Below are 144,179 nucleotides of genomic sequence, written 5' to 3' on the forward strand. Positions count from 1 at the left end.
GCGAAAGGAAGAACGCCATGGGCCTGGTGTCACCCTAATTACACGAAGTTTATTAGACAGGGGAGTAGCCTCCCAAGAGTTGGCCCATGACTGTGCGAAGTGGGATTTGATGTGAAGCCGTAAATTCGCTGCAGGAGGGAGCTACAGAAAATGGGGGGGGGGGGGGGGTGACTGCTCCCCCAGCCAAACGATCAGCGAGCTCATATCCACATGGCCAGGGACCTAAAGGAAGTCGATGGAACTAGCAGCACGGTGAATATCAGCGAGATGGTCATGGATGGCAGAGACCAAGGGATGGCGCGAAAAACACCGGTCAGTAGCCAGAAGGCCACTCATTGAGTCCGTACATAACAAAACGCGGTTGTGTTTGGACTGTTTTATAAAGGTAAGGGCCTGGGAAATTGCCATCAATTCCACAGTAAACACACCACATGTAGGTGGCAGCAGATCATTTTCTGTTCCAACCAAGGATGTGAAGGCATACCCCACATGATCAGCAGATTTAGAGCCACCAGCGTAAAAAACAACAGCATCCCGAAACTCCCATACAATCTGGCGGAAAAAGGAACGGAACACCATCGGAGGGATGGAATCTTTCGGACCTCGGCGGAGATCCATCCGAATTCGAGGCCGAGGAACTAACCAAAGGGGGGGGGGGGGTAGAGGGGAGGAAGCGAGGAAGACAGGACAAAGAAGGAAGCTGAAAATCATGGCAAAGAGACGCAAGGCGGAGCCCAACCGGTAAACCCGCCCAAGGGCGGGAATCGGGTGGGCGACGTCCATGGCCTGGGAACAGGATAGAATAGGGAGGATGAGTGGGAGAGGAACGGATAGCGGGTGCATAATACACCAGAAGCTGGGACCGCCGAACAGAAACGGGGGTGGAGTCCCACCTTCAACCAGGAGACCATCAACAGGGCTAGTAGGGAAGGCATCAGTGGCCAAACGGATACCACAATGGTGTACTGGATCCAGTATGTGCAGTGTGGAAGGAGCAGCTGAATCGAACTTGACTACCATAGTCCAAGCGAGACACAACTAGAGCACTATGAAGACATAGGAGGAGGGAACGGTCGGCACCCCAAGAGGAGTGGGCAAGGAAGTGAAGGACATTGAGTTGACGGAAACATCCTACCTTCAGAAGTCTGATATGGGGCAGCCAAGTGAGCTTGTTGTCGAAAAGAAGACCCAGGAAACGAAACTGTGGGACCACAGGCAATCGTTGTGCATCGAGATAGAGCTCTGGATCAGGGTGGATCGTAGTACGGCGACGGAAGTGGACTACCCGCGATTTTAAAGGAGAGAATTGAAACCCGTGTGAGAGGGTCCATGCAGAGGCACGCCGTATAGCTCCCTGGAGCCGTCGCTTTGCAGAGGCCATCGAAGAAGAACTAACCCAAATGCAGAAATCATCCACATACAGGGCAGGGGCGACCAAAGGACCGACAGAGGCCACAGGTCCACCGATAGCAATGAGGAAAAGAAGGACACTCAATACAGAACCCTGTGGGATGCTCGTCTCCTGAGTCCATGGAGAACTAAAAACAGTACCAACCCGAACCCTGAATGACCGATGGAACAGGAACTGGCAGATAAAAATCGGGAGTGGGCCCTGAAGACCCCACTGATGAAGGGTAAGTAAGATGTGATGATGCCAGGCCATGTCATAGGCCTTGCAAAAGTCAAAAAATACTGCACCCAAATGGCGGCGCTGGGAAAAAGCCTGCCGAACTGCGAAGTAAATGATTGATTGGAGACCATCCCTCTGGGAAGCCACACTGGTAAGGGGACAATAGATCCCGAGATTCGAGGACCCAACTGAGCCAACGGGCTACCATCCATTCAAGTAACTTACAAACAACATTGGTCAGACTAATTGGCCGATAGCTGTCAACAAGTAAGGGGTTCTTACGAGGCTTATGGACAGGAACCACGATGCTATCCCTCCACTGAGAAAGAAGTCACCCTGGAGCCAGATACGGTTAAACACCTGAAGAAGATTTTGCCGTTGTGGAGCACTGAGATGTTGAAGCAGTTGGTTATGAATGGAGTCTTGGCCAGGGACCGTATCAGGAGGAGGAGGAGGAGGAGGAGGAGGAGGAGGAGGAGAAAGAAATTCCCATTCAGTAAAAGGTTCGTTGTAAGATTCTGACACACAAGGCGTAAAATATAAGGTGGAAGCTTCGGCCTGCTGTTTCCAGTGAAGGAAAGTAGCCGGATAGGAGGCTGATGCTGATGGCATTGCAAAATGGGTCACAAGACGTTCCGCAAGAACTAATGGGTCAGTACAAAGGCCATCTGGGAGGTGAAGACCTGGGAGGGTGGACTGCCGATGGCAACCTTGGAGAGAGCGAAATGTAGCCCATACCTGTGATATGGGGACAGTAGAACCGAGGGAACAAACAAATCGCTCCCAACATATCCGCTTCCTCTGTTTCATTAAATAACGGGCTTTAGCGCGAAGGCGTTTAAAGGTAGTAAGGCTGGTTACGGATGGGTGCCTCTTAAAGTGTGTCAAAGCTCGATGGCGATCATGGATGGCTATGGCAATGGCCGTACTCCACCATGGGACTGGCCGGCGATGAAATGGTCCAGATGAGCGCGGGGCAGCAAGTCTAGCAGCGTGAACAATCTCGTCAGACACGTAACATAGGACGTCATCAATACAACCCTACAAAGAGGGGGAAAATACGACCTGTGCAGTGTATAGAGGCCAATCGGCGTGTTGGAAAGACCAACGAGGTAACCTGTCCATCGCGGAGTGGGAGGCGGGAGAGAGAGAGAGAGAGAGAGAGAGAGAGAGAGAGAGAGAGAGAGAGAGAGAATCAACGGGAAATTGTCACTATCACAAAGGTGGCCGCGTGGCGACCAGTGTAATGAAGGGAGGAGAGAGGGAGAAGAAAGAGAAAGATCAATGGCAGAAAAGGTACCATGACTGGCACTGAAATGAGTAGGAGAGCCATCATTAAGAAGGCACAAGTCGTGGTCTGCAATAAACTGGTCTATGAAAAGACCTCGTCTAGATGGAAATGCACAGCCCCACAAGGAATGATGAGCATTAAAATCCCCAAGGAGGAGGAAGGCAGGAGAAAGTTTCTGAAGAAGGGCAGTTAAGGCAGCAGGTGTAAGTGTCCTTTCAGGAGGGAGATAAAGATTGCAAACCGTGACCTCAGAGTCCAGGTGGACCCTAACAGCAACCCCTTCCAATGTAGTTTGAAGGGGAATACACATGCTAGCAATGTCTGTACAGACTTACAAACGCCACCAGAAGCCCACAGCGGTCCGACCTGAATTCGACAGAAAACATGGAACACACAGAGGGTCGGTGAGTGAGCATCAGTAGAATGAGGTAACTGTAGAACCACACAAGCTGCAGAGTAAGACGAAATAAGGGATTTCAATTCCGAAAGGTGACGATAGTATCTATTAGAATTCCATTGTATAACCACAGAACGATGATTTAAACGGCGTCTGAACAGGCTAAAGCCAGTCATACCACTGGGTCACCACCCATCACCGACAAGGAGGGGGGCGACATCCATGAACGACAGGTCAGAATCTGGTTGTGAAGCCGGGGAAGGGACCTCTGGCGACACCAGAGGCTCTTTGTCCCAGGACTTATGTTTCTTCTTCTTTTCAGGCTGAGATCGAGGAGGGCTGTGTGGCATAAAGGAGCCAGCTGCAGCAGGATCGGGAACAGAAAGAGACCGGGCAACCTGGGGGCCGACAGACCGCGGCTCTCGCAGTCGTTGCGTGTCAGTGGACCTTTGGCCTGGAAGGTGCCGGGAAGGGGCATCCCGGGAGGGGCGCCCTTGACCGGCAGACGCAGAAGGAGTGGGACACTTCTCTGGCTGGGGAGGGGGAGCTGTGCCCAGAGGAGAAGGTGTGGGAGCCGCAGGGGAGGGGGGGGGGGGGAGGAGAGGGGTCCGTGATTGGGGTAAGGAAGGGGGAGGAAGGGGTGAAGATGTAACTAAAGCGTAACAAGATATCATGGACACAGGGTGAAGAGCCTCTGTGTAGGTCAAGGGACTTATACTCCTGTATCTTCTTTTCCTTCTTATATACTGGGCAATCTGGTGAATGTGGAGAATAATTGCCATGACAATTAACACAAACAGGAGGGGGAACACAGGTACTCCCCTCATGGAGTGGACGTTCACGGACACCACAGAGAGGGACCTGTGAACAGTGGGAAGACGTGTCCAAAATGCAAGCACTTAAAACACCTCATAGGAGGTGGGATGTACGGCTTCACATCACATCGATAAACCATTATCTTAACTTTCTCAGGAAGGGTATCCCCTTCAAAGGCCAGGATAAAGGCACCAGTATCAAGGCGATTGACCTTAGGACCCTTCTGAACACGCTGAACAAAGTGAACACCCCGCCGTCCGAGATTGTCCCAAAGGTCCTCATCAATTTGAAAGATGAGATCCCTGTGAAAAATCACACCTTGAACCATATCTAGAGACTGGTGGGGGGTAATTGACACAGGAATTGTGCCAAGATGGGTACAGGCACAAAGGGCCGCAGATTGGGCAGCTGAAGCAGTTTTGATCAGCAACAAACCTGACCGCATCTTGCTCAGGGAATCCACTTCGCCAAACTTGTCTTCAATGTGTTCCATAAAGAATAAAGGTTTGGTATTCGTGTAAGTATCCCCATCAGTCCTTGTTCCATAAAGAATAAAGGTTTGGTATTCGTGTAAGTATCCCCATCAGTCCTGGTGCAAACCAGATAGCGGGGGAAAGGTTTCACCTCAGGCCGACGGGCCTGACCCTCTTCCTTGTGGGTAGCCATGGAAAGGAAGGCCGGAAGGGCAAGAGAAGCAGCACTCAATAAGTACCATGCAGAGAGACAGCCGCAGAAGAACTGCCAGAGTTCTGGACTCATATGCGTTTCATTTGCATAGCGTCCGCCCTGATACCACCCACTCCGATCAGGGGCTCTCCTCAATGGCGCTACCCAGCCACCCAGCCACAGCCCAGCCATCTGGCACGGCGGCCATTGCCGGGAGTTCCGATGCTCCAGGATGATGAGCAACCACTCCAAGGCTTGCATGAGGTGGTCACAGCTCAGGTATCAGGAGTGTGACCCCTGTGTGTTCAGGGGGCTCAACCAAAAGGGTACATAGCGACCCCACGACACGGGCTGGATACCATGCTGGCGATGCACCCTAGCATCAGACAACGACATGAAAGAAAAGGTGGAATGTACTAGGAGGGCACACATCGGAGACACTAGGTAAGGTGCTCTTCCCCAAATAGCTCACACTACGGGAGAGAAATTTAGTAATGGAGGTCAAACCCCAGAGGGGGACCAGGGAGTGCCAAGAGGAGGAGGTGATTACGCAACAAAGCCAAATTGTAAAACCAACATAACCAGGAGGATAGCTGGGGCCAACATAAACAAGGACACCAAGAGAGGGAGAGGAGACAGGGAGGGGAATGGAGTAAGGAGGGGGAGAGGAAAAGGAGGAGAAGGGGAAGGAAATGCAGCCCTGGAAAGAAGGAAGGCTGCAATAGCTCGGGGCCCTGTGCTCGCCACACACGTATCCACAAAAGAGTTGTGGGAGATGCTAAGCCATGACAGGAGATTCACGAGATCGAATCTAAGGGCACTATGGATAACCCTTGCCCCACGTAAGGCGTCCTTTCCCATATGGCGGCGTTTATGCCAAAATGCCGCCGTTCCTGAAGAGCTGGCAGCAATGGGGGGGGGGGGGGGGGGCATTGATATTTTTCTGAACGTAGCGTGTCGCACGTGCCGCCCTGGGGGTATTTTTTTCCTGCTGTGGTGGACAGGAGGAAGGCGCCGATCTGGATTCCAAGCCTGTACTCAGAAACGCCAGCAGTTGGTGGTCAATGGGTACCTCTGTAAGCGGGAGTGGTTGCTTTTAATAGCATGTCCGATCGAATGGGAGGTTTTGCTTTTGCGCGTCGGGTCTCTGACGCTTCAGTATATTGCTCTCCTGGAAGTCGGGATAAATAGGGACTAACATTTTCGGCGACGCGAAAAGTGAGGCACGGTTAGCTCATGGCGTTTTTATTTCCACCTGTCACTTCCTTCCTCTTTCAGTTGTTCACGAAGCTCGCCTCCGGCTAAGGGTTAGATATGGTACATGGGATAAGCCAAGCGTTTTTTTAAATAGATGCTGACAGAGTTCCATTGAGCCAAAGCAGATGTATTATGTTAGTATCTGTCAGTTTTAGCCATATAAGGAATGGTCTTGCCAACCACATACTGTACTTGTTAATTACATATAAGTTCATGTGTAATTTTCGATATCCGTGTTGATATTGCGTTCATCACTTTAGTGATGACCTTTTAATCCTTGTCAGTGAATGTCCTATCAATAAATTGGTAATGTCTGCTGGGCCTTGAATGATTTTGTATTTGGAGAACCCTTTCCATAGCTTACGGGGAGGTTTCATATGCTTATCCCAACACCGTAACCAGTTACTTGGGTCCCTCTTTGGTATCATTTTAATATCAGATTCATTCAGAGTTTAACTGCAATCCGATGCGTCGAAGTTTGATAGGTAACTGTTCACGGGAGCCGTCCGTCACACACAGGTCCAGCCAGGCTGGACACTTTCCAAACTCAGGTTCAAGAATGATTCGGTTGGCACCTTGCCATCTTAACATGATAAACGTTAGCCACGACACTAAAACTCTTCACAGTTTAATTTTAGCTCAATTTACGTAGTAAAAAACTGCGGTTTATACTATAAAAATTTTAATGCCAGTCTATGTCATGTGCTGCTTCCTACCGAGAAAATTATTAACGCGCTAAGGTGGTTATGTAGTAACTTATCGTGAGTTATCAGATAGTGGACTGTCTCTATTATATTCTGAGGCCAAGATCGTGCTGAGAAGGTTACACTGGTCACCCTAATTGTAGTTTCGTATTGAGGCACAACACTATACCACAGTGGTAACGCGCCGAATATTTATATGGATGTGAATGCTTAACAATGAATTATGTAAGCTGGACAGAATCGAGGTAAAACAGACTATCAGAAAAATAAGGGGTGCAGTACAGATAGGTTAAAAACGAGAAGTTATGAGGAGATCTACAAAAATAGGGAAGATATCAGAAGTAATGGCTAAGACAAGATTAATTTTTTTAGACAGTCCGCCAAATGAATGAGAATTGGCTAACGAAGCAAATATTCCTGTATTTCTGTACGAAGAAATCTATCATAGCATTACAAAAGTAAGGAAAGAATAAGAAAGCAACAACATCAAATAATCGGAAATAACAGAACCTTTTGAAGAATAAAATACTAAATTTAGAAGGCTTTCAAAGCAGAAGAAATAAAATCGGGAGCAACAGACAGAAAAAGGTAAAACAATATGGAGAGAAAGTTGAGGGAGTATTGGTAAAATAAGAAATTAAGAGGAACTGAGGTGGTTACATAATCCTAGTTGAGCAATACGAAAATAAAATAAGTAAGTGTTCACTTCAGTTTTATAATAATGACGACGGTGCCCACTTAGAGTGTTGGTATTATACCGTTGGTTCTTAAATCAGTAGCATGGACATGTGGAAATTTCAATTTTACATACGAATTGTTTTCTAACCATGTATTTCTCTAACTTGCGATTTTTTTTATAAGTCACGTTGAACCGATGTAATAAGCAGTGATCCAAACACTGCCAACAATAATCAAATGCGGTCACGCAAGTAGTACATGGAGAGGGAAAGGGTAATCAGGAGCAGCAGCTAGTTTACATAAACAAAAAGAATAGGAAACAACACGTCTCCATTACAGCACACACAAGAAGGCATTTGGCGCTTATGCATCCACCTGTGGATTTAAGCATTAGTATCCTGTGAGCAGGAACGTTTATCCACAAGTTTTACAGGAACCATACTGCAGTTCTATGACTAAGGACATGAAATGAAAGCAGTAAATGAGACACACGGGTGTTAATAGAAAAATAGTTCATTGTGCCTTGACGAAGGCAGAGTTTAAAAACCCCAAATATTTTACACACTGTCTTGAAATTGGTAATAAATTACTACAGGTCATGTTCAAAAGTACACTGAAATATTATAAACAACGTTTCAACCTTCAGACACAGCGAAATTTCACTTGACACCAAAGAATTATCGCATAGTAAAACATCGCGACATATCGATTGGGAAGTGATCTACATTAGGCTTACCGGTGGAAGTTAGAAACTATCTGAATGTCATGTATGCATGAAACTGAACGTAAATGCGTTGAAACATGGTGAAGAATGTAAAGGCATACTAGGGGGTGAAAAGTTAGTGGAAGTAACGTAAAATACGAGAGCAGAAACAGTACTGAGTTAATATTTCTAACCACATCTCAGATGAATGCGTTAGTCGCTGGGAGTATTCTAGTTAAACTGTTTCTCTTAGCGGGCTGCGTCGTTTACTGTAACAACAAACAAATTTTAGGAGAACTTTGTTAACAATTTGAAACAAACGTTAAGTAGACAAACACGTAATAACGCACAGAAGACCATTGTGGATAGAACATGTAAATACTACTCTTGCGCTGTCTGTAATAAATAAAATTTGCTTTAAAGAAGTCTACTTACAGCTAATTTATTCAAACTTTACGAAATACAATATTTCGTGTCAATAAGATGTATCTAGTGCTTTTAAAATCCCGCACAATCCTAAATCGAATCATTAGTACATAAGTATTTTAATGGTTCATCCTCCAGTCCGCCTGACAGCGAAGGGTCGTGCAGCACATGTTGCTATAGAGAAACGTCCTCTGTAGATAGTAGCGGTCAATAAACTAACTACAAGTAATGTAGGACTACAAGAATTTGAAAAGGCGTTACCATGCGTGGAATTCTGCTCTACATCGTCTAGTTTTATAGGCGAGCATTAGTATTCAGTTTTCACGTGTTCGCTAGGAAGAGGCCACATCAGAGCGAGCAGCCACTAACTAGCTGTAGATCATTAACGAAGCTATAGACGTGGCGAGGTCAAATTTAAGCCAGTAAATTAGACTTTTTTCGCGAAAATATTGTTTTTATGATTTTCGTTAAAAGTTGTTAGAAGCCAATTGGGGTGGAGAATTACCTGTTAGCGGAGTACTCCTTCCTGTCCAGTGGCCGGACGTGGAATCTTTTCTGCGTGCAATCCGCCACAGGAAATGACCAATTAGTTTTGAGAGCAGTGACAAGTTTAATCTTGCCTCGCTGTTCAAAGAAAGGATAGCGATCTTTATTAAGACACTTTCCTGAGGTTCAGCAGTGATGAGAATCGAGTCTGCTGACAAACGCTTCTTACAAGAAGAGGACGCCTACTCGTCATCGCAGAGTTCGGCCAAATTCATGGTACATGGTGAGACAAGAAAGTGCCCCAAGTGGAAATTCCAGACGGCCAAGCGTTAAAGAAATAAAAGTTTTTTGATAAGCATCTATCACCATGTGCACCTTATCAATTGTCCCTATTACTGTGTTTAGCAAGCGGTGTTTGGCTTAGCCGTAAGAGATCGGATTCTCAATGAACAGGTCGCAGGTTCGACTCCGCCCGGGGGGCAAATATTTTGTGCTCCTTGGCAATGCGTTCACTACTGACATCACAATTAACCGCAACATCATGTAGGTTAATTTATATAAGCACGAAAGTATAGGCATAGGATGAAATGCGGGGATGCAAACATTTAAAACGGGATTGTAGTTAACGCGTACACGGGAACGGTAAATCGACGTTCCCGTGTACGCGTTAACTACAACCACCTTTTAAATGTTTGCAGAACCGCATTTCATCCTATGCCTATACTTTTTGTGCTTATATAAATTAATAAAATAACCTATATGATGATGCGGTTAATTGTGATGTCTGTAGTGTACGCATTGCCAAGGAGCACAAAAATATTTGCCACCAGGCGGAGTCGAACTTGCCACCTTTTGAATGTGAATCCCATTTCTTACCGCTTTTTTTAAATCTCATTTTGTTCGAAATTGATCGTTGTATTTGTTCGGGACGGACGTCCTATGACACTTAGTGATGTTCATCGTTGGTACATTAACTCAGTTTTCTCTATTACAGAGGGCAGCTAACCCTCTGACCGAACACGCTGAGCTACCTTGCCGGAGTTACCGCTGAGCCAAACACCGCTTACTAAACGCTCTGTCAAAGAGGCAACTGATAATGTGCACATGGTGATAGATCCGTATCAAAATTCATTTTATTTCCTAAACGCTTGGTGATCTGGAGTTTCCAGTTAGGGCCGTTTCTTGTCCCATCACGCCCTAAATGTGCCATAAATTTGGACGAATTCGGCGATGGCGAGTAGGCGTCCTCTCCTTGTTAGTGAATACTACACAGTTGACGATGTTAGAGAACTCAGATTGTGAGTTAACGAAAGTGGACATCACCACCTTGTCATATTACGGTAACATTTTTTACAAAAAAAATCCTGTGCCGGTAAATATAGTGAATGATACTAATGTTTTGTCATTTCCCTGAGCTCAACGTATCGCTCATCATGGGGATGCTGACAGTTTCCCAGGCGGACTGAAAGGAGGACATTGAGACTTGCATCGGACACAGCAGCATGACTATGAGCCTGGAATGTTTTCCAAACAGACTGAAGGGCATAGCAACACATTCGTCGTACTGGAGTCACCATTGTTAAGTCCGCTGAATGAGTGGGGACGGGGGCAAACAGTACACAACTATAAATTCCTCCAATATTTTTCACTTAAGCTCATGCACGTATCTAACAGAACATTTATGCACACAGAAAACTACCTTTCTACTTTACAAGAACTGACAAGGGCATAGGTAATTTCGGAAAATGCAGGAGCCAAAATTATTAGTGTTCATTGTTTTCCGGGCGGTATAGAATTCGGTCTCTGTGCTTTGTTACCGACAGTGGAAAGTGTTGCCTTGTCGACCAACTTTTAATACAAACTCCGGAAACAATTAGTTAAGTGATGCATTTTTGCCGTATTTTACGCCAGCTCTACCGAACAACGTCCTGCTCACAACTCCTTAAACGGTTCACTTCTAAAATGGTAACTGGTATACTATCAGTAAATTTCATATTGCGCTAACATCAGAGGAGACTACGGGGAATGGGTAAGGATGGGTGAGAGAAGCGATGCGAAGGGAAATATTTTTTACAGTCCTGGCGACGTACCTTTCGTGCCCCATAGATCAAGTACAATAAATAACACCATAGCTCACAATAATTCGTACCATTCACCGCAGTTATCAAGGATTGGCAGCAGCGAAAGAAGCACGAAGTGTACTGACTTCCACCAACGTCTACCGAGCAGAACTAATGTGCTTGAGATCACTATCAAAACTGGCGAAATTTCTCGTATTCCGCACTTTCGGCATAATTCATATTAAAAAACATCAGTGAAACGGGCTATCATAGAAGTCATTGTAGTATATACACAGAAACCTGAAAAATATTATATGCTTTATAAATGTTTAAATTCATGCTATCATATCGAACAAATCTTGCAAGTGTGGATTTACTCCCCAAATGGCGGCTCTAATTATTAGTCATCTTGCGCAAATTTCGTATAATCAAAAGATGGTTGCACAGCTGGGACTAAGCGAATGAGGCAGTGCAATTAGAACTTGCATCATATTCGAAGGGATGGCGTTTACTCCCGTCAGTCATCGTGATTTAGATTTTCCATGGTCTTTCTAAATCATTTTAGGTAAATGCTGCGAGATAAATTCTTCACCAAGGCCGCAGGCGCCCACCTCTCCCATCCTCGCAAAAACATCGGTTTGTGTGGCGGCGGCGAGCGCGCTCGTGCGTGCGTGCGCCATTTTATTACAACGAAACCTGTATCATTGAGAAATGATCCCTGCATTAACTAATAAAAAATGTATTCAACTAAGCGTTCAGTCAAGTAATTCGTCTCTGGCGCGCCAAAGTGGTCGTGGATTACAGCCGGGCAGAGGTTTACTTGGTGCTATTCTGCCACATGACGTGACGAAGCAACGTTTCAGTTGCAGGAAAGAAAAGTTTTTGGATAAGATCTTATATGGACAAGAGAATTGCTAACCAAACACCTTTCTGCCGTCTAAATTCCAAAACTTTCATTGGGCTACCAGGGCGGCGATTATTATGCCATCTTCAGCCTCTTTACCGACGTGTAGGAAGAGTCCAACTTCGACTCCGGTCGAAATAGGGGCCAGCGTTCAAAGACTGGTATCCGTAGATATCTGCCGGCAGATGTTTGAAGTGATCAAACATAACTAATACAACAGTTTTGAAATTAAACGGCTGAAAGGTGTTTGACATTCTGTACTTAACGGCCGAGTCCCACAACCATCACTGAAAAGCTGGACATACAGATATTTGTGTGAATAAGGCTGTGGGATAGGTACGATGTACGAAAAGGAGAAGATTAGGTGAGCAATTAGGAAAACGGTGTGATAGGTTATTTTGGATGGTTTAAGTTTAGTATGTTCCATTTGATAAGATAGGTATATCTCAGGTAATTTCATAGTCTCACATGAGTACAGTTAAAATTTTCCTATATAAGTATGTGGAAAGTTGTGAGTAGAACAGACTGTGGGATGTTTTTGTATAGCGGCGGTAGAAATCAATTCTGAAGGATGGTGGATACAGAATTCTAGGTATCTAAAGAGGTGTGTGAAGTTTGTGAGGCCATGCAGAGTGCAGATCGGACAAGGTAATCGGATATGGAAAGCGAGGGAGCTTGTTTACCATTAACATGTTAAAGCTGTTGAGACACCCGTCACCGCTATATTTGCAAAAACAATTATTTTATAAAACTTCCGTATATATTTTTGTTTTACTGGTTACAGCCACATCATGTGGCTATCAAATGTGCAGAACAGCAGTAAGCGCCGTTGAGGATCATATAAAAATCTAAATGTTAATGCATCAGCAATAATAAGAGTGGGTGACGTTCAAGGATTTAGAGTGAGTGGCAGAACTCGGGAGGAGCGAAAGTCCGTGATACATTTGAGTGTGCGAGTATGGGGTGGGGTGATGGCCGTGGAATTTCGACTATTAGCTTTAGTATATTGTAGGTATTTTACGTGATTAGTACGTAGGTTGCAAGATAGTTATTTAATCGCGTTTTGCTCCTAAGCATTTTAAATGTTTTATGTAAGTGGACAGGACAGTCGTGGATTGCTAGATAGGCGATAGCGTTCTCCGACAGCCTCCCTTGCGGCCAAACGGGTTCCAGACGAGTCTTAAGTTACAAATGCAACAATAAAACAGAGCACTAGTTCACAAAAGCTAACGTAGAACGCTCTAGTTTGAGAACACTTTCACAACTGGGACTGCAGTTGCTCGATAATACGTGCTACCGCGTATTCACGCACGCAACGTGGTGTGTTGAATCTGCTCATTTGTTAGTAGAGTGAGACAGCAAGCACCCATGACACTGATGTTACCAGAGCAATGACATCTTGTCTCCTCTTGCGAGTTGGAGGTCTAAAGTCGCTAATTATTCCATCCACACTATACACAGACCAAGATTTTTGAACGATTTTAGCCACATTAATTCTTCCGTCATTTCTCGGTAGAGCAATTTTATATTGAAGATTAAAAGCATACTAACTGCGTTTTGTTACACAAATATAGTAAAACAAAACTTTTGCTGTTCAACCTTAAATTTTAGTAGAACGCGTGCTAAGATTATTCGCTCTACGAAACGAGACCCACAGGGTAAAGATTTCATTGTTCTTCCAGCAAGGGCAAACCAAATGCAGGTCTTTGTCTAACGCGTTACAGGTCACTTATAATCTTTTCAGCACCCAGCTTCTATGTATTATCTCCAAAGACATGCATTTTCGATTTAGTAGAAGAACTGTACCGTCTCTAACGAATTCACTGATTTTGTATCAATTTTATTCGGAACTATAAGGATAATATTCAGGTCAAGAACTATTAATTTGAACAACCACAGCGGTAACAAAAGGATCGGTTTTAGAAGCAGATAAGATGAGTATTTCTAATTGGACGAAAACTGCGGAAAAAAGGCCAACCCTCGAGACTGCTCTGCACTACTCTTCCGTCCACTGCTTTAACACTAAAACTTTTAGCAACACACATTTTTGTTTACTTCACTACCTCCACGCTCTTCAGGTAAGTTTAACGGAACGATTTTAAAGCTAATTCAATCCTATCATTTTTTTTTTTTTTACTACTGAAGTGAATCTTGTTTCCATTTTCTCCCCTCGGAAGGTTTCATATGTGGTGGACGTAGATTTTTTAAGACTGATGAGGGGGCACATCCGATGGTTATGTGTCGGAAACGTGGTACTTCGTATTTGGATGGTACATGACTTAAGTATCCTCTTTCATGTCTACTTTTTTTTCACTCTGGACGCTGGGTCCAGAGCCAAACAAAAACATGTCAATGCAGCGTCACTGAAATACCAAAATCAAGACCACCTTCCTTCACTATTGTACAGACCCTACACCTACACCCCGCTCTCATCCGCCCTCTTAACAGTTCAAACAATTTCAGATTAAAATCCGAGGGTTAAACTTTTCGCCGCTTATGGAACGCTCCTTGTGGAACTAGAACCATTATCCACAGCGCTGAAATGGAAATCTATCCATGGTCACTATTAGAGTTAGAAGGATCTCAAATGTCAGCTGTTACAACACTAGAAGAAAAAACCATCACTAAATCGAGGTACAGTAATCTGATCCTACTTCCAGCATAAAATATCTGCTGACTGGTAGACGATATTTTAAATCTAAACGGAACAGTTATTCTGTAAAAAAACTAATAGCAATAGTAGTAATGAAAATATTTTTACTTTTGTCGTTAAATTTATTACTCCGGGAGCCTGAGTCGCGTGAAACTCTTTCATCTGTTAACATTAAGGCCTCTGCGTTCTTTAACTATCGCTAAAGGATCAGTATATGGCTACAAGCACAAATAATACATACGAAGGCTAAACTGGGAACATGGAACCGACATTTAATGAAATTTGGCATTTGATGGACATCTTCCTATGACAAACACGTATAGCAGTTAAGCAGGACTTAGTGAAGTATTCAAAACGTTAATACTGACTCCCATAAACTAAGAAATTACCTGCCGGCTGCCAAGACGAACATTATTAAGAACCAGCACTCAATTTTCCAAACAACTACTGACACAAACTAAGGAAGAGTTTTCTGGTTGGCCTACAAGGGCTACTTACGTAATGCGCTTCTTACTGTCGCATTGAAATCACGAAATTTTCTGTTTACTATTCCCATCGCATGGATACGTATACCGCATATCAGTAAATTACAGCACTGGTAGAGCATAGCGTTGGTGCATGACCTATCCAGGGGCTTTATGAACACTCAGTTCAGTGGTATGCAAATAGAATTAGACTTAAAGCCTCACACAGATACTTATAATCAAACACTCTTTCCACGCTTCATCTGTGAAAGTGGGAACATATAAACCCTACTCGATGATACAATAAAAATTACCCTCTGCCACTCACTTTTTAACATTTAGAACTATTTAGTAAAAATTGTAGGATAACTTAACATATCAATGCAGCAAGCATATTACCTCAGAATGTTATTTCGGTATCAAAACATACAAGAAGCCTGGACCTTAAGGGTAAGAGATAATTGCCAGATATTCGAACGCATCTGCACTAACGTATCGAGACTGGTAGTAACTCTTGTCTACGCTTACTCACCAACACCAGCAACAGGGCTACAAATAAACAACCCTTCTTACTCGGACCGTTGGGCCTCTCCAGGAAAGTAAATACGGGGTGAATAATACTTCCACTCCTCATGTTCGACGAGTGTCTTTCTCCAGCCTCGCTAGAAAAAGGTGTGGCCAGAGAGAAGGCTTCTAGTGGTCATAAACTTTGTGTTGTATATAACCTGGTTTCTGAATAATAATTTAATATTGCGTGAAGTCTTTGGATCGAGATGTGTCGTCCACGGTTAAAAGCCTTTCTTCACGACGAAGTAAAAATTTGGTAATTTGAAAGTTTCGCTTTGAAATATGGCACAGCAAAACGGCATCTGTAGTTTGTTTTGCTCTATCTCACTGTCAAAGTACTGAGGCTCGTATTACTGTGTAGAAAGTCTTTGACAAATCTCTTTTATGAAAGTCATTTTAAGAACGGTGTACTGAGGTACTTTTACCACAATTTTTTTTATAAAAGTTAGAATATGGTCCTGGCTTTTATAAAAGATTTGTCAAAGGACATTGACTGCAAAAGGTCAAGTTGCTTCAACTCGTAATAATATGACTGCCTAATGTAAATCCATTCGAAACGGCAAATTTCATATCATTAACAGCATTTTTCTTTAAATTCTGTACGTGATAGACGATCCAGTACTGTGGCGTTAGCTTCAAGTACATATTTAACTTCCAGTGAGTTATAAAACCAACGAGCACGGCACTTGCATCGGCATACAATTGAAAAAACTCGAATTGTTTGTCATATTTACCTCACTACTGTTACATGATGTGTGGACATCCTTTCTTTACCTCTTACACTGTCAAAGCAGTGTACTTAAGGTATTTGTGATCCGCCGCGTGGGATTAGCCGAGCGGTCTTAGGCGCTGCAGTCATGGACTGTGCTGCTGGTCCCGGCGGAGGTTCCAGTCCTCCCTCGGGCATGAGTGTGTGTGTGTTTGTCCTTAGGATAATTTAAGTAGCGTGTAAGCTTAGCGACTGATGACCTTAGCAGTTAAGTCACATAAGATTTCACACACATTTGAACTTTTTTGTGGTCCAGGTGTCAGATACGATGCTCGTAGTAGGAGTGCACAACCTGTTTGTAAATCCTTTGAGACTTCAATATCACGATGGCAAAAAAGGTTTGAGTAGGAACGCAAGTGTTACCAAAACAATCATAGCTTGGGGAAGTATTGTTAAAAAGGCAGAATGCTTCGACTCAAAACGAGATATTGGCTTTATCATTATATCAACTAAATCCACTGAAATGGAGTTAGTGGGGATTTTATCACTGTATCATAACGACATGACATGATATGATTGGGAACTGATTAGAAATGCTGAATCTGCAACCTAGTGATTACGTTGTGCTAAATGAAAATTTGTGCCAGACTGATATTCGTATCTGGATGACCTGTCATCCTAACAATTGTGGACTTTTTCGCCTTGAACTCGCCAAAGAATATTGTCTTCGGTATGACCTATTGTTCGTTACGTCGAGCGCCTTGTCAGGCAGAGGGCGCGGAGGTAATGTACAACAAACGCTGATTGTTCCTTTGATGTTACGCTGTCCTACATAAAATTTCACATTTAATTTAAAAAATTTCTGCTTAACATAAATTCTTTAGTTATTCTACATCTTTCTTAAAAAACTAAAATCTTCGCTCATCGGAAAATTCTTCTTGTCAAGATAAAAACTCTGATATAGATCCTGAGTTTTTGAGTGTTCGCTGTTCTTTCTCTCTCACCTATTGAGTGGATGAGGTCTTTAAATGGATGCTTTAACTAAATAAATGAATCTGGCCCTGCAGTAATTGATACAAGTAAATTTACACTCATCAAATCGGTCATTAAAGAATGCATCTAACTATTAAATCAAATAATGATCACAATGAATCAGTTTATTATTCTTAAGTAATCAAATGTCACAAGAAATTAAAATCAATAAACTAATGCCTTGGCAAGCTTGTATAAAGGAACTGTGATGGTAATACAAGGATAACGCGTATCTGGGAAAAAATTTATGTCCGCAGAGGTCGTACCACGATTTCCACAGGTTAGTAAATATTATTCGAAAACACTGCAGAAGGATATGGACGTGTGTACATCAATTGCAGGAGTTGAAAGAATGTTGATATTCTAACTACAAATAAGTCTTCTAAATGAGGACTGGAATTACCCAACATCTTTAAGTAAACTTCCAGTCATGAAAACTATCAGCGGCAGAGAGAGTGGTGTGCTGACCACATGACTCTGATTATCTTCATTCAGTGATGCCTACGTCTTGAGGATAACACGGCGGTCGGTCGGTACGCTTGGGCCTTCAAGGCCTGTTCAGACGGAGTTTTATTACACGAACTTCACCTTTCCCTACAGTTTGATTCGCTGTTGCTACTGTGTCTCACCATAATTAGAATCTGAAAGTGGCTACTGCAGTGGCTGCTAAACCAGTCATTGGCTCTATAGCGACATCTCTTCTATGCCTGCCTCGAAGATCAACTCAGACGATTGAGTGCCTCTCTTCCTGGATGTGGAGAAGTTTCGAAGAACCCTAGAGATGGAGGTGAAGTCTGGAAGTGCAGGTCTGGAAAAGAAGCTGTGTTTTTTACGATATTGCAGTGCCTGTGTTATTCTGATTACGATGCAAAGTTCCTTTGGACATGCATGCATTTCCAAAGGGACAGGCACTGTTTTTTGGCATTGCATAATTTTGATTGGCGGAATACTGATTCTTGTGAGTGCCTACCAGCAAGATGTTGGCTTACAAGAGGTTAGCCTCCGTTCCTTCCTGTTTTTTCGGGTGGGGTTAACCAATTAAAAGAGTTGTTAGTCTTTGGGCTCCAAAGGGTGTACGATTTACTACCTCTCTCTGCCTTCCTTCGTGCAATGGCCAGTACCGTTTGATCGCTGTACACACAGCTGTAGTCTCGCCCCTCTCTCCTAGATCATTTATATGAACCAATAGAAGCTGTGTTTAAGTTTCTTTGAACATTCATGCAGTTTAGCGTCACCTGATCGAGTGCCAGCGACTCATTTACTACAAAAAAAGCCCCAAACCATTGTTACCATTCCACTTTCTACGATGTTATCTTAACAGCCTGTGTATTTCGGAGAAGTTTGACTTCCCAATGCTTCCTCTTACAAAGGCAGTTCTTCCACGACTTTGGCCGTTAGGTGGTGCTCATCCCATGGACACGACTTGTTAAAAACAAACTCGTCCTGCACATTCTTGAGATGTACTCTGCATTGCCTGACAGCAAGCACTGCGCCACCTGTGCCGGTGTGGCATTTCTTTTTCTCCCGCTCAGCAGAAACACTGCTCTGCTCGATTTCATCTGCCTCGTGTTTCCCTTCACACAAGGAGGCGAGCGACAGTTCTACGACTATTGTTTTGCGTGGACTCCCTGGATTTTTATGGTCTGCACCATGTCCCTCGCCCTCATCAGCGCTCAACTTGTTTTCACAGTGGCCTCTCATTTAGTTATGCACGTGATTTAAAACAGGAATTCGAAATATCTACGTAGTTGTGTGTAGGCAGTCATTAGTACTAATTCATATTTCATTATCCGGTGGGGATTAATTTATTCCATTTTAATTTGACTACCTCTTGCAGGTTTTACACAAGTTACAGGACAGTTTGGTTAGAACAGTCCTGTAACAAGTTCTTCTCTTTTAAGAAAAAAAGCTTTCTTCTTTATACACTCCTGGAAATGGAAAAAAGAACACATTGACACCGGTGTGTCAGACCCACCATACTTGCTCCGGACACTGCGAGAGGGCTGTACAAGCAATGATCACACGCACGGCACAGCGGACACACCAGGAACCGCGGTGTTGGCCGTCGAATGGCGCTAGCTGCGCAGCATTTGTGCACCGCCGCCGTCAGTGTCAGCCAGTTTGCCGTGGCATACGGAGCTCCATCGCAGTCTTTAACACTGGTAGCATGCCGCGACAGCGTGGACGTGAACCGTATGTGCAGTTGACGGACTTTGAGCGAGGGCGTATAGTGGGCATGCGGGAGGCCGGGTGGACGTACCGCCGAATTGCTCAACACGTGGGGCGTGAGGTCTCCACAGTACATCGATGTTGTCGCCAGTGGTCGGCGGAAGGTGCACGTGCCCGTCGACCTGGGACCGGACCGCAGCGACGCACGGATGCACGCCAAGACCGTAGGATCCTACGCAGTGCCGTAGGGGACCGCACCGCCACTTCCCAGCAAATTAGGGACACTGTTGCTCCTGGGGTATCGGCGAGGACCATTCGCAACCGTCTCCATGAAGCTGGGCTACGGTCCCGCACACCGTTAGGCCGTCTTCCGCTCACGCCCCAACATCGTGCAGCCCGCCTCCAGTGGTGTCGCGACAGGCGTGAATGGAGGGACGAATGGAGACGTGTCGTCTTCAGCGATGAGAGTCGCTTCTGCCTTGGTGCCAATGATGGTCGTATGCGTGTTTGGCGCCGTGCAGGTGAGCGCCACAATCAGGACTGCATACGACCGAGGCACACAGGGCCAACACCCGGCATCATGGTGTGGGGAGCGATCTCCTACACTGGCCGTACACCACTGGTGATCGTCGAGGGGACACTGAATAGTGCACGGTACATCCAAACCGTCATCGAACCCATCGTTCTACCATTCCTAGACCGGCAAGGGACCTTGCTGTTCCAACAGGATAATGCACGTCCGCATGTATCCCGTGCCACCCAACGTGCTCTAGAAGGTGTAAGTCAACTACCCTGGCCAGCAAGATCTCCGGATCTGTCCCCCATTGAGCATGTTTGGGACTGGATGAAGCGTCGTCTCACGCGGTCTGCACGTCCAGCACGAACGCTGGTCCAACTGAGGCGCCAGGTGGAAATGGCATGGCAAGCCATTCCACAGGACTACATCCAGCATCTCTACGATCGTCTCCATGGGAGAATAGCAGCCTGCATTGCTGCGAAAGATGGATATACACTGTACTAGTGCCGACATTGTACATGCTCTGTTGCCTGTGTCTATGTGCCTGTGGTTCTGTCAGTGTGATCATGTGATGTATCTGACCCCAGGAATGTGTCAATAAAGTTTCCCCTTCCTGGGACAATGAATTCACGGTGTTCTTATTTCAATTTCCAGGAGTGTACATGTGCTTGTTGATCCATCTTGGACTCATCCAAAGCCAACCTCAGTTGTTATTGTCACTGATGTTTCCCTGCTATTGTGTTCAAACAGTTCAATGAGTGGAATATTTGGGAATCGAATCAAGGAGAAAACGAACCTGTTGAAGGGGTCGTCCTTTACATGGGAGAACTTGTGATTGTATGCTTCAGAAGGAATAAGAGAGAAACATCAGTAACAAATAAAAAATTTAGTCAGTCTTAGAGACAGGCTCAAACAACCGCAATAGATAAGATGACTGCCCAAAATAAGCGGGAGAGTTAGGTTTGCATAGTGGTCTGGCAAAAATTTTCCTTTATCATTGTACATGAATTACATTATAGGTTCGGCATTTCTGTGCAGTTTTTACTGATGTCATTCCATGCCATTATGTTTAACTGACTTCATCGCTATTAATTTCATTCATTACTTTTTAGTGAATTTAAGGCAGACTAAAATAGACCCATACACCAAATCCGTTACTATAGAAGTGGGGAGAGCCGTCACGACAGTTGTACAGCATCTGAGAGAATGAATAGTAGGATATAACAAGGACAAAACCTCGAAACAAACTGACAAATTTATTAAAACGAAGAAAAATATATGCAACTGCATATCTAATACGCCCTTTACTCGGTTTTGAATACAACACCATAAAGATGGTCGCCATCACTGTCCGTGCATTCTCCCATGCGGAGAATGACAATTTCCATAATGTTCGGTGGGATCTCCTCCACAGCTGTAGATATTCTTTCCTTGAGTTCAGCCACGATATGAAGATGCATGGCGTGCACGTGATCCTTCAACAAGCCCACAAGAAGAAATCACAGAGTATTCAGGAGGCAAAAGGCTACGTTTCGTCGGGCAACCTTATCCTGTTCGTTCAGTTTCTGTATGACCTGCGTTTTGTGTGGGTGGAAGCACAGGTTATCACGGATGATGGACCCAGGGAACGATCTATCACTGTTTGTGCCAAGACAAGTACGGAAGCAACATTTGACATTTGGTAAGGACGTCGGTTGAGTGCTTGACACGCCGCCTTCACTCGTTCCGTGGACCGCTGCGTCCATTTTCGCCCTGGACTTTCTTATTCGCACAAGATTCAGTATTCGTAAACTGTCGCACCCATCGTACAATCGTTCTATGATTCGAAACGTTATTATGTCGTTTCAGTTCTAAACGGCGACAAAAAAAAGTCAGTGTGCTGTGATGAGAAACTTGTTATTTTTTAAATCCGCCTCGCCGACGAATGCTCGATGCTCTGAACTCCAAAAGGCCTCATGCAGGACGTGTATAAATATTTCTAGCAGGTGCAACAGCGACACTGTTGTAGATGATTCAAATCCTGCTATTCATTTTGCCGGCCCCTGTACAAGGGGTAGTGCTAAAGCTTTAATTATTACTTCGAAAATATCTAGCTGCTACCAAGAAACTAGATGATGAAGTTAGATCATCTCTAGACATTCACCCTTCAGTGCGACACATTTTCCCAGCGATTGATGACCTGAAGGAGGCCTAAGTTGTAGAAGTCTGCATTTCGGTTGTGCAGGAATCGCTCTACCACGAAAATCACCTCGTCGTCATTCTGGAAATGCCTGCCACGCAGTGGTTTCTTCATCTGATGAAAGAGGAAGAAATCAGTTTGTGCCACGTCAGGAGAGTGAGGGGGTGAGGCAGGACTTGATAGCCCAAGGAAGCGGTATGTGTGACTGTGTCCTCAGCAGAAGGAGCTGTGCTTTTCTCATGGAGCACGGCATCTCACTGGAAAGCTTCCAACGACAAATCGTCTTGATATCCTACCATAACCTCGTCAGGTGATTTCGGTAGCACGCTTCTGTGACTGTTTGCCCCTTACGAGAATAATCTGTAAGCTCCACACCATGGGAACCCCAGAAACACTCAGCACTTGCCTATCTAAGCCGTTTTCGGCTATGTTGAATTAAAGCGTTTCCACTGCTTGCTTTGGTTAAGAAATCGTCTTGGCTACTTTAACACAGCTGCAACATTCCGCTACTACCTCGGTTGGACAGGCTTTTTGAATGCGTGTGAATAGCTGTGAAAAGCAGCAGGCAACGACCTTTGTCCTTATCAAAACATAATGCAAAATGTTAAAAACTGATCCATCACTGATTTTCACTTTTTCTACTATCACCTCGATTTTGATAAGATTGTCTTCGAGCACCACGTCCTCCGCTTCTCTTGCGACACCCAGTTCCCCATAGAGAGATGGTCTGCCACTTCGTTCTTCGTTCCGCATACTTCTTTCTAGACCTACATACATACTCCGTAAGCCACCGTACGGTGCGTGGCGGAGGGTACCCTGTACCATTACTAGTCATTTACTTTCCTGTTCCACTGGCAAATGGAGCGAGGGAAAAACGACTATCTACATGCCTCCGTATGAGCCGTAATTTCTCGTATCTTATCTTCGTGGTCCTTACGCGCATTGTATGTTCGCGACAGTAGGATCTCTAGGCAATCAGCCTCAAATGCCGGTTCTTTAAATTTTCTCAACAGTGTGTCTCGAAAAGATCGTCGCCTTCCCTCCAGGGATTCCCATTTGAGTTCCCGAAACATCTCCGCAATACTTACGTGTTGTTCAAACCTACCGGTAACAAATCTAGCAGCCCGCCTCTGATTTGCTTTGATGTCCTCCTTCAATCCGATCTGGTACGGATCCCAAGCACTCGAGCAGAATCAGGGACAAGTCGCACCAGCGTCCTACATGCGGTCTCCTTTAGGGTGAACCACTCTTTACTAAAATTCTCCCAGTAAACCGAAGTCGACCATTCGTCTTCCCTATCATAGTTCTCACATCAGTTCCATCTCATATCACTTTGCAGTGTTACGCCCAGATATTTGAACGACTTGACTATGTCAAGCAGGACACTAATCAAACTGTATCCAAACATTACAGGTTTGTTCTTCCTACCGACCCTCACTAACTTACATTTTTCCACATTCAGGGCTAGCTGCTATACATCGCGCCAACTGGAAATTTTGTCTACGTCGTCTTTTATCTTTCTAGAGTCACTCGAGTTCGACGCCTTACCGTACACCGCGGCATCGTCAGCAAACAGCCACAGATTGCTATCTACCCCGCCCACCAAATCATTCATGTATACAGAAAACAAAAGAGGTCGTTTCACCCTTCCCGGGACACTCCTGACGATGTCCTTGTCTCCTATGAACACTCACGGTCGAGGACAACATACTGGGTTCTATTATTTAAGAAGTCTTCGAGACACTCACATGTCTGTGAACTTATTCCATACGCCCGCACCTTCGTTAACAGCTTGCAATGGGGCACTGTGTCAAATGCTTTCCGGAAATCTAGAAATATGGAATCTGCTTGTTGCCCTTCGCCCATAGTTCGCAGTACATCATGTGAGAAAAATGCTAGTTGGGTCTCGTACGAGCGATGTCTTCTGAAACCATGCTGATTCGTGGACATAAGCTTCTCTGTCTCAGGAAAGTTTATTGAACTGAGAATATGTCCAAGGATTCTGCAGCAAACAGAAGTTACTAATACTGGTCTGTAATTTTGCGAGTCAGTTCGTTTAACCCATCTTGTATACTGAAGTCACCTGCCGCCTTTTTCCAGTTGCTTGGCAGTTTATGCTGGGCGAGAGATTCGCAATAAATGCAAGCTAGGTGAGGAGCCAACTCCGTAGAGTACTCTTTGTAAAATCGAATTGGGATTCGATCTGGACCTGCTGATTTATTTACTTTCAAATCTTTCAGTTGTTTCCCTATATCAGGGATGCTTATTACTATGTCATCCATATGGAAGTCTGTGAGATGGTCAAATGAGGGTATGTTTGTACCATTCTACTGTGTGAACGATTTCTTGAACGTGACATTTAAAACCTCAGCTTTCAGTTTGCTATCTTCAACTGCCAACCCAGACTGGTCAACAAGGGATTGAATGGAAGCCCTACGCCCGCTTAGCGGTTTTACATAAGACCAAAATTTCCTCGTGTTCTCTGCCAGATCTTTTGTTTAAGTGTGACAGTTGTAGTTGTATACTTCGCGCATAGATCTTTTCACAGACACACGAATCCCTTCTAACCTTCTTTGCCGTCATTTATGCGTTCTCTTTTGAACCGCGAGTGTGACAGCCTCTGCTTCCTCAGTATCCTGTGAATTTCATTATTGAGCCATGTTGGGTCTTTTCCAGCCCTTATCCGCTTACTAGGCACCTAACTCTCCAGACCACGATTAAAATCTGCGTAAACTTTGTCCATAATTCCACTACAACCATCTTACTGGAACTAAGTGATGCCTGTTTACTGTCTAAGTGAGATGCTAATAACTGCTTATCTGCTCTTCTGACGGCCGGTGTGGCCGAGAGGTTCTAGGCGCTTCAGTCTGGAACCGCACGACCGATACGATCGCAGGTTCGAATCCTGCCTCGGGCGTGGATGTGTGTAATGTCCTTAGGTTAGTTAGGTTAAAGTAGTTCTAAGTTCTAGGGGACTGATGACCTCAGACGTTAAGTCCCATAGTGATCAGAGCCATTTTTTTTATCTGCTGTCCTAGCAGAAACACTCTCCTAGCCTTCTTTACGGATTTATTAACTTTCGTAACCATTGCTGCTATAATGACATCATAATCGATAATCCTCTTTTCTATACTGACATTGTCGATACGGTCCGGCCTATTTGTAACAACAAGGATTAAGATGTTTCCATTGCACGTGGGTTGCCCAGCTAGCTGCTCAAGACAGTTTTCAGAAAACGTACTCAAAAGCATTTCGCATGAGTGTCTGTCTGTACTCACCGCAATGAAACCATATATATCCCAGTATACTCTCGGTAGGTTAAAACCGCCTTCAACTAGTATTGAATGATGCGGGTTTTTAATCGCTATTGACCGCAGACTTTCTTTGAATGACTCTAGAACTGTCACAGCAGAATCGGGTGGCCGATAAAAACATCTAACAGTATCCAAGCCCCAGCTTTGACCAAAGTGCAATATTTTACTTTATCATTCGGTTATGCCGTTTTGTTTTAGGTCCTCTAGCAGCGTGCTACTGTTCATAGCGCAGGGATTCCAGTATATACCATGACTGCAGACATATACCTGCAAAGAAACAAAAATGTCGCTCAGGATGGCAATGCATTCTGGGGAAGGGTAAGGAAGTGTTTGCGCAGGGGGTCGATTCCTCGAAGTCGATAAGGTCATTATCCATATCACCGGTAACGCATTTATCAAGGTTCAGTAAGATTCCATACTTAACAAAATGGCAGAAGACTTATCAGAGAAGACGTTCGTGCTCTTCCGGTGAAGATGACACCATTACACGTCGTCAATACAGCAAAACACGATTGACATTAACAATAATCCTTGGGAAACTCGGTACAGCATTGTCCACTCCATGCAACATATAGCGGAATTCAAACACTCCAAATGGTGTTGTAACAGCTGTTTATTGTATATTTTTAGGGACCAGTAGGTTCTGGTTGTAGATCGTGGCGAGATTCAGGACGGAAAAAAATACGAAAATACGTAGAAATCTCCAGTGTGTCACTGTTGGCTGCGGTCGGGGATTGTCCAATTTGCCCCCCCCCCCCCCCCGAATCCCTCTCCTGTGCCAACCTCATCATCCCAGAGTAGCTCTTGCACCCATCGTCCTCAATTATTTGTTGAACCTATTCCAATCCCTGTCTTCCTCTATAGTTTTTACCCTGAAAGTTATTCTCTGGTGTCTTAACGCATGTCCTATCATCCTGTCCCTTCTTCTTGTCAGTGTTTTCCATGCATTCCTCTCTTCACAGTTTCTGCAGAGAACCTCTTTATACCGTATCTTATCAGTCTACCTAATTTTCAACATTCTTCTGTAGCACCACATCTCAATCTCTTCTATTCTGCTCCGTTCCGGTTTTGCCTCTATTCACGATTTACTACCATACACTGTTGTGCTACAAACGTACATTCTCAGCAATTTCTTCTTCAAACTGAGCTCTATCTTTGATATTAATAGACTTATTTTGAAACGTGTTTAGTCTCTATAATCGCGACACAATCGCTAACCACCTTGCAATGTCAATAACTTTTGTGACGGTAGTGCTGTGCCTGCCTGTACCATGGCATTGATTTCCACCTTGGCAATACGAAGCTTATAGGAAACAAGGGATTGCCGGCAATTCCCTTATGGTGCAATGTTCTACGTCTTTGACAGATACGCTGGACGTGAAATGAGCGAGAATTCAATTAAAATGTGTTTCAGCAATGGTACCTAAAAGGAAGGAAGATTAGAGTTTAACGTTATGTCGACGAAGCAGTCATTACAGATCGCGTACATGCTTTCTTATGGGAAGTGTGAGGAAGGAAGTCGGCACTGTCTTTCCGAAAGGAATCTTTCTGGTATTTACTTGAAAGGATTTAAGGAAACAAATGAGAACTTAAATCCGGATAGCATCTTTTCGAATGCGAATCCAGTGTCTTACCAATGTGGCACCTTGCTTAATGGTGGGAGCACTTTGCAAAAAAATTGTAGTCTGGGCAACCACATCTATAATATACCATGTTGAGAAAAAAAATGATTTGACTTTGAATCACAAAACTATTTTAAGTAAATTATCATTTATTGGAATTAATGCTGCAAAATACTCCAAATGAAATCGTCTAGGATGTTTGGTGTCCATAATGGTTCCATCTCAGTCCAGTTGCTTTTCTAGTGTATATTAATGACCTACCATCACTTGCACTGTGAGATGCTAAATTTGTTTTATTTTAAATTACACAAATAATGCAATAAATAGCAAATGCGTTTTCGGAAATGATACTGGTATAATTTCCATGGGTATAAGTAAATGCTTTTTAGCGATTGTCATCATACTTCGGAAGGATAATATATATATATATTTCAATAGATTTCCACCAAGGATATGCATAAATATAAGTACGTGGGGACAGAACAGGTCAACTGCGTCACATTGTTTTTTCTACAGTTTTATAGTCGATTTAGGTGAGAGGAGGCTACAATAGTACACACTGAAACTTCAAAACAATTAATTACATACACTTGCCAGATGTAAGATAAATAAAAATTTAAGAAACTGACAGATCTTTTTATTTCACAAAGTCGCATGTTATCATGATTCGGAGAAGCTCTTCAAATCAAGGCAATACTTTCTGAGCCCAAAAAGTTCTCCAGAAACCAATTCAAACTACTGATTATCAGCTACAGACTACTCTTTCTCTGTATATTTATTTCTCAGTCAGAAATGATATATTCTTTTTTCGACTAACAGCTCACTTAAATGGGAACATGAACAGTCTACACAAGTCACATAGTCTAGGCGCTTGCTTTGCCCCAGAAATGTGTCTTTTATTCAGCAACACATATTTTCAATAACTTTTCAACAGCTATAAGAATCATGTTTCTTCTGATATGTTCAATATCCGTCAACATCTGCTGACTATAGATAACATGAATGAACAAAAACATCTAATCTCATACACTTTTAATTCTCTTAGATGGGGTATTGCTTAAACTACTTTCCTTACAGTATCACGTCTTCCATGTTTACTGAAGATAGTGCACGATAAAATTGTTAATTTCTATTGGTCTTGCACGTAAACAAGGCTTTTCTGTGTGCTCTTAACGTAATAACTCCCTGGTACATGCCATTTCTTGCAGTTAGTTGCTAATTTGATTTGTCACTGAAGCTACGTCTCTGATGAGTCTTAGTATCTTTGATTTAAAGTTTTTCCTTGTTAGGTTTGTTGCAGTTGTTGTCAAACGTGTTTATTTTTATTGCTCGTATGGAGCTATGTGATAGAATTGTGATATTATATTTATAGGAACTTTTAATAGAAAACAGACTGAAAGTTTGTTTGACTGCCGAGACGTAAGTTCGAAACATTGTGACACTGTAATTATAATGAAAAGCTTTACTGCCGGTTTTATGAGAACGAAATTATTAGACACTCGTGTATTTCGAGAAGATTTCTGAGAATATTTCCAAAAGTCAACGCTTTTAACTTGTAGCCCCTGTCTGTGCCAATGACAGCACTGCCTCGTATGGAAATGACGTGCATTTTTACGTCTGAATCATGTGTTGACGTTGCCGGATATTACTTGCAGTTATTGATGGTTCACCTTATTTTTTGGTGCAGGTGATCCAAAATGTATGTTTAAACAAAGAAGTCACCCTGGCATTACTTCATGACGTCTTACGGTTTTAACAATGCCTCATAATGAATTATCTGTTCAATGATATTTCTTGGATGAGGAAGTTCTCTATGAGTGCATTTATTATGTTTACAGTGTTTGGTGTACAAATGGCGTTTGAACGACTGGATGTTTTGCCTTTGGCCGTTTTCATTCTTTTCCCAGCAACTTTTTTAGCGACGTATGTATTTGCTCCTATGTGCTCCTTGCTTCTGATGATACACATCGACTGATATTAGCAAATAAATATCGGCATGTTTTTCTCAATTCTTTACAGTTATATTATAGCCGTTCTTCTTGGACATGTAGAGCCAGACTTTCCGTACATTAGTGATACAGGGACATATTCTCCAGAGAGCTGCATATTTGGCCAGCTGCTTAACGTTGGGACACTTCTATGTGAGTATGATAAGTTGTCACGGACTACTTCTCTAGATCATTGATAAATGCCAGTAACCGATTTCCTTGCTTTGTCTAAATTACACAACTCTGATTCTAATACTATCTGACTATCCACGTTAAAATCATCGATTAAAAGTTTTTGTGCTTTTCAAAGTAACTGTCATAAAATAGTGTTATCAGGATAAAAAGATATCGTCTTATTTTGAAATTGCCAACTTCTGTTCCATTCGTCAGTTTCATCACACTGCCATCTGTTTGTCAGTAAGCCTCATTTCCATCAGCACCATCTCTGGACATGAACATGTCCTGTGGATGGCATAAATCAGCTGCTGTGGCAACAAGTGAGCATGGTTGAAGGAACAGATTAGCCGAAGGGTAATTCCATGTCAGTTCAAGGCAGTAAAGTAAGGTTTTCAAAATAACCATCACAGATTTCTTTAAAATTTGGTGTAAAGAGCGAGTCAGACGAGACAGACTACTAATTTGCATTGGTCTATGACAATTGTGAAGAAAGTTACAGGTCTGAACTGTTTGGTAATTGTGCAAAATTTACACGCATCTGTCTCTACTATCTGGTTCTAATGCAGATACTGCAATGAAGCCATATCACTGAAAAGCTAACGAGCAGAGCTTTAGTTTGATATGCAACGTGGAAGGTTTCTGAGATTTTCACATTCAAGGTCAATAATCTTAACCTTTGATGTTGATTATCTCAATCACCCCCCTTCAGTTTTTTTAAGTTTAATATATTGCTCCAGTATGCACTATAAATATGGTAAATATCAAGATGACACACCAAAGTTGTCTTGCCTAAAAATTAATTTCTTCGGCATCAGTACACTATCAAAATGGAGAAGGTAGCACATAAATATGAACTACAAATTATTAAAAGATACATTTCAAAAAAATGTAGGACACATATGTTGTTTATATTATTGTAATTGTATTATGAATCATTTACCATGTAGTTTCTACGAAAAGACAATAAAAAATGGTAACATCTTGTTTCACAAGTCTCCTATAATTAAATTGTTAATGTTCACCAGATCTGATGGGGGGGGGGGGGGGGGGGGAGTATATCCTTCCAGTTTGTACCACTGGATCCAGTCTTGCAAGACGGTCACATCTTTTGATAACCCAAGTGTCTGGTATGGTAGGTATTAAAAATGATGGAGATGGTCCATGTGGATGCAAGAGGCTGATCTGTACTTCACTTGTTTCCTCATAAGATTGTAAGAGGTATGCAACCCCCTGTGACTACCACACAGAACAGCAACAAATCCCTGTATGTCTGTTGACAGCATTTCTTTTCGGACAGTGATCACTCACCCTTCGCTGGCCACTAACGTATTCAGTATTTATATATGGGTTCTATATGTTTGAAATATCTATACAATTCCTTAATATTGTGCAACTCTAGCTGCTTCTGCTTATGTACTCTACTTTCATTTTCTTTCACATACACATAGTCTTTCTTTCTGGCATCACACGGCTCCTCACATTATGATTATTCGAAAGTCATGTAGTTCAACAGTTTTTTCACAATACGTCTTAGTGGGATTTGGATGTGGTGTCACTGTTGTACCATGTTCTGCTACTAACTGTTTTGTGTCTCACGCCTTGTAACCTGAAGCAGAAGAGTCTTCCATTGTTTTTCTTATACTCCATCTCATTGTAAGTACTGTCAAAATTTGTATTTTGTCACAAATACATACTGTCTTGTGAAACTTATCTTTTAGCTGGGCTATGATTTCTCTTTCTTCAATTTTTTCGCACTCTTCTTTTTTCAGTTCTCCCACATATGTATGCTCCAATACTAAGGCAGACTTTCTCAGTTTTTGCTTAGAAGTATTTAAAAGATCCAGTGCAAGATACAGTGATATTTCACCTACACTTAACATCTTCTGTGGAAGTACCTAGCACAGCTGATGTAACACCTGCGGGACACAATCTGACAATATATTAAGACACTTGTTTACCACCCACTCCTGAACACATCTCAAATTCTTCTGTAGTCTTGCATGACCTACTTCTTTAAATGGATGGCAACAGTTTTGACTTGAAATACATTTTTTTACAAAGTATTTCTAAACGCTACTTCACAGTTCTGCGGTTTCTGTAAATAATCTACACCTATGAAAAAAGCTAATGATGACTGGTTTAAAATAGCAGCTGCTATTGTCTTCTGTTCTGAAATACCAAAGCGAAATAAATTTTTGTTCATGATGGCTTTGGTGCGCTGACTTGATATTTACCATGTTTATAGTAACATACTGGGGCAGTAATTTTTTTTTTTTATTTTATTTTTTTTTTTTTTTCAAAAAAAATTTATAAGACGGGTTGTTTTTCGATATTTGAGGTCAAGGCCAATGACCCTGAATGTGATAATTCTTAGAAACCCACCAAGTCACATATCAGAGTAAAGCACTGCTCATTAGCTTTTCAGTGGTAAGCTTTATACCTATAAATATCGTGCAATTGCCAAACTTTGCAGAGATGTGACTTCGTTCACAATTTGTCACATACCTCTGCAGATTGGTGTTTTCTCACTTATCTGCATCACTGAGTGCAATACATCTGAAATAAATCTGATTGGGTCAGGTTGAATGCTATATTGAATTGGCATGGAAATACTTTAAGTGTTCGATACTGCTTTGTCAACTCACAACTAAGCTGTCACCTTTCAGCGAAATAGACCTCAAGCTTCTCTAAAGATCAGTATGTCACCACTTCTAAGATTTCATATTAACATTCGATGGCTTTGCCAACTTGCGACTTAAAACACCTCATATGGACCCAAAAGAAATGTTGTCAGTGTTGTGTTCTCTCTTTGTTCGTGCATCACGTGCCCATTTCACATAATCATTACATTAAAAGGTGAAACCAGCATCCTGTGTTGATAGGTTCAGTTTACTCGGGAAACAGCTGAAGAAAATGAGGTTCACTGATGAATGAGCAGTAGTATGATGAGACAGAACAGTAAAATTCACACTGGAAAGGAGTACTTTTTAAACAGATACCTTATCTTATGGTTGCTAGTGTGAAGAATTCAGTTGTGTCTCATTGCTGTCTTAAACATGACAGCCAGATGATGAGTGTGTGTTTGTTTTCACATTGCTTTACTATGTGTTGTAAGCTGAGAAAATATAACTTAAATTTTAATATTTTATGAAAATAACATGTGACTTTTAATACTTGGGTCATAGTATGGGCAACAGCAGTATTGTTCTGGTAGTGTCCATGTTCAGTAAGCTTCCCCTCCAGCACCACCACCAGTTTCATTGGTATGCTGCACCCTGATGTGTCACCACCATTGAATATTAGTGTGTGCAGTCAAGCCTCTGTTGCTTCTTTGCAGCCCTCCATGTGTTCTGGCAACAATGCCCATCTCCACATTCTTTGTGCCAAGCTGTCAAAAATTGCAAGTCATTTAAACATACAACAGCAACCAACATGGACTTTCAGACTATATAAAAAAAATTATAAACCAGAAAGTAGAAAGTTATGGGAAAGGGAAATGTACCAACACCAGTACTGGAGTCTGTGGGCATTTTCAGGATTTAAAAAATTAAATTTGCCCTATTTCATTTGTCATTTCTACCACAGGTTACAGTGTCTGTCTGATTAATATTATCTGATATTTGCTGATTTCAGAGACAGTAATCATTATTGTAGCCTGAAGTCATTGACTGTATTACTAGAGTCATTAGACAACATTTTAGGTCCCACGTCAGTCCTCATAGCTATACAGATTTAGGCATTACAGTGATTTGCGTAAATTAGTGAAGGACACGACTGACTTCCTGCCCCTAATGATCTGATAATCAATAGCACATTATGCCCTGTTCTCTTCCTTCCAAAATCTGTTTACTGCTTCCTAATATCTCACAAATTTCTGGTTATTCATGCAATTCTTGCAGTAATTGGGTTATTCGATATGTTTAGTGTAGTCATGTAAAAAATGATGTATTATGTTTCAGATTTCTTGTGGATGAACAGTACAAAACAATTCACATGCTGTCTTTCCACTGATGACTCTTCAGTTACATAAAATTTCATTTGTTTGCATTGCAGTGTTCACTGGATCTTGCAAGTTTCTGTCCTCTTGGGTAATGCACTCCTTTGAACAGGATTCTGTGCAGTTTCAGTGGGAAATTTCAAGTAGTTTATGTTTTTAAAAAGAAATGTTTGCGGAACTAGCTAAATGTAGTTCTCCTATTTGTATTTCCTTTATGACAGCAAAACTGTTTTATTTAGCCATTTGCATATCATCTTCCATTGCAATATTACCATTCTGCTTTGACCAGTGATGTCACCGTAAGCACAGATTAGGTTGTAAGGCTGAAGTTTGGTTGTAGCTTTGGGAGGGCAACAAATGTGTCATTACAATAGCACATCCCATGGTTACTTTACAGTCTCAATAAAAACCTCTATTGTCCCACTGTTCTCTAATTTTTCTAGTGGTTAATTTATTTGGAGGTGTTAATAACAAAAGCAGCCTTGCCCAAAACCCTCTATTCCTGTGGAGGTCTCATCAGTCATGTGGCTTCTGTGTAGGTAATTCGTACAGGTTGTTAGTGACATCATCCATTGGTCACTTCTTGAATCTCATATCTCCATGTTGTTGATCCCAAATTTCTGTTTTGTTTCACAGCAGATTTTGATCTGTAGTCATAGCTATAAAGTTCCTGTATTGGTGTTTCGTGGTGTTAGCCTGGGGTAATGCTAACTGTGAGTGCATTTTTTCTGGAATGTACTGTATGTCTGAAAATATGGAAGTGTCCAATTCCACCCGTCTGCTTTGACCCATGACGTCACAAATATAGCGGAAACGACCATCCACTACGAATCTAATATGGCACCTGTGACGTCATTACGTAAACATGACAAGAAACATGAAAATACATCGAAAAATTGACACGCACACACCTTCCACAAAAAACCTAATCAAACAAACGAGACAAGCATGGGATATTGGGGGGTTTTGGCTGGGGACAAACTAAATATAAACAAATTTAGACACACACCACCATACCAAAAAACACAAAATGACAAAAAAAAAAAAACTGACAACACAAAACTCCCCAAATTCTACTAAACACAATGTCCTCTGGAATCAGACACTTCCCTTGACCTATATAGCTCAACAGCAGCTCCCAATACCACAACACCCACAGCTACAACCACCCATTGGAATCGAACACTTCCTGTCACCTATATAGGTCAGCAGCAGCTCCCGATACCAAACCACCCACAACAACGACCACACCTTTGAATTGAACAGTTTGCTTCACCTACATACGTCAACAGTGGCTCCCGAAACCAAAACACCCACAGATACGACCACACATTGGATTCGAAAACTTCCCTTCAACTACATACCTACAAACCAACACATGATACCAAATCAGCAATACCACAAACCACACAACTCGGAACCACCCCACCAGCCACAACACCACACAACAAATACACTAAAAATAAAAACTTACCTCAACAAATTTCCAGCGCCGCAACCTAGGTCAGCCACCACACACACACACACACACACACACACACACACACACACACACACACACCACCACCACCACCCTGAACCTAACCTCTGCCCGAAATAAAATACCCACCCTCAATTACACACAACTACTCAACAAAGACTGCAACAAAATAGATCCTCCACAACTAAACCACAAATCAACATCCCCCCCTCCTCACACACACAAACACTCTCACCTCCCCCCCCTGTCCCACCCCCCCTCGCGAGCCGCAGCCACCCATCCACACAAACCACCCTAACCAACCACCTTCGGCCTGTATATCTTACTGATAGGCCTTAAAAAAAAAAACGAAAAAAACAATGGCCCTCAGGAATGCTCTTCCGCCAACAGTACTCATCTAAATGGGGCTGAAGAACTGACTTTACAGCCCTCCACATCCCCCCCCCTTATGGCATTTGTACAACCCCCTGTCTCATAATTTTTAAACTCTAAAACTATGGTTCGCTACTAAATGATTGTACGCCCTCTCACCCAACCCCATACAATAAGAAAAATCATCAGAAACTAAAATAGAAACCGGTTATATAAACTCCTCAATTAACCCCACTAATTCCTTCTTAGTCCGCCCCTCCAAAACCCTAAAAACACATTCCCAACACCCATCCCCCTATACAACGGCCCACCACACCCAGATGCCAACCACAAACTTACCCCTCCCACACTTCCTTTTCCCAAACTGCAACTCGTCCACCTCCACCACAACCCCCAGGCGCACCCAACTTACCCCTGTACTTAATAAACTCCAAACACACTTCACGACAAAACGAAAACCAGTCAAGTACACTCCTCTCACTCACACCAGTCTCATGTGCACAAAAACTGTGAGAGGATTTATAACAAAAGTAGTACATCAACAACACAATTTCGCGCATGCGCAACAGAGACTTCTGGAACTAGGAACCGCGACGTATGGAGTGCCGTAGGTTATCCCTACGACACCGCCACATATAGCGTCCCTGGTCCAAGATGCCGGAACTTTTGCTAATTTCATGTCATGACCACAAACAGCACACTTCACGACCTCCGCCAACAAGCCAAACAGCTGCAGAAACTTAATCAGCTCCATCAGACTCGCCCCCATCTCAGCATGCAAACCCACACTGTTAATTTTGTCAGTCATATCCATACCTAACAACAGCATCAACAAATTAATTTACTTAAATTAACACATGACCTACAGCGAACAGCACTACAGTAACTTTTACACAACAAACACTAAATCGTTAACTCACTGAAAACAATTCCTCTCTATACACAGCCAAAACCAGAACCACCCAGAACATGTGGTAACACCAAACTGAACCCAATACACCACACAACATGAAACCCCTATACATACCGCCAGAGGGCACTATGAACAGCAACACAACAACATCTACAAACACGCCACACTCACAAACCAAACTCTGCGCTGTCGTGACGTCACACACCTCAACAGCCTTACGCCATGGGTCAAAGTCGATAGGTGGGATCGGACACTTCTGTTGACCCGTACGTCTTACATTCTGTAATAGTTGAATGTGTGATTCATTGATAACATGCTGTAAAATCCAATCGAAATAAGTATTATATTTCTCTGAGTCTTCTGCTGTGAACGCCAACTGAATACTAATTGAACATACTGTACTATATGTAAATATTGTCTTCTGAGTATGAAGTTTCATTGTATATTAATGTCTTTTAATCAGTTCCATGCTCCTTGTGACTGTTTTGGGATTCAGATTTGCCTGCCCTCTTATCATGTCATCAGTTAGACAGGTGATAATAGTTTTACTATACTGTATGTCATTCCAAGTTTGGGATCTTAGGATAAAATTATTCTAGATATACTAAAGCATTCATAAAATGAAGCATAAGTGATATTTTGATTCACTTATACTGAAACAGACATTCAGTGGAAAGTCATGTAAGATGATAGTATGTTTCAATTAAAACTTCCAGCCTGAGAGACTGTGGGTGATACTTAAAACCATTCCCTGATGTTTTGTCAGCGACACTGGGAGACAAAATTTCATGGAATACTTTCAGGTATCAGCCACAGACTCTTAGCCCAGAAGTTTTAACTAAAATAAATACTAATTGTGAAAGTCCACATTGTAAGACAGCAATTTTGTTGTTTGGCTTTGGATTAATTTCATTACACAAATGATATAGTGAAGTAGTAAGTGAATGGTTTACAGTCTGATTACACATGTTAAGAAATCTAGCATTCACAAGAAATGACATAATGTGACCCACACATAGTTCCTCAGATGAAAACCAGACACCAATGAACAGAATACAGTGTGTAAATACCATCTAAAATACAAGTATAATAAAGCTGACAACCAGAAATCATAGATAAGACTTGAAAAATAATTTGAAAAAAAAAATTCTTTTATTTTTTAATTACGAAATGTTCTACAAGTTAGTGTGAAAATGTGTTCTGTTGCCAATGATACCCAGGAAATTTTTTACCTGCACATAATAAGAAGCGTGTAATGTAAAAGCTGGTTGCTATTCATCTTTGGTTTCTGCACAGTATTAAAGATATTTAATCTTGAACAGGGCACAGAGACTTGGACATTGCACTCAGTTTCCAAAATTGTGCCCATTGCCAATAACACGAACAGTGGAGTACTAGATGTATTCAGATGTGATTAATCTAATGTGGATACAGAGAACATAGTTTTGGAGGAACAAATCCTCCACATCTAATAAAAACATTTATATTCATTCAGAGAAAGTTACTTACCAGCCAATGCATGGTAACTGGGGGAAAACTGGATAAGATGAGGTGACTGTTATATATGTTCCTGTTATCCAGATTGTTCTTGGTACTGACACTGTGTAAATACAGTAATTTGCATGTTAACATGCATTCATTGTATATCCATAGGGGATTTTTTGTCTGTTGTACACAGTGTAATGATCTCCTTGGAGACAGACCACTGCCCTGCCAAACACTGGTTTTGATCAGAAATGGTTTTGACATCTCACCCATGAACTTTACTTTGGAGGTTGTGTTGGTGACTGTTTGTTTGATGAGATTTAGAGCTTTGGGCTAGAGTCCCTGTTCTTCAAGGATAATGGAAAGGGATTTCTGATCAACTGAGTCATACACCTTCGGGAAGTCTACAAAGGAGCATAAAATCAGGTTTTTCCTGAGTGCTTTGTATTTTAATGTTGTTTTTAAATTGAAGATGTGCTCTGTATGATTTCGATCAGTGTGGAAGCTAGCTAAATATTCACCAGTTTTGTGGTTGAGTTGCTTGTAAACTCTTTGGAGGAGGCATCCTGACAGTGTTTTGTATGTAACTTGTGGAAACGAGGTTTGTTAATACTTATTTAAATCTGTTGTGTTGCCTTTTTGCATAGCAGGTGAATTAGGATGCATTTCCAATCTTTGGAAAGTTTTTCTGTCTGTCTAATCTCTGTCATGATTTGTGCAGATCTTTGAGATTTTTTAATAGTTCTGCACTGTTACCATCTTCTCCGAGAGCTCTGTTATTTTTTTGTTTTAGGATATGCCCATGACTCTTTTCTTGTAAGGAAGAGAGGGATTCAGTGTGGGTGTAAGTGGAGATTTCGTCACAGAATCTTACAGGTTTTTGGGGCAAAAGTCCTACAGAAATCTCGTGTGTTGTATTTGCAAAAATCATCTTTGATGGCATCCAGTTGTTTCATGATTTATTTTCTCTTGGTTTGTTTAATGGTTTTTGTCACATTCATGATTTCATAGATGTGTTCTGTTTTTTCTGGTGTTTTCTTACTCTTATACTTAAGAGAAGCTTGTCTGTGTTCTTCCACTGCTTTTTTTATGTTCTGAACTTCACCAGGGGTATCTGGAGTCCATCTTAAGTGGGATTAATTCTTTTGCCTTTTATGTGATTTTGGTGTGGTACTTTTGCCAGGTGTTTGCATGTTCTTTTTTCATAATTTATTAATAAAGTTGGTTTATCCAATTTTGCTTGTATTGAATTTTTGTAGCTATGCTTTTCTGTAACATATTTTCTTTGAGGCAAATTCCAATTTGATTCTCGTTAAATAGTGGCCTGAGTCGATGTTCACTGCCCTGCAGACTTTGATCGTTGTCAATTTTGTTGTGTAGAAAGTAGGAAAAGTTTTCCTGTAGGAGGTAGGAAATGGTTACATGATTGATCTTACATCTTACATTCACCAATTCCTTGTATGGAGGGTCTCAAATTCTTTGTTTTTGTAGAACTTTTCTCAAAGGTGTTGACATGATATTTAAGCCTTTGTTGGCATAGTTTGACAAATCTTGTGCCATTTTTGTCCATGAATCTGTGAGCTGGATATTGGCCTACAGTTTCCTGTTATTCTGTTTCGTTGCCGATTTGGGTATGTAAGTCACCCAGCAGAATCTTCACATCTTTTGTAGTGATTTTTGCTGTGAGTTTCTTAAATTTGGCCCAGAAAATTTTCAATGTCATGTGGGTTTTTTCTGTAGTTTGTTAGTGGATGCAGGGACATTGATTAATATGTAATTTTGTTGGCACATTGTACGCACATGTTCTTGAGGCAATTGTTCATGGGAGGGACTTCTTTGATTCAGTTGATTATAATTTTGTGTATCACAAAGGCAATGCCCAGAAGCAGAGTGCCATTAGTCATTTTTCTGTTTTATTCTTGAAGATCTAGTAGTTACCATAGTCTGTTGTGTCTTCATCGGTGAATAATGTTTCTTCGAGAGTTTGTATCAGGATTTTTTGTCGATCTGGCTCTGAGACTAGGGTGTGTAATTTTCCACGTGGAGTTAGTGTGGTGATGTTGAAGGTACCTATGTATGTTTGAATTCTAGGTGACAGTTTGTTAGAGAATTCTGACTTTCTCTGTATCTCAATTACCCGGGTCCCCCTGAATCTGAGTGCACAGTTGCCGTCTGTCGATGTGAGGAAGTGATCTAAATGATATCATTAAAAAGAAAAATACTTGGTGTGTAGTTGGTAGAAAACAGGATCTGCTGCCAGTCAGCAACCTCACATGCATTTCCCAACTTCCTCCAAATCACTTTCAGACTAGCTTGAGGTCTCAAAGTTTGTTACTTGTATATTTATGAGAACACCCAAAATCATAAAGAAATTTTGACACAAAGTATGTTGTATAAAAACATTAAAAATTTTGATTACTGAATCATTAGTAACTCCAAAATGTAAATCTATTTCAAGTAACTGGATGTAATTATATTCAGAAGTAATGTGTAAAAAAGACTTCTGCTTGTCCTCATTAGAAAGAGAGTGTTTAGAAAATGAGTGAGTTCCAGTGGGGCACGATTGTAGAGGTCAATAAGCTTGCACATTCAATCATAGAATTTTACTCAGGTCTGTTGTGATTGATGTTTCTGTGAAGTTGATATCATTAAAGCATTAGTAAGTTAAATGTTCCCGTGGTAGGCCAAATGCAGGAACTGCCAAGGACTCTGAACTTCGAAGTATTCTCTACTAACAAAATATCTGGGAACCTCATCATCTGTTGCAAAGGAAAATGCAAAATATCTTTCCCAGTAGTAGTAGACAATGAGTCATAACTCAAAGCCTAAGTTGTGGTGAAAATGAATAAATATGGAAACAATTGCCAAAGGAGTTTTTTTCCCCTTCTATGACATAGTTTAAGAGCATAAAATCCATTTTAGTCTGAGCTACAACTTCAAGAGACAGCAAAGACCCTTGTGATGTAGCCTTGTGATTCCTAGGTTTCTGCAACTACTAGACAGCTGGCAATGTCTGAAAATCTGATAGGCGATCTTCACACAGTTTCCCTCTGTGCTTAAAAACTTGTGTATGCCACAGTGCTATTTCATACACATCCTTCAGAAACAAATTATATGTTCTCAATAATGTCTGCAGAGAGACTCATTCATCCTAAAATGTTGAGTCCCTAGATTTGGCATTTTGCTTTCACCAATTCACAATTACTTTTTTTTATATAACAAATATGTGATGTTATTTGGTGATTTTTAGCAATAATTACACTTGCATTGTCAGGTCACGGGCAAACGGTATAGTCCTCATGACATACTTTCAATGTGATGTGATTTCTAAGTTTCTTCATAGCTTGATTGATTGATGGCATGCTTTAGGGTTAGAATATTTTGATAACTGACTGAACAGTTTGACTCCCAGTCCCCTGTGTCCTTTGATGCACATTTTTCCTTTAGTGGTGCCTTTATCCATACAATGCATATCTTCTTGGCGTTTTCCGCCTCTGACAGATGCAGTGACTGGAAAGATCTTAATACACTGGGTGCTGAGTCATAACCCTTACTTAAATTGAAAGCTATATCCTTGTGTATAAGCTTTTCTGACTTTCATTTCAATAGATACCATAACTGCATTGTACCAGAAACTTGTAACTTTCACCATGGTACTGGTTTTGGTGTATCTCATGTCATGGTAACATTGCCATCATTGTTCAACAGCAGCAGATGTGCTTGACTGTTTCAATAGATTGTGTCCTTATCATACACTATTCTGATGGTCTGTCCTGCAAGTGAAATGTTACATTTGCACAAAATGCTGATGTACACTGTTTTCAGGGATCTAAATTGTCTTTAACACTGCAGAGCAAACATTTTACTTTTATTTGTGGTAGTGAACTGTGGTTTGCATGCCATGTTTTCAAAGGAATCTACCAATTTTTCCATTGAAGTGGCCAGTACAATGCAGGAAAGTGCTCCTTGGGTTTTCATTACGAATTTTCATGCTCTTCCACAAGTATTGTTGATTTTTTTCTGCAATAATTTGAGGCACAGTCACTAGACACCTCTAAATACAAGCCACTGTATTTCTGTTGATACTTTGATAATACTATTGTGTATGGCGGGGTTGCAAAGAACCAATTCTGTGCAGCAGGTACCAAGTTTCTGGGACATATAATTAAGGAGTCTGTTGAAATACGGATGTCTGAGAAATTATTAATGGGAGTGGGGGTTTCAGTCTAAGCAAGTCTTGGGTTCAGGCCATCAGTTTATTAAAATTTTGCTGCTCATCCCATCCATCAGAGCTGGAAAACGCCAAAGAGTACAGTAAAACAGACATGTATTAAAGGTTATAACATACCCCAATTGTCAGACGGCTATAACTAGGTTCAGTAGTTCACAGTTTTGTTGGAGGTCAGGCAATGAGCACATGTAGGATCACTTGAATTAGAGGGCTATATTGCTCATTTGAAAGTGTTAGGAATGAGTGATACTGGTTAGAAAAAATTCACAGGTTTGTATTTTTGGAGATCGGAATACTCTGTGTTTGTTTTACAATTTCTAATTTCTGTGTGAACGTGTTGTAGCCAACATTTACTCCATATTTAAAGTACTTTTCACATCTTAAGCTTCAGGGTAATTATTACATGATCCACCTTCTAATGTGTATTTTGGTTCATACTATGTATGTACAGTGTACAGAAACTATGGAAAATTCAGAGGGGGTGGGGGTGTCAGCATTCTATAACCGTTACCAACTGTTGTGTTCGTATTACTGCGTTTATATGTCAATGTTATGAAGCCGATACAGCTAAGGAGCTTGTGAAAATACTCAGTTAGATGATAAAAGACTGAAACTATGTACTTTTATTACTGATTGCTGGGAAACTGAGCCTCATTTAGTTTTTGTTTGTTAAAAGCATTATTGTTCCACTGACTCATTTCTCCTTCTGTGTGCATGTATGTAGAAGTGCATCTGCATGGCAGGAGTATTACTTACAATGCTCTCCTTATCTTTTGTTGGCTCTTTATCTTCTCTTTCCTGCATTTTCATTTCGGTTGTCCGTACTTCACTCGCAGAAATGACAATGATCCTGGTGCTAACAGATGTCAGAATAACAAAGATGGAATATGCCTTATACATCTACTCCATGTGACTCATGATCTAGCTGTGCTACACATTAGTTGCAATCAGTTGCTGTTCTCCCATACATTAAATTAACTCCCGTGTGTTTTTGAGGTGTTTTCTTGAAAATTGCGCTTAATAGTACTTGACAGATTTTGTAGAAAATTCTGCACGTAATCATGATTTTTTTTTTAAAGAACATGTATTGTCACCATTTTCAGTTTTCGTAGAATCATTTTTGATCCTCAGGTTGTAAGTTTACTCCTTAAAAGTTTGTCATTAATGAGCCATGTACTAAAAATATTTCTCCAAGCTAGATTATTTTTTTAAGTTTGTATGTTTTCGGGTACTTACTAATTATATACTTCTTTCACATCATGTGTAGTATTGTCGAAGATTAAACCACATATGTCTTGTATTATACCTTTCAAGTAGATCAGAATATTTTTAAAAAAAGATATTGTTGCCGTGTGCAAACTGTATTTTAGAAAGTCTTCAAATGATATTCCAAGTTGAAATAAACACTTTAGTTATTTTGTGATAAAACAAATGTAACTTGTTATTACTCTAGGCAACATTCCTTTACAGTTTAATTACATTCACAAATTTATTTCTGTTATACTATAATTTGATGTGTGTAAAATGCATCTGATACTTGCCTGTTTGCTTGTTTCAGATTTACATTTCCAAAAGTCACATTAAAGCTGTGTTTAAAGGTCATGTCAATGTTGTATCGATTGTGCATGAACTGCAGTTTGTAAGACAGTGTGTTAAGTTATTTGGTTGAGTGTTGTGCATGAATTTTGTGAGCTGACATGGAGTCCTTGTTTTGTTGTTTATGTACTATACTCTACAATAAAACATACTTCTTGAAGTGCAGTACTTTATGAAGTTTTGTCCACAACACAGCTTTTGGAGTATTGCCTCTTATTTTATTTTATTATTTTTTCTTGAATTCTGAGTGGTACATAATTTGCATGTCATGTTATTTCAAATGGTCTGCATTGTAGACTGGTTGTGAAGTAAATAACGATTTGTGGAGACTTGTGTTGCAATTAAATACGGAATGGGTGGGATATTGTCTTTACTGTTGTTGGCTGAGAGACCAGCTTAATTACCAGTGTTAAGTGTTACTACTGCAATTCAGCGTCATCTAATTTATGTGCCCCCAAAGTAGACATCATATATCCATTTTCATATAAATTATTCTGACAGTTTCTAAGAACTTCTTTTTACCACATGGGAGCTATGATCTGATGTTATTTTTTAGTTTGTCAGTAATGTAGAGGTCAGTCTTCACCAGTCTTGAGTTTCCTCCCTTAATTGCAAGTAACAGCCTTATATGCCTGACTGTCGGTGTGCACCCTTTAGTGATGAATTTACCATACAAATAATGTGAAATGTACCTACAGTTTTATATTTACTACACACATCAAAAAAACTTTTGCATCACCTCGGTTCTAAGAGTTCTGGAGCCTGTACAGAAAACTGGAATAGAGATCAACATAAACATCATTTCCGCCCTTTTTATTGCTCATGAAAACCACACATTGCATGTTGTACCATCATACAGCTAGACCTTCAGAGGTGGTGGTCCAGATTGCTGTACACACTGGTACCTCTAATACCCAGTAGCACGTCCTCTTTCATTGATGCATGCCTGTATTCATTGTGGCATACTATCCACAAGTCTATCAAGGCACTAGTGGCCCATATTGTCCCACTCCTCAATGGCAATTCGGTGTAGATCCCTCAGTGGTTGGTGGGTCACGTCGTCCATGAACAGCCCTTCTATCCCAGGCATGTTCGATAGGGTTCATGTCTGGAGAACATGCTGGCCACTCTAGTGTAGCAATGTCATTGTCCTGAAGGAAGCACATTCACAAGATGTGCACGATGGGGGCGCAGATTGTCATCCACGAAGATGAATACCTCACCAATATGCTGCCGATATGGTTGAACTATCAGTCGGAGGATGGCATTCACGTATCGTACAGCCGTTACAGCGCCTTCCATGGCCACCAGCAGCATACATTGGCCGCACATAATGCCACCCAAAAACAGCAGGGAACCTCCACCTTGCTGGACAGTGTGTCTAAGGCATTCAGCCTGACCGGGTTGCCTCCAAACATGTCTTCGATGATTGTCTGGTTGAAGGCATTTGCAACACTCATTGGTGAAGAGAACATGTTGCCAAACCTGAGCGGTCCATTCAGCATGTTGTTGGGCCTATGTGTACCGCACTGCATGGTGTCGTGGTTGCAAAGATGGACCTTGCCATGGACGTTGGGAGTGAAGTTGCGCATCATGCCGCCTATTGTGCACAGTTTGAGTCATAACACGATGTCCTGTGGCTGCACGAAAAGCATTACTGAACATGGTGGCATTGCTGTCAGGGTTCCTCCGAGCCATAATCCATAGGTAGCGGTCATCCACTGCAGTATTAGCCCTTAGGCGGCTGAGCGAGGCATGTCATTGACAGTTCTTGTCTCTCTGTACCTCCTCCATGTCTGAAAAACATCGCTTTGGTTCATTCCGAGACTCCTAGACATGTGCCTTGTTGAGAGCCCTTCCTGGCACAAAGTAACAATGTGGACACGATCGAACCGTGGTATTGACCATCAAGGCACAGTTGAACTACAGACAACATGAGCTGTGTACCTCCTTCCTGGTGGAATGACTAGAACTGATGGGCTGTCGGACCCCCTTCGTCTAATAGGTGCTGCTCATGCACGGTTGTTTACATCTTTGGGCATATTTTGTGACATCTCTGAACAGTCAAAGGGACTGTGTCTGTGATACAGTATCCACAGTCAATGTCTGTCTTCAGGAGTTCTGGGAACCAGGATGATGCAAAACTTTTTTTGATGTGTGTATAAGTGGCCTTACTTCATATCGAAATTAAGGTATTATGTTAGGCAGTTACTTAATTTGTTGTTGTTGTTAAATATACAGCTGTGAGTCAGTAATTCCTACCCACCATCTTTTACACATTTCAATAATAGAAATTCTTTTATGGAATAAAAACAACTTTAATGTGGACTAATGAATGTCATTTCTCTTTCTGGCATTAAACTTCATGACGGAATAAATAAACTTTGAAGTCAGAATGTCCAACTCCTTAAACAGATGTCTACAAGATGGTTGTGGGTGGGCACCACATATAATTCTCACAGTACGTTTTTACACAATGAAGACTTTCTTTCTTAAAGATGAGTTACCCCAGAACGTTTATCCGTATGGCATTACTGAATGAAAGTACACTACGTGATCAAAAGTATCCGAACACCCCCAAAACACGTTTTTCATATTAGGTACATTGTGCTGCCACCTACTGCCAGGCACTTCATATCAGTGACCTCAGTAGTCGTTAGACATTGTGAGAGAGCAGAATGGGGTGCTCCGCGGAACTCATGAACTTCCAAAGTAGTCGGGTGAATGGGTGTCACTTCTGTCATACGTCTGTGTGTGAGATTTCCACACTCCTAAACATCCCAATGTCCACTGTTTCTGATGTGATATTGAATGGAAACATGAAGGGACACATACAGCACAAAAGTGTACAGCCCAACCTCGTCTGTTGACTGACAGAGACCGCCAGCAATTGAATAGGGTTTTCATGTGTAATAGGCAGATTTCTATCCAGACCAACACACAGGAATTCCAAACTGCATCAGGATCCACTGCAAGTACTATGACAGCTAGGCAGGAGGTGAGAAAACTTGGATTTCATGGTTGAGCGGCTGCTTATAAGCCACATATCATGCCAGTAAATGCCAACCGACATGTCTCTTGGTGTAAGGAGTGCAGTGGCTGAATGACAATAACATCCCTGTAATAAACTGGTCTGCACAGAGTTCTGACCTGAATCATATAGAACACCTTTGGGATGTTTTGGAATGCCAGCTTCGTGCCAGGCCTTACCGACCGACATCGATACCTCTCCTCAGTGCAGCACTCCGTGAAGAATGGGGTACCATTCCCGAAGAAACCTTGCAGGACCTGATTGAATGTATGCCTGTGAGAGTGGAAGCTGTCATCAAAGCTAAGGGTGGGCTAACACCATACTGAATTCCAGCATTACCGATGGAGGGCGCCACGAACTTGTAAGTCATTTTCAGTCAGGTGTCCAGATACTTTTGATCACATAGTGTATGTCAGATGACTGATTTCTCACTCCCCAAGATTTACGATGATTCTAAGTACAAATATGGCTGCACTAAGTTGTTTCAGGAGTTCCAGAATGTGATATCTCCAGGCTAAATTCTCATCAGTATCGACACCTAAGAATTTGGAAGTTTCCACTCTTATTATTACTTCATCAACATGTGGTGCAGTTATTATTTGTGTAGTACTTCTGCATTGCTTGACAATTGCGAGGGAGCTGCAGAACATTCGACCAATGATAGCAAAAGGGAATGCAGAGGGTGAGATGTCTTGATTCCAGCAAATCATGTGCATGAATGCTCTGTATACACTCAACAGTTCATGCAGTACACTGTTTCACAATGGTTATTGTGGAACTGATTAGTGCGACATTCCATGTGGTATGGCAGCATGTCTGCAAGGCATCATTTGAGTGCTTGTGATAGTGGATGAGAAGTTGGACAGCTTGTAGCCCATCAGTGTCACTGCTATGGCCACAGTAATGGATGTGTCAAATTGTCATCTTGTGATTTTAAAAAAGGCCAATCAAGGTGGAAATGCTATGCATAAGCGTGCTGGTGCACACCGCAAAAGGATTGATATGTAGCCCTAGTGGTAAAAAGAAACAGTCATATCACTCCACGGCAGATCACTGCAGATATTACAGCTACTACCAACACATGTGTCTGCCAAAACCATTTTACTCCAATTAAATCAGGCTGGTTTGTATACTCGGTAGCCTGTGAAATGCATCGCACTACAACCTTGCCATCATTGAGAAAGAGTTAATTGGTTTAGGGAGCATGTTGGTTGGGGTCAGCAATAGTGGTCTAGAGTGACATTCTCCAGCAAATCCCGCTTCACTGTGGAGAGTGGTTCTGGCCTCCAGTTAGTGTGAAGAGAGAGAGGCGAACATGTTACACACCCTAGAACATTCATGTATATTATTGATATGGCTTAAGCATTATGTTGTGGGCAGGCATTGTGCACAATGGCCAAACACCGCTTCATATCATTACAGCACAGTGGTAATGCAGGGAGATTGTTCTGGATCACATCCATTTGTTTAGATGTGTGATAGGTCCCGAATTTCTGTTTATGGATGACAGTGCCTGCCGACACAAGCCTGCTGTGACATCAGACACACTGGAAAGTGAAGATATTGAATGTATGGAATGGCCTGTGTACTTCCCAGACCTAAACCTATTGTTTCTCAATGAACACCCCCTCCCCAAACTGTACAAGAACTGAAAACCGCCTTCTGTATGTATGGTTGGAGTGTTTACAATGCTAGTGTCATCTGCAAAAAGAACTAATTCTGCTCATTGTATGTTAGACAAAAGATGGTTTATGTACAATAGGAACAACACCAGACCTAAAATTAATCCTTAGGAAGTCTTTATTTCTCCCCAGTCAGAATAATTTCCCAGGACCATGTTGGTTGAATTACTAAGTACAACTTTCTGCATTTGTTTGCTAAGATAAGACATTACACATTGTTCGCCTATATCATCAGTCCCATAAAACTTTAGGTTATCTAGGAGAAATTGTGATTCACAGAGCTAAATGCCTCAGTGTCAGCTGATATATTCTGTGACCTTTTTATTATGTTATTTAATGCTTGTAAAATTTGGTGAGTGAACATGTACATGGCATTCTCATTAGAGCAACTCTTCTGAAATCCAAACTATGATTTCCTGAGGATATTATTGTTGCTCGGGTGAGATACTAGTTTAGAATACATATCTTTATCAAAAATTATGGAAAATGGTGTCAGCAGTGAAACAAGTCGGTAGCTACTGACATATCTCCTATCAACTTTCTTAACAGGGGATGTACCAGTGGCATATTACAGTCTTTCTGAAAAAATGTCGTGGGTTAGTCTTGCGTTACACATTTTAGATAAGATGGGGATTATTAGAGAGGAACAAATTTTTAGTAATGTATTGGAAACACTATCAAAACGAGATGAGCTTTTATTTTTGAGAGAATATATAATTTTCTTAATTTCAGAAGGAGAAGTAGGTGATGCATTCATGTGATTGAATTTTATGGGAGTTACTTTTTAAACATACTGCTATGAGTTTGCTCTTGAATTGTTTGTCCTTATATTTTATACTTTATATAAGGAATGATTATTAAATATATTTGCTACCTGTGACTCATCATTTGTAACTCTTCTATTCAGTTCAGTAGTGATCTTATCTCATTCTGAAATGTTCTGAGATTGAGTGAATGATATGGATGGACATCACTTCAGATAAAAATGTGGACTTTAATATTCACTATTCAATTAAAGTATAATTTAATTGAGGATGTTTGTGTGAATATTAATACAAAAAGAATAATGCTTCAGTTTTCAGTGTAGACATGCACATTATTTACCATTCATTACTGCATTTGCTGGCATTTATTGTGCACTGCACTTTGGACTGTGTGTCAGAATAAAGTAAAATTCAAAGACCTGTCATTCCATTGCTGTGTTGATCTCAGATTGTATGTGAATACAGCTGTATACTCAAAAGTACAATTAAAACATACACTTAACATGTTAGTATACAGGAAACCTTATATACGCTGCCTAGTGTGTTAAAACTTGTATTTTTTAATTATGCAGCATAGAATACAAGATATCAGAACTCAGAAAAAGACCTGTAGTTGGCCATATCTTTTCATTACTCCAGTCTAATGCTGATATGTTTTTGTATTGACAACTAATTCCTGTTCTTGTCTGCAGTGGGCTTGGTGATATATGTTCGTTACCGGCAAGTTGCAGAATATTACAGTAGCTACTCATTGTCCCCTGCTGTACTCAGTCTGAACAAAATGGGGGTATGGTTTGGCCTGCTGTCATGTCTTGGCCTCAGCTTTGTAGCTAACTTCCAAGAAACTAATGTTATAACTGTTCACCTTACTGGAGCTTTCTTATGTTTTGGGTTTGGAACCGTGTACTTCTGGATTCATGTAAGTTCATTGTGAAATTCATTGCTGTGTGTAGTGATTCACGTCTATGGGTTTTAATTTTAGTTATTTGTATTGGATGGTGTACTTCTACGTAGACGTTAGTGTATTGTGAAAGTCCTGCTTGTGTGTAGAGGTTGCACATGTTGGGTTTTAATTTTTTGTCTGCAATAAATTGTGTTTTATTGACCATTGCCACATGCTAGAATAATGGGTGAATGCAAAAGATTTATGGGCTCTCATATTTCAAGGAAAAAGGGAACCATTTTAATTGGCCTGTTAAGGTATGGTAAATCCTATGAAGTTAATTCAGCTTGCTATTTCAGATTTTAACACTATTGCAGTGGCACTTCTGATCCTTTTGAATATAGTGAATATTCTAGATTATTATTTTTATGTATATACATGTACATTACTTCAATTAATTCTTCGGTTAATGACTTAGGTTGTTGAAGTTATTTGCTGGTCACATGCGATTTTCTTCAGACATCACAAGTTATCATTTCTTTAATGTAAGTTGTACCTTTGTGTCTCACCTTATCATTTAAATAGCTCTGTTTACTATTTAAAATTAACCTCTGTGGCAGAGAGTAGAAAGAAATTCCCCACCTCTCATATATGTATCTGCATATAAGAAGCTCTCTTTCCGCTCTGATCATAGTTATTGAAATTCTATGGACATTGCATATTTTCATTATGAGTTACATGTAAACAGTTAGATCTCAATATATCCTCATGCTGTGCTATTACCATATTAACAAGGAAAATGTGAAGTCTTTATGTTGCTATCAGTTGTTGGCAGAATTGCATTTATGTTTGTTTCAGAACTTTGAAAACAGCTGAAATACCTCTTAATTATCTGACTGTATCTGCAATCCATCACCAAATTATTAGAATCAATGACTTTCCGGAAATGAAATTCTTTTTTTTATGTAGATGTCATTTTGAAATGACTTTTCAAACCAAAAACTCTTCAGTAAATTACCGGACCAGAACATTTCAAGTTCTCCGTAACATTTCACAAGCTTTAGTTTTATAAACTGAACTGTATATGCAATACAATATAACTGTTTGTTGGATAGCAACAGTTGTTTGGCATATAGTTGGTAGTATAATAGTGCACTTGCATGACGATAGAAGAGTCAGCTGCATGATCAATAGTTTGAAACCAGTTCGCACATATGTGCTTTTGAAGGGTATGGTTGAGGGTTGTTATTCTTATTTCAGATATTGAGAGGCTCATGTAGTTATTTGTCGCTTCGACATTTTACTTTTGTATGCTGAAATACTTGATCTGATACTAGTGCAACATAGTGTTTGATGTTTATAGTATGCCTTCTTACTTTTGTCTATGTCTGTAAGTGGTATCTCTCGATATTGTAACATTTTCTGTAGATTTCATCTCTCTTGCATCTTATTTAGAATCCACTGATGCAAAATAACTCTTAATTTCTGTATTTCATGAGGTATTTAGGATGCAGAAATTCATGTAATACTGACTTGATGTTTTATGTCAGCAGCCTAGTCCCCATGTGAACTCTTTTAATATTCATATCTACACTGCTTCATCAGATGTCTACAGAAATATCTCGCTGCCGACTCCAAATACTTGAGATAATCAGGTAGTAGTGTATAGGATCTTTTGCTGCAGTTACTGCATCTGAATTTCAGGGAAGCCTTTCCAGTAACTTCCAAAGCTGAATGGGTTTCCTGGCAAACTGCGCTGACATACAAGTGATGATCCTGTTCATCGGAAAGAAATTCAGCCTAATATGCATCTAATCATGATGCAGTGGTCTTTGCATTTTCGGTGGAAATATTATCATCCCAATTCAGAATTAACTATATTCCAAACTGTTGCCACCGTGTGGGAAGCATACTGTTGTCGAAAATGTTTTAATAAACATCTACATTCATTTTGCCCTCACCAAAGCTAATGGCTTACACCCAAAGCAAGAACAACCACCTCTGCTAAATTTCACTGTCACAAAACACACTAAGATAAATACAATTTGCCAAACATCTGCCATTTATCAACAAACCTATCTCGGTGCCATACCGTATACGATGTTTGATCACTAGAGACCTGAAAATGTAACATTTATTTTTAGCAAAATTAGAATCTATGTTTTGTTAATGATTAGATGTATAAATTTAAGGTTGCCATGCTATGTGCCTGTAGGCAACATTGATAGGAAAAAAAGAAAAAACCCTTTGATTGGAAATAATAAAAGATAAAAAAATATTTTTTATTCATTTTCATGAGAGCTTTTTTAGGGGAGTGTTTTGCAAAAATTTCATCTTTTTTTTTCTGAATTGGTCTTCACAAATTTTTTCTTTCGGTTCTGTTTAAACTTTCAATTCCCCCCCCTGTTACGGAAAAGTAGAATTTTCTCATTAGGGAAAAGAAGGCTTCTTTGATTAAAGTTGTTTCTTGACACTACCATTTCTTTCCCACCCAATATGATTACAAAATCTGCAAAACACTGATTTTGAATTTGTAACATACAAGCACTGATTAGTATATCATAGAAGCCTTTCATGGGCAACCATTCTTGACAACACTACAGACAGAATTGGCAAGCTACTTAGACTGGAAGGAACCAAAGGTAATTGTACTCACACCTTACAGGAATACTCGGCAGGGTTGAAGTACCATACATTAACTGTTCCTTCACCCCCCCCCCCCTCCTCCTCCTCTCCAGTGGCTATATTGCAGACACTATAAGAGTAAATGTGGCATTTGGCCATTGACCTCTGCCTGTACCGTATGAAGCCATAGTTCAAAACACCTCTCACTTAAATCGTATCACACTAAAGTGTCTGCATAATATTAAGTTTAGCTAATGGACAAACATGTATGTTTGTTTGATCTGAGATAATAGGTCCTGTGGCTGTGTCCTGCATTTCCATATGTGGCTATGGTCATTCAACTGCTTACAGTTGACACGGAAGAGAGTGTAACTTACAAACACACCGATATTCGATTGTGTATAGGTGTGCTCTTTGTTTTGCAAACATGTTCTTAGGCATGTTTTCTTTCGTAACTGGGCTTCACCAGATGTGAAATGCCAGTAATGGAAAATCAGTTAATTTTTCAGTATTTATATGGAGAAAATAAAGCTATTTCGAACTATCTCTGGTAAAATATTTCACCTGGATACATTTCCCTACAAAATAGTAATTATAAAGTATATTTGCATCTTCACACTTTTAGACAGAATTGACATTTCTATTTCAGGCTGTTTCCACATTTCTAAGTGATGTATCATATTCATTCTTGTGGTCAATGTCTTCTAGGCAACAAACTTGCTATTTGAGTCTTACGTCTACCAGAGCACTGATTGAGCTTAGGGCTTCCCTGGTGTGTATCTAATTCATTATAATGTCACTGAAAGAAGACCTCAGTAGATGTAAATCCTGTGAAATATCAGATGAAGTGTACAAATGTATGACCCCTAAGATAATTTCCCATTTGAACTCACACAATTCTTTGTTGTCTCACTTGACAAAAAATAGGTTATTCATGTCAGTGCATTGTGCCAGCATTTATAAACCTGTTGATACATAAGTTATGTCTTGAGATCTTCTATTGCATACTGCATGGTTATAGTTTATGAAGAACAAAATTTATTTGTATTTTCAATTCCTCGCTGTGTCCACGTTTACTCAGTTACTATTTTAATTTTTATATTTTGATTTTTCTAATAATTATCCTTGTATCCCAAAAATATGTCATTAACTCATTTTAATTTTGTTGTAAGTCTCCCAAGTGCTTTAACTGCATGGTCAATCTAGAGTACAGACAAGAGTTGTTAACTTGCAGTATCATCCCAATTATTTTTTAAAAGCTTCATTATTCTATTTTTTAGATGTGGCTAATTTATTATCTGCAGTCTCTAAAGGATTCATGATATCCAATCTTACTTCACAGTATGACTGTCAACTCCTTAATATTTAACTTTATATTATTTTGAATGCTTGTTTATTTCACTGTGGAAATGCATGAAATGTGAACTGTTCTTTTGGCAGTGTAAATGTAATGCTTTTGTGGAAGTCTTGTCTTGCTATTCCTGTCTGTCAGATTTTGCTAATCAGATTTAATTGACTTCTAGTTTCAGAATTCCTAAATAATTTGGATATGCTCATATCTCAGCTGGTTATTGTATCTCGTTTGACCTTATATTTTGGGAGTAGCTGTCAAACTGTGTTTAGAACTAGATACCTTTCATCCCACATATCAATGTCTTCCCTTACTGCTACAGATTGAGCTAGACCATCGGTATCCTCTTTGACATTTGCTCAATACAGTTACAGTACATATCCCAGCCAATTTATCTTAATTGTGTGTCCTGTTACTTCCCATAATCACAACACTCAAATGATGACATGTATATGTATATTCTGAAAAACACTAAAATTAGAATGGGAAATTGTATATTTCATTTGTACTATACATTATTGTTTCTTTCCATTCCATTCACGCTTGGGGAGTACGGAAAATGTTTCTACATCATGTATATACTCTGTAAGCCAACATGTGCTGGATGATAGAGAGTACCTTGTTCCACTAATAGTCATTAACTTCTTGTTCTGCTCGCAAGTGGTTGAAGGGAAAAGCAAGACACCCTGTACAAACCTTCGCAGTTTGTCACAATGCAACAGCAATGCGATTTGCATTATGGTTTCCCAGACCTGTAGCATGGCCTGCACTGTAATAGTATAACTGTTTGATAATGTCAAGCAAACATTGTATCGGCAATGTCACTTTGGCTTGATCACATCAGGATAATGTAAGGATTTTTCTGTTTTATTCAGGGGTATGCTTCATACATTTTTAAACTTGCACTTTTCTGTGAATATGAAATTAGTACCTTTTCATTATTTTACAATTTATTGTTTAAAAGATGTATATTGCCCAGCCTTTTCCTGACAGATCTGAAGATGTTCCTTATGAAACAAAATCTGTAGTGTGATAACAATTTGTTTGTGATCATTAACTGAAGTCAGAGAAATTCTATTCTTCCTAGATCACTGTCTTTATTTGTGACTATTTCGTAACTTGTAAGACTGAAAACATTCTTAAGCTTTTAGACAATGTCCTTCACAATTAACTCAGAGATAACTAGCAGTGAAAACACAGGCACGAGCGCACCCACACCCACACACACACACACACACACACACACACACTCTGCATTGCTAGCAATGCAAGTCAAAAACACACACACACACACACACTGCATTGCTAGCAATGCAAGTCAAGTGGAGTAAGAGGTTGAATTTAGTGGAGTGGTGGAGGGGTGAAAGATGAGGGAGAGGGAGGAGGAGGAAAGGGTGGCTGATGGCTCAAATAGAGATAGCAAAGTACAGGGAAGGAATGACACACCTGTGAGCCAAAACTGGCACAGACAATGTGAGTTTTGTGTGTTGCACAAAGGCATGGAGGAGTGGACTGAGAGGTGGAGATAGAACAGAGAAAGAGGGAAACTACAGAGAAGAGAGTGTGAGTAGAATGAATGTAGTGGAGTCATAGGGACAAGGATGAAAATAGGTGTGGAGCAGAGGCTAGTGGAGATTGAAACCAATAGGATTGTGAGATCATGGAATGTGTTGTAAAGAAACTTTCTGTTTGTGTGCTTCAGAGAAGCAAGTATGGGGCACTCTGAGGGAGGAAGGGGGGAATCTACATACTTAAGCAGCCATTGAGGTTCTGAAGTTGAGCGTTTTGTGCTCAGGAACGTGTTCCACATTTAGTGATGAACTCTACTATTCTCAACAGTTTGGTGGTGGCCATACATTAGGGTGTACAACTTGTTGGTGGCCATTCTCACATAATAGATGGGTGCAGAAACAACAGCTGCTGGTATGCAATACGAATGTTTTCTCAGGTGGTCCTGCTTGTGGTAGTACAGGAGATGCTGTGATGAAGCTGGAATAGGGTGTTCTGGCTGGGTGCATAAGCTAGAACTTGCACCTAGGTGGGCAGGCGCATGTAGAGGGCATGTGGCTCAAGTTTAGAAAAATTATTGACTGAGCACTGTGTATGTAGTACAATGGGAGGGACCCTCCATAGTGGATGTAGTTTAGTAAAACTTTTCCCAGTATGTGTCATGTTGTTTTGTAAACAAATGTTTCAGCTGTTGCTACTAGTGGCCCTCATAATGGTGGTGTATTATGCATGAAATTTGTAGGACGTGGCTATCGCAAACTTTAAATGGTTGCAGTGGATATTGATCAGAAATATTAGAATATGACAACACTATCAATGTTATCATGACTGGCAGATGAACTCTTTATAGTGCCAGTAGTTGCCACAATGTAACAGTCCATCACTTGACAAAGACAGGGAAGAACACTGTCAGAAACTTGCACATTGTAAATGATCTTCAGTTTGAAACTTCAGAATGCTTTATTGTTTGATGATTCATATATGTTTCAAAAGTTATTAGCTATAGTATGTATAGTTTAGTTAGTTTTTTCTATTCATTTAGTCCGTAATTGCCTCAAAATCAAATTTCAGGAACGTGTCAGTTACACTTGCTACACAGTTAAAATGCGTAAAAGTCACATATGGCAATATCAGCTGACATAATGTGAGCCCTGTGGAGGGAGTAAACCACCAGGTGGTAAAACTAAGGTGTACCTGGTTATAGGCTTGGTAAAATTCAGGATCATCAGGGGTAACCATGTCAGAAATTGCTCGTGTGAGCATTGTACTCCAACAGGCTGGAAATTATCAACATATAAATTAAAATAAACTATGAGACACTATTGTTTCCAGAATAATGTACAAAAGGGAAACCAACAAAATTGCTTATTTCAGTTAAGCTTCTGTGACTAAAATTAATTTATGTATTAGTAAAGGTAAAATAAGTGACACTGGCTCATAAACTGCATTTATCATTGTCAAGTGTAGCTGGGTGATGTGCAACTATATTTTGTATTCAGAAATGAATGAGGTGGCAAGTTTGCTGTATTTTGTATTTGGGAGAAGCTGTGTCTTAAGTCTGGACCAAACATTCTTATGTAAGTTTCCCCAAGTTATACTTAATTAACATCAGATGATTGACATGACACCTTTTAGTGTCCCCATCAGTGGACATGACGATGGGGGCAGATGAACTGGCCGGAGGGGGGGGGGGGGGGGGGGGGGGGGTAGCGCCACTGAATAGTATGCAAACCTGCCATGGAGGGCGCACAAAGTGCTTTGGGACTTCCCAGTTTAATCACTTGCCTTTTGGAATCTCATCTGCACCTGGAATTTATCAACAGTATTAAGAACAGTTGATGCGGGATATTCCCTGTTGCATCAATTACCCTATGACTATAGTTAACAGGCCCTACCAGAGAGGAGCACTCACAAAATCTTCAGTTAGTCTTCCAGTGCATCCTGGAGAATAGCCTTTGTTGCAAGCTGAAAAAGTGCAGTTTTTTCTCCCCAAAAGTGCAATTTTTGTGACGTGCTTAACAAAGATGGCCTTGTCATGACAGACAATCACATCAAATTTATTGTCAGCCTGCCCCCACCCAAAACTTGAAGGGTAAGATTTTGTATTATGCTCAATTCATCCACTGGGCCATGCACATCAGCCATCCTTTTAACCAGCTTCGCCAGAAGGGTGTTGATTTTGTCGGGTATGCAGTTGTCAATGGACTTTTCAATCGCTCAAGCAGTGTTTATGCTCTGCTCCCAATCTGGCTTCTTTTACGCTAGGTAAACCTTTAAACCTGGCCTCTGACACATTCCAGTGTGCTATTGGTGCAATCGTATCCTATCAGAATGTAGATGGCACCAAACAGCCCATCATTGCCTATGGATTGAAGATGCCTTGTGCTGCACAGTGTAGTTATTAACAAGTGGGAAAGGAAGCGTAGTTGTTATTTTTAGAGTAAAGTTTCATGTTTTCGGGTCTGGGGCTTGGTTTCTCCTCATCACCAACCACAAGCTGCTGGTTTCCCTATTTGGCCCTCGTTCCAAGCTGCCTGATAGGACTGCCCACTGCTTGCAAAGGTGGATCCTCTTTCTCAGTAACTGTTGCTATGACATTTGTTACTGCCCAGCATATGAGTTTGATTGGCAGGAGGCTCTTGTGTTGGAAGATGCCTTGCAACAATCCCTGTCAGAATTTTCATTGACAACACAAGAGGTTGCAACAACCACAACTGTTGACCCGCTTTTCCATAAAATTGTTTCAGCAGTCCAGATGGGTTGGCTGGGATGAATCTCTTCAGGTGCATATCCAGCATGGTACGGTCCTCGCTCTTGCCACAGAGGAGCAATGCTGTCAAGTAGTCGTCCTCTTGGCGTTGTGCCCTCACGTACCCTAGTTGGTGCATGCATCATACTAGGGTATGACTCATATGAAGGTGTTGGCATGAGGTCATTTCAGTTGGTGTGCAACCAACCATGGGGATAGTGTGGACATTAGTTTGGCAGGTCCACTTTTAGGCAGCATGTGATTTTTGGTGGTTGATGCATTGTCCATTTTCCCAAATGTAGCCAAGATAACCTCCGTATCATCGACTGCCACTTTTCATGCATTGTTGGGTATTGTTGCCATTGAGGGATGCCCTGGGGCTCTTGTATCCAATAATGGTAGACAATTTTTGTCGAAGGAGTTTGAAGACTTTTGCATTCATATCAATATTCAGCATCTGACAATCGCCCCATTTCACACAGCCTCTAACTCAAAGGCGGAGCACTTTGTGCATCCATTTAAGACCGAAATGAAGAAGTCTGTGTCTACCTCTTTCTTTGACAATGTGTTGTTGAGTTTCCTGGCTATGTACCAAATGACGCTTGTCAATAGGTGCAGTCTAGTGGAACATTTGCATGGATGGCAGCCGCAGCATCTCCTAGGTTTGATGCACTCTTAGTCGCGTGCCACAGACAACCATGGCCCATCACATTTTCCTCCAGGGGCTGCCAGTTGGGCCCAGTCCTTCAGCAAGGAGCAGGGGTGGCTGCCGCGTGCTGGGATAGGTGACAAAGGTTGGCAGTTGTTTCTGGTGGATGTCAGTAGGTAGCAGCTGACCATTATGCAGATCTTTTGCACATGCATTCTTATGGGGCATCACCATCTTGGTCTTCTGGTCTTCCAGATGACAAGGTTGACCACAACATTGTTCGAAGTGTGCGCTCCCCCTTTCACCGGCTTGCTCCCCAGTTGCCAAGTCCTCTGCTGGTCTCCCGTTTCCTGCAGCCTTGGGCTGCAGTGAGGCTCACGCCTGTATCTGTCGATATGGAGCTGATTGACTTTGACCTATCCTCCTCCCCTCCCCTTCTGCCCCTCCTCTTCCCCCTCCTTCCCCCCCAACTGCCCAATCACTAACCACTCGTGTTGGAACTGGCGGTGTTAGTGTCACCTTATTTGGTGGTGGATCTGCCGCCGAGTTCTCAGGCAGACACTCTGATTTTGCACCGAAGGTCGCAGCCCAAGCCTGGCCATTTTTGGTCATACGTGGCCTTTCTCAGAGGGGAGGAATTTAATGTCCCCACCAGTGGACACCATGATTGAGGCAGATGAGCTGGTGCGGGTAGTGCTGCTGAATAGTGTGGGACCCTGCCATGGAGGACCCATGCGGTGTGTATTATGGGTAGACCTGTTGATTGATATGTTTGCCTGCGGTTGGCTGTAAGCTGAGCAGGCCAGTGCTTGCAGTGAGTTCAGCTACTGCAAACCTCACCTTACACAGTGTGCTGAGTGTTGTTGTCTAATGTTCAGTTGACAGCGACCCGCACCAGCCACATGCTGAGTTTTCCTCATGCACATCTCTACAAGGGTTTTGACTTTCTGCTGCCCGTAGATTGACTCTCATGGCAGGTATTCATATCCTCTCACGAACTGTTTTTCCCCAGTCATTACTGAATCACTGTCAGCCCTTGAAGGACCTGTACTGACAGTGTAGTGTGGCAGTATTGTCACACCAATGAAGATACAGAATCCTTCCTCAACCCTGAACCAACTGAACTAGTTATATAATCACATTATCTCACTGTAAACAAGATATTAAAATCTAATATTCCTTCTAATATCTGAAGTATTACGAGGGCAATTCAGATATAAATTATAATTGTACCAGTTTGACACATAACCAGTTCAGAGTGAAATGATGGAGTGGGTTGGAGGGGGGGGGGGGGGGGGGGAGGTTGAAGGTCAGTGTATTAGGGAGGGGGAACAAGCTTGGTTTGATGCTGCATCCTGTTCTGACCTCAGTATAGTCATGAGTTAACAAGAAGTTCCTTCGTCTGCTGTGCAGTGCATTATCATAAAGTTTTCAACTGATGAAAGGGTTAAACCCACAAAAATTTTATCTCCATTTCAAACACAGTTTGTGAGGACATTTCACCCCCAGAACGGAGTGTTTACTTGGACCATACAATTTAAGAATGGCTGAGAAAGTGTAGAGTCACGCTCAATGCCCAATGTCAAGTCTAAAAGACATCTGTACTGTTTGAGAGCTTATTGGAGATGATTGCCTGTTCACTGTTGAATTAATCAGGAGTGTTCATACCATTAATGTTGAACAGCTTTGCTTTCAAAAAGTTACATTCCAAAATCCAAAATGGCAAGTAAAGAGTGGTAAAGAAAGGATGAAGCCTATCTAGTTAAGGCCAAAACCTGCCTCTCAGCTGGAAGAGTTATTGTGATTGTATTTTTTGACTACAGAAGAGTGTTACTCATTGACTTTCTTCATAATCAAATGCATGGGTAACGCAGTTGTTAACATCACCAACAGCTATCTACAAAAACAAAACACAAGGAATGCACATTAGAGATGGAATCCTTCTCCATGACAATTTTAAACTCCGCACTGCAAATTCAACATTGGAGAAATGGGAGGACATTCACTGGGAAACCCTTGACCACCCTCCCTACATTCCAGATGTGCCCCCCCCCCCCCCCCCAAATATTTTTTATTTGCATTCATGAAAGGATCACTTGCTGGGGAACAGTTCAAAAACAATGAAGATGTCGAGGAGCATGTGAAATTGGTTGATGACACACCCTCAAACTTTTCATGAACAAGTAATGTTCAAGTTTCCAGATCACTGGTAAAAGTGTATAGAGCGTGTAGAAGGTTATGGAAAGAAAAACTGGAGGTTTTAATTGTGTAAATGATCAATCAATAAATGTATAAATACTGTTACCATTTAAATTTGAATCGCCCTTGTAATTTTCTTAACCATATGCCGATGTACTCCCTGTGATAGCTTCCAGTACACCAGTGCTAATGAACGCACTGTCAGCATAGTTTTGTTACATCTTAAAACTGCATGGCTCATGCCTTCAATCATTCCTGTCATGTTTTTAATTCACTTGAACTGTTCACATTATATCAGTGTGCTACTGTATCTTACATCTGAGTTGAAACTTGCACATCATGCGTACTGAGAGGTGACAAAGAAGAAGCACTTTGGGCTGTGAGTTTTGAGAACTGTCTCATTTATGAGAATTTGAGGCATATAAATCTCTTTTTTGCAGTGCATACAAAAATCTTTGCGAAATGTGTGGCTTATATAATGTTGGAGTTACAGGCCATCAGGTACCAACAAAGGTTTACTAAATAACATCTGTTCCACTCTGATGTACCACCAAGATCTGTTAATTAATTAAATGCATAGTGTCCTTTCTTATTAACTTTTTGTGGAAGGAAGATTAGGGTTTAATGTTCTATTAACATCAAGGCCATTAGAGACGGAGTACGAGCTCGTATTATTTCAAGGATAGAGCAGAAAATTGACAGTGCCCTTTCAAAGGAACAATCCCATCATTTTTCTGGAACAATGTATGGAAATAAAAAAAAATAAAAAATATCAGAATGGACGGATGCAGATTTGAGCTGTTGTCCTCCTGAATGCGAGTCAGTGTGCAATCCACTGTGTCACCTCTCACCTTTTTTTAAGCAACTGCTTATTTCAGTTCTGTTATTTCTGTTCTCACAGTTTACATCAGAAATCAGTTTGGCATATTTTACAGGATGCTACATGTGATACTGTAGGTATAAACTGAGGAGGTGCTGCAGTGGTCAGTACTATTTTCTCATTCAGAAGGAGTAGCATTTAAACCTGTGTGCAGGCACCCAGACTTACATTGTTGGTGGTTACCTTAACTCAATTAAAGCAAATGCCTGGATGTTTCTTTTGAAAAGATCACCACACATTTCTTTCTCTACACCTGTCCTATCCAAGCTTGTGTGTCATTTCTAAGGACATTGACTTCAACAAGACATTAAACTCTAGCTTTCTTTCCTTCCTTGCTCGTGAAGACATGGACCAATTACGTAACTGCTATGCAACACTGTGTTACATTAAAAGGTAGGATGATTTTTTAGTTAGGTTGTATGCCTGAGTAGAATAATTATGTATGTGACTGGCAGTGTAATTTTGGGAGCATGTAGAACTGACAGCTTGCTGAGGGCACTGCAGTCAGACTGTAGCCAGTTTTTATAGTGGATGTTGTTTGTCATTCAGTAAACATTTGACTCCAACCAAATTCTATACTGTTTTTGTAATGAATGGCACAGTTATTTTGATTAAAATTTGAGGAAAGCCACTGTCGAATGAATGCTGTTTGTTTCGTGTTAAAAGAGCAAGTTTGAAATAAACATTTTTTAGTGTCATAAATATGTAGGCTAATGAATAACAAGCATTACAATATAAATCTTTTGCTTTAATATGCAGTATTTATTAAAAAGAATCAAAGGCCTATAAACTGAAAATTAATTTCTTATAAATTCGTTAGTTCCTAAATACTTATGTAACAGTGAAGCATGATGAAAAATGCTGACAGTTTACATTTTCATTATCAAAATACATGATGGATGTGACTAACAATGATAAAAAATTGCCTCTTGAGTGAAAAAGGGAAAGGGTGCTATTGACAGTAGAGAGCAGTCAGCATATTCTGTGTGTAGGTGATTATCAGTGTAAACAAAAGGAGCTGTGCTGTATCAAATAATTTATTAACACCTGAGGATTTTGGAACTTTGTTACCCATTAAAAGACACTACCTAGTTACATACAGTTGTCAGTAAATTATAGACAAACAGCATGTTTTTAAACTGCAGGGTGAAGAGGCTATGTGAGTGGGAACATGGAACCTGGGAACAGAGTTAATCATACATGAAACATCACCAGAGGTAAGTATAAGCAGCAGAATGTACGTACAGTGGGTTGAGAAGAGGACAAGGTCATGTTGGTAGATAGGAAAGACCAGTGTAACAAGATTAGGAAAAAAGGAGTGGTGCAAGTAGCAAAGGCGTATGTAGGTTTGCTCACACGATGTAGCAAACATGTATGATCTGAGATGACTTTTGTGTAAACTAGATTCCACAGAAAATATTGAGGACACTAAAATTACAAGAGTGCATTAATGAATAAGTCACAAAATTGAATAGTGACATCAGTGCCGCAATTAACACTGTGAAATGCAATTTTGCTGTTTCATGTACTCGCACTGCAAGTTTAAACTCTTGTCCCATCATTCGACAAGGCCTTGAATTTCTGTTCTTATTCCAGCCATTGCATCCAGTGAGTAACCTCTTAAGCTATGGCCTTATTGTCCTCAAAGTGCTACCTTTCTAGATGACTTTTAAAGGGCCCAGTTGAGGTTAAGTCCGGGCTGAATGGTGAATGTTACATGCATTCTCAATTAACTTCACCGTAACTCCTGTGTATGTCTTGCTGTGTGAGGATGGGTATTGTCATCCAAAAAAATTGCTCCTACTACCAGGAGTCCAGTTTACGAACTGTTTAATACGTAATACAGTGTATCAGCTATATGAGGCATATGGTCTATCGCAGTTCTCACTGGATAGGAGAGTCACCATTACGTTGCATGCTGATTCTATCTCTTAAAAATAATCTTGTACATATTTTCATGAGAACAACCCTTGAGAAAGTACAATGATTCTCATAAATCACATAGCAATGTGGCATCAGTGGGCATCTCCATGAGACAACCTGCACGCTCCTTGTTAGTGATTCTTCCATCCTTTGTTGTATGTGTGTACTAGTTGAACAGAGTTTCCTGTGCGGTACAGTTTTTGCAATGTATGGGATGCATTTCAGGGTAACCCTCCTGACTGCACAGTCCCTTGACCCACAAACATACATCACACATTGCACTAGCAGCTGTTCACTAACAGTTAAATGTGTAATACTGTGTACCAGCTATTTTCTGCCTGGCTTGTACTGCCACCATCTGGAAACATTCAGGCAGAAAATCTAGAATTTTATGCAGTATTCTAACATCTGTGGCTTATTTATTCGCTCACCCCATAAAAAGATTGAAATATTAGATGGTATAATGAGAGTACCGTAGAATTGAAATCTGTAGCTACCTTTGGCGGTTTCTCGTTATCTACCATAAATATATCATCTGATTTCTGAATTATTGTCAGTTCTAAAAATACATTGGAAACACAGTTTGTGCTGATAGCTTCATAGGTGCTCTATAAATACCTGAAATTTCTGTCCCCAGGAAGTACTTAGTTCTGTACCACAAATGTGCTTATTATAGAGGGAAAATACACTGAATATGTGGATTTTTGTGCTATTGTGGCCATTTGAATGGTGTGTCGCTGTCGCCTAGAAGTTCACTCCACTCTCTACGGGAATTAAGATCACTGAGTCAAGCAATACACAATGTTCACATCACTGTACATTGTTGTGTAAAAGACCTTTTTTGGTTGGATAACTTTTTTTACTTTATCTGGTTAAAGCTTTGTAAAGATACCTTTGTATCTTAGCCTGGGAATGCAGATTTTCATTGAGAGTAGTGTAAATACTGCATATTGCCTGCATCACCAAATCTTGTCACTATTCATGTAGGTGAAAAGAGATTCATTACAAATATCCTTTATGAATGAAATGGTATTTGACACAAAAAAGTTGGGTGCCTCATCCTGTATATGCCTCAACATGCAGTCCCATTCAAATGTCAAGTGTTCTCACTTTCTACCTTAAGAATGAGCATTGTTGGCATAAAACGCCATGTGCCTGACTCACTGCCTTACTGACTGAGCTGGTCCAGTGGTATATCTTAGCACTTTTGTTGCATGGTAAATCACTTCAACATCAAGTGCCCAACTACTACTTTCTGACGGGCCACGTCTTTCCAGCGAAGTGTGAAAAACTTTGCTTTTAATGGAAAACAAAGGGCTCAGGCCGTCACTTACTGTGGAGCCCATATCATGCACAACTACAATATTTATCACTATACAGTTTTGGCCGTCACTATACCCCCTGTAAGTGTAATTGCACAAATTTAGACTTTTAATTCATATGTCTCACAGTGCGGAATGCAGGCTACAGTCTCCAGTAAAGTAACTGGAATGTTGATAGCAAGTATATTAAACATGATGGTCAGATTATTGACTCTCCCATATTCTACTTTGGTGGCATAGTGGTTAGCACGCTGGACTCATATTCAGGTAGCACAGAGTTCAAATCTGCATTGCACCACCCTGATTTAAATTTCCCTTGGTTTTGACTAAATCACTTAGGGTGAGAAAATGATTCCTTACAGGTGCACCATGGCCATTTTCCTTGCCTAGTGAATAGGATTGGGGAGAAGAGAAGTTTGTGGCACAACTTGACCAGAAGAAGGGATCTGTTGGTAGGACATGTTCTGAGGCATCAAGGGATCACCAATTTAGTATTGGAGGGCAGCGTGGAGGGTAAAAATCATAGGGGGAGACCAAGAGATGAATACACTAAGCAGATTCAGAAGGATGTAGGTTGCAGTAGGTACTGGGAGATGAAGAAGCTTGCACAGGATAGAGTAGCATGGAGAGCTGCATCAAACCAGTATCAGGACTGAGGACCACAACAACAACAACAACAACAGCCTCATCAACTCTCTGCTTGTGCTCTTTGTCTAACAACCTCATTGTTAATGAGATGTTCAACACTAGTCTTCCTCCCTCCCTCCCTCCCTTCCTTCCTTCCTTCCTTCATTTTCCTCATGCCCTAGATCATTAGTAGATGTAGTCACATAATATCTCTGTGTGGTAAATACAATTTTTGAATGCTGTTATTTTTTTTTTTCATTAGTGTAATACTCCTTTGTCTTTTAATGCAATCTAGAGAATAACTGCTACACTCTTCGACCGGCCATACAAATTTAAGTTTTCCCTACATCACTTACGGCGGAAGCCAGAATAGTTCAATTTTTTTTGTATCCGACAGTGATCGGATTCCCCGCCGAGCCCAAGTATTGATGTGGAGAATAGGTCAGACATACTCGAGCTACATACTCCAGTCACAGTTTGCTCCTGCAAGAGGTACCACTACAGCTGCAAGCATGTCAATGTAGCCATCTGTGCTAGTCAGTGAAGCCTTAAGTACACACCATTGATTATTAGAGTTTTAACCTGAACTGTATTATGTTTTTGGATTCAGATTGCTTCATAAGCTGTTTGTATATGCTTCAGATGACATGCTATGCTCTGGACTTGTTTTTAGTTAACCATTCACTTCATTAGCACTGCCATCGTCAACCTCAGGAACCGCCTGTTTGTTCCAATGGTCTCTCACCAGTATGAGCAATAATAAAGTGTGTTCTACGTGTGCAGAGTAGAACAGAAAGCATTTGAAAAGGGTGTGGCTGACTTTCTTCCCCAATCCAAGTTTGTGCTTCATCTCTAATGAACACTTCATCGATGAGACATAGAAAAAAGAAAAATAGTAAAAATGTATCCACAAAGGTGGCTGACGTAAACAGGTTATGAAGGCTGATAAGTATCTTCACATACATTCGTGGTGAAACACTTATGAAATCATAACAATCTCTTTTATAATTAAAGAACTCAAATACTGTTATTGCAACTAAGACTGTCACAGTATCTTGGATTGTAAAAACTTTTTGTGCAGGGGCTTCAAGTAAGAAAATCACACTACCACAGTCAGTAACTAAGAAACGTACCCTTTGTTGAAGACCTGACAGGCGAGCAACAGTCAGTGTTCAGTAGGCATGGCAAATGTCCAAGTCTAGCATAACATTACTAGTTAGCAAGAGGAAATATCATGGAATCTGATGGCCGGTCACAGTTGTAGTGCCCATGTCTTCTACCGGAAGGCCACATCAGAGGTTCCAAGTTGCGGAGACTGGTACAGGCAGCAGTGACAGCATAGTGCTGACTCTGAATGAGTTCCTGATAGATGAAATGTGAGTGCATTCGATGCCTAGTCAAGGAAACTCACTCGGAGTGAATTGGCCTCCCAGTCCAAAATACAGCCCTGGGTGCGAGAGTACAGTTGGTCCTACTTTCTGTCACATGGCCAGCATAAGAAAGAGGTCACTCAGGTTGGTGACCTCTGATGGTGCTTAGGTTACAGTGTGGTGGCCATGTATAGCATGGCAGCCCTTGTGGTTCATCTGTAAGGAAGCCGGTTGTTTTTGTAACTTGGGTGCAATGTGTGTTGGTGGAGATTAGACATAAGCCTATGATACAACAAATAATCTTCCATTGTTCTGCCTGCTTGAACTTAAATATTTCTTGCTCTGGCATAACATTCAGTGAAATTCTTGACAACTGTACGAGTATGAGTGTGATGGCAGCTGTTGCTATGCTGTCTGTGCAGTCTCACCATCTGTGATCTGCAGTCAAACTTTTGAAATGTCCAAGAGGTTATTTAAGCCCTTCTCTCTGTTCATTGAAGTCTTCCTCCCTAAGACACGATAATGAGAAGTTGGAGGACTGAAGCAGTCACCAGGTCATTGACAAAATAAGATGAGGAAGGGAAATGTGCTGTCCTCCGAAAATGAGTTTCAAAGGTTGTTGAATATATTTACAATACTTACAATCATAATGATGAACTTTTTAAAGAACATGTATGTCCTGTCATTCATGATCATAGGTGTCTGCTGCAAGAGGGGGCACTTACTTACTCCTTCATGGAACCTGGACTGCAGACATTTTATTCATTACAGAATTCTCATGCATTTCTATAACTGATTACCTATGGTTTCAGTAAGCAGCAGATTTAACATTGCTGAGTGCAAGGGAAAATGCTGTGATTTAATGACATTTTTGGTTGTCAGGCTGTTCATAGGAAACTATACTATTTTTTTGTGATGGCAGTTTTGGCATTGTTACACATTCTGGACACTTGTGGATCTTTACAAAACATTGGTGAAGTAGGGTATCTGATCTTTTCTCTGCCACTGTCTTGTACATAAACGAGCAGTTCCAACACCTAGCACAGTACGGACATGGACGCAGTATACCTGCTCGACACCTATCACCAGTTTTCCAAGACTAACCTCTTCATCCGCTTCACAACTTAATCTCAACAGTAAGCTAGCATTTGTCTTAAGAAAAGTTTTACAAGATTGAGCAATAGTAGTAGAGTTTGGACAACACAGTAATGCTATACTGTGGGTGTATTTATTTATTTATTTATTTATTGTTCTGTGGGACCAAATTAAGGAGAAGTCACCATGGTCATGGAACGAGTCAATACATGAAATTATAACACGATATTAGAAACAGATAAAATGAAATATAAAATAACATATTCAGGTGACAAGTCGTAAGTTTAAAAGAAGAAAATCAACAATGTAACACTGGAATTTGCTTAATTTTTTAGCTCTTCCAGGAGCTCCTCGACAGAATAGGAGGAGTGAGCCATGAGGAAACTCTTCAGTTTAGACTTAAAAGAGTTTGGGCTACTGCTAAGATTTTTGAGTTCTTGTGGTAGCTTATTGAAAATGGATGCAGCAGAATACTGCACTCCTTTCTGCACAAGAGTCAAGGAAGTGCATTCTACATGCAGATTTGATTTCTGCCTAGTATTAACTGAGTGAGAGCTGCTAACTCTTGGGAATAGGCTAATATTGCTAACAACAAACGACATTAAAGAAAATATATACTGTGAGGGCAATGTCAGAATTCCCAGATTTTTGAATAAGGGTCGACAAGAGGTTCTCAAACTTACACCACATATAGCTCGAACAGCCCGTTTTTGAGCCAAAAATACCCTTTTTGAATCAGAAGAATTACCCCAAAAAATAATACCATACGTCATAAGTGTATGAAAATATGCGAAGTAGACTACTTTTGGTGTTGAAGTGTCACTTATTTCAGATACTGTTCTAATGGTAAATAAAGCAGCATTTAGCATCTGAACAAGAGCCTGGACATGGGCTTTCCACAACAGCTTACTATCTATCCGAACGCCTAGGAACTTGAACTGTTCTGTCTCGCTTATAATATGCCTATTCTGTCTGATCAAAATATCGGTTCTTGTTGAATTGTGAGTTAGAAACTGTAAAAACTGAGTCTTACTGTGATTTAGCATCAAATTATTTTCCACAAGCCACGAACTTATTTCATGAACTACATTATTTGTTACTGTTTCAATGTTACACACAAGATCCTTCACTATCAACCTGCTGTCATCAGCAAACAGAAATATTTTTGAATCACCTGTAATACTAGAAGGCATATCATTTATATAAATAAGAAACAGCAGTGGCCCCAGCACCGACCCTTGGGGAACGCCCCATTTAACAGTGCCCCATTGGGACTGAACATCACTACCACTCTCAATATTGCGGAGAATTACCCTCTGCTTTCTGTTCTTAAAGTAAGAGGCGAACCAATTGTAAGCTACTCCCCTTACTCCATAATGGTCCAACTTCTGCAGTAATATTTTGTGGTCAACACAGTCAAAAGCCTTCGTTAAATCAAAGAAAACACCTAGCGTTCGCAACCTTTTATTTAATCCATCCAAAACCTCACAGAGAAAAGAGAATATAGCATTTTCAGTTGTTAAACCATTTCTAAAACCAAACTGAACATTTGACAGCAAATTATGTGAATTTAAATGCTCCAGTAACCTTGTATATACAACCTTCTTGATAACTTTAGCAAACACCGATGGCATAGAAATAAGTCTAAAATTGTCAACATTATCAATGTCTCCCTTTTTATAAAGTGGCTTCACTACCGAGTACTTTAATCGGTCAGGAAACTGACCACTCCTAAAGGAAAAGTTACAGATATGGCTGAGAACTGGGCTAACATACATAGAACAATACTTCAGTATTCTGCTAGATACCCCGTCATATCCATGAGAGTTCTTGGTCTTTAGTGATTTAATTATTAACTCAATCTCCCTCTTGTCAGTATCATGGAGGAGCATTTCAGGTAACAGTCTCGGAACACTTTTTTCTAAGAGCGCTATATGATTCCCTGTTGGGGCTAGGTTTCTATTTAGTTCACCTGCTATATTCAGAAAGTGATTATTAAATACTGTACATATATGCGACTTATCAGTAACACGGACATTCCCACTACGCACTGATTCTATATCCTCGACCTGACTCTGCAGACCAGCAACCTCCTTTACGACTGACCATATGGTTTTAATTTTATCCTGAGACTTAGCTATTCTATCTGCATACCACATACTTTTTGCCTTCCTAATAACATTTTTAAGCACCTTACAATACTGTTTGTAATGGGCTGCTGCATTTAGATTTTGACTGTTTCTAACGTTTTGATATAATTGCCACTTTGTTCTACAAGATATTTTTATCCCTCTAGTCAGCCACCCAGGCTGCCTGTTTGTGCTAGTACCCTGTTTTAAACGTTCTAACGGAAAGCAACTTTCAAAGAGCGTGAGAAAAGTCTTGAGAAAAGCACTATATTTGTTGTCTACTGTATCAGCGCTATAAACATCTTGCCACTCTTGTTCCTTTATAAGGTTTACAAAGGTCTCTACAGCAAATGGATCAGCTTTCCTGAACAGCTGATGACTATATTTAACACGTGTTGCAGCGCAAAAATCTTTTAAAGTTAAAATTTGTGCATCATGATCTGAAAGGCCATTCACCTTTTTGCTAATTCGCCTGTATTTCATCTGAGGACCCAAATGGAGAAGAAATGTTGTATTGTATGTGAGAAGAGAGGAAAAAATTATGAAATTTCAGGATTGAAAAGGTGTTGGGACATTCTTACACCATACTGGGCACAACACAGAGTAACATGCAGCCATAGAGGTATGAGTTACTAATGAAATATGCTTCCCTTTGCTGTGTAACTGGAATATATCTTCAAAAAATATTGACTGTATAACCTTCAAACATTTCAGATACAGTAACATTTCTGCTTGACACATTGTCAAATTCAATAGAACTAAAGGTATATAAAATAAGGCACTTTTTGTATCTTCCCCCCCCCCCCCCCACCCCCCTTTCCTTGGATAAATTTCTGCAGATACCCATGACTGCGAGGAGTCACATTATAGAAAATACTGTATGGTGAATACCTTTAAATGTCACAACTACCTAGCTGGTGCTTTACTTCTGGTTATTTACATCTCTGTATGGTCAAAAAGTTACTCTGTGTTTGTTGGCCATGCAGAATGAAAGTTGATGCAAGGTGGCACAGGAACACTGGATTTGTATTTGGGAGTAGGCATTTCAGATCCATGTGTTACTATCCAGATTTAGGTTTTCCATGATTACTGTAAATTGCTTAAGGTGAATGCCAGGATTATGACAGATTGTCTTCCTCATTAGAATAATCATTTGTAAATGCACCTTAATTAAATTGATTTTGTGTCACATTGCCCAAGATTTCTGCTATGTACAATTCAAATACATATATCTTTCATTCTGAACCAATTTGCATTTTCTCCCAATGGTGCTAGGCTTTGAAAGCTAGTAAGAGAGCCATTAAAAATTGAGATGTTGGGATAAATGTAAATACCTAGTCAAACATAGCAACACTAGGTATTGCCATGTTTTGAGTGCCCAATTGGCATAGAAATGCTTACAAAAGGCTAATATCCTGCCTCAGGACACAGCTTTTATCTCTAGAGCAATTCCTTTTTGGTGCACATTGATGCAAAACGAGAAGTTTCTTACAGGCTAGATTGGTGCCTGTTGGATCTAGTTGATAAGGTTCAAACTTTGAAACATTCGAGCAACTGAAGTGTAGTTTTGACATTCTTTCCTTGAAATTGTGCCTAAATATTAGTCAGTGGTAACCACCCCAGCTCTACAGTTAGCACAAGTACCATTTTTTTTTAATATGTAATTTGTGTTAATTGTGTGAGTAATATATGAAATGTGTAAAGAGCTTAATAAGATGGTACAGATCTTTGAACTTGTCTGACAAAAGTTAAATTCATTGTAATTTATTTTTGCAATTTCAAAACAATCTAATGATTGTGCTCTCTGATTTTGGTTTTTCATTGTTTTGCAGGCAGTGTGTTCTTACCATATGCAGCCATTAGCAAATAGTCTTCAGCTGGCCCATCTTAGACTAGCACTGGCTGTCATATGCACTGTATTTTTTATTTTACTTAGCATAACTGGAGTTCTGTCACACATTCAATTCAGAGGTAAGTTAAAAAAAGTGCATGTTTCTTGGCTGTTTGAATACTTTTCTTTTGTGGAACATCTAGAATTTTTGGTTTGTTGTCACATAATATTATTTTTGTCCATTGACTTCCTGGTTACAGTAGTTTTCGTATTTGTTTAATAGGTAATATTTAATTTTTCTTTCTTGTGGGTCACACTCACTGCTCCAATTCATAAATATTTTGTAATACATATGGAATCACTAACACTGTTAAGAACATAATGCTCCTAAGTCTCTGTGCACTTTACCAACTCCACTAATCACTATTAGTGCCCTATGTTGACTCGAAATGATTCCTCCCTTCTGTTAAGTGAGCATACAAACAGTGCTTATCAGGAAGTTAGTGACACCACAACACATTTTCTAAATCGTACTCATCAGGGCCATATGGAATCTTCTCATCAACACTGGGTACTACAGTGTTCTTACTCCTTCTAGAATTTAATCTTGCTCACCCTCCCCACTCCCCCTTCCGAACCCCACCCTATCAAGTCACCTTTACAACCCTTCATACTGTGAGTGTTCTCTTACTGGACTTCAAAATACTGTGTCCAGGACTTAAAAATACTGTGTCCACATTAAGTGGGTAACCACTTGAACAATCAACCTTAGTATGAATCTAACTTTAGTAGCATTCAGTATGTGCACCTCATGTGTTTGTATGCTTATAGGTTTTGTATGAAAGTTTCGACAATCATCTGCAGTGAGCCATGTATCCACAATTAAGGTTATTCATGTATCATTAAATGATCTGAAGTAGACAGGATTCTGATTTGGCGCTGTTCAAAACAGAAATCAGTATAATGCTCAGGAATGCTTAAGACCAAAGATTGAAAATTATGTGGTTGCATCAGACAGAAAATAAAATAAATTATGATCATTTGCAGTCATAAAGATTTTGGCATTATAGCTTTTGTTTGAACATCTCCAGTGCTCTTCTTCAGTAGTTATTACAAAGTAAAACACCATCTAAGAGCCCTCAACTCCTCTACATTCCAGGAGTTTGGACAGGGGGATTAGTGGATCTTCCTTAACATTTTCTGCCCATAAATTTCATATCTATAAAATGCTAATATTACTAGAGCTTGCTTGACTGACACCAAAATGAGGATGCTTATGTTTTATCTTTTTTTTGTATCACAAACATTCGCTAATTTTTTCTTACTTGTGAGGTAAACATGTTGATCACAGAGCACAAAATATGTTCATCCCATTTCCCTTGAGCCTTTGATGTGTGTTTACGTATCTGTGATGTAGCAATCAGTTTTCCTTTCAACTACACCATGTGAACACACACACACACACACACACACACACACACACACACACACTTGCACTTTTTTCCCTCCATTACAAACAAATTGAAAATTCCATTATGCTTCCCAAGATACATCATGTCAACCAATCGCTTCATTCAGCCAAGTTGTGCAATAAATATATTTTCCTCCCATCTGATCTACTGCATTCTTATGTAGCAACACAATTAAAAAGCTTTTGTTCTTTTCTATGCCTATAAATGTTCATTTGGTTTCCAATCAGAACTCTGAACATGCCATTCTGTGTGCAGCCTATCTTTTGTCAGAAATAATTGTTGTACAAGCCATGCATTATGGATGAGTCAGCTACTGTGTTTGACATACAAGTATATTGTTCAATGGTAAACAACAACAAAATTATTAGATTGTCCTTGTGAACCTCTACTGTGGCATTGGTACACAGAATGGTGAGGAGGATGAACCTTTTGCTTGAGAAAAAAGGTACCCCGAGTCTCACCCTATTGTGAATTTCACCATATACACTGTGCAAGGTATTGTGTTTACCAGGCACCTGCAGTCTTCCGTTGGAGTAGCATATCATATATTGTGTTCCACCACTGTGCAAAATGAATTTCATCCTTACATGGATTTTTTCCCATTATTCCACTGCAAAATTTGCAGTGCCTTGCATTTTTAACAGTCTCAGTGTATTCAAAAGTGTACTATTGTGTTGACAGTTTATTATGAAATTGTGAACAGTTGATCTGGATACATTTAACAGGACTGAAAACTTCTGTATTGATTCGTTGCATTAGTGGCTCCCAATTATTTAATTATGTTGGAGGCCCATAAGAACTGATGAATGACCCATTCAGTTTGTTAGCAATCACCTACCAAATGACATAAGTCACTTAGATCACTTGTCCCAAGCATAGCATCAGTTTCATCTCATTGCCCAAAGTGGATTTTTGAAAGCTTCCTGAGAGTTGTACTGACCACAATAATATTGTGAAAGGCTCTTATTTGGGCAGACCAATGCAATTTTTCTGTGCGCTATCACATGTTTATTCATTACCGTATAATACAGTGTTTGATTTTCATTCTTAAAAACAATTACTAAACCTGCTATATGCAGACATTTTCTGCCATTAACTACAACTATTATAGAATTTGCTTTATATTATTCCGATATGTTAGACATTTGTGTAGCACCTCCCTTGAAAATCCTATATCATTGGTGATGGTGTTTTCATAATTTAGATTTGAATTTCAAAGGTTTTTTCCTATACTGTTAATCTAGAAGTAATTTGTTCATTTTTAACAGATCTTTCATCAGTCACAACTTTAAAATCCTAGTCCAATGTGTTACTTCATGGCAGACTTCTCAGAATAGATTTCTCAGAAACACCCTTTATGTTCCCTATAACGCACTCTGTCTTCTGAAGCTTGAAGCTCTCCTGGCATATGAAATTTTCAAATAACTTTGGGGAATGCAGTCAAATAGTGGTCTCAGCAACTGGTTGCTGGGAAAGTTACCTGATTGCATTGCCATTAAGTTAATTCAACACACTTTCTTATCAATGTAGTTGTGTTCAATTTAAATGCTGAGCATTTAAAGCTCTGTATCATTCGTAAACAAGTAATATTTGCCAGAAGTGCTCAGAATGTAGTGTGTAGTAGAAGAGTTAGACTGTTTCCTACACACTGTATTCTTAACCATCTTCGAGAGTATTAAAATTTACACAGAGGCCTGAAGACTGGTTAAAATGTGCGTCTCTTAAAATGCACGGCAGTCACTTGCTCTTGGATCCACAAAGAAAAAGAAGTATGAGTGCGACCTGTCTTCAGGCACATTTTCATGCATATTACTTCTACAGTGACTTAGGTGACTGTAGATGGTTATTTCTTCTGAATGTTTTGTATAGGTGGACCACTTCGTGTTAGAGATTTATGGCTCAGATATGCCTCTTGTACAATGTGCTACAGTTCTCTGAATAACGAAATTTTTCTGCTGGAATTTAGTACCTGTTTGGCAACAGGTACTCCTTATGGAGGTTCTGTATGTGATGAAGTTCTTTTTTTGGTTTTGGCAAAGAACATGGTGCAGTCCTTAACCACTTGATAAACTTGTTTAGGTGTTCATTTGTTGTTTAATTTCTCTCTTCAGTTTTATTTTCCCACATAATATAAATACAGGAATTATCAGCTGTCAGATCTACATCTACATATCTACATTGATACTCCGCAAGCCACCCAACGGTGTGTGGCGGAGGGCACTTTACGTGCCACTGTCATTACCTCCCTTTCCTGTTCCAGTCGCGTATGGTTCGCGGGAAGAACGACTGTCTGAAAGCCTCCGTGCGCGCTCTAATCTCTCTAATTTTACATTCGTGATCTCCTCGGGAAGTATAAGTAGGGGGAAGCAATATATTCGATACCTCATCCAGAAACGCACCCTCTCGAAACCTGGCGAGCAAGCTACACCGCGATGCAGAGCGCCTCTCTTGCAGAGTCTGCCACTTGAGTTTATTAAACATCTCCGTAACGCTATCACGGTTACCAAATAACCCTGTGACGAAACGCGCCGCTCTTCTTTGGATCTTCTCTATCTCCTCCGTCAGACCGATCTGGTACGGATCCCACACTGATGAGCAATACTCAAGTATAGGTCGAACGAGTGTTTTGTAAGCCACCTCCTTTGTTGATGGACTACATTTTCTAAGCACTCTCCCAATGAATCTCAACCTGGTACCCGCCTTACCAACAATTAGTTTTATATGATCATTCCACTTCAAATCGTTCCGTACGCATACTCCCAGATATTTTACAGAAGTAACTGCTACCAGTGTTTGTTCCGCTATCATATAATCATACAATAAAGGATCCTTCTTTCTATGTATTCGCAATACATTACATTTGTCTATGTTAAGGGTCAGTTGCCACTCCCTGCACCAAGTGCCTATCCGCTGCAGATCTTCCTGTATTTCGCTACAATTTTCTAATGCAGCAACTTCTCTGTATACTACAGCATCATCCGCGAAAAGCCGCATGGAACTTCCAACACTATCTACTAAGTCATTTATATATATTGTGAAAAGCAATGGTCCCATAACACTCCCCTGTGGCACGCCAGAGGTTACTTTAACGTCTGTAGACGTCTCTCCATTGATAACAACATGCTGTGTTCTGTTTGCTAAAAACTCTTCAATCCAGCCACACAGCTGGTCTGATATTCCGTAGGCTCTTACTTTGTTTATCAGGCGACAGTGCGGAACTGTATCGAACGCCTTCCGGAAGTCAAGAAAAATAGCATCTACCTGGGAGCCTGTATCTAATATCCAGTTCCTTACTTTATGCCGCAAAAATTGGTCTTTTATGAAATACTACAGCCGGCCAAGACACTACAGCCGGCCAAGACACAAGCAGCAACAGACAAGTAACCAATTTTGTGACATTTTACGAGTTTCTAACCAGGAGCAAATTATATTGTTTCATCTGTATTCTTTGGTAGTTTAGTTTTTGGATTTGTGTGTGTTCTTGCATTTTTGTTTGTGTTGGAAAGTAAATTGATTCTGTGACTTTTACGAGTTCCTAACCAGTGTGCTAACCTGTGTGCTTTCGAAACTTAGGTTTTAAATCTCTGCATGTTAATCTAATGTACTGACACAGTTCTTGCATTTTTGTCAGTTATTACTATAGAGCTTTGTAGCATGTGTCGATACTTGTTTCTTTGTCTGTGCAGTGTAGTTTACCACAGTCTTTAGCATAGAAAGGGACTGTGATTGCTTTGTGCAAATGTGAGCTGAATTGGTGACACTTTTCTCTCAGCTCCAGACTGTGTTGGCTTTGGTTACACAGCTTGAGGCTACAGTGGGTAGGTATCACTGTTGTGGACTGGCCTTGGGGACCCAATGGATGTCCAGCATGACCTATGAATCGACCAATAGGTCTGCACCAGTAGCCAGTCCAGTTGGTTGGTGGTGACTTCAATTTACCCTCGATATGTTGGTGACAATACACGTTTAGATCCGGAGGTACACATAAAACATCATCTGAAACTGTGCTAATTGCATTCTCTGAAAATTATGTCGAGCAATTAGTTCATGAGCCCAATCAGATAGGGAATGGTCGTGACAACACAGTTGATCTTGTAGCAACAAATAATCCTGAGCTAATAACGAGCATCAAAACAGACACAGGGTTGTCATAGCAAGACTGAATATCGTAACTCCCAAATACTCTAAAACTGACCCCCATGGTACACAAAACAGGTCAGGACACTGCTGCAAAAGCAATGAAAATGCATGTCAAATTTAAACTAATCCAAAATCCCCAAGATCAGTGGTCTTTTACAGAAGCTCAAAATTTAGCACAAACTTCAAAGCAAAATGCTTATGATAATTTCCACTACAGAACTTTGTCTCGAAACCTGGCAGAAAGAGTGGTTGTATGTAAAGTATGCTAGCGGTAAGACACAATCAGTGTATTCTCTGTGTGATAGCAATGAAAATACTATCAATGACAGTGCTGATAAAGCAGAGTTGCTAAACACAGCCTTCCAAAATTCTTTGACCAAAGACGACGAGGTAAATATTCAGAATTCAAACTGACAACTGTTGCCAATATGAGCAACTTAGAAGTAGATATCCTCAGAGTAGTGAAGCAACTTAAATCACTTAATAAAAGCACGTCTTCCAATCCAGATTAATAAAAGAAAGTCTTCCGGTCCAGATTGTATACTAGTTAGGTTCCTTTCAGAATATGTTGATACAATAGCTCCATACTTAACAATAATATACAATCACTCACTCAATGAAAGGTCCATACCCAAAGACTGCCCAGGTGAAATCAGTATTCAAAAAAGGCAGTAGGAGTAATCCACTAAATTACAGGCCCATATCATTAATGTCAATATGCAGCAGGATTTTGGAACACGTATTGCATTGCAACATTATAAATTACCTTGATCAGAACACACAGTCAACATGGATTTGCAAAACATAGTTCTTGTGAAACACAACTGGTTCTTTATGTACATGAAGTGTTGAGTGCTATTGACAAGGTATTCAAATTGATTCCGTATTTCTATATTTCCAGAAGGCTTTCGACAGTGTACCTCATATGCAGCTTGTAATCAAATTGCATGCTTATGGAATATCATCTCAGTGGTGCAACTGGACTTCTGATCCCTGTCAGAGAGGTCATGGTTCGTAGTAACTGACAGGAAGTCATCGAATGAAGCAGAAGCGATTTCTAGCATTCCCCAAGATAGTGATATAGGCCTTTTGCTGTTCCTTATCTAGATAAATGATTAAAGAGACAATCTGAGCAGCAGTCTAAGGTTGTTTGTAGGTGATGGTGTCATTCACCACCTAGTAAAGCCACAAGAAGATCAAAACAAGTTGCAAAATGATTTAGAAAAGATATCTGTGTGGTGCGAATATTGGCAATTGACCCTAAATAATGAAAAGTGTGAGGTCAGCCACATGAATGCTAAAAGGAATCTGTTTAACGTCACTTACATGATGAATCAGTCAAATACAAAGGCCATAAATTCAGCTGAATACCTAGGAATTACAGTTGCCAACAACTTAAATTGGAAAGAACACAGAGAGAATGTTGTGGGGAAGGCGAACTAAAGACTGCATTTTTTTTCGCAGAACTCTTAGAAGATTCAGCAGATCTAATAAACAGACTGCCTACACTATGCTTGTCTGTCCTCTTTTGGAGTAGTGCTGTGTGGTGTGCGACCCTCATTAGATAGGGTTAACAGAGTACATTAAGAAAGTTCAAAGAAGAGCGGCACCTTTTGTGTTATGAGGAAATAGAGGAGATAGTGTCACGGACAGGATACAGGATTTGGGGTTGACGTTATTAAAACAAAGACATTTCCCTTTTTGGTTGGATCTTCTCACAATATTTCATTCACCAGCTTTCTCCTCTGAATGCAAAAACATTTTGTTGACACAAACCTACCTAGGGAGAAATAATCATCATAATAAGATGGAGAAATCGGAGCTCGCACAGAAAAAATATAGGTGTTTGTTTTTTCCGTGTGCTGTTTGAGAGTGGAATAATGGAGAATTGTTGTGAAGGTGATTCATAGAACCCTCTGCCAGCCATTAAGTGTGATTTGCAGAGTATACATGTAGAAATAAATGTTGGTTTAGATTGCAATAATAGAAATTCTTCTACAGAATAAGGAGTTGTCAAGGTGAAACATTTTCATTTTCCTTTCAAATTTTACTTTGCTGGCTGTCAGACATTTTATATCACTGGGTTAGTGATCAGAAATTTTGGTTGCAGCGTTGTTTACCCCTTTTTGTGCTAAAGACACCCTCAATGTGCAGTAATGAATGTCATTTTTCCTTGTGGTATTGTAATTAAGTACCTCATTGTTCCTCTTGAACTGTTGTGGATTATTTACAACAAACTTCGTGAAAGAATAAACGTACTGTGAAGCAGTAATCAGAATGCCCAACTCCTTAAACAGATGTCTACAAGATGATCGTGGGTGAGCAGCACCACTGATTGTTCTAACAGCACATTTTTGCGCAATGAATACTTTCTTTCTTAAAGGTGAATTACTCCAGAATGTTATTCCTTATGACATTATTGAATGGAAATATGCGAAATTTCACAGTCAAAAATCTTTGAAAAGTCGCAGAAAATACCAAATGGCACCATTTTGTTATTTACTGTTTGTAAAATTTGGCAAGTGAATGTGTAAATGGTGTTCTCAGTAGAGCAGCTCTTCTGAAATGCAACCTGTGATTCACTGAGGATATTATTGTTGTTACTCAAATGACGTACTGATCTAGAATACATCACTTTCTCAAAAATTTTCGAAAATTGTGTCAGTGGTGAAACAGTTCAGTAGTTATTGACATCTCTACTATCACCTTTCTTATGATGGGGTTTACATTGCATATTTCAATCTGTCTAGATAGATGCATTGAGTTAGTGGTACATTATGTATTTTAGATAAAATTGAGCTTATTATAAGGGAACAAATCTTCAGTACTGTACTGGAAACACCATCAAATACATATGAGCTTTTATTGTTGAGAGGATATATATCTTTCTTAATTTCAGATGGAGAAGTTGGTACTTTTGGAACAAGTTCATGGTGAAATAACCCATTCATGTCAGAAAAAAATGACATTGTTTTCTAGTTTGTTCTCGCATGTTGGATTTTCAATTTTTTTTTTAAAATTATGTTTATTGATGCTGCAGAAGTCACACCATGTTTTGTACCATTAGTAGTCACTGCAGACAGTCAGTCCACATGGAGATAAATGTAAATTTATAGGTAAAAATCAGTAAAGTAATTGTGAATACATAATTTACTGTGTTTAAATTTTCTTTTTACTAATTTACAAAGTTTACATTTTTTATTTGCCTGTCTCTTCATCATCACTGTTATCATGGTGGCAACTGGATATAAGTACAACACTTTTGCCTTTCCTAGGAATAAATGGTGCTAAAGTACAAGATTTTGGAAGGCAAATTTAATCCTCTTGGCTTTGCGAATCCAAGTGCAATTCCATTCCACAAACATCTATTAATAGAACAGTTAACTGGCTTGTACTTAGCAAAACAATGTAACTAAGGAAATGTAACACCACAACAATAAGAAACATCTTGAGAATAAAGTATAACACGGCTATAATAGCTTCCCTTTTACTGTGTCTCCTCAAGGCAACAGTGCAAATTGTATCAAACACCGCTGCTCACATGGGGCTGTCAGTCCACAGTTCTTGACTGTTCCACCACTGCTCCTTTAGTCAAAATGAAACAAAGGAGTAACATACTACCACTGATAAGTGAAAGGTACTCGGGTCATGTGATTTCTGGGTCTGAAGAGATGAAAAGGAAAGGAATTTTTATACATCGGTGTGGACTGTCAGTCGGCGTGCAACTGTTGCAGGGTTTATGTCACATGGATATTAAGTGCGTGATACAACAAGAGTTTTTCATAGAATCCACATGCCAGAGAACATGAACATGTTTTTACAGAACTTTATGTCAACATGTTGCTCTGCAATGTCTCCCAGTGCAAAATCACGTATCACACAAAACAGTCATTATGAAAACAAGTACATCTGTACAGCTGATATCTCCCCATAGATTATGGTTGTTCATGTGCTTTGAAGGCTAATGATTAAAAACAGAATGTTGTAGAGTCACCTTGCAGGGTAAACTCTCACAGTCACTATCTCCCAGCAGGAAAGGAATTCTAGTTATGTGTGCGTCCACAATCATATATGTATGATCTTACACCTTATGTGTATGATCTAAGTGTGAGAGAACAATAGTGGAAAGAACAAGATAAAAAAGCCTATTTAAAAGTTGTGAGGAAAGAGAAAAGAAGGAGAAGCAAAGCAGAGATTTAGTGGTAGTTAGTAGGTTATCAGTGGGCGTTCTAGATGTAGTGGATGTCACTGATATGATAAGGACTTCTGGTGATGTCGAGTTACACACTTAGACGACTTTTATTCAAATCACCCTCCCCCTTCCCGGGATAAGCGCCAGTAATTGATCGAGGCCATCCAGGGGAACTGCGTCCTCTACTCCTCCTCCAATTTCTCCCTCCCCTCCACTCCCCTGCCCCTCTCCCCTGCCCCTCGCCCCTTCTTCTCCTTCTCCTCTCTCCTAGACGAATGAATTTGAAACATACCCTCCCCTTCTTCACCTTTTATAACTGAGGCACTTCATTGGGTGGTTTCACTCTGGAGGAGGGCGGCGTAGGTAGAGAATCAGGCTGTGTCTATTTGTTAATAACAAATTACATTAAGCCATGTAATTCAAGTTCTATATGTTAATAACAATTTAATATTACATCATTCAAAGTACCAGCAGAGACCTCACAATGGCAAATATATAAGTCCACTCATTCTTCCCCAATTATCCATATTTGTCAGTGTGTTACGTATGTTTCCAGATCTTTTTTTTTTAATATTTTTCTAAAATTTTATGTATTTTATCCACTTATGCGAGTTCCATCTCATTGTCACATCAACATCACATTGCGTCATATTGACATCAAGTAATAGCAAAACTCTGATGCTTCCAACCAAAGATATTGTGTGTATAACAATCAGCACAGCACTACAAAAGACACATGTAGAGAGCATGACTTTGTTTCTATTTCAATTCTTGCTAGTTACCGGATGTTTTGCAAAATGTTAGTCTATCTGTGCAGCTAGGAAAATTGCATGTGTCCATCACCTCAGTGAGGTTAGCCTGGGGGGAACACCTAGCAGAAATTTCATAACTTGATGTATGAGCTCTTGCAAAGCTTTCAGTGAGACAATTCCTTGTGTTCCTGCAACAGATATGGCGAATACACTATTCATTTGTGAATATTTTTATGAGCTTCAATCAGGAGCAACATATCTTCAATTATCTATGTGGCTACTGTCTAGAGTGTACTTCCATTGACTTTTTATGGATATGAACTGCAATTGCTGTGTTCAGATCTGAGCTGAGTTTGTGATCATTCGTGCACAGCTCCAGAAAGTGTTGGCTTTGATCATACAGCTTGAAGCTGTTGCCAGTGGACATCACCGTGTGCGGGGGGGGGGGGGGGGGGGGGGGGGGGGGGGTGTTAGGATCTGAGGTATGCCAAGTACTTCCCATGTGTCCCCTGATCTCTCCACTACTATGGCTGCGCTGGGTACCAATTTGCACTGAGGTTGACCCTTCACCCGTAGTCAAGTGGAAGGTCGTTCCGAGGTGTGGCAGGCAGCAAAAGACTTAGATGACTTTTATTCAAAGTCACCACATGATTTCCAGAAGAAGCCTTTTGGCTCACAAGGCCTGAGCATTCACAGAGGGTGGAATTACTGTTAGTTGGAAACTCCAATATTTGGCAGGTAATGGGGCCCATTAGGGATATGACCGCTTAAGAGGGGAAGGAATCCAGTGTGCACTCTGTGTACATATCGGGAGGGTCATTCCAGATGTGGAAAGGCTGCTTCTAAATACCATGATGAGCAAAGGGTGCAGCCAACTGCAGGTGGTGGCTAATGTAGATACTAAACATGTGCATTGCTTGGGACCTGAAGAGATTTTCTCTGGTTTTGGGCAGCTGGATGAAGTGGTAAAGAAGGCTAGTCTTGCTTGCAAGATGAAGGTGGAACTCACCATCTGTAGCACAGTCGACAGAACTGACTGTGGTCCTTTGGTACAGAGCAAAGTGGAGATTCTGAATCAGAGGTCCAGACAGTTCTGCAGCCATGTAGGCTGCAGATTCCTCAACTTGCACCATAGAGTGCCGAGTTTCTGGGTTCTATTTAATAGGTCAGGTGTCCGCTAGACTCAGGAACTGTTTATGCAGGTAGTGAGGGCTGTGTTAAGGGGGCTATGAAGTTTCTTAGGGTAGAGGGGTATTGGAAAACAACAGAAAAGGGGTCAGTCTGAGAAGGTGCTGGGCAAACACAGTAAGGTATACCTAGCAACAATCAGTACCTTAATAGTAAATTGTCCTAGCTGTGTCGGAAAACAAACCAGAGCTCCAAGCACTAATAGGTAGTACTGAAGTTCAGACCATTAAAGATATGGAAAGCTGGCTATAACCAGACAAAAGTTGACTCTAAATTTTTGCAAAGGACTTAACTGTGGTCAGGAGAAGCCTTTTGGCCCACAAGGTCTGAGCATTCATGGAGGGTGGAATTACTGTTAGTTGGAAACTCCAATATTAGTCAGTGTCAGAATTATTGTACCTTGTAGTGAAACTGAAGCAGATAGTTCCCATGAGTTAGTATGGGTAGAGGTTATACTTGGCAACTGGAATAAATTAATAACTTGTTCCTTTCACCAACTCCCTCAGTTGCTGAACAGTTCAAAAAAAACTTGAGTCTCATTTCAGGTAGGTACTCTACTCATACAATTACAGTTGGTGCTGACTTCAGTCTCCCCACAATACATTAGCAAAAATACATGTTTAAAATCAGTGGTAGGCATAAAATGTCATTGGAAATCATACTGCATATGTTGTCAGAAAATTATTTTGAGCAATTAGTTCAGGAGCCCCCTCACAGTGTAAACAGTTGCGAAAACATGCTTGACCTCTTAGGAACAAATAATCCTGAGCAAATTGAGAGTATTATGACAGATAAAGGGTTAGTGACCACAAGGTTGTGGTAGCGAGACTGAATACTATAACATCCATACCCACCAAAAATAAACACAAAATACATCCATTTTTTAAAAAAGCAGATAAAAATTTGCTTGATGCTTTTTGAACATACAGTCTCCACTCCTTCTAGTCCAACAATGTAAGCATAGACCAGATGTGGTTTAAAGTCAAAGAAATAGTACTGACAGAAGTCTAGAGATATGTGCCAAATAAGTTAATAAGAGATCATACTGATCCACCACGTTACACAGAATAGGTCAAAACACTGTTGCAGAAGCTACGATAAAAAGTATGCCAAATAAAAGAACACATAACCCCCAAGATTGGCAAAGTTTTAGAGAAGCTTGAAATTTACCGCAAAATTCAATGTGAGATGCTTTTAATAGTTGTCACGATGATATCCTATCTTGAAATCTGACAGAAAACCCAAAGATATTCTGATCCTGTGTAAAGTACACAAGTAGCAAGACACAATCAATACCTTCACTGCACAATATCAGTGGTGATGTTACTCATAACATTGCCATTAAAGCAGAATTAATTAACACAGTTTTCCCAGTTCCTTCACCAGAGAAGACAAAGTAAATATTTCAGAATTGTAGCCGGCCCCGGTGGCCGAGTGGTTCTAGGCGCTACAGTCCGGAACTGCATGACTGCTACGGTTGCAGGTTCGAATCTTGCCTTAGGCATGGATGTGTGTGATATCCGTAGGTTAGTTAGGTTTAAGTAGTTCTAAGTTCTAGGGGACTGATGACTTCAGATGTTAAGTCCCATAGTGCTCAGAGCCATTTGAACCATCAGAATTGTAATCAACAACTACTGGCAACATAAGTAACTTAGAAGTAGATATCTTCGTTACAGCAAAGCAGCTTAAATCACTCGATAAAGGCAAGGCCTCTCTACCAGACTGTGTATCCACCAGGTCCCTTTTGGAGTATATTGATGCCATAGCTCCATACTTAACATTCATATACAGTTGGCTTACACGTCACTGTCTGCTACTCTAGTGGCACCCTGGCTGCAACAATGTTCGCTGTTGTGAGTGACGTAAGACAGATGTGTGTGGTGGATAACTTTGTATGTAATAGGTTTAATTTTGATGTGACAATGCATCATTCATCTAGCCCATTATTTACCTGCCAGTTCATGAGAAAGAGTACCTTTACTGTTATTTTGAGAAATATGTGATAACCTGTCTGTTGAGGTACTGTGTATTTCTGGTTTTTTTTTTTCTTTTGTATTGTACCTGATACTGTATATTACAATTGTTTTGTACATACGCTGTATAAATGTTCTCCAGATCTGAAAATGATAACACTGATTACCGAAACCTGTTATCAAGAATAAAGGTTATTATTAGCGATCTTGGCAAAGAAGTTTATATTCTCTAATTTATTAATTTAGATTGCCCTAGTGGCTCCAACAAATGGGTAAACTAACATATTGAATTACTTTGAAGAGAATAATTTATTGACAAACAACCAACACGGATTCAGAAAATACATTCTTGTGAGACCCAAGTAGCTTTTTATGCTCATTAAATAATGAGTGCTATTGACAAGGTATGTCAAATTGATTCCATATTTTGAGATTTCAAAAGACTTTTGACGTCGTTCCTCACAAGCAAATTCTAATCAAATTGCGTGCCTGTGGAGTATCATCTCAGCTGTGTGACTGTTCTCATGATTTCCTGTCAGAAAGGCCACAGTTCATACTGACAGAAAATTATGGAGTAAAACAGAAGTAATATCTGTCATTCCTCAATGAAGTGGCATATGCACTCTGCTGTTCCTGATCCACACAAACAATTTAGGAGACCATCTGAGCAGCCCTCTAATATTGTTTGCAGGTGATACTGTCATTTACTTACTTGTAAAGTCATCATGTGATTGCAGAATTATTTTGACACAGTAAATGTATGGTGCAAAAAGTGCCAGTTGACTCTAAATAATGAAAAGTATGAAGTCATCCACATGAGTACTAAAATGAAAATATTAAATTTTGGTTACACAATAAATCACACAAATCTAAAGACTGTAAATTCACCTAAATACTTAGAGATTACTGATAGGAATAAATTAAATTGGAAGAATCACATAGATAATGTTATGGGGAAAACAAACCAGAGACTGCGTTTCAGTGACAGAAGACTTAAAAAATGAGACAGGTTTAGTAAAGAGACTGCATACCCTATGCTTGTCTGCCCTCTTCTGGTGTATTGCTGTTTGTTGTGGGTTTCGCATCAGGTAGGGGTGATGGAGGGTAACGAAAAAGTTCAAAGGAGGGCAGCTTGTTCTGTATTATCATGAAATATGGAGTGTGTCCCATGGATATGATATGCAAATTAAGGTGGGAATCATTAAAACAAAGGCATTTTTTGTTGTGGCTGGATCTTCTCATGAAATTTCAATCACCATCTTCCTCCTCAGAGTGTGAAAATATTTGATTGGTGCCTAATTACATAGGGAAAAGAGATTGTCATAATAAAATAAGAGAAATCAGAGCTCGCATAGAAAGATTTAAGTGTTTGTTTTTCATACACACTGTTCGAGGGTGGGAGGTTAGAAAAACAGCTTGAAGGTGATTCAGTGAACCTTCTTCCAGGCACTTAATTCACAATTGCAGAGTAATCATGTAGATGTAGGTGTTAAAATCAGCTTTTCTCATATTGGTGGAAATAATCTTGTCATACCAAAGTTCTGATGCTTCCAACCAAACACATTTTGCGTATAAGAATTGGCACAGTGCTACAAAATAAGCAGCCTAGAGAGATGAACAGTATGTGGCATCACTGTGGGTCATTTGAGGCAGGTATATCTAAGCAATAGGAGGACATGGTGATGGGTGCAGGGTAGTCCTCCTCTCTAACGCTGATGTGTGGGGTATAGCTGCGAACACAGCACTAGCAGTAGCTAAGAAGGTTCCATTATTTCAGGTGTAATCTTCTCCGACCTGGTTGCTGGAGCAAAAGACACTGCTGATGTGTCAAGTGAGGGGCCTTACAACCATGGTAATAATGGCAAAATAGGTACCATCACATCGGTGGAAATAAGTGGGCATGCTGATAATTTTTATTTTGGCTGGAGCCACAGTCATGTTAAATTTTTTGAATAATGCTACCCCCACTTGACTGTAATCATTTTTGTTTTGTTGTTACACAACACAGATTTCTGCCTTAAACCATTTTCAAGTACAAAAACTTGTTTATCTATCAAAATACATCAGACTAGTATGAAATACAAGTCTGTCTCAGAAAAGAGCATATCTGGTCATATGGGCCAGATCTGTCATAAGTAAAAGTGAGAGCATCTCCAAAATTCTGAAATATATTGCAGACTTTCATTTCTGGACCCTACAGCACAGCTGTTATATGAAACTGCTAACCTGTAAACAAGTATGTGCCACACTGTTGTTCAGACAGAATAGTGTGGCGTATACCTGGTTAGCAGTTTCATATAACAGCTGTGCTGTAGGGTCAAGAAATGAAAGTCTGCAATATATTTTGGCATTTCAGAGAGATTATCACTTTTACTAATAACAGATCTGGCCTATATGACCAGATATGCTTTTTCATCAATGACTTGTATTTCATACCAGTCTGATGTCTTTTGATGTATAAATAAGTTTTTGTACTAGAAAATGGCCTAAGGCTGAAATGTGGATCTTATAACAGTAAAATAAAAATTGCTACATTCAAATTGCAGTAGCAGCATAAAAAAGAAGAAGAAGAAGAAGAAGTGGGCCTGAACTGCAAATAAACAGATGTAAATGTCATGTGACTAGGGCCTCCTGTCTGGTAGACCGTTCGCCAGGTGCAAGTCTTTCGATTTGACGCCACTTTGGTGACTTGCACACTGATGGGGATGAAATGAAATAAACAGATAAATGCAAGGCACACCCTTTCTTCCTTTCTATTTCTCTGGATCAGTCATAGTCCAGCTTTCAGAACTAGTGCTTATGTGCGGTTGATGTCTTGTTCTGCTCACCATAGGGTGGATCATCAGGAAACAAAAGCAACAGCAGGGATCGGCCCGGCCAGACCAGAGCTCTCAGGCAGAATAAACAACCATGTAACACGAGATATTTTATTGAGAGAGAGAGAGAGAGAGAGAGAGAGAGAGAGAGAGAGAGAGAGAGAGAGAGAGAGAGAGAATGTCCCCGTCACCCGAAATGTTACCAAGCACGGCCACAGTGCAGCAAAAATAAATTATATCTATGTACATCATCATCAACTCATAGAGGTCATGACAGCTCTCTCGCTATACAATAAAATGTGAAGTTTGAGAGAGAGCTGTTGACAGGTTGATTCTCCAAAGACACATCACTAATGTTATTCAGTTTAACAAACACAATAACTGCTGGAAAACACACTGCGCATACCTGCTAACAGTAGAATCACTGCCATTTCTTCTCGATTCCCATAAATGCCTTAAGTAAGCACTGTGTCCACCACTGCAAGACTTCAGGTAGCTCAGAGCAATACATTTCTCATTGCAATGGCATTCATCATGGGGGATGGGGTGGGGAGATTATCCCTGACCTTTGTGTCCATCTAGCTAATGCTCCAGAATTCTTTTCAGTGGCTCATAACATGTGCAACTGCTTTTGCCAGATAACTCGCACCACCTCTTAAGACGGATGCCAGATAGAGGGGCCCAGACACTTTAGAGACACTTGCGGTCTCTGTGAACACACTATGAAGACCACCTTAAAATGTTCTAAATTTATTTTTATAGCATGGCTCATGTATGTTGTTGAACACATCTGTGAGCTGATGGATTTTCCTGTACAGTCTTATTAACAAAAATATATCGATATCCTGTGTTAAACAAAAATGCATTATTTAGTAGCGAAAACACACCTATGTATACTCAATACAATAAAGTCATCAGCTGTGAAGTGTTGGACATTAAGATTTTACCACGAATCCTTCTTCCTGGTTCTCATATATCATTAGAGCTCCAACAACACCCCATCTATGAGATTGTAACTGATGACAAAACACAAACCAGCTGATATTGGAATCAAGTTCAAAGCTGGATGCAGCTGAGAGGAGAAGGCTGTAGAAGTGATATTACTATTTTTTTATGTTTTTTATGCTCTTAGAAGGTGGTAAATGCAACAGTCCATTTCTAAAATTCCTGTAATCCCTGCATGTTATGATTTCTTCTTGTAGCACTCTACTAGGTAATTTATTTAGGGAACATTCATTTAAGATAGGTTGCATGATAATTATATTCCACATCTAATCGTCCAACCTGGTGTGGGTCTCAGAATGATGAGCAAATCCTCTATATTTTCATAACGTACCACAAAAATCCTAAATTTGTTATGGATGTAATAAATATGTACAGGTTCGATGGGTAATCACAGGTTTTTATTTACAATACCCTACTGACTTTAGTGCTGTGAGTTGGAACCATAACACATCTGGGAAGGCAACGTTTCTGCCAGCCATAGATGTGAATGCATAATAAAACATCTTTCCTCATTGTGATTCTGTAGGAAGTAACGGACTCCAGTAATATGGAAATAGAGTTGATTTCAGTCATCCAGCACAGTAACTATGAATTCCAACATTAGCTCATCTATGAAACAGCTGACAATATTGCTATTGCTGTTTTGTGTAATTGATTTCCATGTTAAAAAACCAAAGGCACACAGCACACGGTTTTATAAACCATGATAGGTCTTGACAGTTTTTTTTAAAGTAGAGTATCGACGTATGGTATTGCATCCTGCAATTACCAAATAATCCATTAAAACTACAATCTTCCACAACATGTACACATCCAGCTAAAATATAACACTTGTGTATTATAATTTTAGAAGTCATAACAGTAAAAACGTGTCATGTCATGTGATCAACATATAAGCTAGTATCAAATCTCAGTAGACTAAATTGCCGAACAACCTTAGGACTACATATACAAAAACTTTAATAGGTAGTGGTCTAAGTCCACTCAACACGAGTTGCCTCTATTATGTATGAGGAAGGCTTAATTTGTTCTATATCTCTGCCAGAAAGACTTTCAGGCCTTATAGAGATATAAAGTTGTTCTTTGCATTCTCTGATTTACTGTTACTAGAATTTTCTATATTCTTTGTACTAGCAAAACACCTCTGGGAAGGTATTGTATCCCACACTGATTTGCTTATGATGAATAGATGCCATCCACCTATAGACAGTCCACAGTAAAGCTGTCAGAATCACTGTTTCGTAGCTCATGTTATCGATTTACATTTAAATAATTAAAACTATAGTCATATGGTGCATAGTTTTATAACCAGTTCTCAGTCCTGATTACCTGGATTGTAAAAAGTGCCATCAAAAAGTTTCCATTTGAGGGTGTTGCTGCAGCATATATACAACATAGTGCAACTCCACTGTGGCTATATAACCACCAACATGTTGGCAGCGTATTAGTGAGTTGTCCATGTCTTTCTTGCTTGTGTGTGGTAAATGGAGAAACATGAACTATGGTGACGCTATTATCAAATGCATCCAGAAAGGACCGATGAGCTGTTACTCTTTTCTCGACTGCTGAGGGGCAAACACTGGTAGACATCAATTGGACAGTGAAGAACATGTAAGGGGCAGCATGACTGTCGAAAACCACCGTTGTGGAATGGTGCTCCAAGGAGTGCTGCTCCCTCATAGTAACACACGTCCCCATATTGCAAATGTCATAATGCAGAAGGTACCCCAACTCCAGTGGAAGACAGTCAAGCACCCGCCCTATAGTCCTCATCTCTCCCCATACAATTATTACCCCTTCAGTTCCTTAAAAAAGGCCTTTAAGAGTCAACAATTCCTGTAAGACGAGGATGTGGCAGGCAGTTATGGACTTCTTCATGCAGCAGGACACACTGTTCTACCAAACGGATATTTTCAACCAGGTACAGTGGTGGGATGATTGTCTCAGTGCTCACACTAATTTTGCCTGATTGGCATACTGATTCTGGACTGTACAGCCATCGAACGGGAACTTTTTAATCACCCCTTATATGTACATCCATACAAGTCAGCAGTATTTATTCCAGAAGATGTTGGTTTTTTCCCCTGTCAGTTGGTCATAGTAAACGTAAATGTTTAGGACAAAAACTGGAGTGTGTCTTAGCATAGCAATAGGATCACAATGACCACCAACACCAAATGCTTTTTTTACTGATGTTAATTGTTCATACTAGTAGCAAACCCTTTGCATTAAGGTCGCGGTGAAACCAAGTTCAGTCATGGGATCTTCTAGTCATACTTTCTAAATGTGATTGGATATGCAATTCAATTACACCAATTTGTGTGTGTTGCAACATGGATATCCCAGGACCATGGGGTTTAATTTCAGGTCCAGCAGTGACAAGCAACATGCATTGTGCTACTGTGAACACTAAAAACACATATTTAGTTGTGTATATTTGTAAGTGTAGGCCCTGACGTCTATAAAAAATACAAAAAAGCTCGACTACCAAATGTTAGAATGCAATAATGGTACCCTAGCATTGAGGTCATCATAATGTATGGATGACTTTGATGTCATTTTAAGTAGAATTAAGACATGTATTTTGATAATATAAGATGCACTGTCTAGAGTTTGGTCCACAGTCCAGCACTTAAGAACCCTCTGTTGTAGTAGTAGTATATGTCTTATAGTACATTATTTTATATGAGCACAAACCAACAGCATGAGTTTGTGTAATTGTTATCCTCATTAAATAATTAAAATTGTAAACAGATAGATAATATTTTGCATTAGAGCCACACAGGTCAAACCCAGTATAGTCGATCATTTGTATTAGTAGCAAAAAAAAAAACTGGGTCAAAGCTCAAGATGACGACACTTTTAGCCGTACCCCTTAAATGTGGATGTAGTTACATTCTTTTATGTGTGTGCTGTGACATGAATACTCCATGGCCAGGGGAGGGTGGATGTGTATTTTTTCTAAATGCATAGTGTTACCCAAAATGCATACTAATGGAGGAAATTGAAGTCCTCTGGGCTAATTTACAGCAAAAGGATAATTGCTTATTTAAATAATAATAATGTGTGATTGTCAAATGTTAAACAGGGAATGAGCGACAGGAAGTCACAGGCTGGCCAATAGCACTATCACACAATCCTGACAATTCAGCTATGAAAGAGATTTAATGAACCACACCATTCCAAAATGATATGGACACACTCTGCAATGACCACATCTTCGACCATCTCCCTGTAACATATGTTCACTCACATCCAAAACACTCAGTTTTATATGTGTTGAAAGCAGTAAATTTCCCACAAATAGTACTGCCAGAGAGAACAATCAAAAAATGGTTTAATCCAAGATGAATGATTTTAAAAATTAGACAAATTCCTAGCTGTAGTATCTGTCATGTAGACAGAATGTATGCTATCGATATTAGGCAGAGAGCTCCATTCATCCTCCACCAACAAAATTATTCTTGTTTCATCTGTACTGACATCAATATATGATGCCTTTATCCCTTTTTTTTCAGTTTTAGAATCATACCACTTTACATTGCATCCAAATATTTTACTATTCCATATACTGTGCATATGATGTGCAGCTCACATGTAGTGGAAGAGAATACCACAGCATTCATAATAACATAACATAACATAATTGTTTCCTCGCATGCGTGGCACACACACGCGCACACACACGCGCACACACACACACACACACACACACACACACACACACACACACACACACACACCACAGCTATTTTTTTGCAGTTTCCTGGGGGGGGGGGGGGGGGGGTCGCATTCTCTCCCCCGCTAGAGGCACGAACAGTTGTGCTGCTGGACCTACCGCAGATGGCTCTATTTCTGTACGCTACTCTGAATCATATGTGGGTGGATTCATACCAGACATTATCCCAGAATTCTTGCTCAGACAGAGCCACTCCAAACATTATCCCAGACTCTCTGCAGATAGAGCTACCCTGAACAATATTCTAAGGCTTAGTGCATGGTGGATCTACGACAAATAATAGACCTAATGTGCTGTGGATACAACATGAAGAATATCCCATACCTAATGCAAGTGGAGTAACATCTCAGACACTCCCCCTCCCCCCCCCCCCCCTCAATCCCTTTGGGATGCCGCTGCTCCCACCCATAACACTGCCTTCAGCATTGGCAATTTTATGCTTGGAAAATATATTTATTACCTGTGTGCCATGCATTTTGATGATTTTGGACTTACCTACATGCTTGAACACCCAGTTCAGTCGACCTTGATGGTGGCTTCATTTAACATTCTAATTATATCCAACATTGTTGTACTTGATAATGGCTTAAGATCAAAGTCATAAAAGTAATATAAAATGAAGAAATATGTACAGTCAAATGGTGAAAATATCATTCAAACTTTATTACCTGATTGTAGCCCTGAAATATGATGAGATTACCATAGATGTTACTCTTCGAAGTCTTAAGACGTATCCTCTCATCCTATCCCTTCTTGTTGCCAGTATTTTCCACACATTCCTCTTCTCACTGATTCTGTGTAGCACCTGTCATTTCTTATCTGATATCACTCCACCTAATTTCAAATGGTGTCCTACAAAAAGAAAAGAAAGCTGAGGGGGAGGAGACTCTGAGAGTAAATGTGCAGTAGTAGGCCAGAAAAAGAACATTATATTCTCATATTTAACTATTGCAGATGTCTTCTTTACCTTTTCCCTCTCAGATTCAATTTTGTAAATTGGGGATCCTATACTGTCCTGGTATTAAGCATGCTGTGGAAAGTTTATGCATAATTTCTTCAAATTATATTCATTGGGTTTCACATATATCTTAAGGTCTCTGGGATTTGTGTTTATTAACATGTTGAGTCTTGTACATTATTTTCACTTTCAAAACCAAATTGAATTTGAAACATTTTCTGTGAAATGTATGATGAGCTGACCTTGCTACATTTTCTACAGTTATAGCAGTATACTAATGTGTATTTGTAATTCAATAGAAAGATAAATGTTGAATAGTAATAAGTAGGAACTAATATGCCAATAAGAAATTTTTTGCAAATCAATAGATATTGTTTAATTTATATTTATTATGTACTAGAATTATCACATTTTCATTGCTATTCCCTAACTGGAGTGCAGTTACATTTACTCTTATTCACAAAACTTGTCAGTTTTACCTTTCAGTTGTGGGTCACAAGTCATAATATCACTAACGCATAGGAGGTCACGTCATTTATCTTGTATCAGAACAAAAACTCATTAACTTCACATGCAAGAGAAAATGCTGAAGCACTGCACTGTTAGGTATCAAATTAAGTTCTGTAACCCACTGTGTGTGAGAAGAGTACAGTTCTAAAAATTGCTACAGGTACAGTTTTACAAATTACTTCATACATAGTGGAGGAAACAGAAAGTCATGATACACTGCTGAAAGCCAAGAAAATTTTATTGCCTGCAAAATAAGTACTGCAGTAAATACCACAGATAGAATGAATTCTGGAAGTGTATTCATAAATATGACTGTTGTTTGCCAATATTCAGCTGGGTAAACTGCAGTGAAATGACCACTTTTTAAAAATATATTAAACTCCCAATTTTCAGTGAATTATCATGCATTAGCTAGAAATCAAAGACTTACTTCAACAGCTTAGGCTTATTTTCAAGCAGCCATTGGAAGAAGAGTGCTGAGGAGATCTTACATAATTGTATGAGGATGTAGATCAATGTTCTAAGACCTCCTCAAGACCCTTAACCATTTGGTGCACATTAATTTGCAATTTCCATGTAGTTAAATGCACTTACTTGTGATTAGTCATATCTGGCACCAAAATTGGTCATGTTGATTAACAGATAGGTACGATAATCTTCATATTTTGAACTTCATTGTGGAAGAACCATTGCTCCATATTAAACTGCTGGATTATAGTTCTTAAGTGGCAGGCAACTGTTTTTCCTTTCACCGTAAGACTTTTTTGTGTAGTTTAGATGATTCAGATGCAGTTGTATTCTCAATGTGAGAACATCTATCAAATCAAAATTTCATCAAGAATGACATTAAAGTCACATGTCATAGGATAATGCACTGTTCACTGTTCTTATTTAATTCCTAGTTCTTTGAACTAAGCAGAATTTTTTTTTCCTTCTTTATATTCTATTGGGAACCACTGTACCACCTGATATGTGGCTTTTTGCTCTTTGATGCAAATGCATTATTAGAACCAATGTTTCACTACCTTGCTTTCACTATTCAGGAAGGCACATAACCCCTCAGCATTTCTTATAGTTATTCCATTATTTTTCTCTGATAATTTGAAATAGAACAAGTAAGAAGTAAATATGATATTTCAGATAATTTTCAGTGCACTAGTTTTACAGTTTTATTAAACTTGTAGGGATAGAAGAAGAGGGTTTTAAAAATGGATTGTGAAGATTGAAAGATTTTAGTAGCTAGGATTCAGAAGTAGCTGGTTACTGTATGTTCAATCTTTGTAAAAGTTATCTCTTTCTTAATTTTTAAAGGAAGCAATCCACGTAAGTGGTATCCTAATGATGGCGGCTGGCAGCTACATGTGATAAGTACGGCATCTGAATGGGTTGTTGCAGTGGCCTTCTGTATATATATCTTGTCATTCGCAAGAGAATTCCGTAACATTAGCCTAGAATCAAGGGTAAGTTTAATTCCTATAGTATTCTTGCTTAAAACGTAGAGAAATGTGTAACTTTATGTCCAAAACAAGAATTTTGAATGTCCTACAATTTGATTGTCCCATTCCATGTTATTTTACAGCAGTATAAGTTGTTTGTAAATGTTATTTATAAAATAATGCAGCTAACATCATGAACAAACACACAGTTATAATCATGGCCCTTCAAGAAATTGGGAGCTGTCATCAAGTCCCTATGGAATGACAAGGATACTGTCTATAAATTAATACCGGGAAAGCAGGTCACGAAAACTTGCCAATAATTTCGTAATGGATTTCTAATAAATCTCAAAATTATTGACTGAATAATAGAAACACTAAGGGACAGGGAAGAAACACAAAAATTCTGGGATCACCTAGACAAAACCTTAATCAGCATTCCTCTATCAAATATTTTAATTCTACCTGGTAATTTCTATGCACGAACTGGGACAAGATGAAAAATTCCAAGATATCATTGGAAAATGGCGAGTTCATAAAGAACCAACGAAAACATCCAACGAATGATTGAAATTTGCAGGAACCACAAACTTATCTCAGAATCAACATACTTTAATGGGGAACCTCAGTAATTAAAAACTTGCAAACATCCCTACTTCATAAAAGGAAAACTGCAACTAGACCATGTCTGCATGGATAAATTTCTTCATTGTGAACTCCTTTAGTGTGAAAGTCCTATGGCCAATAGATACATAGTCTAACCACTACACTGTAAAGATCAAAATAAAATTAACCAGTACAGTAAAGATGAAACCTACAAATAAAAATAAGAGAAATTTCAACCAAATCAAATTAATAAAAAAAAAAGAAAGATTACTACAGGAAATCATAAATCTCAATAATAAACATGATTGGTGGAATGAAGATTTCAGCCAATTCAAAACTTCAATAAACCATCAAGCCCAAGAGACCAGAACTCCATCTATAACATCATCACACAAACAAAATGTAAGTATCATGAAAAGACCCTAGAAATAATGGAAGAAACTGTCAAGAAAAAGCAGCCGTGAGATTACTATAAAACTTTTGGCAGATGTCTTAAAAAATATGAACCCGCGACATTACATGTGAACTGATAAATCATAAAAATAAAAGAACATACAACCAAGAAAATGCAGAGATCCTCCCAGAGACATTCAACAAATTATTAAATTGTGATGACCCACTGGAAACAATAAAAGTAAATATGGACACATCCATTTTAACAACCCCTGATCCTAATCATCGTCGAGGTAGAACTTGCAATCAGTGAACTAAAAAGTTACAAGACATGCAGCAAAGATCTAATCTGAGCAGAAATAATGAAAAGGGTGGGAAATACCTGTAATCATAAATTTCTGCCAACTTTTAGTCGAAATGTGAATCACAGAAAAAATTGCACAGTAGTGATCCACAGGAATAATACATGCATTATTTGAAAAAGGAGATGAAACCAACTCAGATAATTACAGAGGGGCAACCCTTCTAAACTGCAAATACAAAATGTTTTCTTCTATAACATAAACAAGATCAAAAACACTATGTAACTAAAACATGGGGAAGACCAAGGAGGACTTTACCCATACAGGAGCTGCCCAGATCAAATTCTCAGCCAGAACTAATAATAGAATATTACACGTACAGGATTAAACAGCTGTTCAATTCATTCATAGACACCAAAAAAGCATATGATAAATATCAATAGATCTACACTTTTCAAAATCCTCGGGTCATGTGGTATTCATCAACCAACATTAATCAACACAAATTGCAAGATAAAGTTCAGGGAAGAAATTTCAAAAGCATTCACAGTAAAACCAGTCATAGGCAAGATGAGGGATTAGCATCACTGATTTTCAATGGAGCCCTGGATTACATCAGAGAAGACTTGGCAAAAGGAAAACCGACCTAAAATCAAAATTGTAGCAAAACTCTTAACAGGGAAAAACTGCCTGGGGGTTGTGGATTATTTAGCTCTCTTAGCTCCTGAAATAGACAAATTTTGTGCCCAGATAACCAATCTCCAAAAAAGAAATCATGTTAAAAATAGGATTTCAAGTACTGCTATCCTCCGAAAAAAAAAAACCATCTGTAAGTAAAGTTTTCATATACAATCAAAAAATTATCATAGTTCTGTAGTTTAAATATCTTGGAGAAATCCTTGAACATGGTGTAATTGAGAAAGAAACTTGGATAAATAGAACCAACAACATGAAAAAGTCTCAATTTCTAACCTTGTTGATGTATACAATATTATGAAAAGGATAGTTGCTACTCACCATATGGCAGTGTTGCTGATTTGTAGATAGGCACAAGAAGAAGACTGTCAGCATGTGAGCTTCCAGTCAACAAAGCCTTCATGGTCACGTGAGAGTGAGTTGCATTTCCGTGTGTGTGCTCATGTGTGTGTGTGTCGTCTATTTTCGACGAAGGCCTTGTTGACTGTAAGCATACTTTCTGACAGTCTTTTCGTTGCGCCTATCTGTGACTCAGCATCTCTGCTATATGTTGAGTAGCGACTGTCCTTCTTATAATATTGTCACATTCCATCCTGGATATTCCCTTGTTGATGTATAAAAAGAAATACTTGTCAATAGACACTAACGTCCAACTTTAACCCTCATGGAAGCCACTTACGCTTGCAGAACTGTATTCCAAATTAAAAATGAATAAAGAATCATCAGAACTTGCATAAATAAAAAAATATCAGGACAAAGGAGTCTGAAGAATCCTCCCCAAAGAAACTGTCTATCAAGAAAGTCACCCAATTGCCAATATAATGAAGAAGAAAAGAAATTCAGCAAGATCTTGAAGCAGCTGGACTCCAGATAACACATCCAGAAAATAAAGATCAAATTAATATTCAGTAGAAATGACATGTAAAAGGGCTACAGAGATTTTAGATTAATTGAAAAAATTATGATTGGAAAGAGTGAAATGGTATAGGGTGGATCGCATGAACCAAACAGAACAACCTTCAAAGAAAAATTGAACGTAGAATGACTCAGTTGATCCATTTGGCCAACAAATTTTATAATAATACAGCTGATAAGCCCAATTGCAACTTATGCAACACTAGACATAATATAATTTACCTGCAATCTTAACCACATATTGAATAAAACATTCTTAGCTTTCGAGCCATGTCAACTGCTTAAAATGCTACAAGCTTTCCACCAGGCACACTCTGGCCATTGTCCTTTGGAATGACTGCTGATGGGCTATTCAAAAGCTCATGGCATTTTAACAACTCAACATGACTGGAAACCCGAGAAAGTTTTATTCAGTGTTGGGACTGCTAGATTCTGCATTCTTACAATAATCACTTATTGATGGTACACTATGCTTTACATATTCAGAATTTGAATTTCTTTAATGTCAGTCTTTCTGGATGTTGCAATTTTCATAATCATTTATTTATACCACTGAGAACTCGTAGAAACCTGAACAGTGGCTGTCTCACGTAATGGGGTGAGCCAATCATTTGTTCATTTTCTCTGCCTGTTGGTGTGGTTAAATCATTGACTGCTATTATGCAGAATTTCTTTGTTGATGAGTAAACTCAAATGTTTGCTTTGTCCATTGTGGTATTAATCTTGCTTGTATGCAGTAGTGCTAGCTGCTGAGATACAGGTTAAGTCCTGCAGAATGAGTCAGTATTATAGTGTATAGCCGAATGTACTCTTAACATCATACAAATAAATAATCATTTTGGATAATAGTGACAGATCAGCTGTTTTGTAGTGAGTTACAGTAAGAACCTGCTGCAGGCAATTAAAATGATAGCATGTTAAGTAGTATTAAGGGAAATGATTCTCTTCACAAAGATTTAAAATAACTTACTTTGGTTCAGAAAGGTGTCCACTATTCAGCAATACACATTTTCAATAACATGCCAGCATCCTAAAAAGCTTAACTAATAATAAAGTTCAGTTTGAGAAGAGTCTAAAGGATTTTATTTGTGGCCAACCCCTCCTACTGATTGATGAATTTATTAGCATAACTGATTGATGTGTGTATGTTGTTATTAATATCACATAATGTGAATATTGTGTACAGTCTGACTTCTGTACAAATTAATTTTGTGCAGTAATGTGATCATTGTAAATAAGTGCTGTAATTTTATTTTATTATTTATTTGTTTGTTTGTTTATTTTTTAATGATGTGTGGCTACAATAGCCTAAGAATTACAATATGTACCTAAGTGTATTGAACATTTAACATTTGGTGCCAAGTATTACATACTTTTAAGTGTAAATATGCTTAAGCTTTCTTTTTTTTCTTTTCTTTTTTGCCCCCTGATTCTACATCCATAAGGGTAATTTCTTTTGGGATCAGTGGAAGGTATATCAGCATATCTGTTTTTATTTTGTAAATATTTATTGTGTATTCTTGTTTTCTGACATGTTCCACATCCCAGAGGATCTCATCACTATGGATCAATTGGAATGAAAAGTATATCTAATGTAATCTCTAATCTGTGATGAATAATGTGGAAAGGAAATAGACAAATTTTTCAGCTTGCACTGGCATTACATAATTGATTCATATTTTGCAGATCTGGATTGAGTTCAATTGTTTGTGACAGATGAAAATTTGTATTGGACCAGGACTCAAAACCCACGTTTCCCACTTACGCTGAGCAGTCACATTGACAACTTTGGCTATCCAAGCGTGCCTCCAGGCTTGACCCAAACTTCCACATGTCAAGAAGTCCACAACCCGTATACTCATACATTTCATGATTCCTGCAGAGGGAAAGACAAATACAGTAGAGTCCCGTTAATCCGAACTAACTGGGACCAGACCTTGTTCGGATTACCGATTTGTTCAGATTAGCCAGAATTACAGTGATGAGTTTCTAGAATGAAGTATAGCAAACAGATAAGTAGGTACACCATGTTAACAACTGGGAACAAGTGTGGGAACAATGGCTCACTCTCACTCCCTGCCCTTGTTGTTGGGCATTGTTGAGACCTTTGTAGTGTCTGGGTCAGTGTATTGCCAGTTGGCTCACATAGCACTTGGTCATGTTAGTTATCGATCGCTGGCATGCGTAACAGTTGTATTGTATTTGTTCAGGTGTAATGGTGCACATATTTTCGTCATGAGTAAACAGAAACATACAACGTTAACTCTCAAAGAGAAACTGAATGCTTTGAAGCAGATAGAGAATTGTGAGAATGTATCTAAACTGGCAACAGAACTGGGTATTGGTAAAGCAACCATTTGTGATTGGAAGAAGAACTGAGTGAAGCATGAACAGTCCTGTGCAACATCTTCGGGAAAAACTCTCAAAATTCGGCAGACTTTGAAACGGTCCCAGTACAATAAAGTGGATGAAGCTCTTTTCCTTTGGTTTATGCAGGAAAGAGAAAGGGGAGCTCCTTTGAGTGGAGCACTGGTTCAGGAGCATCTGAACAAGTTAATGAATGGTGATGAGTCTTTTAATGTGAGTATGGGTTGGTTGGACAGATTCAAAACACTTTATGGAATCCATCAGCTAACAATTACTGGAGAGGAGCTTTCTTCTGAAGGTGATGCAGTGAAGAATATTTGGGTGAGTTTGAAGATAATGATAAGAGAGAGAAAGTATCTTCCCCAACAAATTTATAATGCTGACAAGACTGGCCTTAATTTTAGAGCATTGCCAACAAAAAGCCTGGCATCAAAAGCAAAAGACCGTGCTCCTGGTTTTAAAATGTGCAAAGATTGTGTGACTTTATTAGTGTGCAGCAATGCTGCTGGTAATCACAAGCTACCTTTAATGCTGATCAGCAAATCTGCTAGGCCCAGAGGTTTTAAAAACTGCAACATGAAGTCCCTGCCCGTATATTATAGCAACCAGAAAAAAAGCATACATGGATGGTAAGCTGTTCAAAGAATGGTTTCATGGCCAGTTTGTTCCCTCTGACAGTTTTCTAAGGAAAATCATTTGTCTCCCCATGCAATCCTTTTGACTGATAACTCGCCATCTCACCCCAGCACTGAGGAATTAGTGATGGAGAAATTGTGGCAAAGTTTTTGCCGCCAAATGTTACACCACTTCTACAGCCGATGGACCTGGCATACTGCAAACATTAAAACTGATTTACAGAAAACAGTTTTTAAGAATGCTGATTCAAGATGGTAGCATTCCTTTAGTGGACAAAATAAAAAAGACCAGTGTGAGGGATGTTGTTTATTGGGCCGCTGAGGCATGGCAGAATATTTCAGAAAGTACTCTGTGAAAATCATGGAGAAAACTGTGGACATCTCTTGAATTTCAGGACAACCTAGTTAAAAATGAAGAGGAAAATCTACTACAAATGATACAGACAATACCTGGATGTGAAGAAGCTAGTGAAGGATGGCAGCAGATGGGGCATGTGTGGAGAACCTTACTGACGCTGATTAAGTTGCTGCTGTGACTCAAGACCAGGAAGAAATGGACTGCTGTGACGGAAGTGACAATGAGCCTGAAAGTGACAAAGGAGAGCTGGTGCCACACAGTGACGCAGCAGAAGCCCTTGAACTCGCACTATGTTATTTGGAGCAAAAACCCACTGTTACACCTGCTGATTTGATGTTTATGAGATGATGACACAACTATTCGTCATATAACAGACTGTCTTCATTACGCCGAAAAAAGTAGGGATAAAATGTCCACTGTATTTTAGTAAGATTGACAGCTTTTCTTTCATTGTTAGGCATTGTTTAAACATAATGTTATCTTGCCAATTTTTCTAATACTGTACTGTGTAAATTAAAATAGTGTGTATGTACAGCAGTTTACCGCACAGTTTTCCATACATAGACTAACATTTTTCATGTTCGGATTACCGGGGTTCGGATTAGCGGGACTCTGCTGTACTGTATTGTAATTTTAGTCCATCGAGGCATGGGTACATCATTGATGATTACATCATCTTTGTTTATAAATTGTATGTGCGGGAATCATGAAATGTGCAAACATAAAGGTTGTGAACTCCGGGACGTAAGGAAGTTTGAGTCAGTCCTGGAGGTGTGCTAGAATAGCTGAAATTGTTAAGGTGACTGCTCATGATAAGCAGGAAATCTGAGTTTGAGTCCCAGTCCAACATAAATTTTCATCTGTCTCAAACAGCTGATGTCAATCTGGATTCACAAAATGTGAATCAATTTCATAATACTTACCACAGCTCTAATCGTCAGAACAGTGACTGTTCCTTCAAATGTGCATGCATTTCTGAAGGACATTGTGATGTGAAGGTACAGATACTTTATAAAGACAGACATTGTAACTAGCAATTATGTTTCCACACACATGGCATTGCTTGCAGAAGTCCATGTTACAGTGGGTTGAAGAATCTGAGAAGTCAAAAAAAAAGTTCCACACAGTAGATGTGTTCAGTCTACTCGAAAAGGTTTCATTAATGTTCAGTAGTTTTAAATGGCATGTACATAATTCATTGATGCCAAAGAAATGAATTCCTCAATGAGAATACAATGACCTTTTTGCTTCCAAATGGATACATTTTCCAATCTGCTTTTGTTTCTAACCAGGCAGCATGTCTCTACTGGGTTTGATACCTGGTACTGCTCAGTATTTTTTTCTTTTCTTGGGTGGAAAGTCTGCATTAGGGTGCAGTCCATCCTGTAAGGCCAGTTGGAGAGGTACTTGAATGAACAGTAGTGGCTGCAAGGTTCAGAAAGCTGACAACAGCTCTGTCGACATTATACTAACCATGTGCTCCTCCATATTGCATCCAGTGATGCTGTAAGGCAAAGGGTGGTACAACAGACAGTCAGGATTTCATGGTCCTCATGACTAGTTAATTTTAGGTAGATAAGTACATTTTATATGACAACAAAAGAAGAGATAAGAGACGCCTGAAGACAAGGAGGGAAGATATTATTATCTTGTTACACCCTTCGAAAAGAGTCAGAGGGTGGTTGGTAACATACTGGAGCAAGCACACAGTGGGAGAACAACCTTCCATTGGTACTATACTTTCCTTCTTGATTGAATGCAGCAGTGCTGCTGAGACTATATTATCATACTGTATTTTTTTCATTTCAAGATGATAGTCAATATTTCCTACATATTTGAGTATTCTCATAATAGAGCACTTACCTTCAGTGACTGAACTATCAGTCACATGTTACAACTAACAAAAAAAGAAATTGAATTGAGAAGTACAACCAAACACAATGGCAGAGTGATTAAGACACTGCCTGTAAATTTGACGGCACAAAATCTAGCTTGTGGAAATCACAGCTAGAGTTAGTCAGGTGCAGCACTGAAGTGCATGAAATTCAATGTGCCATATTTTACTGTTTAACTTGGGAACATGCAGACAAGGAAATATTAGTTCAAAAATTACAGGAAACTGATCATGTCAGTATTCCATTTCTGTTCGAAGAAGGCACAAAATCTTTTGTGCAAATATAATATGCTGCTGTTATCTATAGATATAGTGCATGTTAACTGGAAAGGTGTAAGTTCATAAATGGACACGGCAGATGAATAAAAAGCATGCATACTTATGTTTAAAGTGTCTCTTGTTCAAATCAGTGTAATTATTATTATTATTATTATTATTATTATTATTATTATTCCATTGTACACTACTTTGAAGTATGTTAAATCAGTTAATTTTTAATGTTCTGTGCCTTTTATTAGCCCAGTATTGTTTCATTCTTTCTGATCTTGTTTCCCTTTCTTCTTCATAGATTTGAATTGTGTGTTTGGTTTTCATTTTGGCTTGAAACCTCTCTCTCTCTCTCTCTCTCTCTCTCTCTCTCTCTCTCTCTCTCTCTCTCTATGATCTGGAGTTCTTTTAAGTCCTTCTCCATTTCCTTAAACCAGTCTGGCTGCTTAGCTGAGTGGTTACATGTTTGCCTACCATGCAGTGGGACCAGGTTTGATTCCCGGCTGGGTTGGAGATTTTCTCTGCTTGTGGACTGGGTGTTGAGTTGTCCTCCTCATCACCGACATGCAAGTCAGCCAATGTGGTGTCGCCTGAAATAAGACTAGCAACCCGGCGGCTGAACTTCTCTGAATGGGGCCTCTCAGCCAACAATGCCACATGATCATTTCATTTCCTTACGCTGATTTGGTTGGTTTTTTTGTTGCAGAAGTAGTCAACAACCTTTTTTTGTTAATCTGTTTGGGTTCGTTCTGAGGCTGTCTGTAAAAATTGGTTCTTCTTTTCCTTATTATGTCTGAGAGTTTTTCAGTAGCTTTGTAAAGGGTTTCATTTCTTATGTGAATTAGGTTGTTGTTGTGGACTCTGAGACCAAGGATTTTTCTTAATATCTTCCTTTCTTTGATCTCCAGCCTTTCAACCAGACCATGGTTGGTGATGAACAATGTTTTGGTTGCCTACAGGGCTTCTGGTTTGATAACTGCATGGTAATGTCTTACTTTTGCATTCCACGAGAGGAACGTTTTGTTATGTGTGTTTTTGGTGAGTTGGAAAGCCAGTTCAACTTTACTTCCTCTAGATTCCATTGCCTTTTTCTCGAGGGCATTCCAACTTATCCATTCTCCAACATATTTGTATTCTTTGACTATCTCTCTTTTTTTGTTCTCCCACTTTAAAACATTTTGGTTGGTTTTTTATGTTTGTCATTATCTTAGACTTTCCAAAGAAGATTTTGAGATTTATTTATTTATTTATATTCAGCTTGTTTTTGTAGTTCAATGGCCCGTTCTTTGGCCTCTTTCCAGGTCTCGGCTAATAGGGCCATATCATCTGCAAAGGCTATACAATTTAATTTGATGCCTTTGTTTTTTATTTCTAGTCAAATTCCATTATGAATCTTCATGTTCCACACTCTGACTACTTTTTCTTTGGAGCAATTAAGTAGTAATGGGAAGAGTTCCTCTCCTTGCCGTATTCCAGTTTTTATCTCGAAAGGGTCAGAGAATTGTCCCATGAATTTGACTTTATAGTATCTGTTCATAATGGTTTGTCTGATTAGATTTGTGATTTTGTTGTCTATGTTTAATTCTTTTAGTATGGTGATGCTTTCTGAAAGTCCATGAAAGTGATAATGTATGATTTAACTCTTGGTTTTTCATAGACCATGAGGTTTTTGAGGTTTAGGGTTTGGTATTTTCTAAGTTGATGATCTAATAGGTGTTCTGCCCTGTTTAGTAGGACTTGTATGTTACATCTGGGAGTGAAATACTTCTGTAGTTGTTGCAGTTGTTTTGAATGCTTCCTCATGGAGTGAGTGGATAAGAGCCATCTACCATTCATCTGGGATTTTTTCATTTGTCGAGATTTCTTCAAAGATGTTTTGGAGAGAGTCTATAGCATTTTTGTTGATATCTTTCCAAAGTTCAGCTGTGATTTGGTTTTCTCTCGAGGCTTTATAGTTTTTGAAAATTGAAATGACTATCTTAAAGTCCATTTTTTCTATGGGTTCTTCACATTTGAGAAGGTTTCTGAAATAGTCTACCAATATTTTGCAGTTACCTCTTTTTGTTCAAAAGTCTTATAAAATTTCCTTGTGTTGATTCAAAGTTGGTAATGGAGTCTGAAAAATTTTTGTCTATTATGAAGCTAGTTCCAAGATGCAGGGTGTTTTTCATATTTTTTTGCCTACTTTTCCTTTGTGTACTTTGAAGGGTCCAGAATCAAAATGGTTTTCGTCCATGAATCTAGTTTCTTGTAAGGCTGCTATGAGAATTTTGTGGTTCTTGAGGATGTCTGTTAGAGGTCTTAATTTTCCAGTTTTTAGAAGAAAATTTACATTGAAAGTAGCTATGTAACTTGATTTTCTGTATTTCATCTTGCGTGAAGTTCCAGGATGCTCCAACTCGTCTCTGTGGAATGCTGCAGACTGACCCAGAATCCAATTGTCTGCTTGTTCACTTTGGTGCAGTTGGTTGTCCACGTGGAATTTGTTTCACAACACACTCTTTCACGACTGATAATACTGTGTTTGGGGTGGCTCTTATTGTTAGAACCAGTGGTTTATAACCACGGTTGTTAGCCTTGGAGGTTTTTCTCAGCTGCTCCTAACGTGGGGAACAGATGCTGACCAAAGGCTGCCCAGTCTGGTGACACCCGCCTTTGGAATTTAATTCCTGTGTTGGTCCATGGGCGGTAGTTTATTTACCACCTACCCTGCATATCTGCAGAGTCTTCCCTATCTGCCACCTGGGGTCACACCCAATAGGGTAAGAGAAATCCCCATTATTATTATTAATTATTGTTATTATTATTATTGTATAATTCTTTCTTCCCATAAGAGATGCATTCTTTTGGTTCAACAATTTGTTGTTCAAGAAGCCCTACAGTGTATTATGTGAAACACATTTTGAAGATATGCAGCTAATTTCCCACAGAAAACTCAACAGACTTTTGGCTATAAATCAGTGAGAGTCACTTCTGCTGGATAATGACCTCCCTGGAGTCAAAAACTTAAAATTCACTACTTCTGTTTGACATAGTATGTGAGAGTTATTCACACAGTTTCATGATATTACACTGTAACAGACAGACAGTCAGTTGCAACGAGTTGGTCTGCAAGTGCACTATACGTTCTACAATAGCCAATGACAGAAAATGAGCAAGGTCAAATACCTACACCATATCACCTTCAGATGAGTCGCATATTCATGCACCATGCCTAATCATCAACAGGCTAGTTCTGACTGCATCATTGCTCTAGTGAAATAAGGGAATTTTATGATATCAGAGACCAGGGCACACAATGTGGCATTCCTGAACACAATGCATGACACTGAATTAAACATTATTGATGCACTGGGAATCCAGTAGGCATGTGGTAACTGGATTTTGATGTGTAACAACACCTGTCCAGCATAATGAACCTGTCAATATGTCATGGAAAAATCCTTTTCCAAAGACAGAGCAGTTTAAATGTATTACTGCATTTTCCAAGTAAGTGGCTATGTTTTTATTTATGGATTCTTCCGTCGCATCTTGATAGAACAATTCCATATTGAGGGTTGAATAACACTTATGCGGTTTTTTGTTCTACTGATTTTTATTTGTATGAACTAGTTTTCGACTTATTAGGCCATCGTCAGATAACTATTGGCTGTTATTTACAACACAAGCTCCTTGTAAACAATAGCCAGTAGTTATCTGAAGATGGCTTAATAAACCGAAAACTAGTTCACACAAATAAAAATCAGTAGAACAAAAAACCATGTAAGTGGTATTCAACCCTCAATAAGTGGATATGGTTCAGCCCTGGCTTTGAGAGGCTTGACTACTTGGCAAATGTACAGCCATCAAGGAGAGGCTCCATGGTGATCATGGACTCTACCATTTAACATTTGTCGAGGACAGTGTCAGTTCAGACTGATGTAATGTGATATTTTGTGATGAATCAGTGTTTGTTCTCACAATTGATGGTGCAGTATGATTATACAGGCAGGTAGGTGCATGTTCCGACCCCAAATACATCCGTGAGTCATCTCACAGTGGCCATGTGTCTGGCTGTGCGGGGCTGGATGCATTTCTGTGGCCTCAAAATACTTCACAGGAACTTCAACATTGCAGCACGTCAGCAATCGTTGGTTGGTATATTAAAAAACTAAAAACCCGCCTCGATTGCGAAAAAAGAACCTAGTGTTAAGTGTTAACTCAGGTTTCAGCATAGATAATGACACCTTCTTCAGTACAACAATAAAACCCACAAGTGCCTAAGAAGACCTTTGTCAATGATTAAAAGAACACCATAGCTATACATTTATAAATGAAAAGGAAAGGAAAACGCAACGAGTACATATGTAGAAACTCAAAACCACTACTTAACTTACTGGTGTACGCTCCACCTCACACCAGCCTATGTTCGACAGGCCATGACCCGCCATAAACTGCAGCTACAAACGGTCGCTCACTTACAAGCCTGAACCGCTATGTATGCACATGCGCAAGACCAGGGAAGTTACTTGAACGCGCATGCGCATACGAATCCGAGAAAGTTTATCCATGGGTCAGGGCTAAATAGCCCATATATTCCCAACCGTGGATCAACGTATATCAAAAAATGAAATAGGTAGAACAAGAGACAAGCTAAATAGGAGATGAAACCTAAAAATAACCGCACACGGTTGCTTATGCTAGTAAAGAAACTTATATATGAAGCTACCTATGACAACAGGAGGAACTCTTAAAAACTATACCTAAAGGCAGTAGTTAGCCTGGGGGGAGGGGAGAGGGGGCTGAGGGGACGTAATCTAAAGACGTCGTGATAATAAAGATGTAGGGATAAAACATGAGGTGTTCAACAGGCTAAGATCACCTTCATCGTAAAAGGAAAATGAGGATAAAAGGAACGAAGATGAACAGCTTGACCAACCACACTCGTCAATCAGCACGCGCATGTGATAATCCCCAGATCATCAGATTTGCAAGTATGAAGAACAAAGTAAAGGCGCGAAACCTTCAAAAAATTTTCTATTTCGCGCCTTTACTTTGTTCTTCATACTTGCAAATCTGATGATCTGGGGATTATCACATGCGCGTGCTGATTGACGAGCACGGTTGGTCAAGCTGTTCATCTTCTTTCTTTTTATCCTCATTTTCCTTTTACGATGAAGGTGATTTTAGCCCGATGAACACCTCACATTTTATCCCTATATCTTTATTACCGCGACGTCTTTAGATTACGTCCCCTCTGCGCCACACGCTGTCCATTTTGGGGGTCATAAATACCTTAATAAGAACCATGGACCATTTATTAGATTAACTTCATGGTTGTTAAAAATTGAATAAATTAACCAAATAACCACAAAAAGTTGCACTAAGCCAGATAAGAGCAAAACCTTGTCACCAGGCCATTGTCTACTTGACCGGCGACTATGCCATTGAACTACAAATGCATTACGCTGCAGCTACCAGCATTTAAATACTTCCCACAGCTCATCTCCACATCATGGAATGAAGTGCCTTTACTGCATCTGTAATGCTGTGAATGATGCGATGCAGTTTTCTTGCATGTTTTTAGATGGTGTGTCCTGATGCTAAGTGTGAAAAAGGTGTCAATCCTTCTACTACATCCATATTTACTTCTACTACACCTATATTTACAAGTTTTCTGTACGTTTATTAGCAAATCTATATACCCCACAATGTGATTGGTTCATGTGAAACATGGTGGGTACTTAAAATTTCACTGGTGGCAGTTTTTTGTGGTGTCAAGTGTTCATTTGTGATAAGTGGGGTCAAATCCTCTATTGATGATCCTGATTTATGGTTTCCTTAAATCATTTCAGATAAATGCCAAAATGGTTCCCCCAACAAAATCACAATTCTTGGCCAACGAAACACTCCAATTAATCTTAAGGATGCCTTCTTTTGATGAGAAAAACAAGCACAGACTTGTATTAGGCATGAGTTGCTGATGACAGAAGCAGAAAAGAAGAAATTCATGAAATGTTCCCCCACCACTGCCCCCTCTTCCCCCACCCCAATACCACCAGTTTCTTCTGGGGTAGAACGGTGACGTTGTTACATGTTTCATGTTTGACCTGGGAAAATCTTGAAAACCAGTAGGATTATGTAAATGGCTATGCTGATATGCTACACACAATATGTGAATCCCTGATTGTTAGTAAAAAGAATGTTTGTAGGCCATAATGAATAGTGTACACTGAAATAACTTGTTATTATATCTGTATTTTTCTTTTAGTCACTAAAAAAGGTGAGTAATAAAAAATATAACATCTTCAGTTTTCTGTGAGTATAATAAGAAACTTTTTCTCTTTTTTTCCAGGTATATTTGAATGTGGAAAGTGGAGGCTTTAGCGTAGTAGACAGTGAGTGTTCACCAGTTCTTCCACATGCTGCTGTTCCTGAAGGTGTTGTTATTGTGCGACAAGGTGGAAACAGTATTATCACTTGATTAGAGATACATGCAAGATGCAATTCTTCAGGTTCACATGCCAGTACTGTTTGGTGTGATGAATCTGGAAGTCAGCATTCTGTTGTGATTATTGCGTCTAGCCAAACAAATTGTGATTCTGTCCAACGAGAGAATGAAGTGTTAGAATTTAATCACCAAAATATACATTTCTCTGAAGATGATGTGTGTGAACATGTGAACAGTGAATCTCAAGAAAACTTTCAGGTCTCTGAAACCAGCAATGAGTGTGCACAGCACTCAGTTGTGATATTCTCATCATCATCTCCAAGATCTCGTTGCAGTGATATTCCCGAAAACAATCCAGTTCTTTCCTCCGAGACTGAAGATGATGGAGAGTTAGTTCCTAGCAAGTTGCTGTCACTTTCTCTCTCCCTATTGGTGGCTGCATTCTTCCAAGCCATTCGCTGCCTTCAGGAACTAATAGAAGACACATTTAGAACACTACACTGTGATTTAGATGTAGAGTAAGTTCATAAAGCCTTACACCTGAAATTATTTTTTAAAATTTCAGATTTAACAGTTTTAATCAATAAAAACTAAATTCAGGAAAGAGAGAACACCTGCAAATATTAAGTATGGTATTTTTACAACGAATAGTCTCTATAATCAATTACACGCTTAATGTAGGCCTATGTAGGCTTTGTTTTGTACTACTGTTTGTGAATTTTACATGACATTATAAACTTTTATATAAGACTCTTAAGAAAATATATATAACACATTGGAGAAATGCCCTTTTGCAAGTCCAAGACATTAAAAACCTTATAACGGTGCTTACATTTGCTTAAAGAGGTGATTGAGACTGAAGAGATTTTTTTTTTTCTTTTTTTTAATCTAGGTGAAAGTAATGTAAAATTTTGATATGGAAGAGCCTGGTACACTGTTATTAACTTTCCACTGCATTCATTTGTGCAGCCTCCCTATCCTAATTTCAGTCCAATTTCTTCATTATTTCATACAACTTATTGAGTTGTATCAGAGTAATTATTTCTTTTAGGCAATCTGCCTAAAGATTAAACGAAAATTTAGAGTTGATGACAATCTGAGATGTAACTTTGATTTGAAGAAACTTTTTCCAGTATTATCTTTTCATTGATTTTCGTTTGTTTATCTTAGAAATTTCTCATAGAAAATCCTGTATTTTTTCCCAGTATTATATTCTGAATTATTAAATGTTATGTTATTTTAGAGAAATCCCATTAGAGCTATTCATTGAAATCTGAATACACTACTTAAAATGGCTCTGTATGCATAAGACAAGATTGTAACACATGAAACAAAAGATAAATTGTAATATTGTGTTCAAATAAACAATTGAACTTAATTTATAATAAAATATTGTGTCATTGGTTATGAGCCAGATAATAACTGGTGTATGGAAATTAGTTTGTGTTTATGAAATATTTATTACCTTCAGAGTATGTGCTAACATTGGTTGAAAGTGCACCTGAATCCATCATATTTATCTTGTTAGAAAGTTGCAGAGGAATGTCGTAGTGATGCATGTGCTACATTAGACAGGGTGTTTCGATAATACTTTTACAAACTTTACGGGCAGGTTCCTTACACCAAAACAACAAAATTCCTAGTAAATGTAGTCTCTAAAATGCATTCCATAGGAACTTTGTGGACTTGTTCACTTTCATTACTGTGAAACAAATCTTTTCTATTGAACAATTGCTCTTAAGGTATGCATTGTAGAGCCCATGTTTACTAGATCTTTTTTCTTTTTCTGTGTGAGGAACTTGTCCCAAAAGCTTGTAAAAGTATTTTTGAAATACACTGCATATGGGGTGATCAAAAGTTCAAGCATTCAGATCACCTCAAGATTCCTTGGAATATTTGGATGCAAAAGTGTTTCTATCAGACATTAGCCAAGAGCTCATTGTAATAGAAGATTTTCATAGAGGGGATGATTTGGCAATATTTAATGTAACAACATATGGCTCTTTTAAGTAGGCACATAGTTCTTTGTATGTTGAGAGTTTGTGGTGGATTACCTTTAATTGTCAGTGCTATGAAGTAATTTTGATGATGTTAGCAGTGATCCTATTCCATGTTATTACTAAAAGCTTTGTCACATTTTTATCCCCTATCCACTTGAATGTTTTTATCTATTTGACTTTATTTTTTTGTTTATTGGAACCCTGAAGATGCTGTAAGATTTTACTTGATTTCGTAGTAGGTGATAGAGAAACTACAGCATCTTTCAAAAAACTTTGAATAGAATGTATTGTACACATAAGAATAGTACAATCATTAATTACAAACACTGAAGTGCCTAACAATATATTGTCCATAGTCTTATGACATTTGCGTCCATTTTAGCATTTGTGAGATTTATTTTTTCAGTGGCTGTGGCATGCTCTTTACTTCTTTGAAACACAGCAGTATTCATTTTTGGAAGTGCAGCCGGGACTCAAGTTGTCAGCTGTTCTGGATTTGGATGTTGGAATACCAAAAGCTTGCTCTGTCAAAGACACTCAAAGAAGGGACAGAGGGGGTTGGGGTTGAAGAGACTTAGATTAAGTTAACATTTGAACCTTAAAGTAGATTAAAGTAGACACTAACATCAACCCAAAGGATGGTTTTGAACACCATAGTGCTTTAGTAGGCGTGGTTGTATTGGAAATGGTATTCTTTTCATTCCTCAAACCTTCAAACTTACTTACCAAGCCAGTTTTATGAAGGCCTACAGTTTAAATGTAGACCTCTAACCAAGGTGCGGTTTGACACTTTTCATGTACACAAATCAGTGCTAGAGGTGAAAGAAGCAGTAAGTGACACATAAAATTCTAGAGCTAACTGAAGATTGAACAAGAAGCTTCAGATTTTTTGTCTAACACCTATTTAGCCACTGAGCTACAATGGAATTAGACATTGATTCATTTCTGTGAAAGCCCTTGTTAAATAGTGTGACATGTCTTCCAAAATGTTATGGTGCATCATCTTGTTGAAACAAGAGGCTCTGTCAAACAAAAAGTGGATTGTCTTCCAGAATTTCAAAAAAATTATTGATGAGAAGTACATAATACCAATCTGTACGCAAAAAAATCTGACAAACACAAAGAACCAAAAAGCCAGTTTCTCATGATAGCAACCCCCAATCTGATTTATTTTTAAGTATGCTTTACCTGTGGGTTAGGTCTAACATTGGACCAGTTGTTGCTAATGTGCATATTGAAGACACACTCTTAAGAAAATCATTCATCAGCTTGGGCTATGAAACTTTCTTTGTCTTCCTAGTCAGACTGAAATAAACCACAGATACGTACTTGGTGAAGTCAGTTTTGAGTTAGATATCATTGAATAGTGATTCAGGAAACTATTCAAGCACATTGATCTTTATATAGTCTCTATTGTGTCAATGAATAGTGGTTGAAATGCAATCATTCATAGCAAAATCACTAAGTTGCATGTTTTCATTGGCAATTTTTAAAGTGGTGTCTTTTAGTGTGCTCTTCACTGTCTAGAGTACACTGAATCCACAATTGATGTCCAGTTAAGAACAATGGAAGAAAAGAATCTATCTCCAGGAGATCAAGTTCCAAATTATGAAGATTGCTGTTACCTGGACGGTATCCAACATCATACCTCCATTATGCTCACAATGTACCACGTTGGTGTGGATAAATGAGTTCTTGCAAAGCCCTGTCATTTGATTGCTTATAGCTTATGAATGAATTGTGAGGAAGCTTTTGTACTAAAGGTTATTCATATACATGCTTTAATATTATTGCCAAATCCTCCACTGGAAAATAAAAAAAATTATGCATATTTTGCCTCTACATTTAGCTTCTCATATGTTCCATGAAATCACTTGTGCTCAGAATACATGAATTTTCAGTTACCCTTTGTATGCTAGATAATGTGTATACAAATTTAGCATTGAAGACAGGTTTTTATTTGAACTAATCTCTCAGTATGTTATTGATATTGGTGATTGTGCGAACTGGGGTATCTTTTGATCTACCTCACTTTTATTCATGTAAATAGCCAAATTGTCCTCATACTACTTATAGTATATTTGAAATTCAATGTTGAGTGAGTCATAGTTTCTGGTTAAAAGAGAATAGTCATTTCCCACATAACTTGATTGTTACAGAGCATCAACTGACCAGTATTTAGAAGCATTATAATTTTGCTTTATACTAAATTTAAGTGCACTGTTCTAGCAGAAGCATTATGTCTCAGATAATAAGACTAGCACATGATATCAGTGGTATGACTGAAAGTTTTCTCTGAAGTCTTTTTAAATGAAATTCCTTGTAAAAATTCTTGTTTGTTTCGAGTCAAAGAAAATTTAAGTATGTATTCTCAGCACCATAAACTAATTAGTTAAAATTGTACCAATACTTCAGTTCTTACAAGAGTGGATTGTAAGTTTGGTAAAAATGTAGTAAATAACTTATTACTGAAACAAAGATTTATTTCTCAACATAATCTAAATTCTGCTTGATGACTTTTACGCAGCGACCCTTTTTTTTTCTTTTTTTTTTCTCTTTTTTCCCATGAGAAAAAAGTTATATTGAATTCTCATTAAGACTTGTTTACAGTACAGGTGTACTACCTGATGACAATATAATTTAACTTGGTCTTGCATGATTGTTACGGGTATCACACAGTGACATTACAGTAAACAAATACAGTAGTGACTAATGAAAATGCATCACACTGTGAAAGATCACAAGACAGTTGTGCATATACTGTCATGGGTTTCAGCATGTCCTCATGAAATATCACAATAAAAACTCACAATAAGCCAACTGAATGATCCTCACTCCCAGGTACGAGAACATTGTGGTCAACTTAATACTTTTCATCTATCATTATTTTCTTCAATGTAAGACATTTTCAGTGTGTAAGAAGCAGAAAAATTCGACATCAGATTAAGGTCTGTGGACTAGCTTGTGCGGAAAGCCACTGCTAAACTTGGTTTGTGCACTTTCCTTTACATTGACCGATGTATATTTAGCCGCTTTGTTCAGATGCAAGAGTACTAACATTACTCACTAATATACTTGCAGTATGTTCATCAACTCATAATGCAAACACCCATATGATGATCAATAATAGCCACTCATTGTTCTTTTCCGTGTGATCAACGATGATATAGGGGGAGTATCTCCTCACTTTTTCCACCAACAAAACGTTTTATATTTTTATCGGTGTACTTTTACCTTCACCAAACTACAATTTTTACTTCATTTTTCTCCGTAGTGTGCAATGGTAAGACTTATGTTCCTTCTACAGTAAAAGTTCTGTGCATTGTGCTCAAGCTTAAAAAAAAAAAACCTACACACACACACAATTTTGAAATTTCTTACTCAACATCTTAATATGTGCAACATAATTCAGGATTTTATGTATCTGTTCTTATGAAGTGCCTACCATTTTAACAACCACAGTATCATAATGATAGTTTTCTATATCAGTAACATGAATTTCGTCAATCATTTCTTCATCAGGAGGTACACTACACCCATAAGTTTGGTAGCGATCATGCTGTGTACTACAACAGAGCAATATGGGCATGATCTGTGAAAGTTATTGGGTACAATACAGAATAGTATGCTCTGTACAGCATTGTACAGATAATTATTGTACATATACATACATACTAGTATTGCTGTCATGTTCACTTGTAGTTCCGTTTGTATGAAGGCAGAACACATCGCAAACAAAGGTAGTACATGCAGTGAAAGGAATTGAAAAAACCCCAAAGCTCCACTTTCCTTATGATTCATGAGTAAAAATCATCGTTTTGCACCAAGAAGGCAATAGTGTCCAACAAGTATCAAAGAAATTGAAGATTTCCATCAGCAGAGCTGTCAAGACAGTACACCGGCATCAACATCAAAGCTCATAGGCTGATTGTTCTTGCTCAGGAGCACCCAGAAAAATATCAAAATGTCAGGAAAAGTATTTGGCTGTGAGCAGTAAATGTACACTACTGGCCATTAAAATTGCTACACCACGAAGATGACGTGCTACAGACGCGAAATTTAACCTACAGGAAGAAGATGCTGTGATATGCAAATGATTAGCTTTTCAGAGCATTTACACAACATGCTGACATGAGGAAAGTTACCAACCGATTTCTCATACACAAACAGCAGTTGACAGGTGTTGCCTGGTCAAACGTTGTTGTGATGCCTCGTGTAAGGAAGAGAAATGCTTACCATCATGTTTCCGACTTTGATAAAGGTCGTATTGTAGCTTATCATGATTGCAGTTTATCGTATCGCGACATTGCAGCTAGCGTTGGTCAAGATCCAAAGACTATTGGCAGAATATGGAATCGGTGGGTTCAGGAGATAAGGAACACTGAGCTGGATCCCAATGGCCTCGTATCACTAGCAGTCGAACTGACACGCATCTTATCCGCATGGCTGTAACGGATCGTGCAGCCACGTCTTGATCCCTGAGTCAACAGATGGGGATGTTTGCAAGACATCAACCATTTGCACGAACAGTCCAATGATGTTTGCAGCAGCGTGGACTATCAGCTCGGAGACCATGGCTGCGGTTACCCTTGACACTGCATCACAGACAGGAACGCCTGTGATGGTGTACTCAAAGATGAACCTGGGTGCACGAATGGCAAAACGTCATTTTTTTTGGATGAATCCAGGTTCTGTTTACAGCATCATGATGGTTGCGTCCGTGTTTGGCGACATCGCAGTGAACGCACATTGGAAGCGTGTATTCGTTATCTCCATACTGGTGTATCGCCCAGTGTGATGGTATGGGGTGCCATTGGTTACACATCTCGGTCATCTCTTGTTTGCATTGACGACTCTTTCAACAGTAGACGTTACATTTCAGATGTGTTACGACCCGTGGCACTACCCTTCATTCTATCCCTGCAAAACCCTACATTTCAGCAGGATAATGCACGATTGCATGTTGCAGGTCCTGTACAGGCCTTTGTGGATACAGAAAATGTTCGAGTGCTGCCCTGGCCAGCACATTCTCCAGATCCCTCACCAATTGAAAACGTCTGGTCAATGGTGGCCGAGCAACTGGCTCGTCACAATACGCCAGTCACTACTTTTGATGAACTGTGGTATCATGTTGAAGCTGCATGGGCAGCTGTACCTGTACACACCATCCAAGCTCTGTTTGAACTAATGCCCAGGAGTATCAAGGCTGTTATTACAGCCAGAGGTGGTTGTTCTGGGTACTGATTTCTCAGGATCTATGCACCCAAATTGCGTGAAAATGTAATCACATGTCAGTTCTAGTATAATATATTTGTCCAATGAATACCTGTTTATCATCTGCATTTCTTATTGGTGTAGTGATTTTAATGGCCAGTAGTATAATAGATTCAGAAGAGTCTGTGAATTGGCTGGTGAACTATACATAACTAGGGATACATCAGGGAGCAAGTCAACAGTGGGATGGCACCTGGCAGAAAATAACCTCCAGGGTTATGTAGCAGCAAGGAAACCATTGTTGTGCCCTGTTAACAATAAGAAGAGGCGCCAGTGGGCTATGACACCACCAGCAGGGGATTGGGAAAGAGTCTCATTCACTGGTGAATGCAAGCTCAAACTATTTGAAAGTAAACAGCACCAAGTTTTGTGCTGTTTACCCCATAAATGCCTGAATCCTCAGTGTGTAATTCCAAATCTGAAGCATGGTGGGGGTTCTGTGGTGATATGGGGATCTTTTGGAAGGAATGAAGTCAGAGATTTGGTGAAAGTAGATGCAAAGATGAACTAAAAGGATTGTCATGCCATCTACGATGACATGCCAAGACATCGGATTTGCATATAACTGGGAAAGCGCTTGTGTTACAGCAAGACAACCCAAAACATACATCCTGCTTGTGTTAGAACTATGTGAGGTCTCTAGAGGTTCAAAAAATTTTGAAAAACATAGAATGGATTCCACAGTATCCAGATGGTAATCCAATCAAGATAGTATGAGTTGGGTTGGATAGGAGACAAAAAATGGGGACTCATGAGTGGGACATGCATGTGAGAGGTCCTACAGCAAGAATGAAGGCTAAAATTGACCCATCACATGCTGACAGTATGCAAGGGAGAGATTAAAGCAAAGAGTGGCTATTCTGAGGAATCTAAAATTTAATAGTTGCAGTTACCTGTGTATTGTCTGAGCTTAATAAACAGTTAGATGACACTATAAAATGCAATTTTATAAAGTATTTCCTTTCCATTTCCCATAATCACTTGGTATTTCCAAACTTATAGAAGATAGTGTAGCACAGTCACTCACATATCCAGGGCATTACGGATCAACAGTACTTTATTTGTTACAACTTAAAATAGCTGCCAACATACAACAGCTCTTTTTGTTTTCATCTGTTTGAAAGTGCGAAATAATACATAAAAGCATCATATGTGACAACAGTTATGCCACTTAACAACACTTCTGATTTTCACAGAAATTTGTCAGGCTAATCTGTCCACCCTCATATATAGAAAAGAGCACACATGTAAAATAAGGTAAAAGCAACAGCTCACTTATGGTGGACCGATGCATGGAACACAGACACACATAAATGGAAATGGCATTTGCATTAGCTGTCATGTTCTTGCTCTTTTTCTAGAAAAAGTATACCCATACAGACACCCAAACATGCACTCCCGTGGCCACAGCATGACTGGGATTGCACATTTGGGCATCTGTGCAGCTGTTTGTGTGAATGTATTACTTTTCTACAAAAAGAACAAGAGCGTGGAAGCTGTGTAAAGTTACACATGTACAAATTTGTAGAAGTTTATTGTTAAATTAAAACAGTGGTTGTTTATGGTGATTGTTTAATGTGTGCTACAAGATGGGGTTGAGAGTACATAAATTTCCTCTAAGGGGTAATGAAACTATCAATAGGCTATGTTTTCTGTAGGGTCAGTTTCTTTGTCATATTTTGGTGAATATAGAGGGTACATGGAATATGTCATTAAATGTACTTGATACGATCTTCATGAATATTTGAAGCAGGTTTTATGGTGAATCTTCTTCTGAATGGCGACAAATTAGTATTGATGTTGCACTGGGTTCAATATTGATCCAGTTGATCTTCTTACTATAAGTAAATAACTTCCCATTTTATATTGATAATGTACAAATAGTTATCTCTGCTGATTATGCAAGCATAATAATCAAACCCAGCAGAGGTGCAGCAGCAGAAGGAAAAATAAATATTCAGAAAATTTGTTGAATGTATTCTAGTAAATTGTCCACCAACTTAAAAAACAAAAAGTTAATTCAGTTCTGTTCAAGGTAGAATATAGCATGATTAATAACAACAGAGCATGGAGGAGAGTGCATATGGACAACTGAATGTTCAAAATTATGGGTTGTAGATACTGATCAGAAGTGTAATTGGAAATCAGTTGATAGATTTTCTCAAATGGTCCAGTTCAGAAACATTTGCTCATATTGTAATAGCTGCTTTTGATAATGAAATCGTAAGAAAGTTCGCTTACTTCATCCATTTCTTTTAATGTCATAGAAAATAATTTTCTGAGGCAATTTCAAACTTAGGCGAGGAATTCATTGTACAGAAACATGCAGTAAAGGTGATGTCTAGCATCCATCCCCAATCCTCATGTAGGCAACTGTTAAAAAATGTGATCTACTAGCATCAGTCTTACGATACATTTACTCTCCTATGAAGTTTGTTGTGAAGAATAATTTACAGTTTGAAAATAATAATAGCATTCATAAAAATGACAGCAATAAGATTAAAATCAGCCTCCACTACCCACAACTTGATCATACTCTTACACCAAAAACAGCAAAATATGCTACCATAAAAATATTGGATCAGCTACCTTGTGAATTAAAGGTACTGGCAGACAATGAAAACAGGTTAAAAAAATGAAATGATTTCTGCTTCATAATTTCTACTACACAGTTTCTACTACAGTTTCTGAATAGGTAATGTGTTTGGGTTACATTTGTTAAATGTTAATATAGATTAAGATAAAGTAAAAATCCAGTTCTGGAAATGGCCAACATGTAGCAATGTATCCATATTATAAAAATGGTTGTTCACTTATTGTCTGGGGAGAACCACTGTGGGGGGTAACAACCACCTATCTCTCAAAGGGGTGGATGTGATAAAGAAGCATTGCTCACGATGCGCAAAGAACCAAACTATATTCTTCCAGTATTTAAGAATGACAGAAATTAGGGACTTGCAACCAACTTGACACACAATGTCACACACTTGCAAGACTTTTCCTCACTGACATCTCCCACAAAATGATGAAAGGAAAGAAGTTTATTGCTTACCACATTTTCACCGTTATTGCAGTTAAACTGCTGCATGAGGCATGATCTCTTAATGTACTACTTCTTTACTACTAACTCTGTTTGCAATGCATTTTGCAGGCAGTATTCCCATAGACCACTGAATGTACTTGCAGGAATATATAATTATGACACACAGTACAGGAGATATGACATCATCAACACCGAGATGCATGAAAAACTGCCGCATCAAGCGTGATGTTATAATTTACTACTTCTATGTGCAACAGATTTTGCAAATAGTATTTGCATATACCACTGAATGTACCTGCAAAATTATATAATTGTACAACACATAGTGCAGAAGATATGGCATCATAAACATTAAGCTACATGAAAATGGAACTGCATGGAGAAATTCACTAGATACACAGGTGAAAATATATATGACATATGTATGTGGGCAAAGTTGTGGGTAAAAGTTCCTCCTAAACCTCACGATTGATTTCAACCAAACTTGGAACACATATTATGTAATATCTGTAAATAAATATGGTGGAACTAAGAGCCTGCAACCTCTTATGGGGATGAGGAAGATAACACAGATAGAGAAGAGGAGAGAAGGAGATGGAGAGAGAGAGAGAGAGAGAGAGAGAGAGGGAGAGAAGAGGAGGAGATGGACTAACAGATTGGGATAAATACATACCAGTTACTCAGCTAGTAATATGTATATAAATGTATATCTTTTGTAAACTAAGAGTTATCACAAATATGATCCATGGAATGTGACACAAACAAACTGGATAAGAGGCTAGCTACACTAACTTACCATCTAATTGTAATTTCTGATTAAATCCACCTGCATTGTAGGTGGACATATTTGCTCTCATCTCTGTTCTCCATGTTCATAATTTTAGTAGCATCTCTGTATGGAATAAAGGTGTGAAGTCTTCCAGGCTTTGCTTCAGCACAGAGCGGTTTCTACGAAATTGTGGTAATCTTAGTTCTTACATAAAAGCAGTATAGTATTGTTGGAATTACAAAAATGTGAACAAAACAGCTGTCATCCAAAAGCATTATTACTATACCTATTTCTAATGATTTGTGTTGGAACTCTCTTCATAAGCTCTTCATTTATGAATCCCATTCCAACTTCTCACTGTTTGACATGTATAAATACCAAGTTCCTTGAAATGTTTCATCAGAAACATTTGTCAGATCCAGTTTCATTGCTACTGCCAGAGATCATTGACCACTGACCACTTTATTGCTTGCCCAAAACATACTTCAGCATGCTGTTAGTTGTTTCCAACACAAAAATTTTCCTGTTGAAATGGATGAGGTAGGGGGTGATGTGAACCATTAATAACCAGCAATTAAGTTAACAAAATATCAGTTGATTTTTGTGCCTTCTGTAAAATTTTAGACATTATGATGACTTTTGGCAGTATGCAGGTAACTAGAATGCCATAGCTATAATTACCTTAAGGGAAAAATACAGTTTTTTTAGCTATATATTCACAAATAATAAACACATTATGAGCAGCATCATTGAAATGAAAAATAAGGGACGATAGACTTCTTAGATCCTGGAATGCAGTGAAACCTGTTCTATGCAGTAATGAATACCTGAACTGCACACTACTTGTTAGTAGCTTCCAGCAAAAATTGTGATTCTGTTTGGAGCCCATTGATTGACCACTTAGGTTTGCTGGGCAACCACTGGTAAAGAAAGAGTTAACTTGTCACAGACGTCAGTACAGCTTATATTCCACCAAGAGCCTAGAATTTTATCTCGTTAAACTCATTGCTTGACACTTAATACCAAATTAGGAGAAGGGAAATAATCCACACATTTCCTGACAGTACGATGTACAAAATTCCAATACCTTACTAACCAATGACTGAGAACACACACATTGGAGTCGCCACTTCAGACTTGAGAGTCTTTTTAAGAAGACTATATTTGTTGAAAATTGAGTAAACTGTGTTGTCCTCAGGCACCGTACCTGCAAAAACATTGATTTTGTCCAAAAAGTGGCAGATTGCTTGAACATCTTTAATGTAACTGTGGCCTTCAAGTGATTCTCACTTTTAAAGGAACAAATATTGACAATTTCTAAGAAAACACAAGGAGAGTATAAAGGGTTTCCTATTTGTGAGACTGTTTGACAACTACATCATCTCTCGCAAAATAGTTACAAGTCATATCTGAGAGGCACTTTTTAGACTACAGTCAGGATTCAGGCCAGCAGTTTTAAAGGAAATTACAATGGTGAAAGACTCCTTCAAATTGTGTAAGTCAAATTATGTAAGAAATCTTTGAAAAGAAGCATTATCTTATTTCATCAGAATATTAGAATAGTAAGAAAAAGGTAGATGAGTTATTAGTTTGTTTGGAAGGTTTACACAGTCATGAGAAGACAGATGTCCTGTGCCTGTCTGAACACCATGTAACCATGGGGATAGAGATAGAAATTAGGTGTAAGTGGTTATATATTAGCATCTTTCTTTTGCTAAGTAAATGTGGAAAGCAGAGACTTAACATATATACAGGGTGTTCCAGGCAGAATGGTCAATATTCAGGGATATGACAAGAATGATCATTTGAAGCAAAAATTCTAGTGAACATAGTTTCTAAAACACATACCTTAAGAGCTTTAAGCACTTCTTCATCTCTGATACAGTGAAACAACTCTCATCTGCAGCAAGCTCTATGCTCTCCATATTTTACGAGAAGGTATTGTGGACAAAATCAAGGGAAAAAAAGTCCTCTAAATTTGGACTCTAAAATGCATATCTTAAGAGATATGAGTACTTGTGTGTCATCTCTACTGTGATACACATGTCTCCCATTGAACAAGTACTCATAGCACAAAAATGTAAAAAGTAAATTTTGCAGGGATCACGACACTGAAACATGTACTTGTGAGCTGATGCTAAACTATGTGTTGTTTATAATTGTAACTGTATAAAGGCCTCCTCTGGGAAACTTAGAACTGTTTATTAGGCATCTTAATTCTTTATTATGCTATTTTCTTATTCTTGTGCCTTTGTCCTGCATCTGTATAGGGTCAGCATTGTTATTAACAGATTTGGCATGGTTACTTTTAAGGGGTGGCCAGATGCCCTTCCTGTCACCCCACCCCCTCCCTGGGATGGAATATGTGCACTCCAACTATCTGCATATAGTGTTATTCATATGAAAGTGAGAAAAAGTTTCTCTAAATGCCTATGAATTGTGTAACAGTGGCAGGACTTGGGTACCAGTGTGGTGTTCACCCAGCAGGATGTAGGAAGCTGCCTAAAAACCACATCAAGGCTTGCGTGCACACCAATCCTCATCATTAATCTATTAGGCAAATTCAATTTGAGGCTGATGCACCTCCCTATCCCAGAAGCGGCACTTTAACAAGCATGGCTATCATGTCACGTATTTGTTATGCTATCTTTCACAAACAAAGCAATGCAGGAAACTGTAACCCTCCTCAGCATACAATTGCAGATGATTTTCAGTGAAGCAATCATTTGCTTGCCTTTCATCATGTCATCCAACTGCTTAGACACTCACCCACATGGAATCTTCCAGTACCTTGAGGACCCATGAAGAATGTCGTAAACACTTCCATACAAAATGCCAAGCTCCCAGGCAGTGTCCTTGAAGTACACATGCCGATCCTATTTCACCATTGCATCCACATGGTAAATGTTGTCATCAGTCAGCAGCCACCACCTCGCACTTCACAAAGCAAAACACTTTTTTCCATAAACGGGCTGCATTTTCCTGTGGATTCTGGTGGACGTTCATCCCTTGCTCTATAGAAAATGAATCACATTTCACTGCTCATATGCTGTGGATGTGTGAAGTACAACTGCCATCTTCAACTACTCACAGCAGCACCAGGTCATGGAGCTACAGCAGAAAAGGCTGATCCTGTTGAAAAAAGGTCCACCACTGGAAATGGATATGTTGACTTCACATTTATAGCCGTAATTTGGCAGAAAAAAAATAGTGGCAAAGGCTTTCTAATTCACCTTTCTATGAGGGCAAGCTGAAAAATAATGCCTCTGAATTTTTTATGTGAAACCTCTTAAAACTTTTTACATAAAACAAACCTTACCAACATTCCACATCTTTATTGTTCATGTCTATATATTCATATGGTGATGACTGTAGGCATTAATTCCAAATGTACCATACCTCGAACATCTCAGAACACTGTGAGAATGATTTTGCCCGCTGATGGCATGGTCTTGAACTTCTTTGGTGTCAGTGATTCTTTGCAGCAGAACTCCATTGATAATCTCTTGTTTTGGGGGTCAAAATGATGAACCCAGAAGTCATCACCTGTCACATTGTCGTGCTCAAGTTACAAAAAAAATAGTTTTGACAGATGTCCAGTCTCCTCTGTTTCAAATCAGGAGTGAGCATTCGAGGTGCCCACTCTACACACAGTTTTCTGTACCACAGTTTTGCAGTGATGGCTTGTACACACTCTTGTGATATAGCTGCATCTGTGTTATCCCTCAATTTTCTCTCATGAGTTTGTCAACCCGATTCTGATGAGTTTCTTCAGTTGCTGTATGCAGTCGTTCACATGCTAAGGTAGGCACCACTGCTTCTTTCATTATGAACATGAACAACCCAATGTCAACAACACTAATTTTGGTACATCATCAATGTACGCAGCTTTCATTCTTTTATGGAGTTTGATTGGATGCATGTTTTCTGTGGTTAGAAACTTGATTACAGCACAGTGTTTCTCGCACACTGACCTAGTTGCATTGCACGCCCCCACGTTACACACTGCAATTCAGAGCCCTCTAGTGGCAGAGAGTTGCATCTTGCGTTAGTAAAGCATAACAGTCGACTGAGTAATATGCGTGACATGTAATACGTCAACCAATACTGAGAAAAGAATAAAAAATTCAAAAGTATTACTTTTCAGCGTGCCCTTATACAAATTGCTGTACAGTAGTGAGACACCACTATGCCAACTAGTTAGCATAATTAATTACTCTTTCACAGAAGATTTTAAAAATAACCTGATAAGGAAAAATGCCAATGTCAAATATAACATTCTCCATGAGAAGTTTGCGACATTACTTGAAAACAGTTTTCCCAGTAAACTAATTAGGATATTAATAAGACATGCAAAAACATGGATCACTGGTGGTATAAGAATATCATGTAAATGGTCAAGGGTAATTTACGCAATAAGAGGAACAAACAAAGATCCTGCTTTAATTACTTAGTACATAATACTCCATGTGATTAACAAAAGCTATTAAAAATCTAGAATTATTTGCTTTATGTCTGAAATTAATGATTCTGATAACAGCATTAAATATCTAGGGAAGAGAAAGCATTTAGTTGTATGGTACTCTCATCCAGTTCCCCATGTGTAATTAAGGAAGTAATAAAGTATCTCAAAAATAAAAGTTCATATAGAATTGATACCATTTTCAATACAATTCTAAACAGTTGTCATGTTATAAGTAGAATCCTCTCTGAAATATGTAATGCATTATTAAGTCCAGGTTTTCTACAGAGAGTGTGAAATATGCTAATGTTAAATCCCTTCATAAGAAAGGTGATAAGAGTGATGTCAATAATTATTAACCTATTTCACTGCTGGCATAATTGCCTAAAATTTTTGAGGAAGTTATGTGCTCTAAAATAGTGATCTGTCTAAATAACAGAAATACAGTGAAGTGCCAAAGAAACTGGTGCACCTGCCTAATATCATCTCGGGCGCCTGTGAGCACATAAAAGTGCACAACATGACATGGCACCGACTCAACTAATGTCTGAAGTATTGCTGGAGGAATTAACACCATGAATCCTACAGGGCTGTCCATAAATCCGTAAGAGTAAGAGGGTGTGGAGATCTCTTCTGAACAGCATGTTGGAAGGCATCCCAGACATGCTCAGTAATGTTCATGTCTGGGGAGTCTGGTGGCCAGCGCAAGTGTTTTAACTCAGAATTTCTTGATGCAATAATTTACCAACAGCCGTATGTATTGTAGAAATTTATTTTATGAACTTCTTATGTGCTACCAGTTTTGGCATTAATTTAATTTAATGCTGAAACTGGTAGCACATAAGAAGGTCATAAAATAAATTTCTACAATACATATGGCTGTTGGTAAATTATTGCATCAAGAAATGAATGGATGCAGGTGATCAGACAGGATGCTTACATATGTGTCACCTGCCAGAGTCATATTTAGACGTATCAGGGGTCCCATATCACTCCCACTGCACACGCCCCACACCATTACAGTGCCTCCACCAGCTTGAACAGTCCCCTGCTGACATGCAGAGTCCATGGATTCATGAGGTTTTCTCCATATCCATACACATCCATCTGATTGATACAATTTGAAATGAGACTCGTACGACCAGGCAACATGTTTACAATTATCAAGAGTCCGATGTCAATGTCGATGGGCCCAGGCAAGGCATAAAGCTTTGCAGCATGCAGTCATCAAGGGTACAGGAGTGGGCCTTTGGCTTCAAAAGCCCATATCAATGATGTTTCATTGAATGGTTCATACGCTGACACTTTCTGATGGCCCAACATTGAAATCTGTAGCAATTTGCAGAAGTGTTGCACTTCTGTCACTTTGAATGATTCTCTTCAGTCATCATTTGTCCCACTCTTGCAGGCTCTTTTTTCAGCTGCTGCAATGTCAGAGATTTGATGTTTTACTGGATTCCTTATATCCACGGTACACTCGTGAAATGGTCGTATGGGAAAATCCCCACTTCATCACTACCTCAGACATGCTGTGTCCCATCACTCATGTACCAGCTATAACACCACATTCAAACTCACTTAAATCTTGATAACCTGCCATAGTAGCAGCAGTAACCGATCTAACGACTGCACCAGATACTTGTTGTATTATGTAGGTGTTGCCAACCGCAGTGCCATATTCTGCTTGTTCACATACCTCTGTATTTGAATATGCATGATTATACCAGTATCTTTGGCGCTTCAGTGTATACAGAAAATCACAATTTGGACTTGAGAAGGTGTGCTCAACTAATAATATTATCTCTACATTTACTTACCATATTTTACAAGGATTAAATAACAAAATAGCACCAGTCAGTATTTTCGCAAAAAACAGATATTTTATGAACGTAAAGTATGGCAAAAGATGGCTTACAAATACTCAACAAAGAGAAAACAGAAAGTTGTACTTCATAATTCATCAACTGTAAACAGGTTTTCTTCTGCCCTTAGAGTCTTTTGCGGCAGCATGTCTGAATAAAATCTTCTTAGTTTTCAAACTGTGTCAATTCAAATAAAATTCTTGAGCTTTTGATGGCTATCCCCACCATTGTCATCAAAAGCAGAAACCAATGATTGCAGGACTGGCATGGTTTCTGCTTATATAGGCACATTTGCTGCCTCTGACACCAGTCAGAGAAGGCCAAAATTATGCGTATGTGGAAGATGAGTTGGGCAGCTCATAGCACCTCCTGCCAACTGCAAGACCAAGTGACATTAGGTGGCACAAGGAGCCATGTTTGAAACTGTCACTCCTGTCTCTCTACAAGCATCAAGCATCCACATTTTTGTGATTTATGAAGAGGCGGCAGTCATTGTGTCCTCTGTTGTTCTGAATATATGTTAATAGTCTTCCAGGATTTTAATGAACTTTCCATCAAATGAAATTAGTTTTTTTTTTGCAGATGAAAAGTGTTGTAATCAACCCAAACAGACATGCTCCAACAGAGAAAATGGCAAATAATTAATTGGTTTTCTGTAAATGACCTCTCTTTTTACTTTCAGAAAACAGTGGGAGTTAGCAGACAAGGCAAAATCTTCAGAATTTTAGAGTGTACATTCTGATGAGAATTTAGAATGGAAAAAGTGAATTTTAAAGATTCTTTCACATCTTGGTTCAACCACACTTGCAGTTTGCATTATTGCAACCCTTGGCAAGAGCCAAATCAATAAATTCACATACTTTACTTATTTTCTTTCAATGATGTCACATGGAATTATTTTCTGAGGTAACTCATGTTTAAAAAAGAAAGTCTTCATGGCACAAAAGTGTGCTGTATTTTACTTGTGAAATTTGTTGTAAATAATGAATTGGAGTTCATAAGAAATAGTAACACCCATAATCACAACACTGGAACAAAATATTTCCTTAATTACTCTTCATTAAAAGTGACTTAAGCCTGGAATGGGTTGCATAATGCTGCTACCAAAATCTTTGATCACTTATCCAAAGATGTTAAATGCCTGACAGATAGCAAAGCTAAATTTAAAAATAAGCTGAAATAGTTCCTTCTAGTCAACTCCTCCCGCCTCATAAAAGAACTTTTATTTGGAAATTCACAGCTTATTTAGTGCAAACCACTGCCAAATGCATGACAGAGGGTAAATGGGGTTTCATCCTATTCCATTTTCATATGGAGCAGAAGAATAACACTTGTTTAAATCCCCCTGTATACTATATTTAGTTCAATCTTGTCTTCATGGTTCCTATGCAGCAATATTTAGGGGGTTGAGTATATTTCTAGATTACGCATGCAGTATTGTTTCTTGAAACATTGTCAGTAGGCTTTAATGAGATAGCTGGCATCTATCTTCAAGAGTCTATCAGTTGGGGTCTTTTAGCATCACTTTGGTGCTGTCTCATGGATCAAACAAACATATAATTATCTGGGCTGTCTGTCTTTGTATATGTTCAATACCCCTTGTTGGCCCTATCACACACTCGAGCAGTATCTGTTTTGTATGTAATCTCCTTTGTAGACTGACTGTACTTTCACAGTATCCTACCACTGAATTGAAATTTACCAATAGCTTTACCTACAACTGAGCCTAAATGACCATTCCATTTAATATCCCCACAAATTGTTACATCTAGGCATTTACATGATTTGACTGATTCAGATTGTGGCTCACTGAGGTTGTAGTCTAGGACAAGGCATTTTTTGTCTCGTGAAGTGCACAATTTTAAATTTTGGAAAATGCAAAGCAAGATGCCAACATTTGCACCACTTTGAAATCTTATCAAGATCTTACTGAGTATTTTTACACCCTGTTTAGACATTGCTTCATTATAAATAACTACATCATCTGTGAAAAGTCTAAGCTTACTGTTAACTTTTACACTCTGTCATCAACATACAGCATGAACAAGGATTCACACTTCCCTAGAGCATCCCTGAAGTTGTTCACATTCTTAAACTAAATATTATTTTATGTTATGTAAACTCATCTGTGAACTGCCAGCATTCATACACATTTACATAACATTTAAATTAATATTTTGTAAACTGACTCATTTTGCGTCTCCATGATATAGTGTGCAAAGTGGCCAAAGGAATGTGTATCTAATGGTACAGACTTGCCTGCACCTAAATAACAGAAAATCTATGGGCTTTGTATTTCAAATACAGTAAGAGGAGCTGCTTGGTTAATTAGTTCATAAACCATTTGGGTGATGATCAGTATTAATTAATTCAGTGGAGAGGTTTTGTGATGCAAAAATTGCAGTCATCAAGTTTTAATTATTGCCTAAAAAGTTACTTAATTATGCATGTAAATGTCTGCGCTCCCAATGCACATTGAAATCTTTACATCACAGTACTGCAGCATGAAACTAGAAGGGCCAAAACAAGATGGTGCAGTCCAGCGATAAATTGGAGTATTGTGCAGTAATTTGTTTTTGGCAGGAATGGAAAAGTTGCAGTTGTGTCAGGGCACTTTAGTTGACTTCTTTAGCTGTCTGGATTGACCTGACAACCACAGTATTTCTACTCCTTCTGAAAATGAATTACTACAAGGTTGTGCACTTTATCACTGAACATGATGTTGTTATGGATATTGTTGTTGTGGGCCAAGAATTCTCCCAGCTTTTCAGGTCAATGAGATCAGTCAACAAACATGTTCTTGACATAACAGTAAAAGCAACTAGGTGCTATGCAGGAGCCATGTCCAGGGCAATGTCTTCAAAGTGCTCTATAAACAGGTTGACTATAACTGGAGCTAATGGGATCCCCATCATGATGCCATCTGTCTGATTAAAATATTCCCCATCATACAAAAAACATGGTGATATCAGAGTGCTTAAATAAATACACAACATTGTCATCACATAACTGGGAGAGCAGATCTTTGGAATCCTGGACTGGAACATGTGTGAAAAACCAGATAACATCAAGAGCAAGTCAGGGCTGGGCATCTGTGTCGGTATGTTGGCTAGTGAGACAAAGTGGATTTTATAGTGGTATCCACATAAGTGGTATCCATGTTGCACATACTGTTCCATTTTACCTCAAAGCTTAGAATGATGCCTGAACAAGGAAATCAAGGTTTTATGGCCAGTCAACATGTTGAATTTTCTACTATACAAATACACATGAAATTACTTAACCCCATCAATCACCACTAAAGCCTCCTTCTCAACTTGGCAATAGTTGAGCTGTTCATTGTTTAACATTTTGGAGGTGCAGGAAATTGGGTACTCTGAACCATCCAAAAACTTGTGAGGCAAAACTGCCATAATGCCATGCAGGGATGTGTCCATTTCCAGTGTCAACAGTAGGCCTGGTGTATTTGGCATCAGACATGAAGCCACCTTGAGACTGCCTATAAGGTGTGAAAAGCCTATTGACAGGTGGCTGAGCACACAAATTTAATACCCTTCTCATGCAGGTTATTTAGAGAGTGCACTGTCTGTGCCACTTGGGGAGCGAACTGGGTATAGTACATGATGTTACCCAGAAATGACTGCATCTGTTTAATATTAATATCAGCTGTCATTCTCTTGAGCACACCGACATTGTCACACGTGTGTGACTAAGAATGTGCCCCAAGTATTTTATGCTGGGGACAAAGAAACTGCACTTTTCCAACTGACAGTGTAAACCACTTTTCTAGAGCCATTTACAAAGAGATTCAAGATTCTTGTGGAGTTCCATATTCATCAATCTCATAGCAATAATGTCATAAAATAATTTACACAGTGTGGGACACCTTATATTAGTTGCTGTAAATTCACTCACAACTCCGAACTGTAAGTGATCATACCTATATAAACTGGACAACATACACTACTGGCCCTTAAAATTGCTACACCATGAAGATGGCATGCTACAGAGACAAAATTTAACCGACAGGAAGAAGATGCTATGGTATGCAAATGATTAACTTTTAAGTGCATTAACACAAGGTGGCACGAGTGTTGACACCTACTACGTGCTGACATGAGGAAAGTTTCCAACCGATTTCTCATACACAAACAGCAGTTGACTGGCGTTGCCTGGTGAAACATTGTTTTGATGCCTCGTGTAAGGAGGACAAACGCGTACCATCACGTTTCCGACTTTGGTAAAGGTTGGATTGTAGCCTATTGCAATTGAGGTTTATCGTATCGCGATGTTGCTGCTCGCATTGGTTGAGATCCAATGACTGTTAGCAGAATATGGAATCGGTGGGTTCAGGAGGGTAATACGGAATGCCATGCAGGATCCCAATGGCCTCGTATCACTAGCAGTCGAACTGACAGGCATCTTATCTGCATGGCTGTAGCGGATCGTGCAGCCACGTCTCGATCCCTAAGTCAACAGATGGGGACGTTTGCAAGACATCAACCATTTGCACGAACAGTTCAATGATGTTTGGAGCAGCATGGACTATCAGCTCGGAGACCATGGCTGCGGTTATCCTTGACGCTGCAGCACAGACAGGAGTGCCTGCGATGGTGTACTCAACGATGAACCTGGGTGCACGAATGGCAAAACGTCATTTTTTCGGATGAATCTAGGTTCTGTTTACAGCATCATGATGGTCACATCCGTGTTTGGCGAGATCGCAGTGAATGCACATTGGAAGCGTGTATTCGTCATCGCCATACTGGCGTATCACCCGGTGTGATGGTATGGGGTGCCATTGGTTACACATCTCGATCACCTCTTGTTGGCATTGATGGCACTTTGAACAGTGGACATTACATTTCAGATGTGTTACAACCTGTGGCTCTATCCTTCATTTGATCCCTGCGAAACCCCACATTTCAGCAGGACAATGCACAACTGAATGTTGCAGGTCCTGTACGGGCCTTTCTGGATACAGAAGATGTTCGAGTGCTGCCCTGGCCAGCACATTCTTCAGATCTCTCACCAATTGAAAACATCTGGTCAATGGTGGCCGAGCAGCTGGCTCATCACAATACGCCAGTCACTAGTCTTGATGAACTGTGGTATCGTGTTGAAGCTGCATGGACAGCTGTGCCTGTACACACCATCCAAGCTCTGTTTGAACTAATGCCCAAGAGTATCAAGGCCGTTATTACAGCCAGAGGTGGTTGTTCTGGGTACTGATTTCTCAGGATCTATGCACCCAAATTGCGTGAAAATGTAATCACATATCATTTCTAGTATAATATATTTGTCCAATGAATACCCGTTTGTCATCTGCATTTATTCTTGGTGTAGCAATTTCAATGGCCAGTAGTGTATTTAAAACTAGCAACTGATGTGTGGCATCTTCAAGCAGCAATTGGAGACATCTTTGAATAATAGTGGCCCCTAGCCAGTTTAGTCAACAACTCCTCTGGGCAGCGGATAAAGATGAATGTTACAATCAGAATTAAATGAAGACTTACAATCACCACAATTACATAATGATCCATTCAGTTTTTTATTGACCACCATAGGTGACTGGTGGAAACTGGGAAAATAACATGTTTGTCCTGCCTGAACAGCCACACACACCACAAATTGATGCAGGTGAACTTAGAAAAATTCAGACGCTGCAGGCAGCACAAAGAAATGTGAGCCATAAAATTACATGCACATCCAAGTGCTGGTTCAAAAATCTCCTTATACACTCCTGGAAATGGAAAAAAGAACACATTGACACCGGTGTGTCAGGCCCACCATACTTGCTCCGGACACTGCGAGAGGGCTGTACAAGCAATGATCACACGCACGGCACAGCGGACACACCAGGAACCGCGGTGTTGGCCGTCGAATGGCGCTAGCTGCGCAGCATTTGTGCACCGCCGCCGTCAGTGTCAGCCAGTTTGCCGTGGCATACGGAGCTCCATCGCAGTCTTTAACACTGGTAGCATGCCGCGACAGCGTGGACATGAACCGTATGTGCAGTTGACGGACTTTGAGCGAGGGCGTATAGTGGGCATGCGGGAGGCCGGGTGGACGTACCGCCGAATTGCTCAACATGTGGGGCGTGAGGTCTCCACAGTACATCGATGTTGTCGCCAGTGGTCGGCGGAAGGTGCACGTGCCCGTCGACCTGGGACCGGACCGCAGCAACGCACGGATGCACGCCAAACCCGTAGGATCCTACGCAGTGCTGTAGGGGACTGCACCACCACTTCCCAGCAAATTAGGGACACTGTTGCTCCTGGGGTATCGGCGAGGACCATTCGCAACCGTCTCCATGAAGCTGGGCTACGGTCCCGCACACCGTTAGGCCGTCTTCCGCTCACGCCCCAACATCGTGCAGCCCGCCTCCAGTGGTGTCGCGACAGGCATGAATGGAGGGACGAATGGAGACGTGTCGTCTTCAGCGATGAGAGTCGCTTCTGCCTTGGTGCCAATGATGGTCGTATGCGTGTTTGGCGCCGTGCAGGTGAGCGCCACAATCAGGACTGCATACGACCAAGGCACACAGGGCCAACACCCGGCATCATGGTGTGGGGAGCGATCTCCTACACTGGCCGTACACTACTGGTGATCGTCGAGGGGACACTGAATAGTGCACGGTACATCCAAACCGTCATCGAACCCATCGTTCTACCATTCCTAGACCGGCAAGGGAACTTGCTGTTCCAACAGGACAATGCACGTCCGCATGTATCCCGTGCCACCCAACGTGCTCTAGAAGGTGTAAGTCAACTACCCTGGCCAGCAAGATCTCCGGATCTGTCCCCCATTGGGACTGGATGAAGCGTCGTCTCACGCGGTCTGCACGTCCAGCACGAACGCTGGTCCAACTGAGGCGCCAGGTGGAAATGGCATGGCAAGCCGTTCCACAGGACTACATCCAGCATCTCTACGATCGTCTCCATGGGAGAATAGCAGCCTGCATTGCTGCGAAATGTGGATATACACTGTACTAGTGCCGACATTGTGCATGCTCTGTTGCCTGTGTCTATGTGCATGTGGCTCTGTCAGTGTGATCATGTGATGTATCTGACCCCAGGAATGTGTCAATAAAGTTTCCCCTTCCTGGGACAATGAATTCACGGTGTTCTTATTTCAATTTCCAGGAGTGTACAACCCATAACTGGTAAAGGCAGATTAGCCAAAAATGATAGTGGCACTAGGAGAGCATACAACTAAGTTGGTTAATATGCATTCAAAATTTTTCTGAGCTGCCAGTGCCAGTTCTCCAAGGAGAGGAGTGGTCCTGCAGCAGTAAGAGAGGATCTTTCACTGGGCCCCGTGGCAGCAAAGGTGAGCCAAGTTGGTAATACATGTCCTCATTGATTAGAGACATGGCAATGCCTGTGTCTAGCAGAAATTCTATGGACTGGTTGAACAGTATCAAGTCCAATGTGAGCTTTTGTGGTGCCTGCTGCTCCATTGCTAGAACTGTGTGGACCACACTGTTGTCCTCACACTACAGCTGAGCACATGGCTGATGGGCCACTTACAGAGACACGATACTGAGGTCACTGCACTTACCACAGAATGATGCACAATGCAGGCATCTGCTTCTTGTACACCCACTGCCATAGTCAGGACAAGACTGGAGTTTCTTTGATGTTTGGGATGTACATCACAATGCCAAGGAGAGAGGGTGTTTCTGAGCCATCCACTAAACATTTAAAAGGTCATTTGAAGCCGAGGAGAGAGAATAATGATTTATGGACATAAGTCCCTCCAGAGATGCTGGCAGTCATGACACCCTTGGACTTGGATGAGACTTAGAGGCAGAATTAGAGGATAATGAGTAAGAATCATGTTGACTGTGGCTTGCATTGGTGACTAACAACTTGGGAAACTAGAATTTCATTTGTAAAGACATAATGAGCTGCTGAAGCAACCTTGGAAAATTTATCAGTTTTAAGTACTTGATCATAATTAGGACCAGATTTGGCCAAAGTGACCTCCCTGTCAGGTGCAAGGTGCACAATTACATCTTGAATCAATGACTCCACGTACAAAACTGTACAGTTCTGGCATGTGAAATAGCACTTGCATGCAAGACCCTGCAAGTCCGCAGCCCATGCTGCATATGCCTGCCCATGTTGGTTATGACACAGATTAAACTGGAGCCTAGCCACAACAAGGTGCATCTGCTAACCATAGTATTCAGTTAATAGAGCAGTCAGTTTCTGCTGAGCCTGTGGTAAGTGCAGTGACCTGACCATCGTGTCTCTGTAAGCAGCAGCTGCAGCATGAGGACAACAATGTGGTCCACACAGTCATAGCCATGGAGCAGGCACTTCCCTGCCACCACAAAAGCTCACATTGGACTTGATACTGACAGTGGTTGCAATTTATGCATCCCCTCATCAAAATGACTACTAGAAGATGAAAGCAAAGCACTTTGCTGTCTACCAGGAACACCATAAGCAAAACAGTACAGTTCAAAATGGCAGAGGTAGATTTCCGAGCTTTCCAAAGACTCACTGAAGGTGGCAAATGGTAGTGATGGCATAGCCATGGCCACTGACTGACACTGAGATTGTTCTACATCTAGATCTACATCAGTAATCCGCAACTCACCTTAAGGGATGTGGCAGAGTGTACTCTATACCACTATTAGTCATTTCCTTTCCTGTTCCACTTGCAAATAGATTGAGGGAAAAACAACTGTATATATGTCTCCATATGAGCCCTAATTTGTTGTATCTTATATTTGTGGTCCTTACATACAATGTATGTTGGAAGGAACAGAATTTTTCTGTAGTCTGTTTCAAATGCCAGTTCTCTAAATTTTCTCAGTGGTGTTCCTCAAAAAGAATATCACCTTCCCTGCAGGGATTCCCATTTGAGTTCCCAAAGCATCTCTGTAACATCTGCATGTTGTTCGAACCTACCAGAAAAAAATCTAGCAGCCTGCCTCTGAATTACTTTGTCTTCCTTTTATCTGACCTGGTACGGATCCCAAACCCCTGAGCAGTACTCAAGAATAGGTTGTACTAGTTTTCTATATGCAGTCTCCATAGCATATATGAACCACACTTTTCTAGAATTGTCCCAATAAACTGAAGTCAACCATTCACCTTTCCTACCACGATACTCACATGCTTGCTCCATTTCATATCACTTTGTAATGTTACATAAAGATGTTCAAACAATGTGACTGTGTCAAGCAGGACACTACTAATGCTGTATCTGCACATTATGGGTTTGTTTTTCCCATTCATCTGCACTGACTTACATTTTTTCTAAATCTAGAGCTAGCTGACATTTATCACACCAACTAGAAATTTCGTCTGAGTCATCTTGTATCCTCCTACAGTCACTCAACTATGATATCTTACCATACACCACAGCATCAACAACAAACAACTGTGAATTGATACCTGCCCTGTCTGTCAAATCATTTATGTATACAGAGAATAATGGCAGTCCTGTCACAGTTCTCTGACGATACCCTTGCCTCTGATGAACACTCGTCATCAGGACAACATACTGGGTTCTATAACTTAAGAAGTTTTCAAGCCACCCGCGTATCTGTGAACATATTCCATATGCACATACCTTCTTTAACAACCTGCAGTGGGGCACCGTGTCAAAAGATTTCCAGAAATCTAGAAATATGACAATTGCCTGTTGCCTTTCATCCACACTTTGCAGTATATCATCTGAGTAAAGGGCATGTTGAGTTTCACATGATCGATGCTTTCTAAAACCATGGTGATTTGTGGACATGAGCTGCCAGAGAATAATTGTCTGTTCATGCTGTTGCTGGCACAATTCCTGGCATGCTGCTGTTGCAGTACCAGCTATCACTGGTGCCATTATTCTTGAACTGCAAACAGTTGTTGTTGGAGCTGTTGCTATTGTAATGACAGCTGGTGCTTCCAAAGTGCTAGAAACATGAGATCCATAACAAAGGCACCGGGTGCTAACATGTAGCTGCAGACATGATAGGATAAGAACTCATTGCCACTTTTATGTCTGCTCTTGATGCAGAAGTGTAAATGCAACACAAAGCCATGTTTATTATGAGCTGAACATTGAATAAATGCTGACAACAAAAGCCAGGTTGTCGAAGTCCACAACTAGGCTGGAATCCGGAAAACTATGAGACATGATACACAATTACTCAGCCGAAGTACTATTTACAACTGAGTCATGGCTGGTTGTTTAGCCCTTTACTGTGAGTGACTCCACCCATGTGACATGTCTTTCATGCTTCTGGTCATGCTCTTCACTCATGAGCTGTAATGCCTCTGAACCATTAACATCCGCCCATGGGCATATTAAAGTAACCACTAAACTCCTTGGGATGTCGATAGAGTAAACAGTTTGTCCTATGCCTTTAATGCCCTGAGTAAAGTCTGTCATATCAAAACACTAAAATGTACTTACTTTGCATTTTTAATCTCTGTACTCATATATTGTACTCCATTTTGGGGCACCTCATGCAGAGAGATAATACTCAAGACAATGAGACACATGTCTCCCTTCTTCAACACTGCACATCGCTTCCTGAAGCTCAGTAACCAGCCCGTATCTTGTAATTATGTTCACAGAGCAGTGTCTATAATTCCTGGAACTTTACATATCTTTAAAGAAAATAAAGACATTCACCATTATCAAACCCATCATTATAATGATGTATTTGTAATTAGTCAATGGCTATGTAAAGGACACAGCAGTCTAAGGCATAAGGGACATCTTCCATATGATACCTGGTAGCTTAAAGTCAAATGGAGAAGACTTCAGAGCAAAAGTAAAAACACGGCTTCACATGTCTTCTATGCTGTAGAAGAATTTATGAATGCCAGTGTAAACTAGCTCATTCTATAGAAATAAGTGTTATTTTTCTTATTATGAGTTTAAAAAAAAACAGATTAAATGTTCCTTAAATTCCATTAGTTTTTAGCTGATCGATTGTCATTCTACAGATGTAACTGGTGTTTTTCTGATAATGATTTAGTTATAACACAGGATGCCAATAAACCTGGAAACTATTGTAAATAAAGCATCATGGTTTCGTGTACAGCATTTAATAGCTCTCATAACTCTTTTCTGTTATGCCATAATTTTAGTGTGTGCCCCACTCATCACCCATGACAGCGAGATTTGAGTTCTGCCCATGTACAAGTCAGCATTGCAGCATCAACAGTTGAGATTGCTTCATTGATTTTTGTGCAAAGTGTAGCAATGTAATTGAATGGTGTTGTGTACACATGATTCTTGACATTATCTAACAAAAAAAGTCTAATGGCTTGACACAGAAAGAGCATGTTATGCAATGAGACCATCATGACCCATCCACCACTCAGGAAAAGTGCATGCAGCACATCCCACATGTTCAAACTACAGTGTGTGGGTGCACCATGATGCTGGAAGATGATGGACAGCTCCAAGTCTTTGATCTGTGGTAGCAGGAACCATTTGAGCATGTCTGTGTAAACATTTCCCAGTTTAGTTTTTTCTATGAATAAAAATGCATTTATAGCCCTATCATACATTAGGGCACACCAAAAATTATGCTTTGGGTTATCATGGATATGTTCACACATACAGCGTGGGTTTTCAAAGCCCTAAATCCTAATACTGTGGCGATTCACATGTCCAGAAATATGGAACATTGCTTCATTAGAACACAAGCTCTTTTAAGGGTAATCATTGTCAGCATCTATGAGGTCCAATGTGGAATACCAGAACACATACTACAGAGGATGATCCTTTGGCTACAGCACTTGAACTATTTGCACTTTGTACACAAAAAGACATAACCACTTACGTAACACTTTATGGACAGTTGATCTTGTTTCCTGCAATTCCCATGATGCGTGATGACTTCTGGCCTGCTGCACTGAAATGCAGCTTGCACTCTTTCAAACTGTGCTTGAGGCACAGGGTGAAATCCACTTCAAAGAAGGTATTTTCTCCGCCTGTCCCTATAAAGTTTTTGAACCACTTAATTATGCTTGTTTTTGTTGGCAGTGCCCTTCCATACTAACATCAACAATTCTTCTCTACCATTCTCACAGATTCAGATTTTGCATATCAAATGACATGTTGCACCTTCTCAATGTCTGTCATCATTCTCATGCACTCCAAGTCAAATCTGCAAGAAAGGACAAAGGAAAAAACTTTGAGGGCTTATTTCTAGTAGTTTATAAGCAATGATTTTTTGAAATGATAGTGGGATTTTATGGACACCCTGATGCTGTTGTTGTGGTCTTCAGTCCAGAGACCAGTTTGATGCAGCTCTCCATGCTACTCTACCCTGTGAAGCTTCTTCATCTCCAAGTACCTACATCCTTCTGAATCTGCTTAGTATATGCATCTCTTGATCTCCCTCTACAATTTTTACCCTCCACCTTGGCCTCCAGTACTAAAATGGTGATCCCTTGATGCCTCAGAACATTTCCTACCAATCGATCCCTTCTTCTAGTCAAGTTGTGCCACAAATTCCTCTTCTCCCCAATTCATAGACACCCTATGTTTATACAAATTGTAATTGTGAATTGTACCACACACATCTGTAACAACACTCAATAAGATTCCTGAAATGAAAAAAACAAACCTGCTAGACATTTGCCGATTACTAATCGGCTTTGATTTAGTAAGAGTGAACATATTAAGTCTTTATATTGATTATGTAACTACATTTTCACTACAGCTAATTATTATTTTATGACTGCCACATGACACTGCATCATCCCTATACTAGATGTTATGCATGCTTCATTTAAGTCTCCAAAAAAAATATTATAATGATAACAATAATAATAATAAAAGAATAGGCCTCCGGTATGTTCTGCCAGTCGTAAAAGGCAACGAAAAGAACAAACCACTAATAGGGCTAACCCCCCTTTTAGTGTGATTAGTTGGTTCAGGACAGAACTAAAGAAGCCTCGGACAAGTGCCGTCATGGTCAGGGACGACGCTTGAACCCTATGCCCGCCCACAATGGTAACGACACTGCTAGCCAACTGGAAAATGATTCAAATCCAAATAGAGGTGTTTTGCAGGATATGCTTCCTGCAACCACCCTAGAAGGAAAACAAAGACAGAGGATGAGATGGTCAGATGAAGTTAATCGACACCTCATGTTCTGTTATTACCAAGCAACAAACCTAGGAACCAACACAACTGGATGCAGATCACAAGTATACACAACATTTATTACCAGATACCCAGAATTAAAATTTTTAACAGAACAATGACTAGCTGATCAGATCTGTGTAATAATCAAAAATAACAAGATACCCCAGTCAGAATTAGAAAACATCAAACAACAAGTACAACAAATACTGGAACAAAATAATGTGCAATCAGAAGAAGAAGAAAATACAGTAATGGACCCAAACATCCCAGAGCAAACAAACAAAGAACAACACACAACACACAGCCACCAGAACAAGCACAAATAGAACATGAAGTGATGCACATGTTAGATATAGAAGAAAAGTTTCAGCTGACATATATAGAATACAAAGACACAAATACAGACATTAGACCATTCTTGCATAGACAGCCAAATAACCCACAAGTCGAACCAACAATAAAAACTATCAACACAATCATACACAACAAAATAAATGAAAACACAACTATGGAAGAGGTACAACTACTGGTTTATATAGGAGCACTCACTACACTAAATATACACACTAGGCAGAGATCAGAACCAACCAACACACAGAAGAAACCCACAAAACCAGCATGGCAACACAGGCTACAGATCAGAATAGAAAAACTGAGAAAAGACATCGGACAGCTAACACAATTTATAAGAAATGAAATGTCAGAAAAAAAAACGAAAAAGGTTAGGTAAAATCTCACAACAAGAAGTGATAGAGCAATTAGATGAAAAGAAGCAGAAATTACAAGCATTGGCCAAACGACTTAGAAGATACAAAAAAAGTGAAATAGAAGGAAACAAAACCAAACATTCAACACAAACCAAAAGAAATTTTACCAGACAATAGATAACATACACATTAAAATAGACAATCCACCAAACATAACAGACATGGAACACTTCTGGAGCAACATATGGTCAAACCCGGTACAACATAACAGGCATGCACGGTGGATACAAGCAGAAACAGATACGTACAAGATGATACCACAAATGCCTGAAGTGATAATTTTGCAACATGTCTCCCAAGCAATTAATTCTACTCACAACTGGAAAGCCCCTGGAAAAGATAAAATAGCAAATTTCTGGGTAAAGAAATTCACCTCAACACATTCACATCTAACTAAATTATTTAACAGTTACATTGCAGACCCATACACATTCCCTGATACACTTACACATGGAATAACTTATCTGAAACCTAAAGATCGAGCAGACACAGCAAACCCAGCTAAATATCGCCCCGTAACATGCCTACCAACAATATACAAAATATTAACTTCAGTCATTACACAGGTATTAATGACACATACAACACAGAACAAAATTATAAATGAAGAACAAAAAGGCTGTTGCAAAGGAGCACGAGGATGTAAAGAGCAACTGATAATAGATGCAGAGGTGACATATCAAGCTAAAACTAAACAAAGGTCTCTACACTATGCATATATTGATTACCAAAAAGCTTTTGATAGTGTACCCCACTCATGGTTACTATAAATATTGGAAATATACAAAGTAGATCCTAAATTGATACAGTTCCTAAACATAGTAATGAAAAATTGGAAAACCACACTTAATATCCAAACAAATTCAAATAATATCACATCACAGCCAATACAGATTAAGCGTGGAATATTCCAAGGAGACTCATTAAGTCCTTTCTGGTTCTGCTTTGATCTGAACCCACTATCCAACATGCTAAATAATACAAATTATGGATACAATATTACTGGAACATACCCACACAAAATCACACATCTGCTATACATGGATGATCTAAAACTACTGGCAGCAACAAATCAACAACTCAACCAATTACTAAAGATAACAGAAGTATTCAGCAATGATATAAATATGGCTTTTGGAACAGACAAATGTAAGAAAAATAGCATAGTCAAGGGAAAACACACTAAACAAGAAGATTACATATTGGATAACCACAGCGACTGCATAGAAGCGATGGAAAAAACAGATGCCTATAAATATCTAGGGTACAGACAAAAAATAGGAACAGATAATACAAATATTAAAGAAGAACTAAAAGAAAAATATAGACAAAGACTAACAAAAATACTGAAAACAGAATTGACAGCAATAAACAAGACAAAAGCTATAAATACTTATGCTATACCAATATTGACCTACTCATTTGGAGTAGTGAAATGGAGTAACACAGACCTAGAAGCACTCAATACACTTACACGATCACAATGCCACAAATATAGAATACATCACATACATTCAGCAACTGAAAGATTCACATTAAGCAGAAAGGAAGGAGGAAGGGGATTTATCGACATAAAAAAACCTACATTATGGACAGGTAGACAATTTAAGAAAATTCTTTATAGAATGAGCAGAAACTAGCAAAATACACAAAGCAATCACTCATATATATACATCGGCTACACCACTGCAATTTCATAACCACTTCTACAACCCTTTAGATCACATAACATCA

At 39.6% G+C, this 144,179-nt stretch overlaps 1 protein-coding gene across 2 annotated transcripts; it reads left to right on the forward strand.

Moving 5' to 3' along the window:
* The first annotated feature begins 28,512 nt into the window (after positions 1 to 28,512).
* LOC124555473 (DNA damage-regulated autophagy modulator protein 2) lies at positions 28,513 to 115,562 on the forward strand. 2 transcript variants are annotated; one of them, XM_047129396.1, is made up of 7 exons: positions 28,513 to 28,663; positions 29,083 to 29,167; positions 29,264 to 29,385; positions 49,653 to 49,879; positions 72,104 to 72,242; positions 96,159 to 96,307; positions 111,051 to 115,562. In XM_047129396.1, exons 2-7 carry the CDS (start codon positions 29,097 to 29,099, stop codon positions 111,177 to 111,179), a joined length of 837 nt encoding a protein of 278 aa, XP_046985352.1. In that variant the 5' UTR covers positions 28,513 to 28,663; positions 29,083 to 29,096; the 3' UTR covers positions 111,180 to 115,562. The 2 variants fall into 2 exon arrangements, with proteins under 2 accessions (XP_046985352.1, XP_046985353.1); XM_047129397.1 differs by lacking the exon at positions 28,513 to 28,663 and adding an exon at positions 28,699 to 28,943.
* The last annotated feature ends 28,617 nt before the right edge of the window (positions 115,563 to 144,179 follow it).

This window comes from Schistocerca americana, chromosome X, assembly GCF_021461395.2.
Source record: "Schistocerca americana isolate TAMUIC-IGC-003095 chromosome X, iqSchAmer2.1, whole genome shotgun sequence".
Lineage (NCBI taxonomy): Eukaryota > Metazoa > Arthropoda > Insecta > Orthoptera > Acrididae > Schistocerca > Schistocerca americana.

What these genes read in the sequence shown, in the direction of transcription:
- LOC124555473 (XM_047129396.1), top strand. Translation starts at nt 29,097, where the DNA reads ATGGCGTTTGAACGACTGGATGTTTTGCCTTTGGCCGTTTTCATTCTT. An exon ending in CCGTGTACTTCTGGATTCAT is followed by an intron (nt 49,880 to 72,103) that starts GTAAGTTCATTG and finishes ATTGTTTTGCAG; the next exon opens with GCAGTGTGTTCTTACCATAT. An exon ending in ACATTAGCCTAGAATCAAGG is followed by an intron (nt 96,308 to 111,050) that starts GTAAGTTTAATT and finishes CTTTTTTTCCAG; the next exon opens with GTATATTTGAATGTGGAAAG.